Consider the following 144,179-nt stretch of genomic DNA (forward strand, 5'->3'; position numbering starts at 1 on the left):
TATTTCAACAGGAAGAATATCACAGATTTCCATATGGTTGCATGGCTATTTAAGGGCCCCCATAGTAGTTCTGAATAACAGCAACTAAGTAGATTTATAAACTTTGTTTTTGAGAGCGTTACTGGATATTTTATAGACAGGAAATCCATGTCACTGAACTCTCCTATACTGACCTCTCCCCTGCACAGTCAGGGTTCTAAATTGCATGGGGAACCTCCCTGGGTACAGTTTTCATGGGGCAAACATTTGTTGACCATTGTGTGTAGGATGCTGGGATGGCCCCAGAAAACATGCTTCCTGCTTCTCCCTTTCAAGACTTTATTCAGAGAGAAACAGAGCTGGTGATAGGCAATTTCTCATCCATGTGCCAGTGCCATCCAGCAGAGTCTGCATAGCTGCATAGTTCAAACTTGCATTTCATATTCCTTTCCATAACAGTTCAATGGGGGAGATTCCAGTGGCGTAGTGTGGGGGGGGTGCAGGGGGGCCGGCCGCACCGGGCACAACATCTGGGGGTTAGGGTTAGGGGGCGCAAATCCACGGGTTAGGGGGCGCAAATTACTTGCCTTGCCCCGGGTGCTGACAACCCACGCTACGCCACTGGGGGATTCTCATCACTGTTTTCCCTCTTTATCCAGGGGTCACCTTTGGGGGATATTGGGGACATCTGGAATTTTTTTTGGGGGGGGGGAATTGCTATGGGGACTAGTCACAAAATGGCTGGTCATGGGGATGTGGCATAACACAAAATGGCAATTGCAAGGGGTGTAAAAGAGGCCAATCCAGTCCAAATATTAACTGAGCAGGTGCAGTCTCTCACTCATTGTGCATTGAGGAGATATTTACTGACACCTTTTATGGGTGCCAGAGGAGGTTGGGTGCTGTCCTGGCAGACGGTGACCCCTGGCTCAGTCGTTCATTATGTGGTTTGAGGAACAGACTTAAGTGACAAAACATATCACTTTAAAATATATCAATTGTAAGGTAAAGGTAAAGGGACCCCTGACCATTAGGTCCAGTCGTGGCTGACTCTGGCGTTGCGGCACTCATCTTGCTTTATTGGCCGAGGGAGCAAGCGTACAGCTTCCGGGTCATGTGGCCAGCATGACTAAGCTGCTTCTGGTGAACCAGAGCAGTGCACGGAAATGCCGTTTACCTTCCCGCCGGAGCGGTACCTACCACACACACCCCCTTACTTTTTAGGAGGGAAAAAGTGAGTCTTATAGAGCAAAAAATACGGTATTTATCTACTTGCACTTTGACGTGCTTTCAAACTGCTAGGTTGGCAGGAGCAGGGACCAAACAACAGGAGCTCACCCCATCACGGGGATTCAAACCGCCAACCTTCTGATCGGCAAGTCTTAGGCTCTGTGGTTTAACCCACAGCACCACCTGCATCCCTGTATCAATGCGTGCTGTTTTACTATTTTCATTGTCTAGTGCCAGCCTACCATGTTTACAGATTACAGGTGTGATAGGCAACTTGGCCAAGGGGCTTACAATTCTAAAGTAAAGATACAAGTAAACAAAAGTCTGTTGTTAGCTGCGCTGGAGCTTTGTGTACTAAGCATGGGATACAGACTGAATGAATGAATGAACACACTGTTGCTGCATTTCTGATGAGACTCATAGCCGAGAATTACACTGGAAAATTCAAATCCATTTTTTCAGTCTACAAGTAACATTGAAGTTGTGTTTACAGGCATGTGTTCTATTACATTTTCTTTTTCAGTAACACACAAGAATCAAATATCAAAACTATAAGTTGAACTGTTAAAAGTTGCTACTGGTTCTATGCCTGGACTAGAAGTAATTTGGGGAACTGCTATGGAGACCCTTATAGGAGACATTAGACACAGAAACATTTGACTAACTAAAACTGCAAAATGAGTTTCTGCATGCATATATATATATATATATATATATATATATATATATAATGCCTTAAAGTTGCCACACAACATTGCATTCCGTACAATGTGCCCTGTGAATGGCAACTGCATTTACAAACAAACATGTGGAATCAGTTAAAATTTGCCTCTGCTGCTTAACGAGCCATAGTTATAATTTTTTATCTAGCAAATAAACAAATTAAAGATTGTAGCCCTAGTAATCATATTCATAAATGTTATACTTTTTACTTTTTGTGTAGATGATTGCTGAACTGATTTAAAGAGCAAAACACTAAAATAAAAATTATGAGGGTCAATAGACACATAGCAGGAGAGAGGCTGTGCCAAGGACAGTTATTAGACTTCCTGACTCCTCATCCCAGCGGACAACCTTCTTCTTTCCCTTTCAAAATGTGGATGGTTTACTGGAAGAGAAAAATCTACAAACAAAACACATTCCTCTGTCATAGGGTTCCTTTGTTACTTGATATAGGAACTCTTTTAATTACCTAAATAACTTCACTGTATGTGGTGGGGTACGGTAAATTTGTTAGTAGCTTTTATTAACAGTCTGAATATACGGAGAGTATGGAAACACTCTGAAAATGCTAGGAAGATAGCCCGAGAATATATTGAAGTTCTTTAATATTTAATTATCCCCCCTCTCTCTCTTTTTAAAAAATATAGATTCCATATGGTTTTGGGATGGACAAATATATTGACTTCGGTTTCCCTCAGTTTTTCAATTTCATGTTCTGTCCACTCCTTTTCCTCATCAGATTGTAATTTATTTTGTGGAAAGATCCTCACAAAAATCCTCAGCATCTCACTACCCATGTCTCCTAATGTATACACTTGGGGGTTTTCTTTTTGCTTTTTTGTGATTTTGTCTTGCACCCTGAGTTCCACATGCCTCGCCCCTGCCTGTTGGTTAACTGCTGCAATACAGCCGTACCTTGGATCTCAAACGCTTTGGCTCCCAAACAAATCAGCTCCCGAATGATCGAAACCCGGAAGTGAGTGTTCTGCTTTTTGAACGATTTTCGGAAGCCGAACATCTGGCCCAGCTTCCATGGCTTCCGATTGGCTGCAGGATGCTCCTGCAGCCAATCAGAAGCTGTGCCTTGGTTTTCAAACAGTTTCAGGAGTCGAACGGACTCCCGGAACGCATTCTGTTTGAGAACCAAGGTACGACTGTACTGGGAATTGGGAAGCCAGGCAAGGAACATCATTCTGCCTCTGCCACTCTTCCAGCCACTGCTGCCCCCCCAGGAGAAATGTGACAGTTTCCCAGCATGCTTTCTGACATCAACTTTCTTGGCTGTGCCAGTAAAGTGGTTGAGAAGGAAACAGCAGGCAGACTCACAGATGGGAAATGTGAGTGCTTTCAATCATCTGTAATCTACAGATCACATATGACTCCTGCGTTTCCCCTCGAAATAAGAATGCACAGAAAGTGTTTGGTTGTACTTTTGTAACATCTACCAAACAGGGTGGGGGCTTGTTTTGTTTTTAACTCATCACAGTTGCTATGGTTCACAAACACAATGGAATTTTTCAATAACTTTTTAGGGAAATCTCTTTCCCCAAAGTAACAAATAATAACGCTGTTACAGCACAGCAAGCTTGGATTGGTTTTGTGATTATTTATTTGCAATTAGACAACAATGCTGGCTCTTAAAAAGACTAGTCAGCAAAACTGGCATAGCTGAGAAGCAGATCAGCTCCGTGGAATGTGGTTTCCTCAAAATCCTCAGGACTGTGAAACATTACAGAACCAGCTAATGTATCTAGAGATTTGTTTTACATTTGTCTATGTTTTAAATGTCAGTGTCATTGTCTTGATGGTCCCCATATTCAGGCTTAGAAAAAAAAAATACCATTGGTTCCCTAGGTGAAGATCACTTATTTTTTCCATAAAATTCATCAGCACATCTCACTAACTTTTAAAAAATAACCAGAGAAAATCATTGGTTTCCAGAAAACAATATATTGAATATCGAAACTAAAGCCTGGCAGCTAATTTCCCCAAGTAATTCCATCTAGAAGCAGCTGTTTTTAATAGACAACTAGAGCAGTGGCAATCATTGTCAGTGGAATGAGTGCAGTGCTGGAGTTACGGCTGAGCCTTGGGGGTGAAGTCTGAAGCTGAACAATCCTGCCCTCCTCAAAATGATTGCCCAGATCAGTGACAGGTGGGACTGCAGCGACAAGCAGGTAAATGGCAGGTACTCACTAAAGTGAGATATGCACCAAGAGACACCACTGGGGTGGGTGCACCCACCCACCCTTGTGTTTTGTTTCTTGTTGCAATGTTTAGAATATATGATATGAATACATCATATAATTTGTGAAGATACCTTGTATGAATGAACAAGATTTCAAAAAATGTGACTGTTCCAAGGTACCTTCTGCTTTAACACAGTTCTGATGTCACTGAATACAAAGCTGTAGTTGAACCAAACTTTCCTCCATAGTTTCATCAGTTAAAGTCTGGGAAATAGAACTGCCTTGTAAACAAGCGCACAAAAGTTACTAGACTGCTTGCCTACACACCTAATGCTATATTAGGTTGCAGTCCTCTAAACAAGTAGCAGGGAATAAGTCTCATCGAAGCCAATGGGACTTACTTCTAAGTAGACAGACATAGAATTGTGCCGTTAGTCATTTAGGACTTAAAGCTTTAAAGCAAATAATGAACCAACTCATCTCCAGGTATTCTAAAGGTAAAGGTAAAGGGACCCCTGACCATTAGGTCCAGTCGTGGCCGACTCTGGGGTTGCGGCGCTCATCTCGCTTTATTGGGAGGGAGGCATACAGCTTCTGGGTCATGTGGCCAGCATGACTAAGCCGCTTCTGGTGAACCAGAGCAGCACACGGGAACACCATTTATCTTCCCGCTGGAGCAGTACCTATTTATCTACTTGCACTTTGACGTGCTTTCAAACTGCTAGGTGGGCAGGAGCAGGGACCGAGCAAGAGGAGCTCACCCTGTCACGGGGATTCGAACCGCCGACCTTCTGATTGGCAAGTCCTAGGCTCTGTGGTTTAACCCACAGCACCACCCACGTCCCACGATATGTCTAGTTAGAAGCAATTCTTATTTGTCACAGATGACCAAGCCACTGGCTATTTACAAGCTTGATTTCATGTATATTCAAGGAGATGGCATCATTTACTCTAATAGACAATGCTTGCATTTTTAAGATATGCTTTCCAATGGGTGACTTCACTGCCCTTAATGGTTAAAATAACAAAAGAAAAAGGAACACGTTCAAGTCAATCGAGGTACCTGATTTACTTTTAGTAGCACTTGAGGAATGCTTGCCTGATGGAAGCCCTATTTTAAGCACACTTACGTGTGTTTGCATTTTATTAATTCTGTATGCATGAAGCCACAGTATGAATGTTCAGGATTAGCATGTTGCACTTTTTCTATATGGGAAGAGCTTATACTTTGCCTTAAAAGTTTTCCTCTAGAGTCTACAAAATAATGGAATAATGTTTCTGCTATCACTATTAATAGAACTAGGTAAGACTGATTAGTCAAGCTTAACCTACTTGCTTTGATACCATCTTTCAACTCTGCTGCCTTCTAAAAACAGGCATAAAGCTCAGTATTGAAAAATGTTGTTTAAAACTCTTTTTGACAGGCACGGGGAAGAAAACGTCTAGTTACACCAAAACCCTGAAGGTTTCAATGCATGGGGTTGATAACATCTGGTATGCCTTCCTTAAAAAATCATATGTAATTTCCGAGAAATTGATTAAAGTCTCAATGGTCATACTGTAGAACTAGAAGCAAAACAGAACTGATTTGTACATTTGTTTGTTGACAGATAATGACATAAATAAATAGAGGCAGATAAAAGAGGCACAGGAAGTGAGCATATACGAAATGACCAGCTGGAATGCTATGAAGCAAATATCTTTCAATAGTCTTTGACCTGTAGAAATCTGCATGGAATTCTAAGTTCGGAATGTCATTTTAGGCATTAAACAGAGATGGAAATGTTGGTGGTTATAAGATATTTGAACCATTGTACAAGTAAATATATCTATTTACTATGTTTTGGTCTTTTTGTTTGCCATTGCCTCCTTCTTGATAGATGCTTTAGACTGATATTCTTAATTCTGCATTTTCCACTACCTCATCTTTCTTAGTTTTTGGACAAATAAATAAGGCAGTAGCAATTTATGAGACAATTAAAACCACGTTGTGATTTTCTTATTGAAGACGGGATTTTATAATGCAGAACAGCATCCACAATTGGGTTTAATAAGGTGAAAGCTTCATGAAACAGTTTTTATCTATAATAAAAACATTTGACATCTTTCATTGATAACAATCCTGCCCTCCTCAAAATGATCGCCCAGATCAGTGACAGGCGAGACTGCAGCAACAAGCAGGTAAATGGCAGGTACTCAGTAAAGTGAGATATGCACCAAGAGACACAACTGGGGTGTGCGCACCCACCCACCCTTGTGTTTTGTTTCTTGTTGCAATGTTTAGGATATATGATATGAATACATCATATAATTTGTGAAGATACCTTGTATGAATGAACAAGATTTCAAAAAATGTGACTGTTCCAAGGTACTTTCTGCTTTAACGCAGTTCTGATGTCACTGAATACAAAGCTGTACTTGAACTATAATAAAAACATTTGACATCTTTCATTGTCTCTCTTTTTAGTTACAGAATATCAGTTTGAGAATAAACTATAGTATGCACACTCATGGGCATCTTAAAGTTTATAATTGAAAGGGTATAATGTTTCATTGTTTTGTTTCTTTGTGGAGGCAAATGCATCAGTTGGAATCATATACATTAAACAGTTGAAGAGAAGGAATCTAAATTGTCAACATTTAAAATCTAGATCATATGCAGTTCATCAGTGTGGATATGCCACAGCACAAGTTGCTTTAGATTACTGCTGTATCCTTGAATGTGTGAAATGTTAACAGGCAAAGAGAGCAGTGGTGGATTATATAAAGGATATGAAACACATCCTTTATATTGCATCAAAATCTCATAAACCACACTGAAATCAATGGGGTTTGCATGCTCCTGGGTACTGTAATTGAAATATCAGATATGCAGTGGTCAGTTTCTAACAGCAAACATGTGGAGGCATGTCTCTTTCTTATAACTTAAGATATTCCAGAAATGAGCCCAGGTATTTAAAAAATGGTTCTGGGGTTGAGCCCTCAAAGTTCTGCAGTCACCTAGTAATTTTTGAAATTGCACTGTGGGATTCTTCTCTTTTTTTAACTTTTCACTGACCCAGCACATATCACATTAAACCTTAGTTTCAGTCATACAATGGTTTAATGTGAGCAAGCAGCATGCTGGAGGACATACTCCTGAAAAGTTCCTCTTGCTGCCGCCACACTGTGCTGGATGAAACAAGCCAGTCTAGCTTGTTGGCGTCATCTGAATGAACCTGGGTGCGTGGCTTCTTTCTTTCCAAACAAATCAGTATAGTAGTAATCAAAATTTGTTCTGGGCTTACCATTTGTGGTTTGCTTGGGGAAAACAAATCTTAAGCCCAGGTTCACACAATGACACTGAGTGCTGTGGGAGCTTTGAGGAGCGTGCCCATTAACTCTGCTTGTTTGCGTTAAAAAAATAGTTTTATGTGTGACTCTTGGCAACTCTGTCGCTCATGGATTTGATCTGGATGTAATAGCTGTCGCTCATCTGTTGTTTTGTTATTGGGCTGCTTGTTTATTATCCAAGTTAATACATGGCAGCTAATGTTACATATAAATGTTGTTGTTTAGATGGTAGTCTGCTGATAATTGGGAATTTCCTTCAGCTTTTTAATAAGATAACCTACTGAGTAGATTACTTTCTTCCAGTTGAATGGGGAGGGCAGAGAAATGGCAGATAAAGGCAATTGGCAGGTTATGAAAATATAAAAAGAGAATGAGGAGAGAGAGAGAGAGAGAGAGAGAGAGAGAGAGAGAAAGTGTGCAAGTGTTAAGTTGTACAACTTCTTGGTCTCCAGGCTATTTTTCCTTTAGATGGTCAGATTTGCCTGCTGATGAATGTAGTTGGTGAGGTCCAGTTTGATTCAGTGGGTTTTCTAGGAGTTCCATTTTCTTATCATGATGTCAAATTATAACTATTACTCTCCTCCTCCTCCTCCTCTACCACCTTTACTGGCACAGGATTTAAGTCACCTATCATGAGAAATCCATCATGGGATTATGTGGAACAAGACACGGGAATCTTCTTCAAAGCAAAATAATCCTAATTCCTTGTGCCTCAAATGTTTATTTTCTTTGAAGAAGTGATAGTCATCATTAAATTCAACTCTTGCCTGGGCTTTGCTTGCTTGTTTATAAAGGTCCTATTCTAATTAGGTTTCAGCTAATGATTGCATTCTTAACTATTTGTGATTTACTAACTCCAGACCCTGACTTGGTTAAGGTAAACTGTTGTTAGGTAAATTCAAGGTGATATGTTGCCATGAGAACTAACATGGCGCAAGAAGGCAGAGGTGATAAAGGGTAGAGAAGATCTATATTCTTTCTTCCATTTAGCCAGGGGAAGGGAGCAAGGAATCTCTGTGTGAAAAGCACAGCTATGCAGTTTTGGAAGCAGAAACAGAGTCAACTTTGAGGTTTCCCTATTATTTATGACATTTATATGCCACCCTTCCTCTGAAAGGAACCCAGATCAGCAAACAAATTAATTACATCCAAAACCATCCAAAAGCAATTCCAATACAGATGCAGACTGGGAAATATCTCTACTTAAAAGCCTTGTTGGAAGAGGAAGGTTTTCAGTAGGCACTGAGAAGACAACAGAGAACCATTCCCTACTTTGTTCAGAAACATTTCTTCATGTGTAGCTTCCCGCCATTGTCATCTTGTGGTTTAACAGTTTTAAAAATTCTAAACCAATTTTAATTGCAAACAGCTATCTCAAGTCTGTGAACTAATTGAATTTGTTGTCCAGTCACAAGAGTCAGCTCCTGGTTTTAGATCCCAGCAAAGCAGATCCATCTACTAGGCTTGCCTGCTGTCTAGGGCAACTTTGTGCAGGGCCCACATTCTGGCAATGAAATGCATGGACTTGCACATGTTGTTGTTGTTTAGTCGTTTAGTCATGTCCAACTCCTTGTGACCCCATGGACCAGAGCACGCCAGGCATTCCTGTCTTCCACTGTCTCCCGCAGTTTGGTCAAACTCATGCTGGTAGCTTCGAGAACACTATCCAACCATCTCGTCCTCTGTCGTTCCCTTCTCCTTGTGCCCTCAATCTTTCCCAACATCAGGGTCTTTTCCAGGGAGTCTTCTCTTCTCATGAGGTGGCCAAAGTATTGGAGCCTCAGCTTCACGATCTGTCCTTCCAGTGAGTACTCAGGGCTGATTTCCTTAAGAATGGATAGGTTTGATCTTCTTGCAGTCCATGGTGGGACTCTCAAGAGTCTCCTCCAGCACCATAATTCAAAAGCATTTATTCTTCAGCGATCAGCTTTCTTTATGGTCCATCTCTCATTTCCATACATCACTACTGGGAACTTGCACATAATAGCTGTTCAATCGCCTCTCAGCTCTGGATTATACATGTTTGTCAAGCTCCACAATAAAAAGGAAAGCCCAATGCATATGGTAGCAAATGTGGTGGCAGAATAGATAGCTGAGGGTCAGTGGCATGCAAGGCAAGCTGTGAAGGATGGTAGGTGAAGAGTAGACTGCCAGTCCCTAAGGACCAGCAGTCTCAGGAAGCAAAGAGTTGTTGCAGGAATGTGTGAGAAGCAGGTGTCTGTGAAGGAGAAACAACAGATGGAGAGGCGCTCCAGGATCAATAGGAAGATCTTGCCCCCTAAGGGTGGCTAAGCTTTTGGGGGGGCCTAACACCTTGTGGCAAAGTCCCTGGGGGTTGTGTGCTGAAGTACATGGGGCCACACACACAGGCATAAACACGGATACCAACAGACAGGCGCTGTTTCTCCATTCTCAAGTATCTCACCAAGACCACAACACAGAATGCATCAGTGAAACTGTGTTAAAAGTTACACAATAATGTTAATGCAACCTACACAGATATGGACTGCGATACAGCTGTTCTGGTGTGCATCAAAACACTCTGCATGTACTGTGAGGAAAGGTTTTCAGTAGGCACTGAAACACATCCCTCTCTGCTCCTCTGCAGCTCTGCGATTCACAGTGATCACAGGAGGCAATTTGCCCAAATCACCACTGATTTGGGCCCTGAGCTGAAATGAGCTCTGTTGGAAAGTGCTCAGTGCTCTGAGAAGTACTAAAGGCTTCTGCCCTGACCAGGAAGGGCACCCGGGAGGTCTCTCTTGAAAAATTCTTAGCTCTGCAGATGTGTTCATACAAAGACTACTGAGTGCTCAGATGGCACTCAGCAACATGGAAGCAGCCATGGAACTGATACAATCATGCTCCGGTGGTCACGGCAGCAAAGACTCCCATTCTGCACTGTAAACCCAAGAAAGAAAAACAATGTGATTCTTACACCACAGCCCTGAAGATCTCCATTCCATTGCAGAGCCCCAAAGCAGTTTGCAAACTTTAGAAAAATGTTTGGGAGGTTTGTGGATCTACAGAAAATCACTTGCCATGGACAGGGGATGAATCAGACCCTCAGGCTGGGTGGTCACCACTCCTGAGCTAGAGCACCAAACTTCTTGAATCCAGCTCTGTCTAAATGTGTTTCCAGCTTGGACCAACACTTCCCAGAGTTGAATGCCATGGCCTTAATAAGAGCTGGAGAAGGCATGATCCACCACACCCAAAACATTTCTAGGAAACCAGCTCATAAGAATACAAGAGCACAACTCTGTCCCTGAACAATGGCGACAACAGTGACTTACTTCATGGGAACTTTGTGCGGATATATGAGAGGCATCTTATAAATCGGTTCATACGTTAAAAGGGTCTATGGAAATGATATAATAACTCCTCTTTAAGTTGATATGTAAAACGATATATATTGGATCATGCTTCATTGCTTTTGAGGGCAGCGTGACTCAAAGCAAAGTGGCAAATTACAATGGGAAAATGAATCCTAGCCAGTGAAAGTGAGATTTAGAGTCATGCCATCCCCTTTCCCCCTAATATCCTTCTAATTGTCCTTTATAAGAAACATATGGGGGCAGGCAAGACATCCCTCAAACGCAATCTGTTTTGAATCTTAACATGACATTGGGCAAGCCTAGTAATGGGGATATTATGACAGGATTAATAGTTGGTTAGCTCCCTCTAAACATTGCCCTGAGCTATGCGTCATTGCCAGCAACCTCAGAATTCAAAAGCTTTAAGCTTGGAGGTTGGCACTACCATGCTTGTTTCTATACAGCGGCCATTTTCTAAATGCTGAACGCAGAAGATTATTGATAATGCGGAGTCAAGGCTTGACTGGTAAGCAAAAAATGGTGGCTGCTGGTAGCAACAGAGGTGGGAAGAATGCAGTACAATGCCAACTCAGCATATTTTCTTAAAAAGGTTATCAGTAGCACCTGTACACTTCAGTTAAGGGATAGTTTAGGGGCGTTGGGAGTCCTACGCCATGTGGAAAGCCACAGGTTCCTTCTCTGCTCTTTCAGGTATATGGCTCCACTCACTATGGCTGCTACTACTTACAGCAGTGGCATGCATTAGCCTTCCACTGAATATTTCTTTCCCGGAATATATGCGAGCTCATCTTTCTAACTTTCTCTCTGTTGATTCTCCACAATAGTAGTCCTTACCTATCTTCCCAGCAATTCTCCTTCCATCTATGTATGCTTCAATGATGAGTTCCATCTTTTCCCACCACAACCAGTGTTTATATGTAAGAACTTCAAAACATTATGAAATTACATGCCAGCAATAAATGGGCAGCAAAGCAGTCAAATCCCTAGCTGTAAAAACACACATTAATAAGATAATTTTAAAGAAAAGACACTCTTTTCCAGTGTGGTGTAGTGGTTAAGAGCGGTAGTCTCGTAATCTGGGGAACCGGGTTCGCGTCTCCACTCCTCCACATGCAGCTGCTGGGTGACCTTGGGCTAGTCACACTCCTCTGAAGTCTCTCAGCCTCACTCACCTCACAGAGTGTTTGTTGTGGGGGAGGAAGGGAAAGGAGAATGTTAGCCGCTTTGAGACTCCTTAAAGGGAGTGAAAGGCGGGATATCAAATCCAAACTCCTCCTCCTCCTCCTCCTCCTCCTCCTCCTCCTCCTCTTCTTCTTCTTCTTCTTCTTCTTCTTCTTCTCTTCAAGTCATCATTCTAAATTGCAGCAACTTTTACTTCGTACAGTTAAAACTGGAATTAACTTTATACTGCTTATAATTATTATAACTTACAAAGGGTTGGATCCAGATTTGCTGTTCTATGTTGAGAAGGGCTCCTTCCATTAGCCAAATCAGATCCAGGTGAGGCTCCTCTGAACAGGAGGAGGCAATTTTTGCTGATTTCTCCTTCTCCTGCTGGCCAACTCCATTGCTGCGCTAGAGGATCCCCAACTTTATGGAACAGATTTAGGAGCGGGACAGAGGGAATCAGCAAAAATAATATCTTCCCTCCCCATTTAGTAGAATTCTGTTCCAGGCAGAAATCAGTAAATGTAGATTGGGGGAGGGGGGTAAGAATAAATAAAAAACTATCAGTTTCAGGCAGAACTGTAACTGCTTCCTGAAGCCACTTCTGTTCAGCTGCAGCTATGAGTAGAGTGTGGTCATACAAAATATTTTGAAGAAGTGATACTTTTAAGCATCAGTCATAGGGGAATTCCCCCCCCCCTTTAGACTTTTGGAAACATGACAATATTACAAACTTAGCCCAAGACAAGGGATCTGGGGTGGTATCTGACTGAGCAGACTTATTGCTGCAGTGAGAGGGGGCACTTTCTGTCGCAGCCTTATGAGAAATGCTATGTGGCACAGGTACTATTTGAAATAGATAAAGTTCTTGGAATTTATAGCACTCACAGGGTGAAAGCCAATGTACTGCTAAATGAATGTTCTCTTGGTGTAAAGATTTCTGCTTGTACAATTAATATTCTCCCTTCCTTCTCCTCTGTACCCCCAATCAAATTTGTCCCAACCCTCTTAAGGAGATTTGGAGAGCGTACAAGGCACACACAGGGGCAGGAGATGGAGGGAAAATCCAGTTGCACAAGCAGGAATCCTTGCAGCAATAATACTGCCCAGAATTTGTTTGGCTGCATGTGTGTGGAGGTAGGGTATTGGAGGTAGTTGTTTGTTTGTTTGTTTGTTTGCTTGCTCGCTTCCTGCAGTAGCCTTTTGTATGGTCTGTAGAGCACATCTGTTTTTGGGAACCTACTTCTGCATGTAGAACATTATCACTGGATCAGACGATGACACACACACAAAAGAATTTTCTTCATGTTAATTTAATTTACTTTTGGGCAACTCTGGGCAAAACAAACAATAACAATAGAAATGGTATAAGACATTAGTAGGAATTTTATTATTATAGGGTGCATGCCAAACCAAATTTCTTGAGACAGTTTTGTAAGTTTTAAGAATATTGAATGAGATTTTTTTTAAAAAAAATTGCAACACATATTCTCACTTTAGGGACTTAAGGTTCTTGAATGTTTCCAATACCCTTTAAAAAGCTTTCAAACATCTTTGTCTCCTAAAAGGGTATTTACTATTTGTTAATTCCCACAAGGCATTTTCACACACTTCATGAGTAAGTGGCTCGCCCCTCTCCCCCCCCCCCCCACGCACACCACACACACTTTTTACTATGTTAACATCCACAACGAAAGCCAAAGGAATTTGCAGACCTTTGTGAATTCCATGTCCTATTACTTGGGGCTGGAATGCTGTGTCACAACCTGGGTGGCTTAGAGTAAAATAATGCATTTCTTTCCCCCTTAATAGTTGGAATCCACACATTTTCTAACAGATCATTTATTCTCAGTAATTCACATTTTATCATAGCAAATATTTTATAACAGATGCTTTCCTTATTCTGTGCTTGCTCACTGTCATAACACTGCTAGTTTATGATGCAAGATTATTCCTGCTTCCTGGATGTAGCTGGGTTGCTTCCACACTACTCATTTCCCCTGGAATGGCAGCCAAACTTCATGTAATGCTAAGGGCACAATATCTCTTTCAGAAATAGTGTGTGAGTGTGATCTGGATCGGGACTCTAAAATAGGTGAGGAGGAGGACTCCAGCCTTTGCCCCCTACTGCCGCTGATTTGTATGAGGCCCTCACTTTTCTGCAATTTGCATGAGGAAAAGTTCCCATTTGCTTCTGTGGGAGCTCTTTTTTTTGCAATGCAAATTACATAGGTCTAAGATTTAAAGATGCAGGTGGCGCTGTGGTCTAAACCATTGAGCCTCTCGGGCTTGCGGATCAGGAGGCTGGCGGGTCGAATCCCCGCAATGGGGTGAGCTCCTGTTGCTCGGTCCCAGCTCCTGCCAACCTAGCATGCCAAAGTGCAAGTAGATAAATAGGTACCACTCCGGCAGGAAGATAAATGGCGTTTCCGTGCGCTGCTCTGGTTTCGGTGTTCCGTTGTGCCAGAAGCAGCTTAGTCATGCTGGAAAAAATGTCTGCGGAGCGGACAAACGCCGGCTCCCTCAGCCTTTAAAGCGAGATGAGCACCGCAACCCCAGAGTCGTTCACGACTGGACTTAACTGCCAGGGGTCCTTTAACTTTTAAAAATTTAAAGCTCCCCGACACCCACTCCAAAACACTGACCAGAGTCTCCCCTGCCCCCCCCACACCATTTCTTGGGGGGAAACCAGGTTAAGGGCAAAAGACTTGATCAACATCGCATGTAGCTTGGCCCTCTTTCACTCAGTTATTATGAGGAATTCAGATGTCATCATTTACAGACAGCTGCATCCCCATGTTTTCTATATTGTACTCCAATCAAGACCTGGTTTGAGTCATTAATCTGGCTTGCTCAGTGGGTAGACAGGTCCTTGAGACTGTTATTGATGCCCACCCACCTGCATTGCTGGCTTGCCTCATTTTGGTGTTGCTTGAAGCTGGCCCTTATAATCACTCATAAGTTGTATCCACCTCGTACATTTAAAGAACATGGCTTCCTCCAAAGAATCCTGGGAACTGTAGTTTGTTAAGGATGCTGGGGATTGTAGCTCTGTGAGGGGTACTGTTTGGGGGAAGTTATGTACTTAAAATGTATGAGGTGAATGTAGCCTAAGCAAGTGTGTTTTTGATTTATTTTAAATTAAAAATAAATATTTTTAATAAAGATAAAATAAACAAGCAAGTAAGCTCCCATGGAAATGAACAGGCTGATAAAACATATTTGGGATAATTTTGTAATAAAGGTCCAAATTCAAAGACTTGGTCAAAGGCAGACATTCCCCTGGGTATGCCCACAAGGCCTTGAGTTTATCTAAAGTGAATAGTTAGACCCCTGGCAAAAATCTTGTACTGTCGGGCTGTCCGAAAACAGAACAACAAATAAAGCACACCATTAAATTGTTCCAGAGTTATAAGAAACAGGCCAGGTTAAAAATAAATGAATTATACATTTCAAAAGGCCTAAAAAGAAGGGCTGTTGCAATATTTTGGCTTTTATCTCTGGCTTTAAGAGGCAGGAAGCCACTGACAATTACATCTAGCTTGCTCTACCCAAGAAAACAGTAAATCCACTTTCCCACCGTTGTGTCTTATGCTCCCTCTAGTGTTTATTTTTGGATGTAAGCACAGGCAGGCTGGAGAGGAAAATCCTGGAGTCTAATCACAACATGTCCCATTAATAGGATTAAGTACCTTGTCATTAGATAAGTAGTACATGGCAAAATCTGTGACACTCATGGAAATTAGAACAGCATCCTGCCTTGGTCTTCCCTGAAGCTTGAAAGAGGTTTGCAAGAAGACGCTTCAGAATTTGTGGTAAATATCACATCTTGTTGGTTCTATTACTAAACAGCATCTTTCCCCCCCATAAAATGTGCTGGCCACCTGCTATTGCTGGGCCTACAAATATAAAATCTATGACCTGCATTTGTAGGTCTGAATTGTAACTGATTTTATTACTATTTGTTTGATATCACTACACCTTCTAAAAAATAAATAAATAAAAACCTAGGTACAATTACCTAGAAGAAACTAATACAAAACTTTTTTTTTTTCCCTTGGTAAAACAAGAATTGTGTGGTATATATTAATAATATATTGCAAAAAGTGAAATATTTTACAAAATGTAAAAGGAAACATTATGACTTGGGCAGGCATGATTCAGCCAAAGTCAATCAGTTTAAATTCACCCTTGATATCAGTGGGGAAATTAAGCATGTGCATAAATTTCCTGACCTGGAATGAATGGGACTGAAAGGTGTTTTATTAAACTCCAGAGCATATAGTGGAGAAGGTGGGAGAAAAAATATATGTGTTTTAGTCATTAACTTCAATAGGAAGTTGATTACACTGGATACATTTTCATTGATACTGATACCCCACACATGTTACATGTTCTGCATTATTTTAAATAACACCGAAAACAGCTTTAGACCGTGGAAAAGCTAGTTATTTTCAGGAGAGTTAATGAATCCCATTTTAACATGTATATTATTTGCAAAATCATCTCTGCTTAGCAAAATGGGAACCCTTTTGGTTTTAATTTTTATACTTCCTGAAGCAGCGAAAGAATGGAAAAGGTTTTCATTAAAAGTTAATATATATTATTGGGAGGGGGGGAGAAGAGGAGACACTTTGATACAAAATGTCAGGCTTAGCATCATTTGAAACATTGCCACAATGTTGTTGCACTGTGTGTTTCCACTGTTATAAGATATTGTTACATACTAAAGCATTTTACTACTGGCAGAAGCAGTCTTAAAACTGGGCCATTCTTTGAAGAATTTTTTTTTTTTTACAAAATGCTGGGGGGAAATATATATTATCATCACAGTAAGAAAATACTAAATGCACAATATTACTAAATCACCGTATTTTTCGCTCTATAAGACTCACCAGACTACAAGACGCACCTAGGTTTTGGAGGAGGAAAACAAGAAAAAAATATTCTGAATCCCAGAAGCCAGAACAGCAAGAGGGATCGCTGTGCAGTGAAAGCAGCAATCCCTCTTGCTGTTTTGGCTTCTGGGATAGCTGCGCAGCCTGCATTCGCTCCCTAAGACGCACACACATTTCCCCTTACTTTTTAGGAGGGAAAAAGTGAGTCTTATAGAGCAAAAAAACCGGTAATCTTCCTAGCTGTCTGAGATGTATCTGAAAACCAACTCATTAACCTATTGTATTGTACTCATTCCTAATGCAGAAAACATGAAGCCTGCACTGTTCTTAATAACGTACTTATTATGTCTGAGGGGACATCAGTGTGCACCTACTGTGGAGGGAGACATAAATTTTGTGGAAAACCTGAAAGGTATGTATATGTTAAACCTCTGTGCTGGCCACTATATTTCTGAATAGACAAGTGAATAAAGAAGCCTCATTTGAACCTGGGAACTTCCTACCTCTTTGCTAGGGAGACATTCTCAAGATCACTGTAAACAGATTAGCTATTGCTTAACCCCATTTTACTGTCCTGCTGTAATAAATGTGAGCATTCTAGTCCATGCTGGTAATTGCAAATATAACACCACAACATGTTAACCATTCTACACTAATTGACATGGACCACCAAGATATAGTCTTCTGTATATGGATTATAAGATGATTAGTATCACTTCTAGATCAAATAAATAGGGCAATAATACTATTCTGTGCATATCGACTCAGAGGTAAACTCCACTGAGTTCAATAGGACTTGGCTTTCCTGTCAGTGTGAATTGCCTAGAGCCTAAATTAATGGGAAATCAGTAAAACTCTTGGTTGGTCGTAAGCCTTCTGTATGGAATTAGTTACCTCAGTTATCAATCTGATGGTTTCTGGGGCTATTTTTATTGCAAAGCCTTATTTGAAAAGGACCAAGTCATTTTAAAAAATCAACAAGAGAATCTGCAGTGATATTAACATAGTCTGTTCAGTAACTAACAGTACAGTAATTCTATACAGTAACAAGATGGCCTGGCTGAATTGCTCATGAAATCCGTTGGCTTTTTGCCATTGGGAATAATGCCAAGATGCCTACATTATTTTGACAAAATGTGTTGACACTTGTATGAAATATAGTTTATATGATGAGCATTCTGTAACTTTATTTGAAAATTAAGGTTCAGTAAGTTGAAACATATGATTGCTGAAAAGCATAAACTGCATATGATTAACAGGAGATTCTAGTCCAGATTATCTGTTTGTATATACATTGAGGACAGAAGCAGAAAGACCCAGTAATATTATTATTTTTCTAAGTAGCATGTGTTAATTGTAATTCAGCACCTAGGCCAAAATTTAAGGGATTGTTCATTAAAATTATTACTAATAATAATATGGTGTTTCCCCTCAGTTTTATCTGAAGTTGGAGAGAAATATGTAGATGAAGAGGTAAAGAATGCACTGATTGGCATTAAACAGATGAAAATTATGATGGAAAGAAATGAAGTGAAGCACACTGATCTGATGAAAACTTTAAAGAAGAGCAGTGAAGAAAAAGAGGTGAATTTAGTCATCACAGTTTTTAGACCTGGAGTGACTCAAATGTATGACATAACTGTTTTCAATGCTGGGACAAAGGGTATGACCCTTTTTTGAATGCTGTTTTGTTACTTAAATGGAGATGTGATAAAATGGCAATCTTTCTAAATCAGATAATTGAAGCTTGGAGAATAAGCACTCCGAGTCACAAAACATGGGCCTTTAAAGGAATGCAGCACTCTAGTTTTCAGAACGTTACCTTGGACAACCTCCACATAGAATAAGTTGCTCAAAGAAATAAACATTTGAGCTATATGATAACTACATATTTTGCTGCACGTGAGAGAAATGTTTTTCATGTGCCCAAACCATTGTAAGTCAGTGCTTGTTTATTAGGGTGGTTAGGAATGTTGAATAAATGCAGCACTTTGTTATTAAAAACAATATTGTTCAAAATTCCTTGTGCATTAATCCCTTTAAAAGGAAGCATGCATGTTTTCTAGGAAATCCTCTCCAAACGATAATAAATTGCCAGGAGTCCCTAGTATCTATTTTGGAATAAAAACAACAGATGAGTGCCATATGGTATGAAGCTGAGGTTTGCTTACCTGAAACTGTTCGTACAGCTGTGGTTAAGAAGTAATCACTCTCTAGAATTGGAACACAAACATGCTAAGGTGCTCCCCTAGCAGGACCATGGAAATGGAGGGAAGGAGATTTCAGAGTCTTCAGGAAGACTAACAACAAGAACAACAAATGCCTTGGACTCAGGGAGTTAATGTGCCTTACCATGTTCATCTTCTGAGACACAAACAAGTCTCTACTGTCAGCTATACCCTTCTGCTATCAAATCCAGGAGGGGCTGGACAGCTGTTCCTATAGTATCACTGCTCAAAGGAGCAGCTGAGGTTGTGATTTGCCCCTGGTGCCAGCTCTATCGAGAAGAGCTGTCAACCAGTGGTAGAACACATGCTTTTCATGTTCCATGTCCATTCCTCAGGATCTGCAAGTAGAACTGGGAAAGATTCCTGCCTGAAGACCTGTTGCCAATCAGGGTTGCAGATAACTCTGAGTTAAATGAACTAGTGAGCTGACTCATATGGCAGTTTCACGTGCTCATATGGCATGGTGGTGGTGGTAGTGGGGTTAATGTAGGGAGGATAAAAGGAGGGGAAATAGCCTTGCTTTTGCAGTGCCTCCCCACAGGTCATTGTGTTGCAAGATCCCACCTGATTTACCCTATTTTTCTGTGTATAAGACTAGGTTTCCCCCCTCAAAAATAATGTAAAAAATTAGGACGCATCTTATACACGGATAGTGTCTTCCCTCATTTTCTTAAATCTGAGTCCCCGAAAACAGGGGGTGTCTTATACATGGGGGGTGTCTTATAGACGGAAAAATACGGTATATGCTTGTTAGGAAGGCACAAAGGGAGCTGCCTTATCCACAGTCAAACCAATGGTTCATCTTTCTCAGTATTGTGGACGCTGACTGGCAAAGGCTCTCCAGGGTTTCAGGAAGGAGGCTCTTCCACCCTTTGGACCTGATACCTTCTGCATGCAAGGCAGATGTTCTACCACTGAGCTATGGCCCTTCCCCATGATCTAGTTGTTGACTGAAGCCGGGAAAAAATATGACTGGCACTATCCTTGAACACGGAAATGCAGAAATCTTAACTTGAGGATTATTAAGCACAAACATTTATTGTGCCCTAAAGAGGATTAGTGTTTCAGCATGGGACACAGCAATTCTGTAGAAATAATGTATAACTAAGGCCAGTTTTCAAAACGCTGACGTGTATTCTGAATTAAGTAACTTTGTGATCCATAAGTTATAACCAATTCCTTAATTAGGAAGCTCTAAGACTTATGAATGAAGTCAAAGAAAGACTGGAAGACGAAGAGCAAATATGCCAGGGGTCTCTGAAGAATTTATGGGACGAGTGCCAATCTTGTCTAGAAAGTAACTGCATGAGATTTTATACCACCTGCCGCCATGGCTTCTCCACATTTACAAGTAAGGTAAGAGGCATGTGAGGGGAAGCAGCATAACTGTATATAGTATGTATTCTGCTAAAAGTGTGCATGCCATCATCTTGAGAACCCACAGAGAAAAAAGGAGTAGAGTTGAAATCGCAGCTTTCTCCAGCTTTATTTTTATTTTATTCAGCATCTTCAAAAGTCAGAGGTGGAGCTTTAGTGCATCACATAACCCTTTGCTCTTTGTTTTGATAAGCAAAAGCAGATTAAAATATAATCAAGATGCATGCAAACTTTGCCTGGGTTCATAAATTATAGGAGCCACACAGCTTTTCTTGGTGTAGAATCTGAGTTACCTTGTTGCAAAGTATTGACCGGAGGGTTTGACCGTGCCGAAACAGCTCCTTCATCCCGTAATCCTAAACAAAAGGAGAGTAAAATTGGTTGGGCACAGTGGGACTTGCTTCCAAATAAACATAGGATAGCACTGTATATCCCACGGACTGCCACCTACCCTAAGTTGGATCAGAATTTTCAATAATGATACTCATTGTCCAAGTAAGACGCTTGATTTTCTGGTCCTTGGTTAATTTGAAAGATAATACTTGCTTTTGTGCATTTCATTTTAAGGTTAAATGAATACAGCTGCCATGACATATTAGAGTATGGCGTCTCAGCATAATTCAGTTAATATGGAAAATTTGCATTTCAAAAAGTTTGGGGTGTTTCCATGCGTGTGCTTTCGAAACATTCCTTTGCACCAATTACCAAAGGATGAAAATTGGACAATTTGCTGACAGGAACTATTTTCTCTCCACACGCAGGTTGAAGATTTTTTCAAGAAATTGACTCCATTATCACTTCCTGTTTATGAGCTTCAAGAGCAAGATCTCCAGTTTAAGAAAAAACCTGGAGAAGAGGATGCCCAGCTGGCACACATGGAACACTTGTTCAACCAGCTGTTATCTGACGTGGGCACAATCTTTGAAAAAAGCTTTGTTTTTTTCAAACGGATGCAAAAAGAATTTGACCAGTCTTTCCAAATGTATTTCATGTCTGATCCAGACTTGATGGAGCCCTACTTTTTGCCAGCTTTTTCTGAGGTAACTGTAAGAAACCCCATTCCCCCTAAAGACTGGGAGGCACCAGGCTTCCTCCAACTAGTCTTTGACTTCAGCAAAACTGTCCTGGAAGGCGTTGGTGAAGTGATTACTGAGGTATTTGAAGAATACCGAGAGACTGCAAGAGACATGGCAGAACAACTTAAAGGCAAGTTGTAAAACTCGCATTTTAATATCAGTAGCATTGAACCTTTACTGTAGTTTTTTGCATTTTTAGGAGCATATCGACTCAGGTTGGTGTAAATCACTGCAATGCCATTGTAATATATTTTATAATGTTGTTGTTGTTGTTATTTATTGCATTTACATCCCACCTTTTCGCCAAGGGTCTCAAGGTGGTGTATATCATTCTCTCCCTCATTATTTAATCCCAACAGCTGCTGTATGAGGTAGATTAGGCTTCAAGTTAGTGACAGGCCCAAGATCATACAGTGATATTCATGGCCAAGTGGGGTTTGGATCCTGGTCTCCCAGGTCTTAGTCCAACACTCTAACCCATAGGTAGGCAAACTAAGGCCTGGGGGCCGGATCTGGCCCAATTGCCTTCTTAATCCGGCCCGCAGACGGTCCGGGAATCAGTGTGTTTTTACATTAGTAGAATATGTGCTTTTATTTAAATGTATCTCTGGGTTATTTGTGGGGCATAGGTATTCGTTCATACTTCCCTCCCCCCAAAAAATATAGTCCAGCCCCCCACAAGGTCTGAGGGACAGTGGACCGGCCCACAGCTGAAAAAGGTTGCTGACCCCTGCTCTAACCACTACACCACACTGGCTATCCAAAAAGCAGCAATTGTATTCACTGGATTGATTTCTATTACGGTCAGGGGATGAACAAACTTGATTTCCCATCCACCTAATTTTAGGTTACTGACAGTTCCCTATGCAAACATCATCAGACTGCCACTCTCAGCCTCATAAATATGTCTGCTGATTTTAAGCTGGTTGTTTCATGTCTACTTTGATGTTTAAACCACTCAATATCATATTTTACTTAATTAGATCTGTGTTATTGTTAATGGAGTGTACCATATGTATTGTTAACATCCTATGCATGTTTACTCTAGATTCTGATGGAAGTGGAATGTTCTCTAAGAACATGGCCGACCATGAGAGAACTCCGTGCAATAAGCTGCGTCAGAATTCATCGGGATGCCCTCAATTTCATGAGAGATGCCAAAAATGTCAGGATCATTTTATGCGAGGTAAATAACGGCCCTGTTCATCACCAACGATACTACTGTCAATTTCTGTTTTGCAAAATAGTCATAACTATTTAGATTTAATTGCTGATGAAATGGTTTTGAGAAGCCACAAAAACTGAGTCAAATGATTCAGTAAAACTTTCCTAAGGACAAAATATATTGTAGTAGGTGTTTTTACTTGCTATAGTAAAACCAGGGTTAATATCAACTACATACATGTCCAAAACTACATACTGATAAGCCCACAACAGAATCCAGCTGTATAGACACTGTTCTGCCACTTAAGACTTTTTATAACAATTCTGAGAATAGGTACTTCTATAGATTGATAAGCAATTACACTTTTTAAAAATATATGAATTTTTAAGAATGTTTCTTAAATTTCTTAAGGAAGTTTTCTACGTTTTGTTTGATTCCTATAGTTTGCCCCGATGTTCCTGAACTACATACAAAGTATGATGATGCCTCTAAGCTGGTGAACATCTCTGGTGAGCAATACCAGCAGATTCTCCAGATGGTCAAACGTCACACAGAAGACACAGCCTACCTGTTGAATAAAATGAAAGAAAGATTTGGCTGGGTGTCCGAACTTTCCAACATGACTATTGGACCAGAAAACATTTTCAATATAGTAAAGGTAAATGCCACCCATTAAAATGCCACTGCACAATGATCTCTCTGTTCTGTTTCACTGATATTTATTGCTTCAGTACTGCCTAGGGAAAATGTGTGTGTGTTATTTTTGTTCTTTAAAATACTAAGCTCTTGCGGAGGTAGATTTTAAGTATACTTGATAATCCCTTGATGATCTGAAACTCCAGAGCTTAGACACTAGCCTACTCTAAATCCTTTTAGTGTGATGATGGTTAACTGACCTGTATCACCATCTGACAGCAATGAAATGGCACAAACTGGTTTGAATTTCTGTAAATTACTTTTCAAGAAGAGAGTTCTGCTAGCTTCTGACAGGCATCTTCTTTAGATCAATATAACAAAAACATAGCTCAGGGCAAAGGGAATGTTATAATCCTTCAGGCACATAGGGTACAAATCATACAGTGCCTCCAGTAATTTTCCAAAAGGTGTTTCTAAAAAAAAAAAAAACCAAGCTCTCGCTTGCACTGAAAATTATAATGGAAAGATAAATTATGCTATATTGCATACAATTTACATAGTACCCCTGAGTGACTTAAGAAGGAAAAACAAAACAAACAGTTGTTGAGAAGTTTGTTTTGTAATCCATGGATGAGGAATTGGCATCACCAAGACCAGGGGTCTAGGAGGTATTGCTTCTGGTTGTGCCCATCTGGGAGCTCAGTGCAGAACCAACATATGCTGGAGGGTTCAGGAGGTGCAACTGCTGTAGTCTCTGGAAATTCATATTTCTCTCTCCAGGACTCCTGGCTGCTTCAGTACCAATTTGGAGAATCTGTACCTTAATTGGGCTCTTGGAACAGACAAATTTCAGCTGCTAAAAATTGTTTAACGCTGCATTCTACTGTTTATATTGATGCATTTTAATTATGGTAATAAGGGTATTTATACACTGCTTAATAATAACATATAATGCATTGCATTGTATACTTTATTTTACTCTTTCATTTTTGCAAGCCCTCCCCCCCCCCCCGAGAACATATGTTGTTGGGTAGCTCCATGAATATGGCAAATGAAATAAAGAAAAGAAATAACTGAAATGTGGACAATGTATTATCAAATATCGTTGAAACTATGCCCCAAATTGCTATCTTTTTTCTGGGCCTCTGCATCCCTAATAGCTACCATCAAACAGTTAGAAATGTATTTCCCATCATCAACATAATGATGATGATGATGATGATGATAAACAAGACCAAATCAAACAACACAATTTTAGATTGTATTTGATTAATAACCTACTTTATTATTCTTCCCCTTAAAACTGAGAAGTTTAAAAAATGATGGTGTGCCTTGAGGTGCCATATTCTCACATATGTCACTTGGTTTTTCCTTCAGGTGTCATCAAGTGTCAAAGGAGGTGAAGCTGCCAGTCCAAATGAAACTGTCGTAGATGTGAATATTTTGACTTCACCTACTTTTACTGTCAAGGTTCCCCAAGATCTGGACACTGAGAGTTCAGAATTCATTGAATATGTAGCAGGGAAGGCTTTACAGCTTTACAAAAAGAATTTCTAGGCAAGGCAAGTTGATTGTCTTTACACTAAAAACAACAACAACGGTTAAATTGTAATTTGTCAATTTTGTTTTATAGACAGGCTTTCGTTACTGAGAATGGGTGATTGAAAGAAATCATTTACCACAGGTGCACTTGTTGTGGCAAAAGTTTCCTTAACACTTGACAGGATGAGATGACTTAGCAAGTCCAGCATTAGGGAACGAACACACTGGTGGTTTGGTCATCTCAATGGCTTCTACGCTAGAGTTTATTGAAATACAGCCCCTCTTTATGTTCCACCCACTGCTTTTTTAGTTACCGGTGGATATACACACACACAATGGATTCTCTATTTGTGTGGTTGTGTGTGTGTGTGTGAGAGAGAGAGAGGGGGGGGGAGGGAGGGAGGGAGGGAGAGGGCAGACAAAATGAGTTTAGCAGCATGGGACTAGTGGGTCTTGCCTGTGTGAGTAGACCCCATTACAGGATGGTATGGCATAATAAATAAAAATAAATAGGTCATTCTCAAGCCTGAACCTCAGGAAGATGGTGACAAAACCAAAGGTTGTTAGATTTTCTAAGTCCAAAGGCCTGATGTTCTCCTAACTAATGTAAAAGTCCTGCACTGCTGCTGAGGAGTGAAGAGATGCATTGGTGCAGTGGCATACATTATATCCTTACAACTTTGGGAAGTTTTCAATGTTTGATGTTTTATTGTGTTTTTAATATTCTATTGGGAGCCTAATATTCTATTGGGAGCCAGATAGGTGGGGTATAAATAAATTATTATTGTTGCTGTTGTTGTTTGTTATTAAAAACATTTAATGATTTTTTTTTAAGGTTTGTTATGAAACTTTATTCACAGTTAATTAATACTATTTGTTTTTCTTTTTTATCTCCCTAGAGAGGAAGAAGTGAACAGTGATTCCTACTTTGAATCCAGCATATTCTCCTTTAGCAAAGTACACCAAAAGTCATCATACAGAAAAAACCTGCAGATGATAAAATGTTTAATAAATGTGTTGAATATCAGTATGAATGTAACTCTTATGATTTCTCTCTGCATTCAGTTGTTGAGACCAAATCTAAAGACATATAGCTGGTGAATACTGAAAATGTTTCTCCTTAGCATTTGGATTATGTTTCCAAGAGAGGGGGTAAGAAATACATGCATAGATTTCAGTTGTATTCTTTCCAGTAATGTAGACGTTGGAAGAGGTATTTTCAAAGTATACTAAAGTCCTTAATATGTAGTTCCACTTATTAATGATTTAGATCAGTTTTGCATGTGTGCTCTGGTTAAGGAACCTGCTCTATTTGCTCCCCACACCATACCATAGTGGCACGTATCCAAAGCATGGTATCAAGTCTTTACATTGTAATGGCAATGAAAGAATAGGCTGTGTCCTTGTCTACTTGTAGAGGGTGAAATCACAGAGAGCAAACCTGAAGTGCACATACAAAGCCATCTTCAATAGTGTATGAATTTTCATGTTTTTCATTCATTTTAAAAATATACTTATTCTTTATATTCTTACTTCCCAAATAAACAAAAAATGCACCAACCTCTTATTTGTAGTTTGAATAATTTTATAACTAGAATCAATTCACTCATTGTGGGACCTAGTTATATTTTATGAGGACAATCAAAATGCCACAAATTAACTGTGCAGCTTTTGACTTCTCCAGAACTCTTTATTAGGCTGGTCTAATAAACGTATTGTTCTAAGAGGGATTTTGGAAATTTTCTTATAGACCAGCAATGATCCTTTTTCTATATTTTGTTTTTATGGCCAAATCCAGGCAATTTCCTATTAAATGATGAGCAAGTGACTTTATGGGAAATTAATATTGTATTCTTTGTGGTATTCAAATAGTTGGACATTGCTAGAACAAGATTTTGAGTTTTACTCAGCAATGCATCTTATCTGACCGCTTATACATTATAAGAATGCAGGTGCAGTCAATTTTGCACTTGCGTTTTAAGAAACCAGCTATACTCCATACTGTTATCCAATGTAATCTAAAGGTATATTCCCTGATATCAGGATATTCCCGATTTCAAAAACCAATTAAGAATCACCATCGTTCATATAAGCTTGAATTTATAAAGTGTGGAAGAGAAAAAACAGTTATATCCACACTACACATTTAAACCGTACTTATACCACTTTAACAGTCATGGCTTCCACCAAATAATCCCTAAAATTGTAGTTTACTAAAATTGTTAAATTATTAAGAGACCCCTCACAGCGCTCCAAAGGAGAGGACCCCAAAATCCAGCCTAATGAGGACTGAGCATGCTCGTTGTAGGGTAACCCCCGCCCCCTCCCAAAAGGGTACTGCAACTTTAATAGTTGTCCCCTCTCAGAAGACCGACCCTCTGCGCGGGCGGCGAGAGGGAAACGCATCTTCCTTCAACGAGAGCCGCGGAGGATATAGGAAACGTGACAGCCAATAGCAAAGCGGGATCTGCAGCGGTGCCCGCCTCCACATCTCTCTTATTGGCTCGGAGGGGAAATGGGTGGGTGAGCGCGCCAATTCCGAAGTTGCGCCTCTTCAGAAGCAGGAGGCCCTTGTTGTCGCGCTGGGTTTTCCCTCCCGCTTCCTCGTCGCCTCCTCGCTATGCCCGCTGTGGTGACCGAGACCGAAGGCCCTTGCGAGGAGTCCTCCGGCGCGGCGCCGCCGCCTCACGGGGAGCTCCAGTACCTGAGGCAAGTGGAGCAGATCCTGCGCTTCGGGCACAGGAAGGAGGACCGCACGGGCACCGGCACCCTCTCCGTCTTCGGGCTGCAGGCGCGCTACAGCCTCCGAGGTGAGCCTCTCCTCCCTCAGCGCCGGCTCTTTTCTTTCCCCCTCAGCAGAAGGAAACGAGGAGACGCTGCTCCTTCCTGCGAGGGGATAATGGCGCCTCTCGGTCATGTGGAGACGCTCTTCGATACCTAGCAATCGGCAAGCGTAGTGGGACTGACGACACCATAAAAATAAAGCCCCAAGCTTTTTAAAAATGTTCGTTCGTGGGGTTTCTTTCGCTGCTTGAGGAAGGAAGGAATGGACGCCGCCCTGTTTTCAGTTCCTCCCAGCACCAGCTGCAGAGGAAGGACGCAGCGATTCCCCGCCAAAAACCGGATTATTAACGGCAGAGCGCATTTTGAGTGTGTTTGTTTATGTGCTCGCGATTATTTCCCTCCCAGCTCCCGACTCCCCGATTCCAGGATTATTGGCACAAGCCAAAAGTTAAATGTCAGAATCATAGCTGTCAACGTTTTCCCTTTTTTAAGGGAAATTCCCTTATTCCGAATAGGATTCCTCGCAAGAAAAGGGAAAAGTTGACAGCTATGGTCAGAATCGTACCATTTCTCTCATCTTGGGGCCGAGTGGTCTTCAGCTCCCCCCCCCACAAAATATTTGAGCCCCCAAAGTTGATGGGCATTGCCATTCAAATAGTGTGCGTGCACCACGCCATGTGAGCTGACCTGCAACCCTCCACCCGCCCCCAATATTTTATTCAAGTTGGCACCCCTGTCATTGACAGTCTGGAGCAATCCAAACCCAGGACTGCTTCTTTTGATCCAGGGTGCTGTAGTAGAGGAAAGGGGGGGGGTCAAGCTGGGAAGTTGGCCCATCTTGCAGAAGGAAAGCTCTGGTCCTAAACCTCTGCTGCCTTGCGGGATATCTTAGGGAGAAGAAAAGGCTAAGGAGGAAACCCTACACAAATCTGGAGCGGAGTCCCTAAAATGGCTGGATGGCACCTTGTATGCCTCCTTCTGGGAACTCCTGCAGCCAAGCTGGTGCCAGATGTATTGCTCTGCTTTCCTTTGGACCACATCAGTGAGGTCGAGAGGGGGCTCTTGTCTGGACAGCCCTGGATCTCTATACAACACTTGCGCCCCTGGGAAGTCACTTTGGCAATCTGATGCTTCCTGAAAGGGTGTTTTAACAGGTGCATATGACTCGGTAGACCTCCCTGTCTGCTGGCAGTGAAGCCAGAAACAGAATAGGCTGTGAATCCACCGGATTTTGCTGCTCTAATGTTACCACCGTAATAGATCTGGATATGACATAGTAAATTCTCTCACTGGAGTCCATTGGGCAGAAGGTAAAGGTTAAAGGGGAACAAATAAAACCATAATCCACCTTCTTCCCTTGTTGCAGCAAAACAATTGGGCTTTAGATGTAACAGTTGGTCTACCATAGATTCTTTTCTCTGCCCCTTCCTACAAATAGAATTGCTCTGTCCATATTTAATATATTTGGTAGATAATGTTTCATTCCTCTTAAATGTGTACAGTGGTACTTCAGGTTACAGGCGCTTCAGGTTGCAGACTCCGCTAACCCAGAAATAGTACCTCGGGTTAAGAACTTTGCTTCAGGATGAGAACAGAAATCGCGCGGCGGCATGACAGCAGCAGGAGGCCCTATTAGCTAAAGTGGTGCTTCAGGTTAAGAACAGTTTCAGGTTAAGAACAGACCTCCGGAACGAATTAAGTACTTAAACTGAGGTAACACTGTACTGATGAATTACAGATGTTCTCTTATCTGCTCTAACTTTCTTAAAATTTACTTTCAGATAATTTTCCATTGCTAACAACTAAAAGGGTTTTCTGGAAGGGAGTACTTGAAGAACTACTTTGGTTTATCAAGGTATGGTATATAATTGGTATGTACTAGTATGCAGCAATATTCTATGTATTACTTTTAGCTCACAACTAATTGATAGATTTAAATTTTTACTGTGTGCTAGGTTTGACAAGGTATGGTGGTCCTTTTTGTGTGTGTTCAAGTCTTCTATATCACCCTTGCTAGCTTTGTTCCTGTAGTATTAAAAAACTGCAGAATGTACTATCCTACACACATTTCTGTACAGTACTGCCTTTTTAACATAAATGCTCACAGAATTGGAACAGATTCCGAGGGTCATCTAATCCAACCTTCTGCAATGCAGGAAGCTCAGCTAATAATTCTAAGGAATTCAGGAAGCATCTTAAAATTACGTTCTTAATTAACATTAATAAATATTTCTCTTTTTACCCCACACAGGGTTCTACAAATGCAAAAGAACTTTCTGCTAAAGGTGTTAAGATCTGGGATGCCAATGGTTCTCGTGAATTCTTAGACAAACAGGGATTCTTTTCTAGGGAGGAAGGAGACTTGGGCCCAGTTTATGGCTTCCAGTGGAGACATTTTGGAGCTGAATACAAAGATATGCATACAGGTAATGATCCTCCGTACTGAGGAAAGGATTAACTGCCTAATTGAAAATCCAGTATTCTAGGTACTGAAGAGATTATGGTAAAATAGTGCATTCATGCCTTAAATAGAACACATTTCCCCCTCTATGGTGCACCCCCCCAGTACAGCTGCTCTGGGAAAGAATTAATGTTCCTAAAATATGCCTTTCTGTTCATTTGTCCATTTCACATATTATTGTGGGGGTTCTTGGGTAAATAAAGAGTAAACAAAAGTATTTAGTACCTTAGCAGAAAGGTACTAGACATAGCTGCAGAGGGCATGCATATAGCTACTATCACAATAACTTCCTTTTCACAGACTCCCACCTATCTTATGTTAAAGATGTGGTGGGGGTAAAAGGGTGTCAAAAATAGTTCTTCATCATTCAAGCCACTCCCATCACTAATAGTAAATGGCACACATAAGTTCATATGGAAATCTGCACTGAGGGAACACAATAAGCAAAAAGTTATCATAAAAGTAGTGTGAAGTCATAGACTGAAGGGGCAGTACTACTGCAGGTTCTGTGTTCCACGAGCAAAGAAGCAGCAGTAGTACCAGAAAAAGCACTGATGGATTTAACCCTCCTGTGCATTAAGAATCTTTGTGTTTCTTAGTAGAGGAAAATTATCTCACTATTAAGTAGTTTTGTAAATTTTAGTGGGGTAGTATGAAAATAAATGATATGAATTGCCTCCTAAGAATGAGATTGACAATTGACAGTTTCACAGATAATTAAAAATTTATCATTTGTCACATTGTCACACTTTTCCTTCTGTATTTTCAGATTACACAGGGCAAGGAGTAGATCAGCTGCAGCAAGTAATTGATACAATCAGAAACAATCCAGATAACAGAAGAATAATCATGTGTGCGTGGAATCCTAAAGGTATGGTTATGGAATTAATTATGTAATGTCATTGTACCTTGTAGTTGTGCATGATAATCCTCTTCTCAAAAACAGTAGAATAGCTTGCATATGTTGTTTGTAAACGGTCTTCTTGTTGGCTTTTTATGCCTTGTGGTTATGATCAAAGTAAAATATATTTTAAATGTATTTTTAAATTAAAAAAATACACTCAGCTTTTCTTTATAAAATAATCAACAAACTACTGTGTTCACCTGGGAAAAGGGATTGTTCTCAAGCTGCCACTACAATACTCTACACAAATGTATTAAGAACTGGCCAGTTCTTTAGAATTTAGTTTTAACATTCTTTTTCCATTTTTGTCATTTTCTAACAATGACACACTGTTGCTATGTTGGGAAATGGTAATTGCTAGTTTACAAAACAAAGCCAATAAGATCATACTGTGGGTGGAATTTTGCCTTTGGACACATTGTAATTTTTGCCGTGTTGTTTGCTTCTCAGATATATCCTCAATGGCCTTGCCTCCATGTCATGCTCTATGCCAGTTCTATGTTTTAAATGGTGAACTCTCTTGTCAGCTGTATCAGCGTTCTGGAGATATGGGATTAGGAGTACCTTTCAACATTGCCAGTTACTCATTGCTCACTGCAATGGTTGCCCATGTTACAGGCTTGAAGGTATTTTTAATGCTTTTATCTATTTTCACTTTCAAAATAGAAAATAAACTAGAAAGAATGTAGTATATGAAGACTTTCTAAAATGGGTGGTATATAAATGAAAAACTTGAAAATTTGTACATGTTGTTGAACTTCAGAACAAGTTTCATATTTCTTCAACAGTGCAATTGTATACACTTCTCAGAAGTATGCTCTATTAAGTTCAATGTCACTTGACTCCCTGTTAAGTGTGTGTAGGATCTCAGCCTTCATTATTTGGATGGCCTCTTACCATAACTATTGAAGAGTCAAAAGTAGTGTGTTGGCGTAATTTGTAGAAAAAGAATTCTGTCAGTGGTTCTATCAGGTCAAGCATTTTATAGTCCAATGTGCTTGTATCTTCCACTGGCTGCCATAATTTGAGAATCGGAAGACTGTTGTGATGTTGCCAAAATGTCCTGAAAGTTAATACAGCTGCTGTTCTAATATTTCTGTTTATAAAAGATTGTTATGAGGAACTTGGGAAATGTTTGTAGCAAAGCTAAACATCTCATCACTATAATGGATCAAGGTACAGATGCTCAAACTCCATTTCCTGTGCCCCTTGTGAGAAGCACTTGAATTTTCCATGGCTGTAATTCTGCTCTTTGTGATCATACAGCACAGGGTGCAGAGCAACTCCCAGGTTCTGATAATTCTCCAAAAACTACTTCTGTGCACAGCGGAGCAGAGCAGTGCCAGACTAGCCTGCCTGTATCTTCTTGGCATGCTGTGCTGGCCTTTGTTCAGGTCCTCGAGTGCAACCTGTTCTTGCTTCAAGTGGGAAAAACTTGTGGGGTTCTGCTCCATTTTGCTGGGAGAGTGTTGCTCAGATGTAGGACTTCTGTTAGTTGGCCCCAATGGATTAAGCTCAAGACAGAAGAGATATGCAGAGAAGGGATGTTGTCATATGGACTCATAGGAACCATTAATCACCTTAGACTCTGTAAACAGAGCATACAGGATTGCACCATATGTGGGTGGCTGCTTCTTGAGCCAGTAGAACAATTTATCCCACAGAAAGACATTAATGTTAACAATTTATAGCTGCTACTCTAATGAGGCAGATATCCACTAGAAAAGTATGAACCACAGATTTTATCTAGAGTATGCAAACATTTCTCCTTCATGTGCTTGTGATAGCAGACCAAGGTTATTGTACACATTTATTGTAACGTATTAACTTGCATTCAAACCAGTTCAGAATAAGCAATATAACATCTGATTTTGTGTGTATTAAATGGCTTGTTGAAGAATCTGGTTAGAGCAATATTGCTTAAGAAATATATCAGCATGTACAGGGTGGCCCAAAAGTAGGTATACTATTAATTATTTTTTTCCTTTACTGATATTGTGAATGATGAGAACTTGAGTCAAGAACAAAGAATGTGGATTTTAAAGCAGTATACCTACCTCTGGGCCACCCTGTATATTCTTGTTCATTCTATTTCTAATATTAAGGCTGTGTTTCTTTTTTATATAGCCTGGCGAGTTTATACATACACTAGGAGACGCTCATATTTACCTGAATCATATCGAACCTTTGAAAATCCAGGTAAATATCCAAAATAGTTTGGCAAATAGCCAGCCTTACTACTCACACTGTGTATTTCCTTCCATTGCTATATATATTGAATTAGTTCAGTCTTGGAGTTAAAGGAATGATGGAATGTATTACTCATAGTGCTTGTCATTTGCTTAATAATATAAGAGCTGCTGAACATGACCAATACATTATGGATGTGATCTCCATGGGCTTTGAGTGGGTTGAACAGATTACTAAAAGGTGAAAGGCTGTGCAGTTTACTGGACTGTTCACATTTCTGCAAGTGCTGGAGACAAAACAGGCACAATCTGGCCAAAATGTTTCCCAGCATTGACTAATTGAGCTTATATTGGAGCATTTGTGGGTAGATATAGCAGCAGCAGAGCAACTACTGGTCATTATGTGTGCAGTTAATATTCCTAAACAAGTATGTTTAATTATACAAGTATTAACATGAGATGATTTAAAACAAATGCCATTGTGAAATTTGTTGCTAAAGTGAATACCCCTTGCATAATTAGTCAATTTTATATGAATGCCATCCCTCTGAAATAACCAACTCTACTTTAAAATTTCAGCTTCAGAGGCAACCAAGACCTTTTCCAAAACTCAAAATTCTTCGCAATGTTGAAAACATCAATGACTTCAATGCGGATGACTTTGAACTGGAAGGTTATGATCCTCATCCAGCTATTAAAATGGAAATGGCTGTCTAGGTGACTTGTATCAGTGTTGACTTGCCTTAAGGTCCAATTTGCAGTAGTGCCCTTAGAAGAACCATATTTCGACTTTCTAAATATTAGAAAATACTAAAGATATTTCATGATAAATTATCCTGGTTTTCTTATGGAGTTTGAAGTATGCACTGTATCCAATGAAATACCCCCCCCCCCCGAGGATACTTTTTTCAGCTTCACTTGCTGTGAGAGGTTAACTTTCTAGGTTGTATAATAGAAAAGCACTTTCTACAATTTCTGAACTATGCAATAAAATATACATATATTTCTTTAGTACATATGTGTTATGTGCATCACCTGTATTCTATTACCATAATTTACATAGGTTTCAAGTTTACCTGACTAGGTAGTAAAAGGGAAGGGGGTGCTGTGTAAAATATGGAACAACTAGATAAGTAGTTGGCAATTGAATAATAATAATAATAATAATAATAATAATAATATGCCAAGCCCTTCCCCCACATTCTACGCTATCAAATAGAAATGATATTTTATTGGGAAGACTTCTGTAGTTCCTAGCAAATTGTAGTGATAACTTCCAGTGTCTCCTTCCATTGTAGTTATGGCAGAAGGTGAAAGCAGCAGCCTCTTCCTCCTTTATGAGTAATTTTATATGTATGATATACCCTATACACCACTTCCCTCACCTCTGACATGCCTGAAAACATCCTTAGTATATATGACAGAACAAAACACAGCATCTAGTCATAGTTTCTTTATTTGAAACTCAGCAGATGCACATTCAAAGTGCAATCTTGCATTATATAATCCTGTAGTTCCTGGAACTGTGTCAGGAAAAACGAATCATGTACCCTTTCAGCTTAACTATTAAAAAGGCTATTTTTTCTTAAAGTGATCGGGAGTTCTATAGTTGGGACTGCAATCTATTCTTGTTATGTAAGTGGAGGAAAGCTTTCTAAAAGCATTAATTTGAATCCGAAATCAACTTGTAGCTTCAGCAAAACCAACCATTTGTTGTGATAAATATACAGTGGTGCCCCGCAAGACGAAATTAATTCGTTCCGCAATTTTTGTCGTCTAGCGAATTTTTCGTCTTGCGAAGCACGAAATCCCATAGGAATGCATTGAAAATCAATTAATGCGTTCCTATGGTCAAAAAAAGTCCAAACAAAGCCAAATTTGGTACAACAACAGTTTATTAACTGCTCTTTAAAGTCACACATACTGTAAAGAGCAGTTCAAAAATTGAAGGGAAAATAAATAAACTTTATAAACATGACAGAAATACATTTAAAAATCAACAAAGTACAGTATACAGACATTTTCTAAGACTCTGGGGGAGCACTTGAAGAAGGCTCCTCTTCCACTCTTTGCTTCTTGGTCAAGAACCTGTCCATTGTCTGCTGCTTCATCCGCCTTTTCAGCAGCTCCCTGAAATACGACATGACCCTCGTATCATAAAAGTTCCCAGCGTCATGTGCCACGTGCTTCTCATGGTGGTGTAGATCTGCGAAAGTCTGCACCTCCTTCCACCTCTGGCAAATGTCCCTCAGTCTTTCGGAGGACAGCCGTTCCCCAGTTGCTTCCTCCTCTTCCAGTGAGGCCTGCTCCAGCGCAGCCTCTGCCTGCAGTTCGACCAGCTCCTGGGTGGTCAGCTCGTCGTCGTGCCCCTCTACCAGCTCGCAGACGTCCTCCTCCGTGACCTCCAGGCCCATGGTCCTCCCCAAGGCAACAATGTCCTGCACCACTGTTGACTCTGGTGCATCAGAGTCACTTGGTGCCACACAGTCCGGCCACAGGTTGCGCCAAGCGCAATTCAAATTTCTCTGGCTGATCCCTTTCCAGGCCGTGTTGACCATCTTCAAGCAGGTGGCAATGTCGAAGTGGTCCTTCCAGAATTCCCGCAGGGTGATGGTGGTGCAGTCAGTCACCTCGAAGCATCGCCTGAAAAGCTCCTTGGTGTAGAGTTTTTTGAAATTGGCGATGACCTGCTGATCCATCGGCTGGAGCAGTGGCGTGGTGTTAGGCGGCAGGAACATGATGTTGATGAAGCTGAACTCCTCCAACAAGTCCACCTCAAGGCCTTTGGGATGGGCAGGAGCATTGTCCATCAGAAGCAAAGCCTTCAGCGGCAGGTCGTTGTCCAGCAGGTACTGCTTGACAGCAGGGCCAAAAGCAAGATTGACCCAGTCCACAAACAGCACACGTGTGACCCAAGCCTTGCTGTTGGATCGCCACATGACACTCAGCCGCTCCTTGTCGATCTTGTGTCTCTTGAAGGCCCGTGGGTTCTCCGAGTGGTACACCAGCAGGGGCTTGATCTTCAGGTCGCCGCTGGCGTTGGCACAGAAGAGCAGGGTCAGACGGTCCTTCATGGGCTTGTGGCCAGGCAGCCTGGACTCCTCCTGAGTGATGAAAGTCCTTTTGGGCATCCTCTTCCAAAACAGCCCGGTCTCGTCGCAGTTGAAGACCTGCTGCGGAACGTAGCCCTCCGTCTTCACAAGCTCCAGGAACTCCGCTGCAAAGTCTTCAGCCGCAGGAACATCAGAACTGGCAGCCTCTCCATGCCTGACCACGCTGTGGATGCCAGATCTCGTCTTGAACCGGTCAAACCAACCTCTGCTAGCCTTGAAGACTTCTGGCTCGGCTGAGGTTCCTGGCTGATCCCGGATGAGGTCAGCATGCAAGGCCTTGGCCTTCTCACAAATGACGGCCTCAGACACTGTGTCCCCTGCACGCTGCTTCTCTTCTATCCAGATGAGCAGCAACTTCTCGACCTCCTCCAGGACAGCTGGGCGGTTCCTCACGATCCTGGTGACTCCCTTGGCTGCATCAGTCGCCATGATCTTCTCCCTCATCTTCAGGATGGTCCCGATGGTCGATGGGTTCCTGCCGTACTCCCTGGCGATGTCCGTCACACGCATTCCGCCGTCGTGCTTCCGAATGATGTCCTTCTTCATCTCCAGCGTCACCTTCTCCTTCTTCCTCTCGCCGGCCACCGCAGGAGCAGTCTTCTTGGGTCCCATGGCAGCACAGGTCCTACCTTCGTAAACTCAGAAACAGGAAAAAAAATCAGTGATGTGCTTCAAACCCAAAAAATACAAAAGCACCCAGCCACCCACCACACAGAAATTAAAACCCAGAACCAAGGCCTTGAATCCCAAGCACCCCAACCCCAAATCCAAAATCCCAAAAACCCCCAAAAAAGTTTTAAAAGTTGAGCTTACCAAATGGATGAAAGAGAAGTTCTGGAAAAGCTTCAGCAATCAACCACCGAAGTCCTCAGGAACCTCAAATGGCTGTAAAAAAAGTTTAGGAAAAGCTTCAAAAATCACCAATGTCTTCAAAAACCTCAACTGCTCCCACAGACACGCACCAACCCACCCATAACACAGAAATTGCAAACCCCTCCTCAACTGCTCCCCCAGCCCCTCCCCTACTGCTGCAAACCCCTCCTCAACTGCTCCCCCAGCCCCTCCCCTACTGCTGCAAACCCCTCCCCAACTGCTTCCCCACCCAGACAAAAAAAAATTCAAAAAATAACAACAAAATTTCAAAAAAAAACAGCCATGCCTAGTGGTCACAGAAAATCATAAAAATTCCCAAAAAACCCCCACATGGTCACAGATTTCTGCAGAAACCTCCCCCACTGTTCCCCCAGCCAGCCAGCACTCAGAAATTCAAACTCAGAAAAAAAATTTCAAAAAAAAACAGCCATGCCCAATGGTCACAGAAAATCATAAAAATTCCCAAAAAACCCCCACATGGTCCCAGATTTCTGCAGAAACCTCCCCCACTGTTCCCCCAGCCAGCCAGCACTCAGAAATTCAAACTCAGAAAAAAAAAATTGAAAAAAAACAGCCATGCCCAATGGTCACAGAAAATCATAAAAATTCCCAAAAAACCCCCACAAGCCCCCAGATTTCTGCAGAAACCTCCCCCACTGTTCCCCTAGCCAGCCAGCACTCAGAAATTCAAACTCAGAAAAATTTTCAAAAAAAAACAGCCATGCCCAATGGTCACAGAAAATCATAAAAAATCCCAAAAAAAACCCACAAGCCCCCAGATTTCTGCAGAAACCTCCCCCACTGTTCCCCTAGCCAGCCAGCACTCAGAAATTCAAACTCAGAAAAAAAAATTTGAAAAAAAACAGCCATGCCCAATGGTCACAGAAAATCATAAAAAATCCCAAAAAAAACCCACAAGCCCCCAGATTTCTGCAGAAACCTCCCCCACTGTTCCCCTAGCCAGCCAGCACTCAGAAATTCAAACTCAGAAAAATTTTCAAAAAAAAACAGCCATGCCCAATGGTCACAGAAAATCATAAAAAATCCCAAAAAAAACCCACAAGCCCCCAGATTTCTGCAGAAACCTCCCCCACTGTTCCCCTAGCCAGCCAGCACTCAGAAATTCAAACTCAGAAAAATTTTCAAAAAAAAACAGCCATGCCCAATGGTCACAGAAAATCATAAAAATTCCCAAAAAACCCCCACATGGTCCCAGATTTCTGCAGAAACCTCCCCCACTGTTCCCCCAGCCAGCCAGCACTCAGAAATTCAAACTCAGAAAAAAAAATTTGAAAAAAAACAGCCATGCCCAATGGTCACAGAAAATCATAAAAATTCCCAAAAAACCCCCACAAGCCCCCAGATTTCTGCAGAAACCTCCCCCACTGTTCCCCTAGCCAGCCAGCACTCAGAAATTCAAACTCAGAAAAATTTTCAAAAAAAAACAGCCATGCCCAATGGTCACAGAAAATCATAAAAAATCCCAAAAAAAACCCACAAGCCCCCAGATTTCTGCAGAAACCTCCCCCACTGTTCCCCTAGCCAGCCAGCACTCAGAAATTCAAACTCAGAAAAATTTTCAAAAAAAAACAGCCATGCCCAATGGTCACAGAAAATCATAAAAAATCCCAAAAAAAACCCACAAGCCCCCAGATTTCTGCAGAAACCTCCCCCACTGTTCCCCTAGCCAGCCAGCACTCAGAAATTCAAACTCAGAAAAATTTTCAAAAATAAGCAACCTGGCACAATGGTCACAGAAAATCATAAAAATTCCCCAAAAAGGCCCACAAGCCCCCAGATTATCGCAAACCCCTTCCCAACACCAAGTCCTTGAATCCCAAACACCCCAACCCAAAATCCAAAACCCCCCCAAAAAGTTTTAAAAGTTTAACTTACCAAATGGATGAAAGAGAAGTTCTGGAAAAGTTCTGGAAAAGTTTTGGAAAATCTTCAAAAGTGAGCAAAGTCTGATAAAAGGCTACCAAACCACGTGCTAACAGTTGCTCCTCGAAGCCAAGTCGCAACTGCAGCTGCTCAAGCTAAGCACCCTTGGTTTTAACGGTTTTTACACAAAGGAAACAATGTCGCGAGACGTTTTCGTTTTGCGAAGCAAGCCCATAGGGGAATTCGTCTTGCGAGGCAAATCGCGGACAAAAAAACCTTTCGTCTAGCGAGTTTTTTGTCTTGCGAGGCATTCGTCTTGCGGGGCACTACTGTAACTCTGGGGAGTTTAAACCTCACCCTGAAAATTTTCAATGTTTAAGCTTATTTTAGCTGTATTTTATGCTCACAGAGGAGTTTCTGCCAGACTTCTCCTTGTGGAAACTGGTATTTCCTTACAGAATCTTCTTTCATTTCAGTGGAATATCCAGCTACCTGAAAGAACAAATTATTATTATTATTATTATTATTATTATTATTATTATTATTATTATTCCCCTTTCATATAAAGATCACAGGACAGTTTATAGGATAAAAACACAAATAATGTAGTACAACAACAGACAGATTTAAAAGGTCATAGATTGTTTTTTCTATTTAAAACATTCCTCTTCACCAGGTCTTAGGCTGATTAAACAATCTTGTACCTTTGGCTAAACTGTTTTTATATGGCAGTTCTTGCAGCACTTAGGAAACAGGAAGCATGACTAAAGCTGTAATGGAGCTATATCATAGTAGAATAGACACGCTTACACTGCAAGTTTTGCATTAATTGCTCATAGTGTTCACTAGGTTATAGTGAACAAAAATCAATGCTAACATCATCTGGAAGCTTACTCAAGGACCCTTAATTTCAATACTAAAATTGTAAATACAAAGCAGCCATATATTTTGTGGCAAAATCTTCTTGAATGCTGCTTCAGCAAGAGCCCTAATCCAAACTTCAGAAGCTGTCCTGAGTATCCTTTATGGGTGGGGAACAGGATCCTGTTAGCAGAACCTAAACTTGCCCACTCCCTGCAGGTGTATGGGGTCATCTACCCTGTCAATCACCTGATATTACCATGACATGGCAACCAAATCTAGCCTGTGGGCTGTTTTAAAACAATTACAACTTGCACATGCTGTGGATAGGATACATGTGGATTTCCCTCTTGCTTCCATTAAAGGTTTGAAGAAAGACTTGCATTCTGGGAGCACTGAAAATATTCTGGGGGTACAAATACCTGTGGTGGCATATAGGATGCATTCTTGATTACTACAGGGTACTTGAAGTGTTCATGTAGATGGTCAACATATTCACACATCCTGAAAGGAAAACATTGGTTCACTAGACCCCTTTAAAGTCCTACCAAAAAAATAAAGTTATTTCAAAATGACTCCAGTTTAACAAAAAGTATTACATTCTGACACAAAAGCTATTTGAGTATAATGTTAACTTAAATCTGTTGGGCTACCAGGAAATATGTAAAGTGAAATACTGAGCTCCTAATGATGGAATGAGATCATTGTAACCCAGTAAGTTTCCCCCCCTCAAAAAATATTATAAATAAGAAATTGAGTGTTGTAGCTTTTCACTGTGAGAATGTTAACTGCTGCATAAAAATAAAGCCAGCTTGGAGCAGAAATGAATAGCGGGGGGGGGGGGGATTACTTCTGAGCTCCATCATTACTGTGCTGTACATTTTAGTTACATACAGAAATGTATAGGGGAAAATACAAAACAAATATTACAAAACACTTCAAGTAGTATATCCACACAGAAAGAGAATATATGATATTGGTAAAAGGCTGTTACTTTGAGAAGTTGCTGAAGATAGAATGTACACCCCACCAATTAGCTGAGTGGTGATTTCACTGTTCATTCCAGTAATAGTATATTGATAGCCCCGACAGCATATTAAGTTAATTGTAATATTGTAATATTTTTTAAATAGAACATTGGGGTGGGGAAATGAAACACTACAGGTACCGTATTTTTTGCCCCATAGGGCGCACCTAGTTTTTTTTTGGGGGGGGGAATAAAGAAAAAAAATTATTTCCCCCCAGGCACAGGACTGCTTCAGCGCACCCCGGGTTTTGGGCAGCAGGCTGCTATCCGCAAGCCTAGGGAGCCATGCGGGAACTCCCGAGGGCTCCCCAGGCTTGCGGATAGCTTCCTGAAGCCTGCATTCACCCCATAGGACGCACACACATTTCCCCTTCATTTTTGGAGGGGAAGAGTGCGTCCTAAAGGGGGGGAAATACGGTAATCGATCCCGTAACTGTTGAGAAATACATGGGAGTATGATGGTTGCTCAGGTTTGCTAAGTAAACAAAGTTTTAGAAAGACTTCTGACTACAGCTGGGATTAACAACAAGGGTTAAAGGTAGGGATAAAAATGAAAACCAGGGCTACGGTTGTGGCAAAGAAGGGTAAAGCTTTGTCCTGAATTTCTTTATAAAAAAAAAGATCATATGTATGATTGATCAAACACCAGAACCTAAGCATCGGGTCCAAGAGTCAAAAGCCAAGACTCTTAGAGACTGTTCCAATAGGGAAGAATCAGATAAATACTACTACTAACCTGTTCTCAAGGCTACCAGATATTGAAATGTAGTCAAATATTATCAAGTGCTGTACCAGCTCACAGAGCCCAACCCCTCCAGCATGAGGACACACAGGGACTGAAAACAAAGGATACAAGCTGCATTAGCACTGCTGACAAGACAACACAACTTGTCATCTCTCTAGCCTAAAATATGCTTTGTGGTGCTTAATTCATTCCTTTGGCCTACGATAAATACATTTATCATAGATGATTCCTAGAAAAAGCCAAACTTCACTAATGCTACCTACTTCTGCTATAAAGAATCACATAAAAATCATGCTAACATACACAAAATCAAATGCTATGCCAGCAGCAGAAATGACCAGAAAACACACCTAGTACTTCTACAGCAGAATTTTCAAGAGCCTTACCTTGAAATTTCTTGGCCATCAGCAGCACAGACAAGTTTTCATTGACACTGCCCAACCTGCAACTATCCACCTGGACGTAACTCAAGGCCTGAGCCTGCAGGAGCTGCTTAAATATCACTCTGTTATGGCACTGCAAATGATGGGGGGGGGGGGGAATTGCTTAGCCCAAATAAGATCAAAATATTTGAAGGTTAGCTTAAAATCCATAGAAACTACAGCATTTTATTATAGAGCCTATGCTGTTGTTGCCTTTCAAAGCAATGCATATTGAACTACTGCATCCTAAAAAAACAGCCTAAGAGACAAAACTGAAAAGATCCTGCCTGCCCTGTTCCATGTGAAGGCTTTAAATTATACGAGGAATGGAACAGGGTGTTAATTTTAACAATGCACACTCACAAAACAAACAAATACAGTTGTAATTAACATATCTCAGGTGACTGCCCCAAAGAAGCATGCATGCATATTTAAATATAAAATACCTAGCACTTTGGGTTTGCTAAAAACTGGTTTCTTGACAATTTTGATTTGTTCCATTTTCCCCCCTTAAATGACAATTCAGTAAATATACTTCCATAAGTTGTTTAAATTTTAAGTAGTACAAGAAAATAGTTTCCAAGCAAAGCTTTGACTGTAACATTTTATCACAATTGTCATGGCTCCTAAAATAAGTTAGCATAATATTTTTTAAATAGAGTTTCCTCCCCACAGATCCATTCCACATAGTTCTGGCACCACCACCATCCTAGCCCTCCAGAGATACTTTTTGTAGGAGAATGAAGGGGATAGGAAACTTTCCTTCCGTGAATTTCCTTAAGGTTGCAGTATGTTCTTCCCTGGGAGAAAGTCCTATTGAATTCCAGGGGGCTTACTTCTGATTAGACATCTATTGGATTGCTCTGTAAATTAACTTAGGATCCCTAGCTGATAGGCACACTTTATTTGGCACTTTCTCATAAACAAATATTTCAGTTCAAGGAAATGCGATGGGAAGATTTTACCCAATCACACATTTCAGGAAAGTTCGATGGAATGGCTTCCAAGACAACTAATATAAAATAAGACATTTATAAGGAAACTTACTTGTTCTCCTGTTGCAACACCAATCCCCAATGGCGCTAAAGCCTAAAAACAAGAACAGCTTGTGACATGCCATAGGTTTCTGAGTTTTTCCAAATCCAGATATTCACAGGGGGAAAACAAAATGTAATGGTTCAGCAATCATTTCATACAATTAGAAGAAAGCTAAAGGAAATGATAGAATTATTAGCATAGTTGATACTTTCTTTGCTTAATCAATTAGGTGTGAAGAATTACATAAGCGGGTGTGTGCGACCATATGGAATATCCTTGGACTGTAACTGAGCACAGTTATGCACACAAATCCCACTGAAATCAATGGTGCTTAAGCATTACTAACTTGGTGTTGGATTTTGGCTATGGTGTACATGCGAGACCACTGGTGCTCTAATAAGTTTTGATCACACATCCTTGGCTAGTATTATATTTCTCATATAATTTGAACTTCAGGCCAAACATATTAAAGAGTGCTTGAATCACATGCATTTTAGGAGCACTGCTGGTTGGCTTGCACACGGATGTATATATTTTTCAGTCTTTTATTAGCCTTCACAAATATGTTACTCATTTAAAGTTTAATGGAATATATGCTGCATGTGTGACAGGATATTGTAGCAAGTAGATGTTAATGACTTTTGACAACTGTTTGAGCCTGAACTCTGAGTGTTCTAAAGAAAACCACAAGTCAATAAATCATCAAAGTTCTCTGTTATGTAGAGAGTCCAATGCCCTGATTCAGTTGGGACAAAACATAAATCCTAGATCTACATTAGGTTGTCATCTCACCAAAATGGAAAACAACAACTCTGACCTTGGCAATGGTTGCGTGCCCAAGAATATCGTCGGGGGAAGTTGGTTCCTCAATCCACAGTGGTTTGAATTCAGCTAGTTTTGAGACCCATTCTATGGCTTCTTTCACTTCCCATCTTTGGTTAGCGTCCAGCATCTGAGAATAGTTAAAGACTGCATTCACTCAACTATGTCATTGAACTCAGTGTTGTAACAATGGTGATGTTGATTTTAGACAGATGGAAAGTAATGAGAATTTAAGTCAAGCTTTTCTTATGACACATGCTAGGTTCATACTGCTAAGGTGTTAAACAATTTGAATCATCTAGTATCTGCTGGCTAGCATTTTCTATTGAAGTAGGAAGAAATAATGTACCCAATTCTCCAAACTACACGTTTATTCTAAAGAAACAAAGTCCTAATTAACTATGACCAACACAGGACTCAAATGTAGTGAAAAATCCTAGCAGTTATGCTTGGGCTAAGACTGCAGTCCTGTACATGCTTCAGTCGGACTTGCTTCCAAGTAAATGCACACAATGTGTTAACCTTATTACAATGAATAAGAAAATACAATACAGTGGAACCTTGGGTTGCGAACGTGATCCATGCGGGAGGCACATTCGCAACCGGCAGTGCCACGTCTGCGCACGCATGGGTCACAATTTGGTGCTTCTGCACATGCACGAGCACCAAAACCCAGAAGTAACCCGTTCCAGTACTTCCAGGTTAGGCGCGGTGCGAAACCTAAAAACGCACACCCTGAAGTGTCTGTAACCCGAGGTACCACTGTACTAAAGATAGTGCCGGAAGAAACTTTTGAGCGCCACATAACTAAAATGTATATTTTTAACGTTAAGTTCATCAAAGCTGAGTCCAAAAAATAAAGAGACTCAGATTTGTCGGTATGCGCAAAGCAGGCTTCCTCAACCTCGGCCCTCCAGATGTTTTTTGGCCTACAACTCCCATGATCCCTAGCTAGCAGGACCAGTGGTCAGGGATGATGGGAATTGTAGTCTTAAAACATCTGGAGGGCCGAGGTAGAGGAAGCCTGGCCAAAATCAATGGCTGGTTTCTTTCCACCCCAACATAGGGATGGATTCCAACCACCCACATGATCGACAGTGACAGGCAGCATGATATTACAACAAAACATAGCCCTAGATATGTGATATATACCAGTATATTTTCAGGACCAATCATTTCTCTAACAAGTCTGCATCTCCGAATGTCATCCTGGAGATCCGCTCCAACTTTTACTTTGAACCTAGGGACACATTTGTAATAAAATGAAGATGGCTAAAAGTTTGTAACAGCTTTTTTCTTCTTCTATGATCACTCATTTCTTTTATCTTTTATGTAACAGCATAAAAATGAGAACTGGAGAAGGGCAAGCTTTTCAAGGCTAAACTCAAGTCTTTGCTTGCCTAGAAGGAGCTAATATAGACTCAGTTTAGATTGGGGCAGAATTAATTTGTTTTAAACCTGGCCCATCATGTGCTCTATAACTTGTTGCAGGCCTAGAAGACTTCTCTCCCACAATATCCTTGTAAAACACACCCACAGGAACTCAAGGGATTAAGGCCTCCTACTCCTAGACTCTCTAAAAGCACTCCTGATGCCCCTTTCTACTTTCTCCCAAAATTTATCATGAAATGTTACTTTTTAAGGCCTGCTCCAGGAGCCTTGATTACTTAACTGCTGTAGTAACGGTGTTCTGAATGCAAGGATCCCGTGTTCTTAGAAATGATCAGCAAAGTGTGAGAAACTATATTTCCCAGGAGTTTTGGTGCCCACAATGTTGCTGCCACTTAAGACTTCTGAAGGAACAGCCTTTCTTATAGGCACCTCTTCCAGGTATATCTATATATATTTGAAAGAATGGGAAAGGGGTATCTGTGGCACTGAGGAACACTGTTGTTAAGAGATGAACTAATTGTGAACTGAGACTGAACTTGTGAAAGACTTGGTTTGGGCTCAGAATTAGCCCAGGAGTTCCAAACTGGAAAAGTTTATACTCTACTCTCCAACTCTGAACTTCAGAAGCAATATGAATGAGAACAACTGTTGTTCTTTCAAATGTGTGTAAAAACATCTCATGTAAATCCATGCCAACCGGTGGACTCGATGAGATGTGAGCATGAGTAACTTGATGTAGGACTGAGTCCAATGCCCTGATTCACTTAGGGTGAAACGTAAATCCTAGATTGACATTCTAGGTTGGTTTCTTCACACCCTAAGTTTGCGTGTGCACAGGAGATACAACTTGCCTCCACTACACATGTATGCACATGCTCAGATACCCCAGCAATGCAGAACAAAGGGACTAGCTGTGCTGCTCACCTGTTTGAGGTGTAGGAGGACAGTCATTCATTGATTTCTTCCTTCAGCCCAGCAATTGAGCTGAGCTGTCAAAGCTGACGGCAACAACTTTGCTGTAGTGGTTGGTGGTCCTCACCTGATCGCCCATCACCTGTGTTGCTGCTTCTCACCAGGAGGGTGGGTATGCGGGATGTGGCAGTTAAGGTCTGTCCAGTGCAAATGCACACACTGCTGGTACATTTGCACCATGCAGGCCTTGCCCCTGCCTTGCCCCTACTCCCTACCTCCCATGAAACAGAAGAAATGCAGGCAGCAGGTGGTCAGGTGAACTACCAACCATGGCTGCAACTTTTGGATGTAGTGCCTGTTAGAATTCCTGCTCTGTGATTGCAGTCATGGGATTGTTGTCTTTCACATGACGGTGTATGTTTTGACTCCACAAAGTGGAAAGTGACGGACACAGTATGTTTGTGTTACTGTGTTCCGTGAAGTGGGACTATTGTCCTTTGTTCTTTCTCTTTGCTGTCTGATGCTAGAGAGAGAGGGAGCCATGTTGCAGTCCTCCATGTGTGTTTATATGTAAATAAAGTAGATTAGCCAAAATGCTGAGTTGCTGAGGTCTGTTATGCAAGCTGCACAAGCTGCGGATCCCTAAGCGAGCCGATGTCTGTTGGCATCAGTCGCTGTGATGTTCGGGCTGAAGAAAGCTTTTGAAGCTCCCGAACGAACGACCAGGAGGGAGAGAACATGCCAGTCGGGCATGTGTCTCTGCTAGGGTCCTACTTGAGTGTAGGACAAGCTCCTGACATTGTCTGTATGTACATAAAGCAGCAATTGTCTAGCCCACTTTGGAATCAAGTCAATAACTTCCAACAACAAAAGTAAGAAAATTCATTTTCTTTTGTCATTTTCCTGACAAACCAGAACTTGCCTGTTATGTATATCTTATAAAACTAGAAGTGAAGTATTCAATATAAATTAACTATACCTGGTCCAACCATCCTTCAGCGCTTCAGTACAAAGCTGCCAAGAAAGTTACATCTGTCACACACACACACATATAGCACACGTGAACAACCATTTGTACAAAAGGACTCTTAGCCGAACTGACAGAATCTGTTGGTTTTATTGTCTCGCCTTTCATAGCAGCGTATTTCACAGGTTAATGGTGAGTTCAGTCGCTTAGCGTGATTTAAGATTTATTGCTTTTTAGGTTCACCCGTCTAGAGCAGCCTCTGCAAAACTAGTACCCTCCAAATATTTTGGAATGCAAGTCCCATCAGCCTCGGTCAACACAGTTATGCTGGCTGGGGCTGATGGGAGTTGTGTAGTTCAAAAACATCTGGAGGGCACCAGTCAAAATAAAAAAATTCCTTCCAGTAGCACCTTAAAGACCAACTAAGTTAGTTCTTGGTATGAGCTTTCGTGTGCATGCACACTTCTTCAGATACACACGAAATGCACACGAAAGCTCATACCAAGAACTAACTTAGTTGGTCTTTAAGGTGCTACTGGAAGGAATTTTTTTATTTTGACTATGGCAGACCAACACGGCTACCTATCTGTAACTGGAGGGCCCCAGGTTTGCAAAGACTGAAAAAACAGGGAGTGAGAAGAAATTGTCATTTCACACAATCCCTGTATGTGTACAATACAAGTGTGTCTATCCACACGGCATGCAGTATTGAAGGGAGAGTCTATTCTGGGAGATCTGTCTGGTCACAAAAGAGGGGCAAATGGATCATGGGAGCAATATCTACTTAAACCGGCGTTTCCACACATGGACCATGATTCATATAAATTGTTCTATGCACAGCAGGAGAAAACAAACCCTTTAAGACTTGTTTCCATATCCCACCCACATACAACAGCCAGGGAAAATTAGACAGATTTGCCCATCTCTGCAATTTCGTTCCCTCTCAGTTTCTCGTTTTTAGTCCTAAATTCAGTTCTCCACATTTCAGCACTTTGCAATAATAATAAAAAATCCTTGTGAAAATCCAACAGCATTTAGTGCACGTTTCCTAATTTACACCTTTTTGTATGCAATCATGCCTAGAGACATATTTTTGTAAAGCACTTTCCCCTAAAATAATGCATTTTTTGAATGTTATTTTCATTAATACATGCACTTGTATGGACACATTATCCCAGTATATGCATTTTTGCACACATTACTTGGTTTTAAAAGGTCTGAACGGTAGCTGTGTTTCCATTTGCATATTATTTTGGAAACTCTGCATTAGTAAAGTTCGTATTTTAATGCAAACTGGATCAAATTTCTCCTCCATCCCTAGTGTGAACCAGTCTAAGAGCAACAGTGACCCATGTGCATGCCAAAAAAATGACAATATCTGACAGCTGCATTTGAAAATGGAATTTGCTTCTGACTCTTCCTCTGTACTGCCTAAAGCAATTATGTTTGTTCATCTTTTGTGCATCTGAACTCAAAGCAGAAGTCTAAATGGAAAGAGTGCGGAAGAACCAAACCTGTTTCAGTTGTTGGTCTGGATAGCCTAGCCAAGCACACGATGTGGTATAAGCTGGGTAGCCGCATTCCAACATTTGTTCTTCTACAAAGAGGCAGAACGTCACCACCAGCAATTTAAATGAAATTTCCTTGCAACAGAATCACTACCCTGGGAAAACACATCTGGATTCCCTACAACAACTGGACACCAAAGTAAAAATGTTTAAAAAGACCTCTAGGATGAATGAAAAGCCTGGATTCCCACAGGGTCATTTCCCACTGCTTTGCCTGAAAGTAGCTAGAGTTTCCAAACGCTGCCTTTAAAGAAGGGGTGAGGAACCACCATTTGTTGTTGGATTCGCAACTCTCCTCATCGCCAGCCAGCATGCCCAACAGTCAGGAAAGGTGGGAGTCCAACAACATTTGGAGGGCCACAGACTCCCTGTTTTAAGAAGAAAGAAAAAGAAGGCTATGTCGCTATGCATGTGAGACATTAGTGGCTGTTTCCCATATCAAGTTTCAGAATAACCTTTTGGGATGCAAACTAATCACCAACTAACAGCAGAAGGAAGAGTTGTTCTGCTTACCTCTTTGTTTTTTCCCCACTAGGCCACTTTGAAGGATTGCTAGTGAAATGGAAAGAGAAAGCACAATGTTAAAACCAAAATGGAATGTCATTCCTATCTTTATTTATAAAGAGGGCTATTTTTATAAAGCAAAATTACATGGCACTGCACTTGCTGTACAAATAATTACAGGCTCTAGACTCTGAGCTGTTGTTACACTGAAGCCTAAAGCATGAGCCATGAAGTACAGTTCAGAGTTTAAACCTCTGCTTAGCCACAGATTCACTGGTAGCAGGGTGTCATAGGTAAGCCATTCATTTTCAACCTCAGTGCCCTGCCTCCCCATTTGTAATAATAATTTTTTATTATTATTATTATTATTATTATTATTATTATTATTATTATTATACCCCTCCCATCTGGCTGGGTTTCCCCAGCCACTCTGGGCAGCTCCCAACAGAGGACTAAAAACAGAATAGAACTTCAAACATTTAAAACTTCCCTAAACAGGGAAGAGATGGTTGTAGTGGGCTGCTCTAAGAACAGTTTAAAAGTTCACTGAGCTAATGGAGGTAAAGCACATTAAGTACAGTGGTACCTTGGTTCTCAAACGCCTTGGTACCCAAACAACTTGGAACCCAAACACTGCAAACCCGGAAGTAAGTGTTACATTTGCGAACATTTTTCGGAAGCCAAACGTGCTCCGTTTTGAGTGCCACGCTGTTTTTGCTATTTATTTTGCGTTTTTGTTTTTGCGCCTTTTTTGTTTTGTTTCTGTGACTGTGTGGAACCAAGTTCAGCTACTGATTGATTGTGTGACTGCAGTACATTGTTTATTGCTTTCATTTTATGGATCAATGGTCCCGTGAGATAGTAAAATTCATGTTAAATTGCTGTTTTAGGGGTTGTTTTTAAAAGTCTGGAACGGATTAATCCATTTTGCATTACTTTCTATGGGAAAGCGCACCTTGGTTTTGGAACGGACTTCCAGAACGGATTACGGTAAGTTTGAGAACTAAGGTACCACTGTACTGAGAAAAAGCACTATACTTACTAATTACTAATTACTGAATATTAAATTTCTGGACTTGGTTAATAGAAAGAAATCAGTAGGGCTAGCCTAGTAAGTGAATGTAGGTTTTGCGGCCTATAAAAATAACTTACTGAGAGCTTCTTCTTCTGTCAGGGCATCTGTAATATATCTGAAATCTATGCAAGATAACAACTGTTTGGGATCCTGGTAAGGAAAAAGGAATCAAATTGTTGTATTATTTGAGAAGTGAAACACCATGTATGATTAACCCAGCCCAAGAGACATTTTCCATGCACAGAAACAGGTTTGTGTGTTCAGAGGTCTGTTAATGCATGCCCACCTTTGCTGGCTGTGACCAGAGCAAGATCTGAGCCGCAACGTCCTACTCTGGAGATATCCTGGCACCTTACAATGGTGGAAGCAAAATAACAAAAGGACCAAGATTGAAACCAACTGCGAATTTCAATGCCGATATTGTTGCACACATACAAAGCACACCGATGCTCTTCTGTACTCTCCCACTGGGTGGCATTGGTTGAAGTTCAATAAGTTTATTGTGCTAGCTGAAGGCCAGGACAAAAACCATATAAACACAAACAATAAAAATATAGAACAAATCCTCTGCTTAAACCAACAAAACAATGCAAGGGCAGCATTGGTAAAGTGGAACTTTGCTCAGCCAGGGGTGTAATCTGATGTGGCACATGAATTGAAAACCACTGATCTTTAGAATCTCGGTTTGTATAGACACAGGACCTCGACACAGCAAACATTCATTGAGAAAGCCCTGTGCATAGAGGCAAATGCAAACAAGCAGCATAACAAGCTGCAAAATTGACATTCAAACAAGTAACCTGATGCAACAAATCCCAAAACATGCAGGCTGTAGAATTTTAGATGTGGATCATGTATATATATTAGCCTCTTGGAATAGGGACCTGCCAAACTTGTTCGTTATAAAGTGCTCTGTATATAGATGGTGCTCCAGGAAAACAAATAAAGAAGATACACTAGATTACTTTTTGAGGACCAAAATAGTACACAAATTTAAATAGCTATTTGCTTACTTTTCTTTGATTACTTAAGCCTCAAATGTTTAGTGATATCAAATTACACACCAACCAACTTAAAAACAACATAAGTATGGATTTCTATTGTAATATTGACAATCATGGCATTTCTTTCTTACTGCACTTTTTTTTTTAATGAGCACTATAAATGCCAACTAACATCTGGTATAGCATTTGTTCATGGACAATTGTTTGCACAGCAATGCAGGAAGCACAGAGATGGCAAGTAAACTGTGTAGTCCACAGGACTCAGAAGACTTTGTGGATTTTTGCCACAAACTATTTAACTAGTGATAGGTTGTAATTTGTAACCATAACTTTATACCATTACTTTAGCACAGCAAGGACATGAATAAACAATTAATAATACAGTTTTTTTCTTACCATGTCAACAAGCAGTTTCCAGAGTGGCTTTAAAAAAAATGAGAAAGAGATTGAAATGTTTAAAGTTGCTATGTCAGGCCTGAGGGAGGGGAGGCCTGTTGTTAGACTCCAAGTCCCATCAGTTGCAGCCATGACTGACAGCCTGAGATGATAGGAGATGTATTCCAACAAAATCTGAAGAGGGACAGATTTTCTTCATCCCTGTGTTTGAACACTTATAGCAGTTGTTAGGGTAAATTAACAGGTTACAGAAAGACAGCTGCTTATATTCTTTGACATGCGAGCCAGGAATTGTTATGAACTGGTGCTCAGGTTCCATTAAGTACAACACCTGCATTTTGTAATTGGGTGTTGTCATTTCTGCTCTCTGCAGGGGCCCAGGATGCTGAATGCACAGGTTAGAGGCTGCTTGCTTTCCTCTGATAGGCTGGCCAAAGTGACGAGGGGCTTTCCCCTGACTCTGTGGCTAGTTCCCCAGTATTTTAAGGAGCACCTCTGGATTTTTCTTACACCCTGCATGTATTTGGCCATAGCAGGATCATTTCAATTACTTGGAAATCATTCTGTTTCTACAAAATCGATTTTGGAAGCATCTGAAATGCTTTACTTAAAGAAATAACACACTCCTCCATATATCCCAAAAGGCTATAGATAGGCAATATTTAAGAAAAGATGGGCATATTGTCAGATTTCCAGCTACTGAAAAATCTCATTCTGTGGAATGCATGTGGTAGGTAGATTTCCCCCACCAATATTTGCACTTGATTTATATGACTAGAGAACTGAACTTAGAGAAACCTGGATTCAAATCTTCACTCAGCCAAAGCAGGAAATCTTGCACCACTCCTTATTCCTCAGCTTTAGTAAATACAGATGACTTAACTAAAACTTAACACCCACTGTGAATTATTTGCACAGTACTTTGAGGATAGGATACACTCGATCACAGATGTCACTGTGGTAGCAGTCAATAACAGGATGCATTATGGGAACTGACTAGGCATTTCCATTTGGATACTTTGAGCTGATGAAGCCTATGAATGCTGGCAAGGTATGGAGTGCTACAACCTGCCACCTGTTTGCTCAACCTTTGCCTCTCATGGCTACTGAGAACTGGCAGGCCTGGGCAGCTCCGTTGGTTAGAGCATGGTGCTGATAATGCCAAGGTTGCAGGTTCAATCCCTGTATGGGACAGCTGCATATTCCTGCATTGCAGGGAGTTGAACTAGATCAGGGGTAGGTAACCTAAGGCCAGTGGGCCAGATGCGGCCCCATCACTTTTTCAATCCGGCCCACGGACGGTCCAGGAATCAGCATGTTTTTACGTGAGTAGAATGTGTCCTTTTATTTAAAATGCATCTCTGGGTTATTTGTGGGGCCTGCCTGGTGTTTTTACATGAGTAGAAAGTGTGCTTTTATTTAAAATGCATATCTGGGTTATTTGTGGGCACAGGAATTCATTCATTCCCCCCCCCCCATATAGTCCGCCCCCCCACATGGTTTGAGGGACGGTGGACCGGCCAACGGCTGAAAAAGGTTGCTGACCCCTGAACAGATGATTCTCAGGGTCCCTTTCAGCTTTACAATTCTATGATTCTAGGAGAGAGATAACTGAGCGTCTCAGCTGCCTTGAAGGAGGTAGAGATGCAACCATGCCTTGGAACTTATCGCTGCTGTCAGTGAGCCCCTTTGAAGATGCGTTTTTACCCGCCAACTGATTGGTGCTAATAGCACTGCTTCAAACAGCTCGCTATGAGCCCTGCTATGTCCATTTGAAGGTATGGTTTGCACTAGTTCTGGCTATTCCTACTACTGGCTCCAGTCATGACCACTGGTGGGCAACAGCCACCCACCACACGTGTCTCTCTCGCAGACAAATCTGAATCACAGAATATCAGTGATATAAATAGATCAGCCACCTGAAATTAGGAAGATTCCTACCCTTCCATTCATGGAAAAACAGAATAGTTGGGAGGTGGACTAAACTGTGATAGTCTTGTCCACTTGTGTCCAATCTATTACCTTCCCTTCCTGTTTGGCCCACAAGTCCCAGACCGCATTCAGAATAGCAGCCGTGGCTAAATGCACAGCTCCTTTCTCAGGACCAATCTGTTGACAAAAAGATGTTGTCAATATATTATGGTGGCAATGAAGAGATAAGCATGACAAGACTCTCCCCAAAGGCCTACAAGGTATCTAAAGCATTTAGAATAATCTAGCTAAGGCAGCCTCCTTGCTTGAAAGATATCAAGAAAAGGTTGAGCAAGGATACCCTTTTATGGAATAAGCAGCTACATGTCTCCTTGCAGTTCTGTAAGCCTATAATTCTTGGTTCCCAGACTTCTGTGAATACATATATGTATGGAAGAAAACAGTGAAGGGGAGTTGCATGACACGTTAAGCCAAACTACCTTGGAGAAAGACTGCGAACCATGGAGGCTCCCAAAAGATGTTTCACAACCACTTTGCTTCTCCCTGGTCAATTAAACCACCATGCAAAGATATGGTTTAGAACGCCCTCTGAACAGGGACTCCTGGTTAAGTTCTCTCCTCACTAACTGTAAGCTGTAACCAAGAACAAACCTTGCCTCCCCAAGCGAGCATAAAACTTACCCACTTGCACTGAGCTTAGCTCTGCCCATCACAGAAGCAAAAAGGACTGGGGAGGAATGAAGTGGTTGAGCACTCCTCTCCAGGATCCCACACATTCTTGGTAAGTCAGAGTTTGGCTTTCCATGTCATGCAAATCAGCCCTTTGAGATTTAGATAAATTGAGGTCAATTCTATTCCAAGGCGTATTAAAGTACAGCTAGTATTTTCCAGCACACCCACCACAAACATATACATTGGCTTGTACAAAACCATAACATGACGGGTGCAACTCACTTAGCAATGTCCCTGCATTGTTTGGGGTTTGTACAATAGTGGCATTTAGTGAATATTTGTTGAAAATGTGTAAGTTAATAAACGAGACTGAGTGAGAGCATTTGACATTGTCACAAATACAAGAATACAAGCAATGTTGAACCTAAGTCTTAGGTTGCACCAAGTCAGCTCTGCTTTACTTGGTAATGCATGTCTGATGGCAGGATCAATACCTACTGCATTGGCCCAAATATAAGCAGCACTTTTTTTTCAAATTCCGAACATGAAAAGTTAAAAGTGCGGATTACAAAAATTGGCTTTTACAGTATCGCTGCTGAAACAGACATACGGTAAAATGGAACAAAAAAATAATAATTGCCGATTTGTCAGCTTGAGACTGTTCATTTGCCATTTACGGGTGTGTGTGCCTGCAGAATTGTAGCAACTGAACAGCAATTTGCGATTTTAGCAGTTGTACGGTACCTTTCGCGGGTTTCTACCAACCGCAGCAATTTTCAGCCTGTAACCCAATTTTAAGGGAGCGGCTTATATTCGGGTATTACATTCCCCCCCCCCTTTGTATTTTAAAGGTGCGACTTATTTGCGGGTGTGGCTTATATTTGGGCCAATACGGTAAACAGATTTCCAGTTATTTTTTCTTACGCGGACACTTTTGCATTAATGCGTTGGCCTTATTCCAAAATGCTGAAAAGTATCTTACCCATCGGAGTTGTCCATCACTGGTGAGCTGCCGGTAGAAACCTCGAAAATCACCAATTATTTCATCCAAGTCTTTATTGACCACATGGACAGAGAGTGCATTGACTGCACAGACAACTGCAAAACACACCAAAATCTTGAAGGCTTTTAAATTGCAAATGAATCCAGGATTTTAGTGAGCTGTGAAAATATGGTGTGTTCAGTCCTTCAAACCTAAAACAACTCTTGAATGAAATCCTAGAGCGATGAAATACCAGTTTGGCTAGGGATGACTGGTTAAATCACAAATTGTCCTTGGCATTTTACTTCTACCTTCCTGCACTTAGCATGAGGTGGACAACATAACTATGTACCGTATTTTTCGGACCATAACACGCAGTTTCTTTCCCCTAAAAGACAAAGGGAAATGTGTGTGCGTGTTATGGAGCGAATGCAGGCAGAGGAGCGCAGCGTGTCTGCCTGCTTGCCCCTCTAGGCTTTCCAGCAGCCTGTTCTCCTCTCCTCCCTCGCTGGGAAGCCAGCAAAACAGCTGAGGGCAGCGTGTCTGCCTGCTTGCCCCTCTAGGCTTTCCAGCAGCCTGTTCTCCTCTCCTCCCTCGCTGGGAAGCCAGCAAAACAGCTGAGGGCAGCGTGTCTGCCTGCTTGCCCCTCTATGGCTTTCCAGCAGCCTGTTCTCCTCTCCTCCCTCGCTGGGAAGCCAGCAAAACATCTGAGGGCAGCCTGCTTGCCCCTCTAGGCTTTCCAGCAGCCTGTCCTCTTCTCCTCCCTCGCTGGGAAGCCCGCAAAACAGCTGACGGCAGCGTGTCTCCCGACGTTAGAATCCACACTCTGTGTGTCTGTGTGTGCGTGAGGGCTGCTTCTCCTCTTGCTTCCCCTTCACTCTCCCCACGTTAGAATCCACACTCTGTGTGTCTCTCTGTGTGTGATTTGCTTCCCATTCACTCTTCCTGCGATTTTAGAATCCACGCTGTGTGTCTCTCTGTGTGTGAGGGCTCCTTTTCCTCTTGCTTCCCATTCACTCCCCCAGCGCCCCTGCGACTTTAGAATTGACACTCTGTGTGTCTGTGTGTGTGTGTGTGTGTGAGGGATCGTTCTCCTTCTCTTGCTTCCCATTCACTCCCCCAGCGCCCCTGCGACTTCCAGCGCCCTGCAACTTTAGGGCCAGTTCTCTCTCTCTCTCTCTCTCTCTCTCTCTCTCTCTCTCTGTGTGTGTGTGTGTTGACCTCACTGTGCTTGTTGGGGGAGAGTGTTGGTCGCACTTTTTCTTGATTTGTCTCAGAGTGGTTACTATCGTGGTTTCCTTGCTGGGGAGGAGGGAGAGATGCAGAGCCTGCTTGTTCTAAAGGAGCAAAGCCGGAGAGGAGCCTCTCCTGCATTATTAGCAGCACCCTTCTCCACACCCCCCCACGTGTGCTCCTTGTCCCTTGAGTGCTTTTCCTTCCCTCCCCACTTAAAACGTGGTTACAAAGCACGGATCCACATGGATCCTCAGGATTTTTGCACTGGGTCACCCCAAATTCACCATCAGATCACATAGCATGTCCATGGCTACAGCCTGCACAAAAAACACACACGCACCCACTGTTTCATGGGGCCGCAATGGGGCAAAAACGTGGTTACAAAGCATGGACCCACATGGATCCTCAGGATTTTTGCATTGGGCTACCCCAAACTCACCGTCAGATCACATGTCTGTGGCCACAGCATGAACCACAAAAATCATACATCCACTGTTTTGTTTAGAATATTTTTTTCTTGTTTTCCTCCTCTAAAAACTACGTGCGTGTTATGGTCAGGTGCGTGTTATAGAGCGAAAAATACGGTAAAATTACAGTATGACAAATACAGGAGGAGGATTAATCCTAAAGCCACTTAGCTCAGCTAGGAACTTCTTGGAAGGCAGGTTATAAATCAAGTAAATGGGAGTGGCAAATAATGAGGCCAAAGGCTTGTCTAAACAGATAGAAAGTGCCATCAGCTCTGACAAGGAAGGGAATTCCAGTTTGGGTGCAGTCACAGACAAAACCTTCCATGTTCCTTGAAAACACTACCCAGATATTGACAGGGCTTTTCTGAAAATTCTTATACACAATTGGCTTCATAGGGAGGCAGGCAACCTGGTCATTATGAAAGGACTGCTAGTGTTTCAAGAGAACAAATAACAAATTTAAAACATTGTAAAAAATGTATAAATTGCTGTTGGAATGGCATTTGAAAGATGAAGAGGTTAAGTTGGTTATGATACATTGGGCCAAAGATTTTGGTTATAATATACAGCTAAAAGACTGGGAGAAATTACGAAAAGAAGGAAGAAAATTTACTGCATGCAATGCTTTGAAAGAAAATGTAATCAAAATGATGTATAGATGGTATATTACACCAGTGAAATTAGCTAAAATGTATAAAATAAGTAATAAATGTTGGAAATGTAAGGAAAAGGAAGGCACTTTTCATCATCTGTGGTGGGAATGTAAGAAAGTGAAAGGCTTCTGGGAAATGATTTATAACGAGACGAAAAAGATGGTGAAATATACATTTACCAAAAAAACCAAAAAAAAAAACCAGAAGTATTTTTACTTGGTATTGTAGGCACTGACATTAAAAGACAAGATAAAAAACTGTTTTTACATGCGACAACTGCAGCAAGAGTATTATTGGCACAGAAATGGAAGGAGGAAGAATCACCAACAAAAGAGGAATGACAGATGAAGGTAGATTGAACTAATCAGATTTTGTAAAGCAGTTCCTAATTTTGGCAAGAAAATAAGAGAACTCCAAAGGGATTGCATGCCATCAATTCCTTCCTAGCAGAAGTGGGATAAGGTAGGGTTTCGGTGTGTATACAGAAAGTATCTGCATGATGCATAAGCCAAACTCCTCTTACTTCAGCTGAGGTGAACAGAAGCAGTAAAGGATATCAAAAGAGAACTGTAAATCATATAATCCGATTAGGGTTATCACAGCTGTTTGATCAACATCAAGCCTTGCAACTCATTTACTAGTGTTAATAGCTGCAGCAAGATACTGCAGTGGAGTGGAAAGGCTTTAAAGGATTATGATTCTGTTGTTGTTGTTGCACTGGGATTGGAAGGAACCGCAGGTGGCTAAGACGTTACTATACTAAGCAGAAACCCAAACTGATGGGAAAATTGCTCAGCAGTTTGCATTGGCAGAAGATATGCGGGGGGGGGGGGGGAGGAAGTAGCCAAAATGTTTCTAGAAGATAATAGTAGCTGATATTGCAACTGTTGTGTGTTAAAACCTTTGCTTTAAATCTGATCATGTTTGCAACATTTTACACCACCATTTATACATACACACCCTGGTAAATGATAGAATTTCACCTGCTGCTTGAGAGTGCTTTCCAGTTATTCCTTAAAATGTAAAGCACACCACTGATGATGAGCATAGGAAACTTTTCATGTGTTTTAAAAGAAGCAAAATTTATCCAGGTTGAACTCTGTTGCTAAATGGCATGCAAATCTACACAGATAACTAGATCACAATAAATTTTGGGGAGCAGGAGAGTACACATTATCCACAGAAGTGCCCATTGTGTGTGTATGATTAGAAAATGGCAAGAAATTTAAGTGGAGTTTTTCCAGGAATGTGCTACAGGTCTGTAAAGTGCATGTGGCAAGATCGAAACGTGAGAGAACATTAAATGTGGGAAGAGATGGGCAGTTTGCATCCAGTTATTCTGAAACAGACACGTGTGAGGTGAGGTAACTTGCTGGCTAGAGCTGATGGGAACTGGAGTCAAATAACCTATGAAGGGCCACAGTTTCCTATCCCTGTTTTACAATAAATATTAGGTTCCAGATGCAGCAGAAAGGCATCAAGGTCTATATTTACTGATTTAAAGTTAAGACCACACGAAAACACAATTTGAAAATATTTATTTATCAGATAAATTTTATCTGCAGAACCAGAAGGCTCTTACACCCATAGGGGCTGTTATTTTCACCTGGTGACTGAAATTCTTCAAAAAAGCCTACAGGTTCCCCAGCCCTGACACCTGGTTGGTTTTTAAGATACCACAAGCTTCATTTTTTGCATCAACAAATATGGCTGCTCCTCTGGAAGTAGCCAGCAGGTGGTGATAGAGTCCACTAATGACAGCCCTTCATAATATGGGATTTATGTTTAAAAGCTTCTTAACTCTATGGTTTAGTCAAAAGGAATGCAACAACTTCACATCAGTGCTACCAACCCTGCTGAGTGCTTGCATTAGCATGTATGAGCTGATGTTCAGGGAAAGAAGCTTTTAAAATATCATCATGATTGCTGAAAAAATGGAGGCTGCTTAAAGCAACACTTTGGTAACCTGCAGTTGAGAGCTGCAAGGATAGCTTGCCATTAAATGCCATGCCTAAGGCAGCAGGAAATGGCAAGAGTTTTGTAGGTACCCTCAATACTGAAGTAGTATTAACACTAACAGAAGTAATGAAAATTCTCTAACCCTTGGCCAAAAGGCTTCAGTGCTCTATGGCTTTGCAGCGGAGCAGTTCCAATACATGACTTATTAGTACAAAGATCAAGAAAGCTCCTGAACTTAGATTTCCTCTTGGAGGCCCTTTCCAGTGAGGAATTGTCATTCTCACAACAGACGATTAATTTAAATCGGAGGCAACATGATAACTTACCCACTTCTGTCCCTTTGCCCAGCGTAAATGTTAAGCCATAACCTTTGAGCCCGTCAGGAGCATCTGTTTCTATTACAACATAAACTGCAGAATAATCTGGGTCGGGGTGCTAAATGGAAGAGCAAAAACAACCAATATTGATGCCAGCAACACACACACACACTTGCATCTACATCTGGCTTCTTACATAGACATCTTCACCAAGTACATTTTTTCTGAATAAGGGTTGTTGTTGTTTTGTTTTAAATCAAGAGGTGTAGTTTATCTCTTTACCACCAGCGTTGTAGGAAAGGGCAGTGAAAGCCTTCAAACAGGAAGCAGCAACTTTTTCTTCATTAAGAAATTTCCCTATAAATTTACTAACAATAAAAGGGAACAGTGTAGTTCCATATAGAACATGATGTAGTTTCTCCCCTGTGGGTATGGCGGTTATTGTTTGTGTTTGTTACTATGGTATGCATTTTGGGGTTTTTATATTGTAAACCATCATGTGATCCTCAGATGAAGGGCGTTATAGAATTTTAGGTGAAGAGGTGGGGGCAGTCAGGTACACTTGCCCCAACCTCAGAGGGATAAGCTGGTAACCACAGCACTGGACAAGGGGGGCAGGGGGCAGCTGCCCCCCCCCCCCAGGTCAGGTAAAACAATAGAAATACTTAACTGACCAATCACTTCGGTTCTGCCCACCCAACAAAAGTCCTGCCCTCCCCCCAAATCCTGGTTACGCCCATGACACTGGATGCTTTTTGGTTTGAGTTTATAACTTTATTCCAGCAAGATTCCCACGCGGAGCCTCACACAAGCTTGTACGGGGCTGATAATACCTGTCATGAAGCTATTTGCCCAGCCAAACCTAGCTGCGTAAAGGGACAAGCAGCGTGGTGTCTAAATCACGACAAATCCAAGAGCAGAAAGCAGGAACACGTCTAAAGTGATCGACTAGCATCCTAACTCATTGAAAACTAGGAGGTGCAACTTCCGCAGCTCCGCTGAGCTTGGGAAAACGCCCGAGGGAGGAAAGCAAGAGAGGCAGGCGAGCCCAATCGGCGAGATCTAGCGTGGGCGCCCGAGGAGATCTGCCCGGCTGGAGCCGCCGGAGATCCGGCTGCGGCGCGGCGCCTTGGCAGAGGGCGCGCTCGGGCGCAGCGCTTACCATCGCGTCTGAGCCATGGCGGGCCAGGGACGTGGGGAAGCGGACGTCGCTCGCGACCAGACCCAACACCCTCCCTCGGCCCATCGCAACAGGGAGCCTCCGGCGGGAGTTCTGCGGGAATCCGCTTTCCGCCGACCCCTGGGGATCCCTACGGGACGCCGATTGGGCCGCGCGGCGCTTGTGGGCGGCCGCATCCGAGGGGAGGAGGTTGGAGGGGGAAGCAAATGCCGAGGAGGCTCGAAGAACAGGGAAGAGCTAGAGAGGAAGGGGCGGCCCCACAAGTTAGAGGCGGCCCCACAAGGCGGAAAGAGGCTGGCCGGAATCCTGGCTGAGTTAGGGTCGCGCTGCGATGCAACTCCAAGGGGGTAATCGCGCGGTGTTTGCGCTTATCCTGGAGCACCGAGCCTAGCTGCGCAACTATGCCTTTTCCCCGCATTTCCCGCCCTGCCTCAAAGAATTCTGGGCGCTGTAGTTTCTTAAGGGTTGCTGGAAGTAGTAACTCTGCGAGGGATGAACTACAGGGCCCAGAATTCTTCGGTGCTTCCAATGTGCTTTAATGGGGTTTGCGATTGAACTCAGAAAAACAAACAAACCTGTTTCTTTAATAGCATGCACAGGCGCACTGCAATGCTAACTTTCTCCCAAACACCTCCCCAAAATGGATACTGTTTCTCAGGTTTATTATGGCATAACCTTTTGTGGACTTGCGAGTTTATACCATAATAAATGTGTTACAGTACAGTAATACCTCGGGTTAAGTACTTAATTCGTTCCAGAGGTCTATACTTAACCTTAAACTGTTCTTAACCTGAAGCACCACTTTAGCTAATGGGGCCTCCCGCTGCTGCCACGCCGCCAGAGCACGATTTCTGTTCTCATCCTGAAGCAAAGTTCTTAACCCGAGGTACTATTTCTGGGTTAGCGGAGTCTGTAACTTGAAGCGTATGTAACTTGAAGCGTATGTAACCCGAGGTACCACTGTACAATTGTCTACTTAGAAGCCCCATTGATGTCAATGTTGCTTACTCCCAGATGAACAGGATCAATTGCAGCCTTAAGTCTTGGCCCCCCCCCCCATAAAGTAACACATCAAAGACTTGGGACTTGAGCATTTATGGACACATCCTCTTTGACTAGGAAGTTCTTTCCTCAATCCTCGATGAGGATAGGGATTCTCCATAGTTATTGGTATAGAAAATGCTTTTTGCACACACTCAGGTGCACTTTAATCTATATATTCCAGGAGTGGGCAAGCACTTCAGATGTAATTGGACTCCCAAACTGCCCCAAGCCAACGCCAGCATGTCCGGTGGTCAGGTATGGTGGGAGTGGTTATAGAATAGCAGCAGAAGAACCACAGATTCCCTACTCCATCTCTATTCCATTGTTCAGCCCCTGGCGCTGAAAACAGGCATTACTGCTGAGATCTGGCACAAGTTCTGAAGATTTAGCAGCTGAAACTTTTTCCAGCTTGGACCTAATGTTAAATGTGTGCCAAGCAGGCGATGGTCCAGATGCATGGCTGTTAATGATCACCCTAACAAAACAGGCTTTAAATCAAAGGGAATGTTAATGCTTTAATATCTAAAACAAACAGGCCAGGCCAAAAATATCTAAAACAGACTAATCCAGAGAGCTACTGTACCATTTGTCACCTTTTGAACTGGACCCTTTAACTGAGCCTGAACAACCCCTTTGATCTGCACCAATTAGCAAGTGATCATGTTTCTCTCTATACCAATGAAAACTTCACTTGCTAATTCTTGCACCCCAAGCTCCTGCTAGAAGGGCAAGAGCAGGTGAGGCAACGATTAAAATGACAGACTGTTAAGTCAATCCCAGTTAGAACACATCCTGGAAAAACCCCACAACTAGTTATGTTGAAAGAGCATCTGAAAGGCTAACCAGTATATGAGTTGGGCCTTTGCAATTATCTGGTATTCCTGGTATGCCTTCTGGTGCCTTCTCCTTGGTCTTCCTGCAGTTCCTGTGCTGACCTTCTTCCCAGCTCTTGTAAACTGCCTTCAGCCCTCAACATTCCCTGTTTCAGTGGGAAGGAATTGTATGTGGTGACAGAAGTTTCAAACTTTTGCTAAGCCCTTATTTACCACCATCATTGATTGAAAAGCTTTTGGCCTGGGATGAAATTGGGCCATTTTGAGAAGGGTTGCACGAATAGCTTATATAAAAAAAGACTGAAATAAGTGGTATTATCCTTATTTAACATGTTCTCCTAAAGAAGCACAACAGGCCCCATGAAACTGCTCCTATGATACTGTGTTTGAAGCTGCCTCCACTGTAATGTTTTGTATCCCTGAAATGTTTTATTGGTATTGTCACCAGACTCTGTAGAACAGCTCAGTAGACACTTAGAAGTCTTTGAGAAGTATAATACTTGTGTCTTGCTTCTGAAAGGAGTGCCAATGAATAGAAAAGCAACATGATCATTGCACCATTTAAATGGGAGGACATAGAGATCTATTATTTCATAAAATTTATACACTGCTTGATCATAAAACCCCCTCAAAGTGGTTTACAAAAGGGTAAACAATAAAATCAAGGGAAAAATTCAAACATACAAAGTTAAAATGCTAAAACAGATTACAACTATCTTAACTTTCTAAGCATCTGGGGTAGTATCCAAGTCATACTGAGAGCAGACTCATTGAAATCTGGACAGAGTACTTTGTAAAGGTGGTGTTTTATGAAAAGTTCCTACTTCTCTGAAATAGTTGACTGAGATCAGTGACTCAGTGGGATGCCAACCTTAGAATTTTTGGAACATGCTAACTGTGGCCACAGTCCAGCTGCCCTGCTCAAAATTAACTGTACTTGCAAGTCTGTGGTTTTGAGGTAATACTTCTTAAATTCACTAGTCATTTCAAAAACAGCAAAAACTATTAAGCTTGGGTATCTGGGCTTCACACCCGTTTATGTAGACAAAAAATAATAATTAAAAATACCTTATGTCGATTATCAGGATATGCAAACAAATCAGTAAGGAGACATAATTGGCAAGTCAGAAGAGGCTGACGGGTAGAAAATGGACTAATGGAGGAAAATGCATAAATTGCTCATAAAAACACAGTAGAGCCAGGTCACAAAACATATTTAAAATCAGAGAAATAGGAACTGATAATATCACACCTTGTAATGTATGTCGTTCGTTACTGATGTGAAAGGTTGTGTGCATTTTCACACTCAAAATAGGCCTCAAGCTGATTTCATACATTTACTATCTCCCTCTCTCTCACACACACGGACAGAGGGAAAGAGAGTCTGCAAATAGATGGTATAAATAAGACATAGGAACAACCCCGTGGATATTGGTCTCTGCTGAAACTGCACATAGTGCTGCTTGATTAGCAGGAAGCAAAGCTGTGTCTCTTTCCCTTGAGCTGTGTGGGAGTCTGTCTACTGTACTTCTGAAATTAAGGGGGGAGAGTAGAGAAAGATCATCCCTGCATCTCTCTCCAATTTCTAGTAACTGGTTGTAGCACCGTTATCCTGAGATTTCCCCACGCCTGTGTGTTCTCCGCAAGGAAACTAATTTTTTCTAAGGCTGTTTTATCCTTGACAGTATTTCACTTGCTCTTCATCACAGACAGATGACTGGCCTAGAACAAAATCAATAGCTGGCCAAGGAGGCAGCAAAACCAGGGGTAAGAGACATTTGGGAGTTATCAGTGGAAGTAGAAAGTTTCAGGAATGAGCATCTTCCAAAATAGTAGGGAGTTGTTAAGTGGGGACTTTTTGGATCAGGGTTCACTACCTCATCTAATAGGATATATATGCAAGATGTTCTGATATAATTTCATAGGAATATGAAGTGCTACTACCAATTACCATAATGCTATAGCCTACTTCAATAAGATTCAGAGGCAAATAAGTGGCCACTTTCAAGAAGTCTGGGTAAAAGTTGATTTAATCCAGGAAACTTGTATGGGGAAGAGTGCCCTGGATACTGTCTGAAAATACAAATTGTCAATATCAAAACTATTAAACACTCTGCTCCAACAATTTGTTATTTTTTTAACTTTCATATCAGACATTTTTGAGGAAAGGGCTGTGGTTATGAACTGACATACATCTAGCAAAATATGACATTTAACAAATAGACTGTAATATAAATAAGCACCACTGCTGAATTGAGGAATAATGAGTTATGCTTAGATTTCCACAGATGTTAAACCATGGTTTGTTTTTGTAAACAGTATCCACTACACAATGATTATACTTTAGGAAGTTTAATTATGCAAAAGTAATAAAATATTAAAAATATTTGAGCTTGTGTACACAGCATGATAGGAAAACCAAACCAAAATTTAAAAATGAAAAGTTACCACACAATGTAGCTTCAACAAAACAGATGGGCAAGGTCTGCAATACAGTTTTAATCAGAAATGTTACATAACTGTTTCCATTAAAATATCAAAATCATTCTTAAATGATTGATTACAGTAGCGCAAGTGCTGAAAATACAATAAATGTAGTAGTTGAAAACATGTAAAAAGTTTGCATCGTCGTTTTGTTTTGTTTAGAAAACAGTATACTAGGATTTCTACAGTCATAATATACAGCGGCACTTTCTGTACACTGGAGATGTGGGATTGGCTGTACAATATTGAATGAAGAATGAGGTTGTGGAAGAAGACATGGGAAACAATGCACAAAACTAAGCTTTTGTGTCGTTTGCATTAAAAATGAGCTGAGATGGCATGGAAGTAGTGTCTGAGAAATTATAACCAACAGCACAATCTGTTGGGAACTTTCCCAGCACGGATCTCTTTGAAATGAACAGGAGCAGCACAAGGAAATGGTGGCATCCATTCTTTTCAGCTGTGTTTCTGCATAATTTTCTTAATCACTCCCAGTCCACTGAGGAGCAAACCACAACCACACACACACACCACTCATGCAAGAGGCTGCTGTGGGGTGCAAACTCCCCAACACCTACCAATGCAGCTCACACATGTGGAAGGAAGTGGAGGGGAGAGAATCCTGAGATCCACACACACACACACACATAGCAGTGATACTATTCAATTCATGGTACAGCTCAGTCTCTGATCTATTTGGCAAAGTACTGGAGCAGGGAATATCCACAAATACTGCTGCAATCCTGGGACTGTAGCCCAAGAACTGCTGCAAAGTATACAAATTAATAACAAAACATTCATAATATCACAAGACGCCTCATCCACATGGAGCAAAGTAGTCGTTAGTGTTTTCTTATCGTTAATTGGTAAGGGGGAACAGTTCAGAGCGTATCTTAGAAGGGTTCCCTTGCTCACTGATACGGAAACAGGACCAAGAAAATAATTTATGAAAAGTAATTAATAGTCTAAGGGGGAGAAATTAAGTAAGCCCTGACCATCTGCAAGTTATAGTCTATATGGACTGCTGAAAAAAATGTTTAGAAGAATGCAAAATGAAACGCCAACAGAATAGTGATTCTTATAATCCTCTAGAGTTCTAAAGTGATGTTCAAATTATTTATTTATTTATTGCATTTATAGGCCGCCCTTTTCAGCCCAAGGTGGCACCCATAGCTCTCCCCCATCCCCACAACAACCCTGTGAGGTAGGTTAGGCTGAGAGGCAGTGCCTGGCCTAAGGACCCCCAGTGAGCATGAATCCCAAGTGGGGATTTGCACCCTGCTCTCCTTGGCACTCTAACCCCTATGTCATCCTGGCTTAAGAAAGCAGCTCGGGAACCTATCAGGGTTTTTCTTTTCTTTTTTAAAAAAAGATAAGCTGCTATAATTTGGGTGAATTTAATTTAAAATCAATCCTGTTAAACAAAATTAAAAACATACTTTATAAAAATAATTAATTTTTGTAGCGTACTGTATTACTTTTAATAAAAAAAGTATGTCAGTGTCAAGTTCTTATTTGCCAAAACAGCTTAATTACATCAAAGATTTGAGGTAAAAGACTTATCACACAGAAAGTTGTAGATACTGAGGGCATTCTTTTTAAAATACATAATCGTTTTTCATGAACTGGCTCATAAAGTGAAGTGTTTTTCTGTTTCCTCACTATACAAATGTTGTTACAATGAATTGTTCCATTTGTTAATAAACATCCAATCAATATCAGAATAATTTGCTGATGTGTTGCATTATTACATAATTGTAATTGCATTACCCATTCTAACATACAGGAAAAATCACAATCTCATAATTTATTTTCTACATAGAACCCTTAGAAAATTTCATAGTTAGGGGTGCATAAATGATAAGGGAAAATGCAACATAATTGCACCGTTTTACAAAAAATATTGTAGGAGCAGAATTCAAAACTCCCGATGCAACAAATGTAATCATTAAGAACTAAATCCATACGATTTGTCTGATATGACAATGATGTTGATCATAATTTTCACAGAAAAAGTTTGTTGTGCAGAATTTTTTTAAAAGTAAAATTGGCAAATTCTAACAATGCCAACGGCACATTATTGCTTGATATGTCAGAGGTTATGTTAACTACTATTACTTCCAAATATAACTAAGGACAATATGCAGGTGGAAGAAGGCTCCTCCACGCTTGCCACTAGCTGAATCTAGTGGGGTGAATATGCAAAGCCCGGGGGGCGGGAATGGTAAATCCTACCAACCACTCCCCCTTCCACACACAGCCACTTATTGGTGGGAGTTTGGCTTTTCTAAATAGCCCTTCCATGTGAAAACCCTGTTCTGTATGCATGCTCTGTTGGCTTGGTGCTTGAATATAGTATGCAACAGCTGGGCCAACTAACCATTAATAATTTGCTGTCAATAATCTAATACTAAATATATTGGGCTCCTCACCTTTTCACACTTTTTTCCATAAATACTTTGTTAATGATACATAAGAGTATCGTCTTAAGAAAAGCAGAAGTGCAATTTTGTGAATCCCTGAACTAGCAATGTTTTATAGGAAGCATATGTATCTACTGACCACCTCTCCCTCCCTCTCTCTCTTTCTCTCTCTCTCCTGAAAGAAGCTCACAAGATTGAGGCATGTTTCACAGGGCATTTCTCTCTGAAAGGCTACCTCTTGAAAGAATGATGAGACTTTCTCTTTCCCCCTGATTGCATCAATTCAACTTGTGGTTACCTTTATAATTTATAATTAAAGTATAGCAGAAGTGGGGGTGGAGATCAACTTGCATATACTAATTTTCAGTTACATTAACATAAAAGTATCTCTACAGTGCATTAATGCTCTTCACTTCCACTACTGAGGTCTACAATTTAATCAAGTTTATCATAAATTGTCTGGTTTTTAAAAGAATACTTTCCTATCATAATTAAATCAATGTAAAATGGGTCTCAAGATCACAACTGTAGTGCTATCTCAATTTTTGGACACAGGACATTTTATAAAATTGGAACAGAATTGTTTGGTCCCGTACACCTCCTTTCTTATTCTCAGAACATTTCCATTCAGAAGTTTATCTAATTGCTGGTGTTCCCTTTGCAGTACAGATAAGACAAGAGAAAAAGAAACAGATTAGCTGTGCCACTCTTATGAACTGTAATGGTAACACTCATTTTACCACCAATTTTAAGGTATGCTTCTTCTGGACCCTGACAGAATAAGGAAGGAAAATATCACATCATTGGTACATTTGGGTACAACACTTTAAAAAGTGGTTTTGTGCAATTGTATTATGGAATTCCAGTTTGCTAGCCATCAAGAGCATGCAAATGGCAATTTGCTTTCCTCTGAGTCCTTCCAATCAGCAAGGATTTTTTTTTGGAAGTATTTTATATTTGGCAGATTTGTGCAATGAATGTAGGCCAAAGACTTATAAATTATCTCCAGGCTGGTACTGTGGTTCTGTTGCAGTAAAATAGTCTTCTAAGAAAGATTGAATATACTCAAATGTTGGTCTTTCATCAGGATCTTTCTTCCAACACAGTTTCATTAACTCATGGAGAGATTCTGGGCATCCTTGAGGACAAGGCATTCTATAGCCACGTTCCACTTGTTCCAAAACTTCCCGGTTTACCATGCCTAAAATTATACAATATGGATTGAAGTCAAGAACATGAAAGAGCTTTTAAGGAATGGCCAGTGATTTTCTGGCCTTTTGAGAATCTATGAATAACGGATGTATCTGAAACAAGATATTGGCTGGGTTCAGATGTAATGCAAACCCATAGTTTGTGTCGCTAAGCTATGACTGTCTGAGTTTTCAAACCTGAAGTCAGTCATAAGTCTTGGTTTGTTTGGGGGGTGACAAACCGAGATCTGAAACGAATAGACACTGTCCTGTTAACTACAGTTTGCAGTTTTGTCTATAGTTACTGTCAGGAGCTGGAGTCAGGGGCAGGTCTGCAACAAAACAACCAGTTTCAGTGAAGTTAACTCCAAAGAAACCAGAACAGCTCAGGCTTAGTGATCAGAGCAACTTTCCCCGGTAAGTCTTGCCCCAATGAGGCAGTTGCGAGGACTGAGGGTCTTCACCTTCCCACGGCTCTCCTCACACAGCTTCTTCCACAGCAACCTGAGGCTCCTTCATCTTCTCTCTCTTTGCAACAACTTTTATATACCCCCAGGCTTATTGATATCATTTTCATATTAGTCTTTGCTGATAGGTTGGTTTTAGCTCTTTTATTTGTGAAATGTTCTGTTTACTGTGACGGACGTTTGTTTTATTTCATGCTGGGACAGCTTTTAGCATTGAATTTATTGTATTATTGTGGTGGTGTAATCTTGTTTCACATATTGGTATGTACACTGCCTAGAGAATTGATTTTCTGAGGTGACCAAAATCAATAGTAGTATAATATATAGGCTCCAGTCCTTTCATAAAGCAGAACCACCTAACTAAACTAACAAATTAATCTTCAGTACTTTTAGTTTAGTGGTGAACTCTTGTTTACATGTGAAAACAATGCTGGAGACAAACCAGTTTTGAATACTAGTGAATAAAACAGGCTATCTTGCACTGCATGAATTTTTAAGCAAAAAACACACAGCAAGAAATAGAACAGTGAGTTAGCTCACACATTCAAGATACCATATAAGCAAACAACAATATTCTTATTCTTTTTTTTTTTTTACCTGGATATGGCACACGACCCTTTGTTACAAGCTCTGTCAACAAAATTCCAAATGACCAGACATCAGATTTAATTGTAAACCGACCATATAATGCAGCCTCAGGTGCTGTCCACTTAATTGGGAATTTGGCCCCTAAAAGTGGATAGAAGTATAAAAAGTAGTTTTGGTGTGAATTTGCAAGATTGACTCTGCGGAGAGAATTCATAATTTTACAAGGCCAGAAGTATAAACATTTAAATAACCTTTTAAAATGTTTGCAGCCCCGTAAGTTCATGGGGATCAAACACTGATGGGGTAACACCTTTGTTAGGACCAACCCCCCAAATTGCAAAATAATAACGTTTCTGAACTTCAAGCTAGATTTAATGTTATATAAATATAGCAATGATAGGGTTCAGGTATTATAGAAAAGCCCCAGTGTAGGATATGGTGTAATTTCAGAAATATAGAAAATGCAATTTCAGAATTGAAATAGAAATTTTTATTTCATGGTTCATGAGACTGCAAGGATGATATGCAACTATAATATGTGTGTGAGAGAAACCCATGTTACAAGTGTGTATTGGGCCCCAAACAGTTATGCTTAGGCCCTGCTGATCATGAACCCAGATGTGGTTCTAGATTTTAAATCTCTCAAATTAATTCTGTTGGTTAACAAGAAATATAACAAAATAACAGATATACCTTGTCTGGCAGTGTACTCATTGTCCTCTATTAACCTTGCTAAGCCAAAGTCTGCAATCTTGCACACCAGGTTGTCTCCTACAAGGATGTTAGCTGCCCGAAGGTCTCTATGAATGTAGTTCATTCTTTCAATGTAGGCCATGCCATCTGCAATCTTTAAAAAACTGTATATTAACAAAACACTTCATAGCCTCCCAAATACTTAACATATACTAATAAACATGTTTGCTCTTGTTTAGCTGCCTAAGTTACATTTTACAAACATAACACTGATACTAGATCTTTACCATTTTTAGATTTAAGATTTTTAGACTTAACTATGCATATATTCTATTCAAGCTTGTAGTAATTATTATTTTGCAAACAGAATTAAAAGTTCTTCATAAACTGAAAAAAGCTATACACTAGTTAAAGCAGACTGTTGTGTTCAACATTTGCCCAATACTACTATATTGTAACAAGATAATAATCTAGCAAAATGACCTCTCTTGATTTAAACAAGTACCTGAGCAGCCATATCCACCAACTGCGGAAGCTTTAAATATTTCCCTTCTCCTTCCTTAAGAAAGTCTAGCAAGCTACCTGCAGAAAGACATTAGTGCATTGATTTAGGTGCAGCTGGAAACTTATATGAGACATTATTAAAGTATTTTACAGGGAATGGTTCTAGGCTGTTTTCTCAGCTATTGAATCTGTTAGCATAGATAATATTCTTTGCAAAACACAGTAGTGTCCAAAACACAATGATTTCACATAATTTTCCAAGGGACAGTTCAAAATAGGGTTGTCTCAAGCATATTGCACAAACCTAATACTGACAGAATCAAAATGAAGGAAACAGATATAAGGGACTGCAATGCTGCTACTGCTGCTAATTCCTTGGATTTATCTGGATGAGAGGCTCAATGCTGTTAATTTAGAGCCATTTAAAATTTATTGAACATGAGACTCCCCAAAAAGAAACCACCTCCATAACTTTGTGAGGCACCAATTTTACATCACATATGCACAAACAAACAAATGACCTGTGGAAATGGATGCAAATGTAGTATTGATTTATCTATTAGTCACAGGCAGCATTCGAGTAGAGCTCTCCCTCTTGCAAAGAGACTGGATTACCAGAATCTGTACAATAGCAGTTTCTACATTTACAGCAAGCAGCTAGGAAAATAATGGAACTGAAGCCAGTTCAAATTTCATCTACTACTGCTATGCACCTGAGTGCATAAGTTTTCATCCACTCATGTACATTCACATACAGAAGGCAACATTAATTGACAATGGTTGTGTTCGCACACAACACTGAGCTAAGTCATGGTTGAGCACTGCATGGAGAAGCTAGAATGAGATTCATGCACCCAATCTTTTTCTCCCATGTCACTAGTACATTGTTGTTTAAAAATCAAAGACTGTGGTTTATAACTTTATATTCTGTGAAAATATAACTAAATGTTGCCAAAATCCTCTTCTGGGCCACATGGAGGAGACTGAAGGGGAGGGAGCACAGGAGCCTGTGTCTTGGCCTCATTTCAGCTGATGCACCAAGTGCTAAATTGGAAACAGATCAGCATGTCTGCAGTACAAGAACTATCCTTTTGTTTCAGATGCAAAAGACTCTATGAAGTCAGACTGTATCTGACATATAGGCTGAGTTTGCACAAAGCACTAAACCGCAGTTTAATGTTATGTTCATGAGCTTTGTACTTGTGTCTTCTCCCTCACTTTTCCTTCTGCATAGCTACAAGGGGGATATTGGAAGTATTAAGACTGTTAAGACATAATGACAAACAGTGGTTAGTTGAAAATGGAAGCAAATGCTTCCAATTGACTCATGGTGGTCACAACCAGATAAGAAAGGACAGGGGGATGCGTGAACCTGGGACTTGTGCATGTAACACTGAACTATTGTTTAGCATTACATACCAAGCAGACCCTGTTTTAGAAAGTCTTATCTGAAATAGTTTTAAATGAATCTTTATTTTATGTAGCAATAGGATTGAAGCAAAATATTGATGCCATTCATATATAGGTTCCCGGAAATTTTCCCTAAGCGAACACCAAACAGTTAAGCAGTTAAAACTGTGACAATGTAAGAAAGAAAAAAGAGAATATGTCAGTCTTTTAAAGACCATCAGATTACTTGCAAGGGAGACCCAGCAAACCAAACAACAGAATTTAGAAAATATTTCCATTTCGATCTCTTTTGTATCCATCTAAGAAGAAACAAGTACCTTTTGTCATGAATTCAGTGACTATGTAGATTGGCTCCTCAGAAACAACAGCATAAAGTGGAACAAGTTTATCATGCCTTAATTTCTTCATTATTTGAGCTTCTTGTAGGAAAGCTTCTGGCATCATTGTACCAGGTTTTAGTGTTTTGATTGCTACTTTTGTAGTTCCGTTCCATGTTCCTATGGAAGCAGTGCATTATACTGTCAGTTACAGCAGAGAGAGATTTTCAGAATCTAATAAATAAATGGCATTAGACTAATCAGTTACCTATAACTGCTTTCTCTTTCTTTTACTTTGAAAACTATATATAGAATCATATTAAAATCCCTTTATTCATGCTTCATGAACCGATGAGAGGCGTTAATCTGAATCAGATCAATGGTCCACCTTGTCCAGGGTTGTCTACATTGATTGGCAGTTGCTCTCTAGGGCCTTAAGGCAGAAGTCTTCTTAGCCCTTCTTCCAGGGATCCTTTGCAAATGGGAGGAGCCAGACTGAACCTGGTTTCTTCTGCATGTAGAGCCTATGCTGCACCACTTAACTATGACCCTTCCCTGTGCAATGCTTACCCATCCATACTTCGCCAAAGCATCCTTGACCCAGCTTAACCTCTAGCCGCAAAGACTCTCTAGGAATTTCCCAGGCATCTTTTGCTAAACCTTGTGTCTGAGGTTTCACAGTTGGGCACACAGTTGTTAATTTATGACACAGGCCATCAGCATGATCTGGTAATTAGAAGAAGAAAAAAATCCCAGATAGTCACAATTTTCAACAACAAAAAGTCATTTCCATAAATTCTCTCATTAGACCAAAAGTGCTCTTTATACATCTTTTAATAATATCAAGATCTGCTTCTATATATTTTCATTTCTGCAGCCATATATGAAGCTGGAGGATTTAAGACTTACCTGTATAGTGCTTGACCAGCTTTTGCAAAGATTCAAATTGTGCTCTAGTTGTTATGTAATATCCACCATTATCAAGTTTTCTAATTTTGTAGTGTTTCACATTGTCACCTCTAACCTCATCCCAGTCACGTATAGAAAGGGAATAAGCACCTTGAAAAAAAGGTAAAAAAGTAAAGTTTTGCTTTTGTCAATATATTTATAAACAACAATAGTTGTTTGCCCTATGAAATAACAAAATTAATCATATACCTTTTGTGGTTTCACTCTCACGGACTAAGAAAATACCACGTTGGTTCCCAGGATTTAAAAGTAATCTCTCTGCATCTTTCCTGCCCATCTTACCAAAATACCATCTAGATAATTCAAAGGAAAAAATATATGGTCAAATAAGGATTCTCTTGCAACAGTCTGAATAATACTGCAGTGTAAAGACAACATTTTACAAAAAAAGTCAATTGCATCTCAAGTGAGAAGAATATGGCTTTCCATACTGATCCTACTATAAACCTGCAATATTTTCTATTTGAACAGGAAGTATGGTTTACTTCTTTATGGACTATGGTTTAGGAACCATGGAAATTGTTCCAAAGGCCCAGTAATAGTCTAAGTCTTTATTCTTATTCTTGAACTCTAGCCACTCTCTCATACCCCATGGCAAACTCTTTTGTGGCCCACAGTTGTGGAATGACATGGGGGGTTAACTGCTCAATTAAAATAGTTAAAAATTCCACTGGACTAATGCAATCACTGGTTTTGCTGAGGCAGTCTTTGGATTGTAGCTTCAATGTAATTTTGTTGTTCCCCTACATTTTTTTCATTTAAAATTCATTGTTCCATTGTAGTTTTGGGGTATTTTTTAAATGTCAAGCATATCAAACAGTATTTTAAAGTGAGGCAATATTTATAACTATTTATTGATTTGGAAAACACATTATGTTATGTGTGACATATCATTTTATATCCTATCATATCTTAAACACTCCTGACTAGCATAGACACAAACATTAAGCAAGCAATAAAATTAAACTTATGCAACTGAATATTTATAGATTAAAAAATAAACTATAGACATGGTTCCTTCTCATAATAATAATAATAACTTATACCCCGCCCATCTGGCTGAGTTTCACCAGCCACTCTGGGCGGCTTCCAATTGAGTGTTAAAAACAATACAGCATTAAATATTAAAAACTTCCCTAAACAGGGCTGTCTTCAGATGTCTTTTAAAGAGGAGGTAGCTGCTTATTTCCTTCACATTTGAAGGGAGGGTGTTCCACAGGACGGGTGCTCATTCATACTGATGTATGCAAAAGGCGTCTTCTGCTAGTTCTAGCTTTCCCCATAACCCAGGTGGGAATGAGATAAGACTGTAGATGGGAAAGCTTTCTAAAATTGTTCCCAGATTAATTTAGATATTATCCAAGTTCTCCTGGGGAAAAAACCCAAAAAACTGAAAATATTTTTCCAAGTCAAACCAAAGGTCCAATAAAAAAATTAGTGCCAGCCTTTGATGGTCCTATCAGTCCACCACACTCAGCACAACTCCTCTTTCCCCTCTTCTCTACATTTATCCAGAAATCTGGTAGCAGCAGTGGAAGTTGTAGAGAGGGAGAAGAAGAGAGGGGTATCTCTTTTCTCCTTCGTTCATTAACAATGCGCTGGGTACAAAGGCAGAGTGGTCATGTGCAATTTAGTTCTCCCAAAGTGCCCCACAGGAGACTTTACCTGTCTCATATTTCCCCAGGCTTACTGTCATGTCAGGAAAACAGAAGGAGAGAAGGAACAAAGCCTTTCTGCTTAATTTTCTCCCTTGCCCTATGAATTCTCAGTGCTCCTGCTGCCTCCTTGCAAATGGTAAATGGAATTGCGTTAAGGGGGAAGTCATTAATTCTTCTCCAAATTTGATTGTGACATGAGCCAGATAAGAATTTGGGAGTTCTCATCTGATGTGGTGTTTAACAAGTTCCTTAAGTTTGCATCAAAACCTGGGTGAGGATAACTTCAGTGCCATCATAAGATGTAATTTCACCTATTCCTAAGATCCCTATGCATGCCAGAGGACTTAAGAGAGTGGATTGGTGGCAAGACAAAAATTGGTTGTCTAGTACGCAAAGCCTTTTTTTAAAAAGCACTTAAAAATGCAGCAATACAGAGAGAGAGAGAACTGCTTTCACCCAAGATTTAGATAACAAAGTATGGTTCATAGCAACAAACACTGCATGATAAATAAATTCTTGGAGTATCTATGTCAAAGGACTTGCTAATGCATGAGTCATCAACCACTATTATTCAATTCCACCCACAGCAAGTTAATGGAAGGTTACTTTCATAATCTACAAGTAGTACTCCAGCACTTTCCCAATGGAGGTGTAGCCATCTAGCTGTGTTCCATGACCCTGTTGCCCTTAGTAACTAGGATAGAATGTAAAAAATATTGGTAAATATAAAAATCTGTTAAACAACACAAGCATTGTAGAGCATTCTTCTATCAGCATTAGATTAAGCATGTGCAATAATCCTTCATATTATAGTTGTAGATAGGTAGCCGTGTTGGTCTGCCATAGTCAAAATAAAAAAAATTCCTTCCAGTAGCACCTTAAAGACCAACTAAGTTAGTTCTTGGTATGAGCTTTCGTGTGCATGGGTATCTGAAGAAGTGTGCATGCACACGAAAGCTCATACCAAGAACTAACTTAGTTGGTCTTTAAGGTGCTACTGGAAGGAATTTTTTTTATTCCTTCATATTATGTGGGACTTCAGTTCAAAGGGTTGCATGTACATATGAAAATCACAAATAATCAAAACCTTGGAGCCATCTCATGCCTAGCGGGTGAGCATGAGAGAGAGTAGTCGAATCTGGCCCCAAAGCTGTTGTAAATGGTATGTATTAATAATTTAGCTTCTCCCTTACCCAATATCTGCGGGCTGTGATGGGCCAATAATTGCATCAGCAGCTACACATGCAAATACCGTTCCCAAAACTCTGGTGTATGTTATGTAAATATAAGCTAAAATGTAAACAATGTTTATTAAGAGATTGGTTTCATTTAGTCCCTCAAGGCACTTGGAATAGGGCAATCTTTCGTCTGCCTATAATTCTCTTGAAAGGTTATGGGTGAAATGACTGACCAAGGACACAACAATGCCTTACTCTTCTGCTTGAATGGAGTCTGCAGGAGCTACGTAATTGCTAGGAATGTAGCCACTCTTTCCTGTTGCAATTGATCGTGCTTCCCACCAGTCTCCTTCCCTGGGGGAAAAAAAGGTATTACACTGAATATACATGAACAATAAGTCACTTGGCAAAGTGAAATGACATGAATACATAAACTGATCTTCAGTCCTGGCTTAGCTAATATGGCCTTATTGAAATTTAGGAAAACGGAATCTCAACTAAGTTGCACTAGAAACAAGTAAATTTTCCCCTGTTTAGGGGCATTTGTATGCAGTAGAAAGGTCAAATTCCACCTTGCCTCTAGTAAACCTTTGACCAATAATTGGAAAGGATGACTCTAGAAAACGGATCCTGAAAGGCTCTGGTTTCCCAAGGTTAGGAAGCCCTGAAGGAGACAGAATGTCCTCTCAACTCTGGAAAATAATGGAAAGTGACTTTTAAAAATAACTCTTCAATTAGGGAATAAAATATGATCATCTTCTGAATGTCAAAAAGCAGTTTCATTATTAGAGGAGACTTGGAATCTCAGAAGACTTGGAAGCATCTTACTGCAAGTTCCAATTTGGCAAAAACTTTCATGATATATGCATATTAGATATAGATAGATAGATAGATAGATAGATAGATAGATAGTGTGTGCGTGAATGCTTATATAATTAGATCTACTACCTGCCCTTTATTTTTTTATTTCTTACCCACTCTTCACTGTAAGGTCACAGGATGCGTTACAAAGATAAGATTATACAATTATAAAAAACAAATACAACTGTTACAATTATAAAGCACATAAAACTATACCAAATGGATTAGAGCAATATGAATTCAGCAAGACTTGGGTCCCACAAAATAAGAAACCTTAACTGTTATAGGGCACAGAGTAAAAAAGTGCAACACTTCTGCAAGTGGCATAAACTATGCAATGAAGGGAGTTGCACAATTTAGGGGCTGCCGCAGAAAAATGCCCTCTTCCAGGCTGCCACTCACCACACTTCTGATGGTGGTGCAGCTAACAAGATGATGGTATTGTTCTGGAGATAATCCTGACCCCTAAAATGAACAACGGGTGCAATCCAGTTTCCCTTTGCATCCAACCCCTCCTGCATGCATGGTCTGCATAGAAGTGGCTCTTACCATTGACTACAGAACCATAGGACCACAAGGGTCATCTAGTCTAACCGCCTGCAATGCAGGAATCTTTTGCCCAATGTGGGGCTCAAAACAACAACCCTGAGATTAAGAGTCTCATGCTCCACCAACTGAGCTATCCCAGTCAGTAGCCATCCTGTCAGCAGACAGCTACACATGCCTAACATGTGCAGTCAGGTCTACAGGAAGATGAAAATACTTACGTGTTATTGATTATCTGGAACCGTTCACCCTTCTTGAATGAAAGGTCATCTGTAGTTCTGGCTTCATAGTCATATAAGGCCACAAAAATAGTAACACCACCTTAGGAAAAGCAAAAATATGAAAATCAGGTCTTTTGCTAAACAGGAGGCATATAAAGTGTTCTTTCAATTTCATCTTGAAGGTAATTTGAATGGGAAGAATGGGCTGCATCCAGACGAGCTTCGTTGCACCTAGGTCCTACTAAAATCCATGTGAAATGTTAGTCATGATATACCATATTGACCCAAATATAAGCCACACCAGAATATCAGCAGCACCTGTAAAATTCGGGGGGGGGGGGGAGAAAAAAGACAATACCTGAATATAAGCAGCTCCCTTAAAATTCCACAGGCACTCACACCCATTCCGTTTTACCGTATGTCTGTTTCAGTAGCGATATCATAAAAGCCAATTTTTGGTAAGGTCGTGAATTTAAGACGCACTTTAACTTTTCACGGTCTGAATTTGGAAAAAAAGTGAGGCTTATATTCAGGCCAATACGGTAAATTCCATTTATTGCAATGGAAACTAAAAGCAATTTTCTTGATCTGGATCTAATGCAATGTCTGTAGGTGTTTTCCAATGAGAACATTGCCCAACTTCAATTTATTAGTTTTAAGAATTCTGGTTAACTCCTACTGCTTTGATATTCGAGAGCTGAATTTCACATTATGATTCTAATACAGGCTGACTACATTGCATGTTTAAAAACTCAACAAATACGGCTCTACAATAAATGACTGGGCAAGGGTTCCAGCTGTATGTTTACCATGTGTGTTCAGACCCTTCAAACACTTCAGGAAGAAGAAAAAACAAAACATCACAGTTGAGCTTTGTAGGAACTCCATACACACACACACATATATGTGTGTGTGATGTGCTTCAGTGATTATTTCTTACTCCAACTGCCAACTGGAGAGTAGCAAATAAGTTTGAAGAATAAGGAATGCAAGTGACACAGATGATGGCACCCTTTCTCACTCAGCAACTCCAATCAGCAGATGTATCTGTTTCCCATTATTCAGCCCCATGTTTTCCTTTCGACCCATAGGCAGCTAAGCTCAGCACACACAGAGGCCATATTTTTCCAGAGTACACAAGATGCCAGAACTAAACTTCCAGTGTGAATTGCAACTTTCAATAAAAGATGACAAGAACAAGAGAGTGCTGTGATCACTATAATGGATTGTAAAGAACAATTTAATTGATTTTTCTACAGATGGTAGCTATATATTCTCTCATTGAATTCACTGCTTTGGCACAATGCTTTCAAATGTACATATTTTAATACTGCAGATACATTTACTGCAGTATGCTTTATTTTAAGACTCTACCACAGTTCATTTCAGGAAAGGCCTCAAACTGGCATTTTGTATAGATCACATTTCAAGAAGAAGCAAGTATCAGTTCAACAGAAAGTACAGGCTACAAACTCTGACCACATACATCCCTTCAATAAAAACAAGCCACCCCTTCAATTTTGCTGGGTTTATTTAAGAAACTTTCTGAAGTTCAGCACACGCTATGGATAAACTTCTTAGATTTTTGAATCTTTATGGTTGCAGTTTTCACAGAGCACTCAAAGTACAGTGGTACCTTGGTTCTTGAACTTAATCCATTCTGGGAGTCTGTTTGACTGCCGAAACTGTTCAAAAACCAAGGTACGGCTTCCAATTGGCCGCAGGAGCTTCCTGCACTCAATCGGAAGCCGCAGAAGCTGTGTCGGATGTTCGGCTTCCAAAAAATGTTCACAAACTGGAATATTTACTTCTGGGTTTGCTGCGTTCGGGAGCCGATTTGTTCGACAACTAAGCCATTCAGGAACCAAGGTACTACTGTAAATACTCAATCTCAATTTAGTTTAAGAGAGAATTTTTTTTATTTTACCCCTCAGTGGTCTAAGGAAAATCATTGTACACACGTATGCATTTTCTCCTAAAGACTTACACTGAGTACAGATGATCATTGTTGTAGACTGATTTCCTGTCACTGCAACCATATTATCCCCTTGATCCAGCAAAACTAACATAACTGTCGAAACATAATGTGTGAGGGTGGGGAAAATTTCAGCAGATTTTTTTTATAGAAAACCCTTTGGGGGCTATTCAGTTTGGATATTTCTTTTTTAAAAAGGTTGGAACATGACAGATATTTGCATAATAATGAATGAATGAAGCATGCATTCTGCAAGCAAATATGCATACTGGAAGTACCCATAAATCCAAATTTGAAGAGAAAGCGGAACTCTAGTCTCCAGACGTTCCATTCCATGTGTGGCTTCGGTTGCTCTGTACTGGAATGTTGGCCTCATTATGAGGTAAATGTGATTGTTATGTGCAAAAAGGTCTTATTTTCAGATTTTTCTAGTAATCAGCATGTCTAGAAATATATATAAAAGATCTATACACTTCTGTTTTCTGGATAATGTAGAAGAAGTGATGTGAGGTTGGAAATTTTCTCCTATATTTTTTTGTAGAAGTTTCCCCATTTCTAAAAATGAAGTGGTCCACATAATTAATTAATAGCATAAGGAATGGATGCACCACCAGTCAAAAGAGCCATTTCAAAGTTGTCACCTTTTTCCCCAAGTGACTATCCCATGGATGTTAATTTAGCACACAAACAAACACATGCCCTAAATCTTCAGCAGGGTTTGGTTCAGACATATCCCATGCCAAATTGAGCTACCAGGGACAGGTTCAGTGCTGTTTAAGGTGAAGCAGATATCCTCAGAGGTATCCTAAATGAAGTCATTGAAGCCTCATGGCTGCTTTGAAGCTTCAGAGGTCCCAGAGAACTTAGAACTGCCTCCTTAAAATCATAACATTTCCTCAATATCTCCAAAAAGGACAGGGGGAAGGGAGAGTAGAGGGTGCAGTTTTGTGACTAACTGGAAAATAGCTTCCCCAGGGCTCTTTTTTTTTTACTTCCAATCATGGTGCTTCTGCGAGGGAGAGAAGTGTCAACTAAGCAGAAATCAAAAAGAAAAGCCACAAACTGTTTTTCATCTATCACACTTCCCCTCACCTCTCCTTCTATGCTCCGTGCTGTTTTCTACATACTGACCAAAAAACCCCAGAAGGATAAGTTAGTTCCTGTCCACCAAACACTTTAATAACTGCCCATCCCCTTGTACACCCCCACCCCTTGCCTATCCATATGAAATTCTACATCTTATTTTGGCATCTTTGGACAACGCCATTTTCAGAGAAATTCTTCAGAAAAGCCACGGGAGGGATATGCAAGTCTGTTTTTTTCCGCCTTTAAAGACATTCCTTGCACAACCTGCCCTGGTCTTATCTGTCTGAAATTCGGAGGGGGGGGGGTGTCAACCCAACATAAAATTCCATCCATTTCTGTAAAGAAATAAAAAGGATATGCATCCTCTTAAATAAATTAGCAAAGTTTAATTGTACCTAGTGCAAAAGTCCCAAAGCCTCTCTCTAAAATTTGGTAGGCTTCATCCACTTAGAAAGCGCTATTATGCCTGCATGTTCCATCCACTGCTGTCAAATAGTAAAAAAATACAGCCATTTGTTGATATTTTTGTTACAATGAATTGGGCCATATGAAGTATTGGATTTTCCAAGGCAATACAAGGTTTCATTTCTGAGCCAAAGCAGCTCCTGCCCAAGGTGGTCCCTATCTCGGCTCTACTTTCTCCAAGTTAATGGAAAGTTATTATCTGTGCACAGTCTTAAAAACAGAAGGGTTTCCATATGATTTCTTCATTCAATTCAAGTCCCTGTCTTCCCCATAGACTCTAAAAGCTGTGCAGGTCTCAACCACTCAACTCTAGCCCATGCCAAAGCACCACCAAACAATTCTGAACTCTGCAGAGAGAGTAAATCAATATGACATTTTCATTTAAAAGGTAACATTAGATGTTTTATTCCCAATGATTTGAGTTGTAGTCATACAACACCTGCAGATCCACTGGTTCCTTATTCCAGCTCTACTGTCTTCAAGTCATGTTTTTACTTCCAAGGCATGCTTTCCATTAACATTTTCCTTACTTATATTTTTAAGTACAAACTCATAGTTAAGTCAAATTTATTTTTGAAGTAATGCCCATCTGTTAGATCACTAGGCTACACCTGCGTGAATTACAGCTGATTTCACTGGGCAGAATTAGTTTAAGCTTTCCCCTACATTGCTTTATAATTTCCAAAAAATACAATACCTTTTTGACCAGAGACCATGGCAGAGATTAGAAAATGAATAGGTAGACACATTATAGACCAAATCACATGCAGCTTTTGGTTTAGTTAATTCACTCCTAAGGGACTCTGCTGGAATCTGGAGTTAGTTTTGAAATGATGCTCACCTGTTAAACCGCTAGGATATGGACATGGCACAGATGAAAATGAGGAAGATGCTCCTCCAAACGGTGTCATCCCAGATGGCCCACCAAAAGGAGTCACGGAATGGCTGTTAAAATTAACTGATGATCCCTTTATTGCAGGTGACTGGTTTGCTTGGGTTGGATCTGTTCCATAATGGCTGGCATGGGTAGTAATGGGTTCTGGAGCATTCTCAGTCCTATATTTCATTGTAGGACTTTTATCTTCCTTACTTTTAATACACCCCATGGTCTTTTCTGTAGAGAGAAAGATAGCATCACTTTGATATGTCAATATTTAAATAAGTTATTCTTTCTTAATTATTTAGAACAAATTGGAGATCTAAGTGTCTGAGGCTTCGACAATTCTAAATTCTGAAGCTGAATGGCCTGCCTGTTGAATAAAAAGGTGAATTTGTTGACAGCAGAGTTCATAATTTTGAGCCTGGTTGCAATTGTACGGCCTTATTACACTAATAAAGACCCTTTGATCTCTGACATGTTATTTTCAAGCTATTGGACTCACACCAATGCACAGTTCACCAATGCACTGGCTGGCCCCTGTGAGAACAGGATGATAGTCTAGACAGGCCATTGGCCTGATCCAGCAGGCTCTTCTTATGTTCTTAAGTACATAGTCACACAATGCAATATTTAGCAGCCCTTTAAGTTAAAAACTGTTATAAAAAGAATACAAAAAAATAACATTTCATTTTAAGGCATCAACTTAAAATGGACTATTTTAATAACCACTCTTGCAATTTTATTCTCTAAACATTAAATAAATAATAATTAATAATAATAATAATAATAATAATAATAATAATAATAATAATAATAATAATAAACAAATCCACGCTAGTAATTTCACATCTTTAAATTTAACATCTCAGTTGTGTAAGCTGCTTCTACTAGCCATTTTTACAGAGGTAACTGAGTTCAAAACCTGCTGAGGAAAGAAGTCCTCAATACAGGATGCGAACAGAAATTGTGCTCTGGCGGCGCAGTGGCAGCAGGAGGCCTCATTAGCTAAAGTGGTGCTTCAGGTTAAGAACAGTTTCAGGTTAAGAACAGACCTCCGGAATGAATTAAGTACTTAACCAGAGGTACCACTGTACTGATAAACAGTACTACTGCACTGGTGAAGTTCTATGAAGTTAATGCTAATTAATTTGAAAAAGATAGATAAACTGAAGTAGGTGAATCCTGGACAATGTTGTTGGCACAGCCTGGTCATGTTTCTAGGATATGCTAGGTGCACATGGTTTTTATTTATTTTTTGTGTTTTTCTTCCCACCCCAGCTAAGCACCTGTAGAATACGGCTGTTTTGCCAGTGTAGCAGTGGTGCAGCTCTTCTTTAATGTAATATCAGTATAGGATTGCTCTGTTACTTTAGTTACACAATATGTTTAATTCCATTGCCTCTGTAGAAATGGTAAGTAGTTTACAATGATCCACCTCTGATAAGCAATTTTAACAATGTGTGTTATTATTGTTTATTCTTCCAGGTTTCTGAAATATAGACATGATCAGCTATGTGATGTTACATAAATGCTGATGAGTAAATATATTGATTTGTGTATGAAGCATTACATTATTCATACTTTTTACTTGCAGCTTAGATACTGTTTCAGCTTTGTTTGGGATTTTAGCTTTTTGTGTGCAAAATTGGCAAATCAGAATGGGTTCAAGTAAGGTAGGAGATCCATGTGGAGGCCACCCATATGTAGCCTTCCACATCTGCATGTGGGCAACTGAGATCACAAATATATGATTTTTTCAAACTGTTTAGAAAGATTTAACAAACACTGTGTTGTAAATTATTATATTCACATTTAATTAAATGGGGTACTTATCAATTTAGAGTTTACATATAGTAAGAACTTATGCCAACATTAACTGACAGTGTCTTTTTACTAAACTCTTTCACACTTGTGCAAAGTTAAACCATTTGGAACTCTCTCTGCTAGCCAATTGTCTGCTTAAAGTATGAGTGCTATTCACTGAGTTGAATTGCTTCATTAAGGGACAGTTGGCTGGCATGGAGAAGACTGAACAGACTGACAATGTGCTTCAGTTACAAAGAAACTGCAGCAAGATTTTTAAAAATCACACTGGGTCTCTCAATAAATGAAGCTAGCTGAAGAGCATACAAATAAAGAATGTTTCCAGGAGAGGCTGAAAGTTCTGTGGCCTTCTGACTTAAACCACATTAAAAAACAACAACACAAAATATGTATTTGATTTATTTGAAAATATACTCATGAATATTAAATACTTTGGCCACCTCATGAGAAGAGAAGACTCCCTGGAAAAGACCCTGATGTTGGGAAAGATGGAGGGCACAAGGAGAAGGGGACGACAGAGGATGAGATGGTTGGACAGTGTTCTCGAAGCTACCAGCATGAGTTTGACCAAACTGCGGGAGGCAGTGGAAGACAGGAGTGCCTGGCGTGGTCTGGTCCATGGGGTCATGAAGAGTCGGACATGACTAAACAACAACATATTAAATATATTTCCTCAAAAAAAGGCAGTTATGAGACCCCCTAAAAAGATATCTCTAAACCTCAAAATTCTGTATAATTATTGACTAAGGGCCAACGTTCTCTTCTTGGACAAAGAGCCTGAGTGGGTATTTACTCCCATACTCCAGACAAGTCATAGATGAAACATATTAACCCATTTCGCTCTTGCTTCCAATCTGATTTTGGAAATTAAACTGCCTTGGTTACCCTGATGATTGACAGATGAGTGGCAACTCTGCTCCTTCTCTCAACAGCTTTCAATGACCATATTATCCTTCTCATTATCAACCATCTGGGGTAAGAATTGGAAGCACTGCATTTTGTTGGTTCCACTCCTACCTGATTGATCAGTTCCAGAATGTGGTGTTGGGAGACAGTTGCTCTGCCCTGTGGTATTTTTGCTGTGGAATTCCACGAGATTCAATCATTTCCAATATTGTTTAACATTTATGTGAAACCACTGGAAAAGGTCATCAGTATATTTGGAGTGAATAAGTATACAGTCTGATCACAACTCATACACAAAATCAAGCATAGCAAAAAGCTGTCTGAAGCCCTGTGTGGAAGACCTCCCTGTCTCCACTGGCTCCCTAGGTTGCAAGATGAGTGGGGAAAGTAGTGAAGGCAGAAAGAGGAAGAAGAAACCTGGTTCCCTCAGCTGCGAAAGGGAAGAGAAAAGCAGATAGGGAGAGAGGCAGACAAAAGCTGTAGCTCCATTCTAGCTATTTTGTTTTGCTTGTAGTTCTCTCTGTTGGCCTTTCCAGAAGCCCATATTTCTTCCTCCATCTACCTCTGTTTCACCACTTGTTTCCGAGTTGCCTCCTGCGTCAGGGGGGAGGTTGTTGCTGCCCTCAGGCCAAGCGCATATAATAGAATTTTGTGCAAATAAAGTGTGTGTGTGTGCGTGTGTGTGTGTGTGTGTGTTGTGATCATACTGTATTGCTAACGCTGAGCTCTTTCTTCTCAAATTATGTTCTGAGTAAGTGCATGGAGTAATAACAAGCTTGAATGAGAGCCAAGAAATGGAATATTTAAGTCTTAGGTGCTGTTGGTTGGTGAGAAACTTGTTAAACAGCTGACATGAAGCAAATCAGATGGCTAGTTTTGCAGAAATGAAAATCAGTTGATGTACAGAAAATGTGGACACTCATTTCCCCTTCAGCAGGTGCTGATGTGTATGTACCATGCCCAATCTAGAACAATTTTCTTTTTGAAATTTGCAAGAACGGCATTCCACCATAAACAAAGTATTCTTCTGAATTCAAAGAGCTTATTGTTCCAGCCATCACAAAGCTCCTGCCATAGTATCATTGGTCAGTCAGTTCACTGCCTTCAGGTCCAACAAGCCTAGAAATCTGATAATAAACAGCATGATAGACCAGGGAATGAAGTTCAGCTTAGAGAAGATGAAAGAAAGAAGGGAATACGAACTCAAACCAATTCAAAGCCAACAATGAACTTTCATGACTGAAGTATAATACAGAGTTGCCCAAACCCAGGATTTTAACTTAATTTCAAATAAACCTCAACAGTCCCACAATAAACATAGATTATTCAACGTGGAGTTTTTGTGCTACCATTTGATGCATGAATGCTGCTCCCACATGGTCCTATGTCTCAGAACAGTATCAGCATAACTATTATGAGATTAATGATGTTTCAGCTACAACTGTATATGCCATTCATGAGGTGGCTCTGCCCATGTAAACCAAGCAAGCAAATGAAAGTGACAAGTCTCCCCCAAGTAATGATGATGGTATTACTGAAGCAACAATTTGTTATTGAAAAACAAATTGAAGTCTAAGTGCAAAGATTGGAACTGAGGAACTTTGAGCAGCAAACAAGTTTCCTCAGGCTGCACATACTGTTCCAAGAGGGGTGGTCAATTAGGAATCACAGCTTAGCAACATACTCCCAAGAGAGCTGTGCATAATGCAGACTCAGGGATGGCTCATGCTTTGTTGGCCAGGAATACAAATGGTCAGCTGGGCCTTGTTCCTGCCATTCACCAAGGTGGGGCTTGAATTTACATTTCCTGTTTCCCAGTATTATGCCCTAGATTATGGACATACTCCTGGGAGGGTGCAGGTATGGCTGCCCTTATTGCCAGTCCTAGTTCCTCCCTTCCCATGAAGGCAGAAGGCTCCTTCTTTCCTTCAGTAGGTATAGAGCCATGGGTACTGTGAGATACTGCCATCTTTCCTCCACTTTATGTTGTACATTCGAAGGAGTTGTTACTTTTAATGCAAGAGGCATAAAAATACTGAAATCTCCCATGTGCAATGATTTCTGGTGCTTCAGAGTTGCAGGGATCTTGTTGTTTCCATCACAGTGTAGATTGCTTTTGGGTGCCCGTTTATCAGGCTATGCCTTACATGTGTGCAGTGGAGATGGAAAATGTCATGTGCTTCTATACTGTGTACAGATTGGTTTCATCTATGCCTAACTGACAGCTGTCAATGGCGTGATGCACCATGATTGTCTGTGTAATACTGACTCTCACCAATGGGGCCACAACTGTTATAACTTCTGCATTCTGCTTTTGTGCTATTCTTCTTTGCCCTTTCAACTTTTTACTGTGTAAATTTATGATCCTGATTAAGTTGCATCAAGGCTATCTATGCTGGCCAAAGTAGGTGTCTGACATTGCAGGTCAATAGGATTGCCTAGTAAGTCTATAAAAGAGTAAGCTCATTGCTGCAGCAAAAGTGACAGATAAAGGATGTTAAGGAATTCTTAATTCTGGACAAGGAATAATTTGTTCATCATTTTACATACCAGATGTTTTGTTCTCAAGAGCTAACTTCCATCAGCTTGATAGATTTTTATATTTAATTGCAAAAGTTGTATGAAGAATTCAAAATGTACTCATTTGTTAACAGTTTACTAAACTGTATATGGCTTTTGAAACATGCAGCAACAAATAATATAGTAACATCATAACAAAATCTCAGCAAAGCATTTTCACCTCTAGGGAGCAACTGAAACAAAGTCATGACAGGAAGAATAATGTTACCTAATTTCCTCTGTCAAATACTACAAGAACAAGAACAGAAAACCAGATACTTGTCTGAGGTTTTTGTGGTTATTGCAGCTTCTCCATTCTCCAACTATATCAACACTATGTAGCAATACAATAAGTAAACTTTTGTTCTGACAATCTGCATGGTCTGACTGTTTGTTCTATGGTGAACCTAAATGTTAAAGATAAGAACTACAGAACTCTATTGGCATTCTGGGTATGTGTTAAGACATTTGCCTTGTCTTTTCTTCTTTTTTGGAAAGGATATCAATTATTTTTTCAACAGTCCCATGCATTTTTTAAAGTTATCCACATTATATAGAAATGTATTCAAATCTGCACCAAGAAATACAGCCAAAGAATTCTACTTGTGAATGCACACTATTTTATTCTATATATTAGGAAAGTGGGTGACCCAACTGCAAATATGCTGGTTCCCCAGACTGGTTGGGGAGCGGAGGACAAGATTAATCTCCACCAACAAAGGAACCACTAGGTGTACAAATGCCCTACACTTTTGAACCCCACTTCCCTTGTGCAGTCCTCCAAACCATCTTAACCCAGAGCTACCTTCATGACATCGTCAAATACTGGCAGCAGACAGAGCACACAGGTACAAACAGACCTTCAGTTTCCAGTGCTGGGAGAAAGGAAAGCAATGGCTTCCTACAGGGGGAGGAAAATGGGCTTGATGTAAGTGTATCCTCCATCACAGATACTATGAGGCCAATTGTTTTTAAATGCAGAGCAGAAGGAATGCCCCCTGACTGGGATGTGTTCTTGGGATAGAAGGTGGCCTATCTGAAGATCATCTCCTTATCACAGAATCCATAAGTTTACACAGGGGTCAGCAACCTTTTTCAGCTGTGGGCCGGTCCACTGTCCATCAGACCATGGGGGGGGGGGACCGGACTATATTTTGAAAAATATATATATATGAACGAATTCCTATGCCCCACAAATAACCCAGAAATGCATTTTAAATAAAAGAACACATTCTGCTCATGTAAAAACATGCTGGTTCCCAGACCGTTAGCGGGCTGGACTGAGAAGGCAATTGGGCCGCATCCGGCCCACAGACCTTAGGTTGCCTACCCCTGAGTTAACAGAAGTCATCTCCATGTGAGATAGTGACAGGCCTATCTTGGAACAGAGTGGAGCACCAAAAGGAAGGAAGAGAAAAAAAGAACTACCTCTAGGGGCAATTCTGGGATGGGGTGGGGGTGAGGTACTTGCTTTATTACCCAATATCAAGCAGATTTTTTTTATAATTTAAAATGCCTGACCATTTTATGTTCAGCTGTTTTCAAGTGGAATACCATAAAGGGGGACTTGTTGTCTATATACCTCCAGAAACATCAGTACCAGAATATCATCTGTATTCTCAGAGACAATGAATACAAAGCAGAGGCAGTGTTTCCAAGACAACAACCTTTTAGCAAAGAATTGTGGTAATCTAAAAGTATTTCTGTCAGCTAAACGTGCGCAATAGGTTAAACAACTTATCCCAAGAACTAGATTTTCATAAGACATATACAATAATGCAACAGTTGTCTTGTGGATTTAAGGTGGAAGGAAGAGCATATGGGTATGGAGGATATTTCGCTGACATAAATAGAATTCCTTTCAAGCAAAATTAGTTAGGTGGTGTAATGTTGTTCCATCCCATAATAGTATACTGTTCTAATAATCCTGTACGAATATACTTGTGTTGCCAATAATTTCTAAGCAGCAAACTTATTTCTAGGAAAACAATGATCTCAGCTCTCTTTCTTAGCTGGCTTTTATCAGAAATCCCAAACATAAGTATACAAGAACGGTCTTGGATGAAAGTGAATCTTCTTCAGGGCCGTAGCTAGGTGATCTTGCGCCTCTGGCAGAACCGTCCAGATTGCACACTCTGGCCATGGACAAATTAGCTCTTCTTTCCACCTCTCCTCCAATCCTGCCCCCTCCACCCATTCAATTCACCCTCTATTTAAAACCATTTCTTATGAGGCATTAATTGATATTTATATTTATGGACATATTTTAAAGCCGATTTCGCACCTCCCCCCATCGCCTGAGCCCTTGGCAGGGGCCCACCTCACCACCCCCTAGCTACAGTCCTGATCTTCTTTCCCAAAGTAGATAGCTTAAATGCCTCTGAGAAACCCAAAAAGCACATCATTATGGCAAAAAAACATTCTCCATTGCTTGCTTGCCAGCAGTAGGGATTTCAAGGCATACAACAGAGGTTTTGAACCTAAGGTCTGGGAACTGAATGTGACAGAACTACTCCAATAGTTTCCCTAAGAAGATGCCTTAAAGACTGCACAAAATCTTCAGCTGACTCCAAATACGTCTGTCAACATAACATGCACGTAGAAGCACAACAATCAGATCATATTGATGCTTTTAATTATGTTTTATAGATATTTATAGACAGATTTTATTGCACATCATATACTGTAAGCTGACTTGTTAAATTTTATGAAAGCGTGGATTATAAATTTTCAAGTAAAATAAATACAACACCTATTATGCACAGGTTACACCAGCTTACTTTCCAATTTGTTTCCAAGTTAAATTTAAGGTGCTGGTCCAAATCTTTAAAACTTTAAACAGCCTGGGGGCTGTTTATCTAAAACAGCCTTGCTCTACCTGGTGTGCATCATATATTTAGGACTACAGGTCCAATCATCCCTGACTGACGGTCTGATGACAGTTGTTTTCTAAAATATCTGGAAGTCAGGTTGGGGGAAAGTGATCTACAGAACTGCCTTTGCTGTTGCACGAATGAAACATTTAAGAGTGCCCCATCACGATCAGCTCTTTGGTATTCATTAAAATCAGACACATTTGAAGGGTACCAGAGACAGGCCTTTTCTTTAGTGATACCAGAATTATGGAAATCCCTCCCTGGGGAAATAGAACAAGCCTCTTTCTTTGTACTTTTGAAACGCAATGCACACTGAAAACATCTTCATTCAGGGAGGCATGATTTTATTTTTTTTAAAGATATATGTGATTGCTTTTTATAGATTTTTTTTCAAGTAGCCTTGTGAGAAGACTTTTTAGAAGGTGGTATATTAATGCATCCATAAGATAATAAAGAGTTATTGCTTAAATATAGAAATCTTCATTTAAGTCTATCAATATATTCATTGTAAGTACTGCAACAGCTTAAAAGCAATCTTGTAACTTGAAACTTTCACCTAGCAATCTTATCAACACTACAACAGCTGGGATCCAAAGAAGCCTTTAGGCTCAGAAAATATCTCCTACATCCTTTATTCATTTCAAGACTCACCCACACCATAGTTCTTAGCACTGCACTGGAGGCTGTACATAATGCTAGTTTTCCAGTCTTCTGAAGAATGGGGAAATAGCTAGTTGGTGACAACCTTACGCAGCTTTTGGAAATCTGGAAGTTGTATTGTGCACATCCCCTTGACTTTGCATCTCCACCATCGATATTTGACCCCCAAAGCTATTTTGAACTGCTACATGGTAATGCAATTGTATAGAGATGCAATCCTATAGACTGGTGGTGGGGTTAACCTTGTTGGGGGTCTTTGGGAATCAGGTTTTTTTTTTTGGGGGGGGGGGGAGATGATCCAGCCCATGGGTTAGGCCCCCCACTTTACCTACTTACTTGGGACTAAGTTCCATAAAAAATCTGTGCAAAGGATTAGGTTATAAATTCAAAACCTCAGGTTTTAACTCACTAGGGTAAAACTGTAATTTAGATAATGCAGAAAGACCTTGGAAAAAACCCAACTGTTGAAACAATTAATGCAAGTCTGACATATTTCAAGCAGTTTGATTAAAAACTAACATATGAAAACCATGAAACATTATCAGAAATCACTTGCTCTTTGAAGACTGTATGGGTTATATTTGATCTGCAACACTATGCTTTGCCTTTATAGTAAATATTGTCTTAACACTTGACCCTGCTAAGCAGATGAGATCTGCTTGGCATTATGCATTTCACCTCGGGGGCTGGGCTTTTTTTGTTTTTGTTTTGCAGTCAGAAGTACAATGGTTGCACTGCTTAACCAAGGAAAAAAATTTTAGTCAACTAAAAATGTGCCTCTGAATAACCTTACAGCAGCTTTTTAAAAGAAAAAATTAACAGATTTACTTATAAAAATTTCATCATCTTAAAAGAGGCATTCCATCTTTTCTCACATGTAGGAAGAAATGCCTGCTATGGTATGTGTATGGTATCTAAAACATACGCTTCTTGCTTTCCAAGTATTTTACACACATACAGCCTGCATAATCCTATGTTTGTTCTTAGATGTAGTGAGTTCATTGATACTTATTGTCAGGTAAATGTGTATAGAATTGCAACCTAGGGGTGATATCTAACTAAGTCAGAGAAGATCCACTGGAATAAATGGAGCTACTTTGAATAGGACTAACATTGGATATAACTCAAAGTGATTCATTGATAAACTTATATGCTTGTTTGATTAAAATTTCTTTGGAACGCTAAACGTTGCATGTGTTCTTAACTAGAGAACAAGGCCTTCAATACTGATTTTTTTATTATTGCATAAAGAAGTGCTTTCCTCCTTTAAAACTACTTTTAACTATATCATTTACTCCACTGGTTTTCAAAATAAAAATTAAAACAAAATGCTAATCTGCTGCAAAGTAGTTTCAGACTGTTTTACTCCAAGACACTTCCGTTAATATCTGAACTTGAAATGGTTTTTATTTGACAATGCAACTTTAATATTCCCCAAGTACTGACAACAAATCATTACAGTCCCTCCCTAATCAGCATACTTTAAAAATTACATAACATAGTATCACAAAATGTGATGGGTGGGCTCACAGTAAATATTATATTAACTGTTAAGAGTGAAACTGCTCGTGATTAATTTAAGGTTTAAACATGCTCAGTGCATGTAAGTACATGTAGTGTGAACATATTCATTTCAAAGAGAATTTTTTTTGTTTAGGACCTAATATTTAATAAATTGTTTTGATTGTAAATTCAAGTAAATACTAATTACACTTCAAAATGATGTAGCCTATGGATACATAGATATACTAACTGAAATGTGTCATTATCCTATACATTTTGTATACTGCCTTGTTAACTTGAGCAAGTTCATTATGTCTTCATGTCATGAATTCTCATGAAGTTTCTAAAGGAAGTTACTTTTCCCCCAGTGGGAAAATAAAAACCCCAAATGCTTGAAGGAAACCACAGTTGTATTTTGTTCTGTAATAAAAGCTTAATGATTCTTAAGAGTCATGATCTCTGGTATCATTGTTTGGAAAACAATATACATATATTGGGACCAAAGTGCAGATCAGGAATCAGCTTTTAGTTTCTGAATTCGTTCTGACCCACAACCACGCAGTTGCAGTTTTGGGGGCTGAGAAACAGACTACTGTGCATTTAAAACTAAGAACTGTGCTAAATCCTTTAAACGACGTTGACACTCGAGAGAACAAATGGTCCCGGCTTACTTTGTTAGCAGCATACAGCATTTGCTTGAGGGGACTACAAAGAGAGACTTCATCAACTCGCTTCGAGACATATTCCAGGAGTTTAAAAGTTGAGAAGACTGGAAAGGGCGCTTGTGAAGGTTGGAAAGCATAACTTGGTACAGTACTTGAGTTTCCTCTCCTATTTCCTCTCCTCCCCTTGCCAAAACAAACAAAACAAACAAAGCCTAACCAGGAAACTTGTTGGGATCGTCAATCAAAGCAAGCGAGGGCGAAGAGGACCCCTTCTGTTGGGAACAGTTGCTATCTGGCTTTCAGGAGCAAACACAAGCAGACGGCGCGTCTCCTGCCAGGCTGCCACCTCTACACACGAGAAGGGGAGGGAGCGGGGAAGGAGAAAGGGGGGGACACACATCCAAACACCCCCACCCCCTGGAAACGAAACTTTTAAAGGCAGCGTTTTTGAAATATTCCCACACTGTTGCGTGATTGACAGGCGCAAACTCTCCTAAACGAAAAGGGGGAACCCATATGGGCGGAAAGGCAGGAGGAGTTGCTTAAAAACTCTGGAAGTGTGGAGCAAGGAAGGAAGAGCCTTACACCCCCCCGTTACCATAAGAAGCTAAGCACTCCCGAAGGGGTCGGTGGAGGGGGGGACGACGACGACGACGGGTGAGGAGAAGCACGCGGGGCCTAGCGCTCTGCGGGCGCCTCCGCCTCCAGGGAGAGAGCGGGGAAGGCGACGGAAGCGCTCGGGACGCTCACCTGCTTTTTCCTGGGCCCGCTCCGGGAGAAAGCGCCGAGTCCTCCTCTGGGGCGGAGGGCGTGAGGGCGCCCTCGCTTCCGCCTCAGGGCAGGAGGCACCTCCGGCCCGTCGAGTAAAGGGGAGCTGGAGAGCGTGAGGGGGAGATGGAGGCAGGAAGGGGGTGCCCGAAGCGACGCCCCCACCGCGCAGGTGCCGCCCGGAGCCTTCAGCCCCTCGGCATCAGCCCCGGCCTAGGGTTCCCCGGGCTGAGAGAGATATCTGGGCGGCCGCTTGGCGAGGCGGCGGCGGCGGCGGCACGCGAGCCCAGGCCGTGGGGAGAGGGAGGAGCCGGGAAGCCAGGGCCCTCGCTCGCTCTCCTTCCACGCGCACCAGGGAGGAGGCGGAGGCGGAGGAGGCGCCGGGTCCCCCTCAGCAAAGCCCGAGTTCACCATCCCGACCTAACATGGCGGCCGGCGGAGACCCGGCGAGGGAGGAGGAAGGGGGCAGCAGCTGTTGCTGAGGAGGGGAAAGTCGGGCTCCCTCGGCGGAAGGCGGCGGGCTCTCCCACAGCGCCCCCTGACTCTCTCCCGCTGAGCCTCTTTGGCTTGGCGCCGCCAGGCCCAGGCCGCTCCCTGGGAATCCTGGGCTGGTGGTGCCTCCGGGAGAAGGGAGGCGGCGGGAAGGGAAGCTTTGGGAGCGGGACTCGGGAGCCTGCTGGGAAGAGCAGCCCTGGGGTGGGGCAGGGATCGCGGAGGGCTTGTTTCGCAAGTTTATTCCATAAGGACGACGACGGTGTTAATGTAATGCTAATATAGGAAACTTTGAGCGCGCAGAGCGCTGCTGTCCATCCTCACGACGCGCCTGGTGTCCCGTGGCCAATCCGTGTTCGCGCCGCGTCAGGAAATAAATCGGGGCTGCTTCCTCAAAAAGCAGTCGACGCAAGAGGGCTGTTTCTGTCAGCAGAATTGGCTTCCACTTAAAAAGGCTTGGGGTGGTTGTTATATTGTGTTCAGAGTCGTGACTTCAGCTAAACTGAATTTTTAAAAGTCCTTGGAGAGTATACAGTAAATTAAAACGTTTTAAGTGAACCATTGGTATAACAACCCTAGAAAATCCTCCAGGTCTGACCTGGCAGCGCAAGGGTCCAAATTAGTCCTGGATGCACTGGAAGGCTTTTATAATAATTGCTCTTGAGCCCTGCAAGAGTGTCTTAAGCTTGCAAGAGTTGATCTGCTTAGCAATGGTCCAGGAAAATATCATGCTCTATCACTAAAAACGAATGTTTTATAAAATGTGTGTGTTGAATTCTGTTTGTGAAACAAAGCCAAGTACTAAAACAAGCAACTGATAATGCATTTTGAAACTTATTGCAGTGTGTCAGTATAATGCTTCTGTTGCAACTAGTCTTTAAGTCCTGAATGAAGCATTTCCCAAAGTTGCTTGAAGTTCTGTGCTCAAGTTCTAAAATTCAGTACTTGATTTTCACTTAGGCTGAGCTATGTGAAGGCTTAACATTGGTCCATATTTAGTCCATTCATACTGAATACGAATTTTTATTCTTAATAAAAGTATATTCTTACTAAAAGTAGAGCTTAAGAAACCAAACTTTCTACTTTTATGTGTCTGTGTATAGTTATTTGCAATGCAGAAACAGAACAGAACAAGCATGCTTGCTTCTTGGTATCATTTGAGGTTATATACATGTCAACTATCAGTAAAATCAACTTTCCCTTAAAATTATATTGTAAATTATATAAGCTATACTATATATAACTATAAAACTGTTTTATGTAAATTACTGACAAAATCTGAGGTAACCATACCAAAAAGGGGGGGGGATGACAAAAATATATAAGAAATTGTCCAGGAGTGTATAAGGTAACCACAACTAGAAATCATTGTATTTTCATTGGAAACATTTTATTTAATACACAAAACTACCGACAGTGTTTGCTTGTCTCATATACAGAGATACATTGTATTTTGCTCAACATTTCACCTGGTAAAAGGCCCATAAATACCTTCCCCTTGTTAACTGTAACAGAAATGATAGGAAAGGAAGGCACAAAAAGGCAGGTTTGGTACCTCTGTTATTTCAGCAGTCATAGACTAATTTTTCCCCAGGGCACACAGTTATTTTCATCATTGGAAACGCTTAATACTGATCCACAAGGAGATACTAGGCATCACATTCTAGCAATTAGAAAAGTTGCATAGCAACCAAAATACCTCCTGTTACACTAAGGATGTATAATAAATTAGGCAAAGGAAAGTGACTACATGACAAGCCTGGAAGTAGAAGAGAAAAATGAACGTTGATATGCAACAAGCAACAGTTAGCACAGCCAATTGCATACAGTTGCATGAGACTTCTGGACTTTTGGGAACTGGGTCTCCAGGAATTTTACAAAACAAATATTTTTTAAAAAGGTTTTCTAGGTACTGTATGTTTTGCTCTATAAGACTCACTTTTTCCCTCCTAAAAAGTAAGGGGAAATGTGTGTGCATCTTATGGAGCGAATGCAGGCTGCGCAGCTATCCCAGAAGCCAGAACAGCAAGAGGGATTGCTTCTTTCACTGCACACAATCCCTCTTGCTGTTCTGGCTTCTGAGATTCAGAAATTTTTTTTCTTGTTTTCCTCCTCCAAAAACTAGGTGTGTTTTGTGGTCTGGTGCATCTTATAGAGCGAAAAATACGGTACTTGCCTGTCCGTAGTCATGCTTTCATATGCACTGCTACCTAGGTGCACTTCTTGCATACGTAGTTGACAGAAAGTGCCAAGGTAGATTGTGCATTTTGGAAACACAAGGGAGGGAAAGCATGTTAGCAATTGCTGACCTATTGCCTGTAAATGTGAAAACTATATAACTTATTATCAGCTGTAGGCAAGCAGTTCTAATTAATAAAGACCAAATCACATTGGAGTATACCACCTAGATGCTAAATCATTATTCAAACATAGCAGTTTCAGACTGTGATTGCAGTACATGAACTCAAAACTAGTGTAAGATCATATCTGTGACAGTAGGCAGATCCACACCAAACATTTAAAGCACATCCAGTGCACATTTACAGTACATACCCAAGGAACCTGGGAATTGTAGCTTTCCTCTCACAGAGCTACAAATCCCAGCATCCTTAACAAACTACAGTTCACTTATAAAGAAGTCTCAGTGATAATCGTAGGATTTATTTGAAATGTGCCCATAGTCACTTTTTGGAGCTCTATTTAAAATGAGAGCTATTAGGATCAGAGTTCTACATTTCTAACATTAGCTGTTTTAGCTCATATTAAGCTGTTTTTATGAAGTTTCTGTAAATTACTCTGAGACGTATGTGAATGGTGGTTCATAAATAAACAGATAATAACATATTTAATGGCTGCTCTTCTAGTAATCTGTATGAAAAACAACAGATTAATAAATACACTTTCCTTAAGCATCTGTTGACTGTTTATTTGCTCCATGAGGTAAACAAAGCCTATATGTGGGCTTGGTAAAGATTGCATTTTCATTTTGTTTCTAGGAAAACTCTTGTTTAAAAAAGAAAAGCAAAATAGACTACTTTTTGAGTGACCCAAATTGTTCACTACAGTACTGAAAAGCATTTGCAAACATCGTATTAACAATTCTAGGTCTTTGCTGTTCAGAAATGTTTGTGTCAGAAACAGTTACAGCAGACAAACCGGATTACATTATATAAAGCAAACCGTATTGCTGTTCGCTAATCTTTATCTCTTTATATCCTGTCTCCATTTGTTGACACATGAGTGTTGCTTATGGCTGCTTAAAATAACCACTTCCTTGTTCACCTCTCCAGGGCATTGTGTATCTCACACTTTGATTCTTCGCTTGTTACAGCAGGATTGTATCCATTGTCAGTCTGCAATATTTTTTCATTTGAAATATGTTCTTAAACCTTTTAAATGTTTAAATAAAACACTTGAAATTCATGTGGTTCTATTCCTTTTTAGTCAGATTATGTGTCCTATGAAACAGGTAGAATTTTACAGTTTTTTTAAAACAAGATTTACAAAAACAAGAATGAAAATATTAAATAAAAATAGTTTGTAACTCTGGCCAGGCATTTCACTTTCAAGTTAATGCTGAGCTTCCAATATTTAATGGATGGGAACAATTGCCATTCATGTGAGGAACTTGTATAACCAGTGCAATGATTTGGAGCAAGGAAACTGGGTTACTCTTGAATTTTAAATAGATGACAGGATTTATCTCTTAATTAACAAAATAAACATAAACATGCATACGATTTAAATCTACTTAATTTGTTGTGTGAGGTCTCTCATTAGATAATAAATCTTTTAAATTAAAGGTGACTGCTTACTTTTACGTTTTGGAATCCTGTACTCCATAAGGAATGAACTCACTAGAACTTGTGTTTGAGTGGATACAAGATGTTGTAAGCTGCAATCCTAAGTATACTTACTTGGCAATAAGGCCCATAACTCTGTGGAACTGCTTGTGAGTTTTACATGTATAGGGCTGCAGTATTAAAGGATGCACATGGTTTGACATCATTCACTAGCATAGTCCCAAACTCAATTTAGGGTATGTCTAGAACAGGCATAGGCAAACTCGGCCCTCCAGATGTTTTGGGACTACAACTCCCATCATCCCTGACCACTGGTCCTGTTAGCTAGGGATGATGGGAGTTGTAGTCCCAAAACACCTGGAGGGCCGAGTTTGCCTATGCTTGGTCTAGAACATAGCAAGCTAAACAAGCAAAAGAGAAAATGCCTTTTTATAATCTATTAAAAAAACATTTTTTTAAATAAAAGAAATCACTACGACTATTCTTTACAATATAAATTTAACAAGCAAATAATTTATAATGGCATTTTTTTAAAAAAATTGTGGTCCTTAAAACTAGCAGGGGCATAGCACCATCTGCTGAACTGAAGCTGAAATTAAACTCAAGTATGACCTAATTGTTAATTTCCAGATGAGTAGCCATGTTACTCTGTTGCAGCAAAAACAAGTGTTGTGCATCTTAAATATTAACAAATTTATTACTGTGGATTACCATCCACTTCATCAGAAGTTTGAAGTGCTGTCATGAGTTGCAGGCATAGACATATATGACGGAGGCAATAAGTGAGAAGGAATATTAGTGCTAATTATGTTATTAACAGTGGCCATTCATACAAAATGTTAGTAAGGCAGATAACCTGGCATTGGAAGGCAATGAACTCATGTAGCACAACTGAAATTTATCCTGATTCAGTATACATCAGGGGTTGCCAACTCCCAAGAGACTGTGATCTACTTACAGACTTAAAAACTGGCTTTTTTTTAGGGGAGCCAAAGTTGTTGAGCTTCTTTGGGGGGAGCCAGTGATCTACCACAGGCAGCCAATGATCTACTGGTAGATCACGATCTACCTCTTGGACATGCCTAGTATACATGATAGCGCTGAACCTCTTTATGAATTATAATTTAGCAGTTTCATATTGCAGCCTGTCTCTGAGATTTCTTTGTTCATAAATGGTCATCTTAAGGTCAGCTACAGGATGTCATGGGGTGCTGAAATGTTCCCACACCAGTTTTTGCATGTTGCAGTTTCTGATGTCAGATTATTATTTATTATTTAGCCCGTTCTACGTAGAAAACATATTTTTCAGTTTTGCACTGAGGTCATACTCTGTCTATAGTAACTATCTCTCCTTCCACACACACGTTTGTGCAAACATGTGCAGGTAGAACTCCGAATGGATAAATTACATTTCCTGTTCAGGGATTTCCACATGTACAAAGCTCTTCTTGATCAAACCTGGCAGTTTTGTTCCAGTGCCTCATATCATAGCTCAGGTTTTTTTGAGTCAGTGCTTATGCATTTGGAAGGCAGAAACATAGCCACATTAGCTCATTCCCTTGACTCCTATAGTTACTACCACATTAGGCCAATTCATACAAAACATACCCCTCAGTGCAATACATTGGAATGGCACTTTCAACTTCAATGTGCTTCTATGAGCAGGTTAGTGATGTTGAGTCTCAGGACAACCACCCTGGTCATGTAGCATGGGGACATAGATTTTCTTGGAATTACTTCAGTGTCTCTTTGTATTAGCAAATACTGCTAGAAGAACTTGGTTATTTCGGTGGAGGGGGTTACTGACATATTTTCAAGAAAAAGATGTAACAGTGAAAAAGATGTTTGGAGGGTTGGACGCAGGAATGAATACTGAGGGATCATCACTCTAGACTTTTTCACTTAAAAAACAAACAAACAAGGCACCAGAAAAGCATTTTAGATCCATTATTCTAGCAATATCAAAAAGATTGATTAAAAAAAAAACTGATGAAATGGTGTCCACTGTAAGGATTATACAGTAGTGGATAAGCAAAAGGTAAAGGGACCACTGACTATTAGGACCAGTCATGGCCAACTCTGGGGTTGCAACACTCATATCACTTTATTGGCCGAGGGAGCCGGCGTACAGCATGTGGCCAGCATGACTAAGCTGCTTCTGGCGAACCAGAGCAGCACACGGAAACGCCATTTACCTTCTCACTGGAGTGGTACCTATTTATCTACTTGCACTTTTTTGGTGTGCTTTCGAACTGCTAGGTTGGCAGGAGCAGGGACCGAGCAACAGGAGCTCACCCCGTCACGGGGATTCGAACCGCTGACCTTCTGATCGGCAAGCCCTAGGCTCTGTGGTTTAACCCACAGCACCACCCGGATAAGTACTGAGCTTCAAATGGCCCAAGCACAGCAGCTCATTGTGCCCTCTGATGTGGATGGAACTCGGAAGGACATACACAAAGAAAAAAAATGATGCTCCTGATACTGTGGGAAATCTGCTGCAATTTTCACGGTAAGCTTACAATGGAAGAGCCACTTGTCTGTAAGCAGCCCGTGTCTTGGCAACCTGCCTTGCTGCTTATGGACTGTGACCTGCCTTGGATAGTGCTATTGTTCCTGGTCCATCTAATCTTCAGTTGCCAGTTTTAGATTTGCCCGTCTTTCCCCATGCGACTCTTCTCCCCACCCCCACCAGAACAACTGGGAGCCATCTGGATCTGAAGATATGACCACCTGGCGTGCAACCCCAACACACCCTGACAGTACCTACCTACATAAGCATTTAGAAATACAGTGGTACCTTGGTTCTCAAACTTAATCCATTCTGGAAGTCCGTTCCAAAACCAAAGCGTTCCAAAACCAATAGAAAGTAATGCAAAATTGATTAATCCGTTCCAGACTTTTAAAAACAACCTCTAAAACAGCAATTTAATATGAAATTTTACTATCTAATGAGACCATTGATCCATAAAATGAAAGCAATAATCAATGTACTGTACTAGGTTTGGAGCAGGCACCCTGGAAACAATAGCCAACAACCGCATTGGAGATTCGGCTTCCAAAAAACGTTCAAAAACCAGAACACTTACTTCCAGGTTTTTGGCATTTGGGAACCAAGGTGTTTGAGAGCCAAAGCATTTGAGAACCAAGGTACCACTGTATAACCTGCAGACATACAACTCTGAAAATGTGTATTGATCTGAAAGTCTTAAATTCCTGGTCTCAGTTCTCAGGACAAATGCTGGTGTTCTTCAGAATATTAGAGAAAATGACTCAAATATTTTTCTGTAAAAAATATTTCACTCATATACTTCTTGGATGATCTTATGAGAAAGCCAAGGTTTTTCTGAGAACCCAAAGATGTTTGAACAGTAAATACACAGATCATCTTATCCTTCCTTTCAATGACCTGTACATTAGATATATAATTATTCTTTTACAGCAGCTGTTAGGACTCATTAATCACTTCTGAAAGGAAGCATATGACTCAGACCAAGCATGCAGACAGAATAATAGGTGAGTCTTTGATGCCTAATGATGGCTGACTTGTGCTCTTGTCCCAGTTGGCTAACAAGCTAGTCTGGACCAGATGGTGCCATGACTGGAGGAACTTCTTTCAGTAGTGTTGACGGTTAAACCCACTGAAAGTAGGGAAGGAGGCGGAGGAGAATGACAAACTGTCCAGAGTCTTTTGTGACAGAGGGCTAAAATAGATTGAACAGATTTGCTTGCCCTTCCCCTTGCTTTGCAGTCTACCTCAAAAGGTTCAAACATCCTTTTTGGGTCTGTTTTTTCTGCTTCTGTAAACTTGCCACTAGTGATCCAAGCACTATAGATGTAGCTGCCCTTTTGCCCAATGCATCACTGCACTCTAGATGCCTCTGCTGTCCTCTTTTTCGCAGCTGCTTAAAACATTTTTGTTTAGGAATATACTGTAAATACATATACTGTATTTACTCAAATCTAATGCTCACCTTTTTGGGCCAAATTACGTTGTGAAAATTAAGGTGCGCATTAGATTCAATGGCGCATTAGACTCGAGTAAATATGGTATGCTGTAGTGCTTTAATTTTCTTTTTACTATTAATTTTAATTATTTTTAAATATTTTAAACTGTTTTTCTTGATAGCATTAATATTTTTGCAAATCACTTAGAGGTTTTACTACAATCAAGTAGTATATACACTTTGTCAAATATATAAAACATATTGGAAAATGAGCAGCGTTGGGGCTTCAGACCAAAAGGGATTCAGCTGCTTCTGGTCCTGAAAACAGCAGATCCATCAACTCTTTTCATCTAGTCCAGTTCTCTGCTGTGCTTCTAGTTTCAAAATCCATGGATGGCATACATATTGTATTGCTTTGTGTGAAAAGCGTGTCCCAGAAAACTTCTGACACCATATGTTCTTGTCAACTGTTTATGCAGAAACTCACGACAGGCTGAGTTAATGGTTAACAAACATTATTTCTAAAGAGGCCTGGGAGCCTGCCTAAAGTAGTGGCAAACTTCTACAGCCAGTTTTGAGTCCGCTCTCCAGGACATCTCTCCAGTTGTTTCTCTTAAAGGGTAAGTGTGCTAGATACTGCACTTAGTTGATAATACATACATTACACTGTCTGGGGCGGGAAGAAGGCAGTTTAAATGGGCTTTAGATGTCTGGTGTGTACACAGCCTGCTCTTTTTTTAGGAGTCTATACATACACAGTGGTGATATTAAAAAAGAACAAAACTTTGGAATATGTGCATGCGCTCTCTCTCTCTCTCTGTGTGCACGTGCATGCACACTTTAACTTGCTCATAATTTGACAATGCTGAGTAGAAAAATCTAATCACCACACACCATTTGAACAGCCCTTTACAAACGATTTTACACAAATAGCTCAAATGGCATTCTGGGATATTGAGTTAACCTTTTGTGTATAATTGAAAGAGAATGGCAAGTAAGGGCCTGAAGTAAAACAATTGTGCTGGGCATTACACAGGATCTTAAGTTGGGATTGTACAAGGGGGCTAAGTGGTCCAAAGACAGGGGGAAGGAGTAAATTCCACATTTCTCCCAATTGTGAACAAATGTACTGGCCTCTATCTTTTTCTCTCTTTCCACCCGATTCTTCAATCTTTTATTTAAAAGTCAATTTATAGTTTGTAGAGGCTTCATTCCTGCTTGCCAGCTGGCACCCTCTCCCTGTGCATCCATCCACTTCTAGATTCCTAGTATTACTGTAATTGGCCAGTGTCCACAGCAAATGATTTATTGGTTTATTCTTGTAGGACTCTATAAAATGCCTGTTTTAACAGACTTTGGGCTGTTTTAAGCAGAGCACAGTCAAAGTCGAAGGTCCTTTGTGGTTTATGAGGAAAGATGCATGGAGGCTAAATATTTATAGTAACAATGTGATTGTCTACATCAGGGATTGCCAAACTGGCTCCTGTACGTGCCAAGTTGGCATAGCTGTCAACTTTTCCCTTTTCTTGTGAGGAATCCTACTCAGAATAAGGGAATTTCCCTTAAAAAGGGGGGGAAGTTGACAGCTATGCAAGTTGGTGGCCTTCAAATGCCAGGTTGGTGTCTGAGAGTGGAGCGGAAGGGGAAGCGTGTCTGTTTGTGTGGTCTGAGAGAGAATGAGAGATGCATATGGTGTGTGTGTGGGGGGGGGGTAGACAGGTGTGTGTGTTGACTGCTTGTGTGACAGAGGGAGAGAGGAATGTGTGGCTGTGAATATGTGGTGTGTATGTGTGCAGTGTGATCTGTGCTGTGTGTATGAGGGACCATATACACCGCAACTGAAAATTCATGTTTCCCCTATTCTATTTGTCCTCTCTTGCCCTCTGTGGTTCCGTACGTGACCACTTTGTATACAAATCATGCTGTTTTCCAGTTCAGAATTTCAAGGACCATACATTGCATATTTGCTTATTTTGATTTTTCATCTCTCTGCCCCTGTGTCAACCCTTAGACCGACCCCTCCTATTTTCAACAGTACATATACATCCAGCTACCCCCCCCCAGTGCATACAGAAATGAATGTGTTTCCTTGGAAACAAGCAGGAAGGCATTGGAAACCCTCTCCTTCCTGCCCTCCCCCAACTCAGTTTTAAATTAAAAAAATATTTATTTGCGAAAAAATCTGATTGCTGCTCAGTATCGCTGGCTGCTTATAGACCTCTGCCACACCAAACCAGTGATTGCTTTATATGTCTGGCAATGCTTTTAATAGACATCTGACTTCAGTGTGGATATAAACAAGTGAGAGCATTTACTTCCTTCAAAAAATTATGGGATAATAGATACAAGAATTGTCAATTTCAGGAATTCATGTGGCTGTGAATTTTGATGCTATACATCTTTCTTTAAAGGATAGCAATTTCACCCCAAAATTGTCCAAAGGGCATCCCAGGTTTTGTTAAAATACGTAGGTTCCAAGTGCCACCTTGTGTTCAGAGTGATAATTTCAATCCTTCTGGGCCCCAGACATGATTCATTATGAATCACTGAGAGCAAGTGTAATTTGTTGCCTATCAGACCAGAATATGATTCCAGCAGCCTGGAAATAAGTGAGCTGAGATGCATTCATCCTTCTGAGAAGGAGTTTTGCAGAGGTAGACTGGCGCATTGGGCACACAGCCACAGCCTGCCTGTTTAATGATCCTGTGGTTTGGATTTAGCTGTAACAGTGGCCATTTGTATCATAGCAACTAAAGCGGTGGCCTATACAAAGTAAGCGAGTACAGACATTATATTGCTATCTCAGACAGAAGGGTTGTCCCTTTGTTATAGAGATGCTTTTACATATAGTTTCATCAGTGATTCCCATTCTAGAGATGATAAATGCCTAAGGGGTCATTGCTAAACCCAACCTCTCTTCCTTAAAGAATCTTCTTATGCAGCTGTATTCTCCATGGAAAAGGAAAGAATGCAGGTGTAATAGTGTGTGGATGGTGACTTTTGTGCATGTGCCTTTGTTGGGGTCAGTTTCTGGCACCACAACAAAGGAACATCCTGCTCTCTTGCCCCACTACTTGAACCTGAACACTAAGTCCTGTATGCTGAATCAACTATATGAACTCCTGCCGCAAGTAGAGTTAAAGATTGCCAATGTATCAGAGCTTTTGGCTAACCTGACTCCTCCTTGGACTGTCTGAGTCTGGATTCAAAGAAAGGAAAAGCCACGTTTTTTTCTAAACTCCAGTTCTCTCTCCCACCTCATTGTTAATTTTATTATTTAGGAAATTAGTTTATTTTGCACAGCTTTGTGTTGCACCGCTACGGCTGGTCCTAATACTAGACAGGGTGAGGCAAATGCTTCAGGCAGCAGGTGCCGAGGAACTGTGATGAATGTTGGAAGACAGCCACACAGCTTGTCTAGTGCAGGCTAAGTAAGCTTGCTAACCTCAGGTTCAGTGGAGGACGCTGACCCATCACCAGTGTTGGAAATCCTCTCAGCAACGAGAGAAGATGCTGTCCTGTCCTTTGCCTCAGACAGCAAAACGTCTTGTATCACCTCTGAGTGCCCACATGTATCCTGGGTAAGGGGAAGCAGTTGAGAAACTGGTTTGTGTGTTTTGTTCACATTTGCAGTGGTGTGTTTATAACATTCAAAAGAGCCGAGTTGCCTCCTTTCAGCAGCAGCCTCTCTCAAGAATCAGTGCCAGATCCTAGGAATGTAGAAGAAAGTTCTGGGCTCAGCCTCACCAGGCCAAGACTTCTCTTCCAAGTTCCCACCTGAGAAGGTTAACCCAAAGGGTTATGTGGTAATGAAGGGATCCCTTGCTGGCTTTTGCATGTCCCCTGGACTGCTGAGCATAGCCCACCTTGTCACTAGCCCTCCCAGCACTGGTGCTCCTGAGTCCCAGCTGCTGGGATGGCTGCTGGCATGGGTTGGGTAGTAACTGGTAGCAAGTCTGATTGGGTAGTGGCAGTCTTGCTCAAGTTATCCCATTCATGAACAGGGTAGTGGTGGCAGACATGATTGGTGGCAGCTGCAAGGGCTGAAGGCAAAGATGGGAAACCAGTGGTTCCCCACATGTTGTTGGACTTCATCTTCCATCAGCCCCAGCCAGCAAGGCCAATGTTTAAGGATTATAGGAACTGTAGTCCAACAACATCTAGAGGAAACTTGGAAGGGACAAGGTGGGTAAAAGAAAACATTTCATCTTCTGTTTTTGAATTATGGTGCTGCAGGAGACTCTTGAGAGTCCCGTGGACTGCAAGAAGATCAAACCTATCCATTCTTAAGGAAATCAGCCCTGAGTGCTCACTGGAAGGACAGATTCTGAAGCTGAGACTCCAATACTTTGGCCACCTCATGAGAAAAGAAGACTCCCTGGAAAAGACCCTGATGTTGGGAAAGATTGGGGGCACAAGGAGAAGGGGACGGCAGAGGACGAGATGGTTGGATAGTGTTCTCGAAGCTACCAGCATGAGTTTGACTAAACTGCGAGAGGCAGTGGAAGACAGAAGTGCCTGGTGTGCTCTGGTCCATGGGGTCATGAAAAGTCGGACACGACTAAATGACTAAACAACAACAACAAGCTAATCTGTACACCATGGGAATGGTGACACTGTTGGGCCCATGGCTCCTTTATCAACTTTGAGACTCGAGCAAATGCTTGACACAGTACCTCCATTTTCAGTCAGTCCTTTCTTCCTCCTCCTACTCTTTCTCAAAGTCACCACACTACTGAAAGGACCCCAGAATTAAGGAAACTGCCAATTAGGCAGAATAGAACATATTAACTTTTGTATGTGAGAAAGACTATGCATGCACCGCTCCTGATTTAATGGAACTTCACAAGTTAGGATGATCATTAGTACTGCTTGCTTATAAATATTGGTGGGTGGAATAGAAGAAATGTCAGAACCTGCACCCGACGGAGTGGGAGCAATCTTGTATTATGCACATACTGAAAAGTCACTTGGTTAGTGGCATTTCACCTTCAGCAGTGGCTGCTGAGGGACTAATTTCCAGTAAGATCAAATAAGGTTTCGATAGGTTTGACCCCTGCAGATCTATTTGCTGTTTTCATAAACTAAATACCACATCTGATATAGAACCTTCCCATAGGAAATCCATTCTTTTCTACCCACATGTCATTACCTAAAATGAGATGAAGATTTGCATAGACAGCTTGTGGAAGGTAGGGAATGAGCTGGTATTATGCTACCCCTGGGAATAATACCTTCCCCCGTACAATTCTTCTTACAAGAAAAAAGGACACCCTAGCCTTAAGTTATTCAGTTTCAGGAAACAAGATGTCTGACTTCCCACTTCCTTTTCTCAGAATCATTTTTAAATTGGAAAGGAATAACAATGAAATGTATCTTTGATGGGAAAGATTATTTTTGGTTTGGCAGTTTTAGACATAGAACTCTGCCAGTGTGATTCATGCACTTGGATGAAGAGAAGTGATATTAATGAATCTTTAATATTCTAATTACTGGATCAATAGGCACTGCAGAGTTGTCTGAAAGGAACAGGTGAGTAAATTATCCCCACTAATATCTAGATGAAAAGGTACATAGGTGGGTTTATATATTGGTAAAATGACCAATATACGAAGGGAATAAACAAAAGAAGCAATATGTGAATCAGGCAACATATTGTCAGGAGTGGCAGTCTGGGGCAGGACAGCAATAACTCACAAGACACCAGTGAATTTAACTCTTTAGACAAAGAAACCAAAACCACACAGGCCTAGTGAGCACAGCAACTCTTCCTAGTAGGTCTTGCCCCAATGAGGCAGTTGTGAGGAATGATGTTTCCTGCCTTCCCACCACTCTCTAAGACTCCTCTCCCAGGTCCTTTCCCAGCAATCTGAAGCTCCTTTGTCTTGCCTCTCTGTGCTTCCTCTTCGTTCCTCTTCATGTTCTGGGAGACCGGAAGGAGGGGAGCTGGTCACAGCAGAATTGGAAGACTCCCTGGCCTCTTCAGCAGCCCACCTCATCTCTGCCTCTTGCCCCCCCTCCTCTCCAGCTTCTGCCTCTGCCTCTGATTCTGGACTGCTCTCTGCCCCAGCCTCTTCCTGCTCACCTAAACCCTATTATGTCTTCAGCTTGCAACACCTCCTCCTCCCAGTCTGCTCTCTCTCCTCCCTCTGACCACTCAACACCATCCCACCACCAATCCTCTGGCTCTGAGACTTCTTCCCCTGGGGGTTCCCTAGGGAGTTCCCCAGTTGGGGAATTGGGAATATTATGCATCTGCTATATGCCTGTACTGCTTGAACCACCCACTGCTTCTTATGTAAAGTGGAGTTCCTTCTCAATTGCCTTGTAGGTAACTAGTGGCAACAGAGCCAATAATCTGTTCGGTGGTAGGAGAGGTCTGGCCCTTGCTTTCATCCTTGCTAAAGTTTATGAGCAGTAGGCAAACAGAATTTATATTAGGAGTTGCTCTGCATTTCAGCATTTGTCTAACAGAACAAGAGCTGCTTGTTGAAAAACCAGACTTGTGTTTTTTTAGAGCAGGGGTGAACAGACATCAGGCTTGCAGTATATAATCCATTTCTGTTACTAAATCCTCAGATCCACCACACAAAGTCTAGGAGCAAAAGACATATAATTGAGTAATAGCAAGTTCAGGATGTTGTTGGGAGTACCAGAACTGGAGCTCGCAGTTCTTCTTCAGTCTTGGTTATCCTTTCCCTCATCTGCCAGCTTTCTTCATTTCAGCAGATTAATTTAGGGGAGAGTTGTTTTTTGTTGCCATTGTTAAACAATTGGGAGTCAGAAATCATTAATGACCTCCTGCAAATCACCAAGAGATCTGCCAGTTGATTCTCATCTATGTTGGTGTTGTTAACTTCATTTATGAATGGCGATGAGCCAATAATAATAATAATAATAATAATAATAATAATAATAATAATAATAATTTATTTATTTATACCCTTCCTATCTGGCTGGGTTTCCCCAGCCACTCTGGGCAGCTTCCAACAAAACACTAAAATACAATATTATAAATAAATATTAAAATACAATAAAATATAAAAAGAACATTGGAAAGGTGATGGGCCATTAAGAGAGCAAAGGAGAGGGGGCATCGTGCCTGATGGCAAATGGGTGGTTTCCCTCCTCTAGCTCTCAGATAGCTAGAAGGACAAAGCCTGAGTGTTGAGGGCAGAGTTGGCTGTGATGTGACCTAGAGAAAAATGCTACAGGCTGGAAAGACAGGGAGAGAGAGAGAGAGAGAGAGAGAGAGAGAGAGAGCGCCATGGCTGTTTTCTGCTTGAATCCAAGGATACAGCTATGAGATAAACAAGACCGTCTTGCTGTGAACCCCTCCATAGTAGGCTCAGGTTGTGTATATGTATAAATAAACCATATATCATAAAGACACCCATGTCTCCACTGGACCTCATTCCCAAAAGGACAGGTGGATCTGAAACCCCTGGAATCCCTGCTGGGTTGGTGTGCAACAAAATGCGTTTTTTTTTAAGCGAAGTTTTGGGTTGGCAAACTGCATTGCAAAATTGGGAAAATTTCAAAAGGTTTGTGTAATGTTTTTGTAAGTATGAATTAGGACCAAAATTCTCCCCCATACCTAATAGCTTCCCACCATTATTTGTCATGGTATGTTAAACTAAACTAGAAATGAACTAAAGTTCTAACTGTTATGCATGTACTGCTTTGGGAGTCCATATGTTTTTCTAATGAACTGCTGTATCACAGCACTGAAGAGGTATTGCACAAAGAAAACTTACCAGAAGTGCCATTTTCTTTCCTGGAACCTTGATAATCACTGAAAAGCAAATGTGGGAAATATTTGTCATATGTTCTTTGTTCTATAAATAACAATTGAGTTTTGGACATACTATCCAATCTTGTGGCTTTCTTTTCCCATGCTTGGAATGAGTTCATTAAATGGTGATTAAAACAGGGCAAAAAAAAATTACATCTTTTTATTGCTGTGAAAAAAGGAAGACAAATAGATATTGTGAAAAAGGAGAGAGTGATTTACAACTGGAAGCGAATGAATGCACAAAGCACTTTTTTCATCTGATAAATTCTACTTCTGCTCTGTCTCAAATACACTGAAACTTTACATCTCCCCAAAGACTTTATTTAGGACTGTGATGGATTCAACATTGCTCATCAAGTTGCTTCAACTTCCAGAGTCTTTTATGACCTCTGGGTTATAAAACCTTTAGGTATCTTTTCTTCCATATGCATGAAGAAAAGTTAGATGGGCAATTTTACAGCAACCTTTCTAGGAGGAGAAAAGAAAAATCCTATTAAATGGTTTTGCTAGGGCTAGGCTATACCCATATGGTTACAGATAAATAAAAGGAAATTGCTTTCCAAAGGTTAAAACATTACTGAATGCACCCATTTCTATTTTACAACAGTTCCTGGGAACTTTAGTTCCCACTAACAGGGCTACAATTCACAGCACCCTTAACCAGCTATATTTCCCAGCATTCTTTGGGGAAGTCATGTGCTTTGAATGTGAGTTGGATGTGCTTTAAATGTTTGGTGTAGATCTGCCCTAACTGGAACATGACTGAGATATCTTGCTAAACTTAAAAGACCTCAAGTCTATCTCCTCTAACTTTCTCTCCTCCAATTCCAGGAAATCTGCATTGAGATGGGCAACTTTACTAGAACTGGGCAGAGAGTGTCTGCTGATGTAATGGATGTGAGAAACAATTAAACCTAGCATTTTATGCAAATCTGTTTTCTTGGAGAGCACAGTACACACACAGTGAATTGGGCACAGGAACACCTGTCGGAATCCCTACCAATTCCCCATCCCTGCCCAGCCATCGGTACACATACTGTTAATTTAGAATCATGGGTATACTCAGGATTTTGGTTGGGGGGGGGAGGCTTTTGTTAGGTGGGAGCAGAACCTCATCTTTGTATTTTTTTTATTTTTTTTACTGATTGGGGAGCAGCTCCCCCTGCCCCCTCTTGGCTACACCCATATTCAGAATAGCACTTCATACATCTGATGACGTGTGCTCTATTCCATGAAAGCTTATGCCAAAGTAGTCTTTAAGGCACTACAAGCTATTGTCATCCCCCACTCCCTTTCTCCCTGCAACAGACTAACATGGCAAGCATTTGGGATATTGTTGTTACCAAATGACACTTGCAGGGAAGGAGACAGGAGAACATCTTGAAATTCCAACGCAACTACAGTATTTAACACAGAAAGTAAAACTGTGACCTTTACGTCTATCAGGATTCCTCTGAGGCTTCATTATGTACTGGATCTGAAAACTGGAAATAGCATACTTTTCTGTGTACTTCTGTCTAGTTCAATAAAGGCTACTTGGTATCTTCCTATCACTGCAACAGGCAAACTCAAACGGCAGGGAGAATAATCTCCAAGGTAGATGCAACTTCAGATGTTGAAGTCAGCCTATATATTTGGCAAGAGTTAAACAAATTTGTTGAGGAGAGTGATAAATGTTTTTATTTTAGATCTTCCATCTACCTTTTCAGTGATGTCTGAGCATATTGTGGGGAGTAGAGGGGAAATGGAACTGTTTAGGATATTACACAACCCCACGACTCTTGAATGTCAGCTGCAACACTAGCATCCAAAAGCAAGAGTCTTTTGTGCTGGAATCCACCATTCATCACTGCATTTTCCAGAATGCTATACCTGAACACAGCTGTGTGGATTCCTAATTAACAAATTGCCCCGGAGGTACTGACCCACACTGAACTCATCTATCTCCTTGTGAAATGACTAAGCCCTGTCCTGCATTAAAGATGTAAAAGGCCACAAATTACTTTCACAGTCTGTCTAGCGAGGGGGGAAAGAGAAAAGAAAAAGGCACCACTGCTTGGTGAATAACAATTTTGGTACTTGGGGGAAAATGTTCGGTGTGAAAGGTTACTTAACTTTTAAATTCCGTTACAACTGAAAGACCATATGGGACCATTCATTCATTCATTTATCCATGCATGCAATGCATTCATTCATCAGACTGGTAGCCTCCTAGATCCAAGTAAAAATTGGTTGCTTCCTATGCAAAGTACTAAATGCCTAAAGAAGACCCTATAGTATTTTTTTCAACAGCCAAATCCAAAGGTAGGAGGAATTTCTAGACAATCCCAAACTGTTGAAGACTAAATAGCACTGGATAGCTACATAGGTCTAGTTGCCATATTAAATCTCGAGGTAGGATCACTCTGAAGCATTGTGGGAAATTAAGATGGCGTCTTGACTCAGTCACCTGGTGCTACTTGTAGGGGAACTCAAAGTTCTGCTGCCACAGCTAAGCCCTGTGGGGCCCCAGCAGAGATAATTTTACCCTCGTCATCCTCAAACCTGGAGACAGCTTTGATAAAGTAGATGCAACTGCCTCATACATTTCCTGTTTGTTCTCATGAGGCTTGTTCAAGTCAATTTCTTGGTGGGCTGTGCTTTGTAAGAATGCTGATTACAAATGATTTTGTAGAAAGCTATTGAAAAAGGGCTAAAGGACCTTGCCTGAGCTGGCTTTCCAGAGTTGCTTCATGCATGATATTTTTATGGACCTTGGTGTAGGGCAATGAATGTCACCAATCGGTGCTTCATGCGAACATAATACAATGGCCTATTTTGCCATGTTAAGAAGCTGCTGCAGGCTTTCACATTACTTTTATTGCAGAAATATCCACAAAATATGCATCTTTTTTTGGGGGGGGGGAAGGGATGGAAGGGCTTGAACTAAAAAACAGGAGCAGCAAAGGTAAGCAAAGACCTGAAGCGGAGCACACATAAATCAGATGTGATGATAGTGTGCAGTCCAGTTGATCCAGGCAGGATCATACTTTCTTTAATAGAGCAATGTTTGCAATGGCTGCTCTCTTTGGCTTAGTCTTGCTACTTGATGCTCAGGTAATTGGGCTGGCTAGAGGTGTTTTGAGAAATAAAACCAGCTCCATCTGACATGTCATCTTGAGAATAAGGATCTTACCATTGTCTGCCAAGATGATCCAGGCCGGCTGAAAATAATGTTAATGTCTATTGGCTTCACAGGAAGGTATGTAATCCCTATACCTTGCCTGTTGAAATAAATGGCGCTTGATGTCCTCTTAATTCCAGAAGCTCCTAGAGCCAGAACCAGTAATCTATATCACTGTTCAGATGTTCTGTGTAACAAGACACCAGGGTTACAGGTAAAAGCTACAGAACAGCGGGAGAGTGGGGGAGGGTGTCTGAGTCTAGAGTTGCCTCACTGGAAAAGTGAGGGCCTAAGCCGTGGTTGGGGAACCTATGACCCTTCAGATGTTGCTTGACTAGAACTCCCATTATCTCTGGCCATTGGCCATGCTAACTGGGGCTGATGGGAACTGGAGTCCAACAACACTTGCAGGGCTATGAGCTTCCCACTCCTGCCCTAAGTAGTAAAGGTTTCTGGTGGCAAGGAGTGATTTTACTTGCTCAGAATGGCCATTTGTTCTCCTCATTGGTAAGGGATACCATTCTGGTTCAGGGTGGAACTTTGTCTAGGCAGTTATAGAGTTAAAGTATTTATAGGCTCTGGGTCTGAATTTAGGTCTGGTTTCTGGTTTCCGGATGACAGGTGCCTACAGTTTAGCTCTGACGCCTGCACCAACTGTATTTAAATTTAGTTTCATTTCAACATAAACATTTGTGCATTTATTAAAAGATGTATATAAAAAAATATGGTAAGTTAAATAAAACATGTCGAAGTACGCTTTGCATGGAAACATGTTTGCATTAAAATAGATCCATTTGCATTAATGTATTTGGTGTAATTCAGCATGAATGGGTCTTCATTAAACTTGCTCTTTAACAAATTGAGACTTCACTTTCTGCCATGAACATGGATCCTGCATTATCAGAAGACCAGACCAGGGCTTCCATGGATGACATGATGGCTGATTTCTTGGAACTAAAATGTGTTTATTTTCCAGAAAGCACCTTATCTTAACCTTTTCACCTTCCCACTGATGCTGACATAGAATGAATGGATAAAATGATAAATAAAAGTTCAAGGAAATGTTTTTTCAGACGTTGAAAGTTCTGAAACATTTGAAACATTCTCTGTCAGACTTCCTGATGTCCATTCGAAAGACATTGTGGTGTAAAATGATCCTCTTAGTGGCTTTCAAAAAGCAATTATGCAAAAGAACAAGAAAACATTTTTTCTCTCCACCAGCTACTGAGTTTCCCTAGGCCTTTAATAAGCAAACTGAAATGAGGCTTTGTAGAACACTGAGGGTTTAGGAGAATTTGTGTTTCTGTATATGAAACCCATCATATCCCATTCAGCCTGCTAGCCCAGGAAAAATATGTTTTTGTATGGGAATTTTATAACGGAGAATTTCCTGGATACCAAAATCCAGATTGATGAGATAACCCCAGCAGAGATTTAAAATCACAAAATATGCAGCAAAGTGTGGAAATATAGACTGTTAGACCTTTAAAATATGCCCTTCTAAGTTCCTTCCAAAGTTCCCCTTTTCCACTAGCATAGAAGAAGACCACACATTTAGTAAGTTAACAGTTGGTTTACTTACAAACTCTTCAAAGGTCAAGTTCATGTTCTTTTCCTACATCAGTCAGAAAACACAGGCAGTAAAACTAGGTTTAATTGCAGTGGTGAAAGTTCATAAATGATTGGTGTAGGAACTCAAGAGAGGCTGGAACAACCATTTCAGACTTCTTTGCACACTGAGCTTCTAAGGTAGACAAGGAGAGAGCAATAGGCTTGATTACCTTCCTCTCAAGGTGAGGGGGAGTGACCTAGCTAAGCCTGGCAGGACAGCTTACTCTATGATCTTAACCCTTTCATGTGTTAATTTGACTTCAGCATGTTGGTTATAAGAGACTGGTTATCCCACAAAATATGTCCCTCCATCCTTCAGTTCACCAGCCAACTTTCTAGTGTCCATGAGAAACATAAAGACCTTTTCTATGTACTGACTGGAACTGGGAAATCACTTTAGGAAGCATAGGGACATAGAAAGCTGTTTTATACCAAGTCAGACCATTGGGCTATCTAGATTGGGGATAGGAAATATGTGGCCCTTCAGATTTGCTGGACTACAACTCCCTTTAACCCTGACCATTGCCCATGCTGACTGGAGTTGATGGTAGTTGCAGTACAATAACATTCGAAAGACCACAGGTTTCCCACCCATGATCTTGCTCCATATTATCTACACAGACAGGGATCCATCTCAGCCCTATCTTGAGATGCCAGAGAGCAAAGCAGATGTTCTATCAGCCCTTTGATTTTCACAGTGCACTTTCCCTTGTTGTAATAAGGATGATATGAATCACTGTGTATTGCTGAGTGCTGTGGTCATGTCCGGAATCTGCTTGCTTTTGGCATTGCCTTGGTGCATTGTCATCAGCCCTTTTGAGAAAACTGTGTTGCTATACCCTTTAGTCCCAAGAATGTTTTCTAAAACCTCTCATGCAGATCCTCATTCTGGAAAACACTGCCTTATGATGACAATACCAGAAGAACATTCCAGTGAGATGACATTATGGCTTTCAGGAGTGTCAACCGTGAACCCTAAATGAAAATGAATGATTTTGTTCAGTAGGATAGAAATATATCTACAGGACTGAATCACTCAAATCCTGCGTCCCAACGCACTTGTAGGACACAAGTTCACAGCTGAGTGGAATGACAAACCCGGCCATGAATCAACACTGAAAAGAGGAAGGAAGTAAAAACACATTCAGGTGAAGGGCATCTTTACATATAGCTGAGAACTCTTTTCAATTATTCCATCCTGTATGGATGAGTAATGCAGTTTTCAATAATATTTGTTTACCTCAATGCTATGAGATTAATCATGTTCCACACAAAAAAGTATCAATGGCTGTAAAATGTTGTGTGGAATTTCTGCTGTTCTGCATTCATAACTTTTCCTCTCACTCATAGTGACAGAAAGTACATCTTTTGGGAAGGGCATCTTTCATTGTCTGCTTTCTTGGAGACTAGGTAGCTGCTCGTCTTTAGCAACATTTTATAATGTGGGATCCAAAGGTGATGCTAACCCCAGTCCATACAAGTAACTCCATGGGTTTATATGAGAACTTCATGTTTAAGAGCTGCTTATTGGTGGAATCTGTTGAAAGAAACTGAAACATGTGGATCCTTGAAGGCACTTCTGCCACTCATCCAAATGTCCTGCCACCATAGTTTGGACCCCCCATCCTTACGAAATGTTGGGAGCTGGTAGAAGTTGATTGGCTTACCCAGACATGAAATATGGGGTATTCATCAAAGTCATCTCACAAATTATTGTTATGGGTAATGTAGGGTTGAAATATTAGCAAAGCTGCTATCAAAAGCACTAGGCTTTCTATGATGGCTTTATCTGTTTGAAGGAAGTATTTTATAGTCTCATAGAATGATGATCTTTGGTATCTTAGGTTGAAAACCCAGAAATGCACCATTTCACTGTAAAAAAACTCCACATGGTTTATATTCACATGGTTAAAAAAAAAAGTGTAGTTCAGGATATAACAATCAAATTATGTTTGGTTATTCCCACATAGGTGATTTAACCTAGTAGGAAATTCCTCTGAAAATTGCCAAGGGCTCTTATAACATCATGTTTAGTAACCTGCTTGAATGAATTGAGTATTTCCCAAGGTATTCTTAATATGGTTCTAAAATATAGGAAGAAGCAAATAACAGAAACCTCCATCTCAGTTTAGAACCAGGCCCCTTGAGAGAATGTTTGAACTTTGGGAAACAGATGTTCACAGGGCTGTTCTCCCTGCCCCCTCCTCAAAATGAATACCACAGCTTGTTTGGCTCTGAATTTCTATTTGTGCACTGGACTGAATGTAGCTGCCATATTTTTCTGGATTGCAGTATATGGAAAATTACGAGCTCAACCCAACCTCCAGTTTAAACAAAAAATGACAAAGTTTCCTTGATCAATGACTGGGACAAGGGTTGACATTTTTCAAAATGGTTTGTTTTAAATAAATATCAAGTTTGCTTCACATCCAGTTTTTCACACAGTCTCACAAAATAAGATGGGAATGATTCTGTAGCAACAGGGATAGGTTTAAACAAGAAGCTTTAATCTAGGAGGCAATATGTGGATTCAAACATCCCTCTTCTGACTTTAAAACAAGGTAGTTTTATCTTAAGCATCTATCTAAAAAATTTATTCAAAACTTGTAAGAAAGACTATCACACAGTTTCCCCTTGGCACTGTTCTTACTGTTATGAACCTTGTCCTGAAAACTCTAGTCCTAATTTAAATTGCGTAGAGAGGCTATGGAATTTCTGCCTTCCCAGTTTTTTATAATATTTTGGAGTGGTATCTCCTAGGTAAGTTTCAAATATCCAGTTATATATGTGTGTGTGTGTGTGTGTGTGTGTGTGTGTGTGTGTGTGTATCTGAAGAAGTGTGCATGCACACGAAAGCTCATACCAAGAACTAACTTAGTTGGTCTTTAAGGTGCTACTGGAAGGAATTTTTTTATCTTAAAATCATGTTAAGTTTGGGGATCTTTCAGGTGTACTTCTCAGTTCTTCTGCATACCTCCAGCTGCAGATACCTTTATTTCTTTATTCCAGTAGTGAGTGGGGAAACCAGAAGGTAAGTCATGGTTCATTGGTGGACCATAGAGCTTTTTGTGGTCTGGCTGATTGCTGGTATTCTTGCAGAGAATGTTGGACCAGGTGGACCCGATCCTGAAAGATGCATTTACGTTCTTAAGCAATAGTCAGGATCACTTAACACACATGAAAAGATCCTGATTTTGCATCTTGTTCTTGCATCTTGTTTTATAATTTCAAACCACATTTTTAAACCAAGAGGATTATAGTTTTTAAAAGCACCACAATAAACCAAGCAGGACTGAGTGCAGCCCTGCTTTGCATTAACCTCAACCCAGTCGTTCTAGAAGTCTGTTAAACCCATCTGACAAAAAATCCTTAGCAAAAAGTCAAGGATTTTACTATGGGGGTTTTATCAATCCCATCTAAAATCAATGTAGAGCGACAAAAGTTTCTGCAGTCAAAACAAGGACACTTTGACCCTTCGACATCTCTTTAAGTGATACCACAAGAAAAACAGAGTAAATGGTTATCCTGCTAATGATGCGTAATGCATTTTGGAGCAAGAAACCAGGGATGTATTTTATTCACTTATCTTCTCTCCTCTGGTGAGATGAAATGGCCTTTTGATTAATTATTAAGAATTTGGCCTATTTGCTTCTCTGTGCTTATGTTTGACATTACGTATTCCACTAGGTTATACCTCAGAAATACAAATATCTCTTTTAAAGAGGTGCATCAACACCCCCACAATCGCATAAAATGTCACTTAATTATAAATCCAATGTTCTGTTGGCACAGTTATTGGCAGATAAGATTCCCATTAGTTTGCATGACATTATACAGAATCTTATATGGCAAGATCATTTTTGGGGATATATATAAATCAGAGAAGCTAAAAAAAGGCTTTCACCTTTCTTTTTAACCCAATGAGACAAACACTCTTGTGTTGTTTTGGGGATTAGCAACAGTCACTTGTGTGCCTACTTGCTCCTCATGTGCTGAACCTAAAAATTGGCTAACATTACAAAAGCAAAAAGCAAAAAACACAACTCCCCAGTTTGCTCTCCTCATGGGAAAATGCCCTCTGTATATGCTTGCATTGAGCAACATGCAGACCACAGGAATATGTGGTGGTTTCCATGGGAATTATTGAGAATGGAGGTGCCAGTGAGTTGGAAAAGAATGGGCAGCACAGCCGTCTGCATGTCTACTTGGAAGTAAGTCATGCTGAGTTCCACGGGACTTCCTCCCAGGTAAGTTTGAACTGGTTTGCAGCCTCAGGTAGTAGGAAATGTTGTAAAAAGCCAGTATGGTGTAATGGTTCAAGTTCTGGACTAAGATAAGGGGGACCCAAGTTCAAATGAAACTAGCTGTGTGACCTTGAGTCATTCACAGTCTCCTAGTCTAACTTGGCTCACAGGATTGTTATGAGGATATAAAGTAACAGGGAAACCATGGATGGTTCTTTTAAGGGAGGAGAGAATAGAGAGAAATGGAATGATTACATGATATGGGATGAGGTGAGATACTATGCATGAAAAGAAGAGAGAAATGACGGGAAGGGACTAGGGATGAGATTAGGCTACAGAACCACTAATCACTGTGTGTACATCGCCCCGTGTCATTTCCCCCTTTGAGGGGTGATTTTATATGCCCCCTCCCACATGTCTTTCAGCATATTACCTCTCATTTATAAAACAGAGATTATAATTCGCCACGTTACGGTCAGTGGATATGCAGGGCTGAAACAGAAATTAAGAGTGTCTGTTCTGATGGACGAGCTTTTTCATTTCATTCCATATGTGGACACAGCAGTAGAAAAATAGCTTACCAAAAATGGCTCTACTTGGGTCATTCTTTATGTGTATATCTGAGTCATCCTACCTAAAAGGCATCTGCGTAGAAGACATGGAGCATTTTGCATCATACCAGGCATCTGCACGTGTACGCTGCTTTAATTGGCACCTAAGATCAAGAACGAAGTGGAAACAAACTTTTATCGTGAGGTCAGGCTGAAGTCTTTTGCCTGAATCTGAAAAACTGTAAAGCTAGTTCTGTGTGTCCAAGGAAGCTCTGGATTTATGAAACTTAAAAAGCTCCCTGCATTTGTGAACTCCATCATACATGACAAACTATTTTGAAACAGATAGAAGTGTTTCTGCTTTTCAAGGTAACAAAATTACCAGAGTTTAAATTCTTACTGGCTGTGCACAAGCCTTTATGTTCATTTTAATAGCACCGTTCATGCTTACTCAATAGTAAGTCCCGTTGTATTTAATGTGGCTTACTCCCAAGTAAGTGTTTTAGGATTGTGGCCTTCATCCTTTTCTGCCATTCATTGTTATATTCTATTGAATTTTTTATATAGTACAGTTCATACTGATCTCGACTATCCCATTTTGCTTTTTTCTAACTATCACTATGGATACTTTATTTTATTTGTTGCATTATAGATATTTATATCCCACCTTTTCATGGACAGCAAACAACAAGAGATAAAAACTATGACAGGCAAAATAGCAAATTCAAAAGCATTAGCCAATCAAAACATAATGAAGGACAAATGAAATATAAACAAATAAAATATGAACAATGTAAATAATAATGAGAACACACAAAAAATAATCTTTCAGGCTAAAGCTCTGTCCAAACACCATTGAGGGGGATAGAGGTGGGTAGCCATGTCTGGAAACACCTAGCCACTTCTGAATGATTAAATCATGAGTTACTTTTTATTCTGGTCAGTAGAACAGCAAAAGATTCATAAAATGAATTATGAATAATGCAAGTCAAGAATATGGTTGACATTGAGTTACACATACTCAAGACTCAACGTCTTTCTAATATCCTATGTGGGTATGGTACTATTTCTGGGTAGGAAATACCGTACAGTATTTGACCTTTCTTGTGATGATTGCACATAGTGTTTATTCTGCTTCATATGCCTCATACATGCAGTGTAAGTGCACTGGACGTCTGAGGCTAATAGGCACATGTATAAACACATGAGATATGTGTCAATTATTTCCTTGGGCAGACAACAGTTTCCTGCCCCACCATGTTAATTAGCATAACAACACAAAGGATAATAGTGTTATCACTGATTTCTGCTGTCATGAATGGTCACTTTGCATAACAGATACATCACATAGCTTTTCCATAGACTATATTTTTTTTGCATTTCATTGCCGCTTGGCACAAATATACATTTGGCAGCCGAGGATAACACTTCATGCATCCAGCAAAGTGGACTCTGGTCCACAAAAGCTTATGCTAGAAACCATCTGTTAGTTCCTGAGTTTATTTGCATGTCATCTCCTAGAATAAAGTTCTTTGTAGGATTTTTATTTTTAAAAATGTATTTCTTCTCCTGAATTCCACTGGTCACAACAGAAAGAAGGAACTATAGGCAACAAACACTAGAGAGCTACTAGACCAGACGCTGCACATCTGGAATCATGAAAAAGCACTTCTAGGTAGGAGGATGTGCCTCTGGGGATCGTTGAGCCCCAGCACCTCTGTGTTATAAAGATTCAGCACGGCCTGCAGAACACATGACAGAGGGTTCCTTGCACATTAATCATTGTGTGAGCAGGGGGCCTGGAGTGCAGTTAACAATGCAAGATTGGAAAAGAGGTTATTTAAGGGAAAGTGCCCTACCTTTCCTAGTGAAATTCCACTTTTTCTCACTTGTACACTATTCGGAGCATAGAAATATACCATGTGGCCATGAGTGAAGATCAATGAGTGTTTGTCTACCACTGAGTAGACCAGTGAGTGTGCTGCTTTCAGACTTTTGTCCAAGTAATAGATTTGGGATCAAGATGTTGGAATCATAGACTCCTAATATCACAGGCTTTTGTTGTTGTTGTTTAGTCAGTTGGTCTTTTAGTCGTGTCCGACTCTTCGTGACCCCATGGACCAGAGCACGCCAGGCACTCCTGTCTTCCACTGCCTCCTGCAGTTTGGTCAAACTCATGCTGGTAGCTTTGAGAACCATCACAGGCTTTTAATTCTGTGCTTTTCTTTCTCTTTTAGTTATGGAGAGAAAGCAACTATTTAGAAAACAACAACAAACCCAGACACGAGAGAAACCATTTCAGATGGGCTGATTTGATTCCCCAGCGCCTTCAGCTACAGTAAAAGTATAGTAAAATGCAGGGCTGTGAAGCTTTCGTCTTGTGATACTTCATTCCCAAGTCCCTGTACAGAAGATAGCTCTGAACGCGAGTTTGAGTCACGCACCTTTTAAACTTTCCACAAGGTGGCGAACGCTGCTTGCAACAGGTTTTCTGTAGTGAAACGCATCAGAAGGTTTCAGTGATTTTTTTTAAGTCCATAAATTAGTTATTTGAAGAAGGGAGAAAATAAACTTTATTTGTATCAGCTCACACGAATTATAGTGGAAGTTAAAAAAGCATAAGCGAATAGTGTTCCTCGATGGCAACAGATTCTATCAGAAAAACAAACATTATTTACCCAGTAAATATTATTTTCTTGCTACATGCTCAAGGAGAAAGTCTAATATTTCTACCTGTATATAAAAAGCTAAAACACAATTTAAATCTGATTTAAACTATCGTAAACATTGTGTGTTCTTCAGCTGTGGAAAGCAGTGGAGCTTATTTTCTGTTAAATTATATAAACATTTTGAGTTTTGAGAACTCGATGTTTCAAAGCGTTCCTGCGTGCATGTTCAAGCCAAATAACTGAATCAGGAAGTTAAAAAAAAAACCATTGTGGTTCCGCTTCTTCCTGCTTTTTTTGCTCATCAGCTTAATAATTAACATGCACGGCAGTGGCTCCATCAGTCTGCATTTCTTGAGACAATTTTCTGAAATGGATCTGGACTTCTACCTTCAAGAAGGAAACAAGAAGCCAGTAATACCAAATTACTTGAAACGGAGACCAGACGTGATCTTTTCCCCATCGCCCCTCTTCCTCTACATCATTTTCAGGAAAGTAATGCTCATGGATTGTGAATTCCCAAGGAGGGATTCCCTTAAGAATTCCCTTGCATATGAAGTTTTAATGGAAACCCTCCCCGCCTGCGTGTGCTTCCCTGCCAAGTCCAAGCTGCTTGGGTTTAGAAGGGGGAAAGGGGGAGATGGGAGGAAGAAGATACAAAAATAACTTTCCCATAATTATCAATTTCTAATCATTTCCTTGCGTCTCATTGCCTGGGCGTTTGTGTTATTTGTTGTTGAAATTCTCAGATGGCGTCTAAAACCGAGATCTGTCCACATTTTTTTTAAAAAAGCATACAACCCCTTTCCACATTCAGAGAATAAATATGCGTATGCTGATTACACTTTCAAAATGGGCAAATAAATCACAGTGAATATGGTATGACAACAAGCCACCATCACCGTATGAATAAAACGATGACATTTCTAATTTTGCCCTGCCAGCATGGGAGCTCTGTAAATATGGAGCAATCTTGGGGGCAACATTCTTCCAAGTTCTTTGTGCAGTTGCCAAAGCCATTCAGCACCACAGTGTTTGGACAGCTCCGGTGGGAAAGCAACTGTTCGCCCAGCGGGTAATCAATCCACCCGACTGTCAATTGCCACCTCTAATTAGAAAATTATAGAGAATCCTCTAAGACTTCAAACAGCTTTGGAGGGGAAATTAATAGTAATGTAATGACGACGGCAACAAAAACAGAGATTGAAATATTTAATTGCACTGGTTAAAGAAGCACATGCCCAAGATTTCTTGGCTTCGTAAACAAATAGCAAGTCTTCTGTTTGAAAAATGACCGGAGTCCACTTACTTGGAAGCAATTTCCATTGAAATCAGTGGGGATTATTTCCAAGCAAGACGTTTAGGAAGAGGAGAAAAAAGTATATGTGAAGGACAGACTTTCTGCAAGAGACATGCAATCGAACGACCCGTCTCTGAAATATAGGGGAAATGTGAAATTTGAAAATTAGCCACCTCAGTGAGAGTTTTGGTTGGGAAGGGGCGGGGGGGGGAGGTGTAAGTTAAAGTGCTTATGAGAAGCTTATGACTCCTGCCCGCATCATCTTGAAGTTGGGATTGTTCTGTTCCTTGAGGAATTGGGGTGGTGACGTCTTTTCTGATACCGATTATTACGTGACTGCAACAACAACAATAAAAAAAAGTCATTGGCAAATAAAAATCCGAACGCCACATCAACAGAGAAACAAAACAAGCCAGACACCCGGCAAGGCAACAAGGCAGAGAGATTGAGAGAAAGAGAGGGAGAGAGAGAGAGACCCCCTGTTTACAACAGAGAGCTGGGAACAGAAAGCAAAGAGAGTGCAAAAGATCTGGTAGCTAAGGTGGGAGCCGGGGCTGTCAGGATCCAGCAGCCAAAGCTGGTCAGCTTGGAAGGCACAGAAGGGGGAAGAAAGGAGAAGAAAGGAGGAGGTAGTGAAGCAAAAGGAGACAAATCGACGCTGAAGCCAGGAGCTGCTCAGGGAAGGGGAAAAGAACCGCTCTGTAGCATTTGCTATAACGCAGCCAGTTTCCACTTTCTCCCTTTCTGATTCCTTCTTCCTTCCTGCAAGGATTTCCCCTTCTTCCTCTCCTCACCCTCTCTCTCTCCCCCCTTGTCTCTTGCCTGTCTGGCAGACTCCACTTTACACCTGCAACTTTTAAAAAAATTGAGCTGAGCAACCCCCCCCCCAAGCTAGGCAGCTAACAAGTCGATCTGCTTGTCTGTCCCACGCCCCCTCCCTTTCTGCGGTTTCCCTCTTTGCCCATCAGAGGAAGAAAGCAAGAGACACACAGAGGGAAACCGAGAGAGAGGCGATGCTTCAGGAGGATTAACTATCCGCACCAAAACTTCCTGGAAGGAAGAGAGCAAGAGAAGGAGGAGAACAACAACATCAACATCAAGAAGGGAGAAATCCTCCTTGATTCAGACCCGTCTTGCGCCTGGTTTCCAGAGTTGAATGGTAAGGCGAATGAGCGGAATCGGGGCGGGAGAGAGGGGCATGGCAGTGCCGGGAGGGGAGGAGGGGGGCGGGTGGGAGAGGTTGTGCCTGGGTTGGTGAAAAGTCCCACAGGCGGGTTCCCCAGCATCTGATAGCTTCAAGGTGACAAGAGCTGATTCTTTACTGGACAAAGCTGGGGAAGGGGACAGGGAGCCCCCTAGGAGCCCCTTGTGACCGCGGTTTCTCTTTCCCACCCTCCTAGAGTGGCAATGTGTAACAAAGCGCTTCTCGCCCTGCTGGTCTATGGGATAATCATGCACTGCAGCGTCTACTGCTCGCCTGCTGCTGGACTCCAATACCCCGCGCTGAGGTGAGTGAATACCCGGCTCTCCCCACCCGACTGGGAGCCAGGGCTTGGCTTATTATACTGCATGGGATTTCTTTCCCCCACCCTTCTCTCGCCGCTGCTAACCGGGTCCAGACGCTTCGCTGGGAGCTGTCCAGCTCAGATTCAGCCTTCTAGACTCCAGCTAGAGACAAATTGTCCCTTTCCTTGCCAAGAAGGAAAACCCCCCAAGAATTCCCTCATTCTCTAACCTTGGGGAACCCACACAGCTCAAGGTTCCAAGTCCGGGTTAGGTCACTTGCTTAGAGACATTGATAGCTGATGCTCTAAGGAACCCTCCAGGTTAGAAACACAGGCTGCCGTTCTTAGCGCAGCAGTGAAATTGACTACCGAGCAACTGTGCAAGTTGTGTTTGGTGTGTGTGTGTCTCTCCCTGTGTGCGAAAGAGAGTGCGCGTGCGTGCTGGTGCGCGCGCCTGAAAATTACTTAATTAAACGCTCGTAGAAAATCGCGATAGCCTACAATATATTCGTCTCCGGAATGTATACAATTTCATTTCACCCTCCTCCGCTTTCTCCAATATAAGCAATGCTTATCTTGGGGTTCCCATTCGCTTTCTTTCCTGTGGTATGAATTCTATACCACCATTCCATGGGACTGGGTCTGAAGCATAAACCAAAATATAAAGCCACTCATTGACATGCCAGGCTGCTATCCTAAATCTTCCTGGGCTATTAACTCCAAGTTATGCGTTTAGAAGCAGGGTGTGGGTGTGTGAAGCTTATGCGTGTTTATCTGCAACAGTTGTGAGATATGTGGAGTTTCTTTCCAGATAATCAGAGTGCCAAACATTGAGAAATACAGGCAGATTATAATAGACCAGCCATTCTGATATCTAAAACGTTGACTCCGAAATAAATGTACCTGTAGCCCAATTCTATGCACATTTATTCTGGAACAAACCCTTTTATCATCTTAGATTGTGTGCATAGGAGCATCCCTGGGCTCACAACGAAAGTATGTTTATATCTAGGACATAGGTATACCTGTATACATGCAGACGTCTAATCCCGAATTTGGCTGCCTATTACCTGCTGCGTTTGCCTGGCAGGTACTGAACCTGTAGGCAAATTGTTAGAGGAAGGCTTTGGGTTATAGCTAAGGGACTCTGCTATGTTTCTGGCGGTACGGATCACAGGTAGGAAATTACATCTAGTGAGTAATATATTATAGCAGAAGTGTTACGGTATGTATGATGGGTGACGCGATCCACACATGATGCATTGATACGATTACATCCTACAGTACTTGGAATCGTTGAACTCGGTAGGACTAATGTATGTAGCTGGCGGAGGCCCCGCTAATTTCAATGGCGCCTGCTGCTTAAGCAGCCGTGCTTAGAAGGAAGGTGCGCATCTAGGGAAGGCAGCTTAAAGTGAATAGCCGTGGCCCAGACTGAAGCTACCATTAATGTATACGCGTGAAGTGTGTAGGGTTGGCCCCATCCGTGAAATTCTATTGGCTGGCGCAGTTTGTCATTTCGATCTTCATATTTCTTTGTAAGATTTTAAAGCTTCGATGGTGCGTGTCTTCTAAATGGAAACACTGTAGGATTGAGCCTTACTAAATTGATTTCCCGCAAGTATAACTTTTATTGAAAGGAAAATGTGAATGGACTGCTAAGATCGCTCCACCAAATGCCATTCAACTGGTATTCTTACCAAAAGGTTTGCTTCTGGAATAACCATACTGAATCTAATGAGCAGGCCTGTACCTTAAGGTTGCAAACCCAAATGCATTCCTCAGGAAGTTAAATTCCAATGATTTTTAAAAAAAATCTAGGCTGTTTAAACTGCATCCCTCAGTCAACTGTCTCATACCAGGAACCTGAGCACGTTTCTGTAGCAATAAGCTCCATAGTGATTTATAGTAGATTGTTTTAGAAGACAATATCGACGAGTATAGACTATGGATTGATGATAGCAACTTTACTTTTAGGATGGCAGGACAAGCCTGTAACACCACCCGGGAGCATTTCCTTGTTATCATTAGCAGTATCGACAGACGGTCGGTAGTAGAGATTGGCTGCCTTGTTACTTCCAAAATTACCCAAAAGGGAGCCTGAGCCGACCAGGAGTCTATAACCTTTAATACGCCACAAGGCTCCTTCCGCATAACCAAAGTTGGTTGTATCGACTTTATACCCCTTTGTTCCAAATTTCCTCTTATTAAAAGTGGAGCCTCCTTGATCAGGAGCAGCCGATCTGTAACGAACGGCTGCTTGTGAACTTCCCAAACGCTTAGGGCAAACCACTCTAGAGGACAGAAGGCAGAGCAAGATGGGATTTTTGAGCCAGCAAGACAAATATTGCGCTTTTTCGAAAATCCCTCCAAGGTGGCCCAGCGGAGACCGCTTGCGGAGAGGTGCTGAGGACTTCCGTCAGGGTGCTGAGTTCGGGAAGGCTGCTGCGCCCAGACCAACAGGGTGCTTTCCCCCAGCGTTCTTTCCCCACCTCCTCTTTAAGAGGGACAGAAGCCAAGAACGCTACTGACCCCTATTGGTTTCTACATCAGAAGAATTGGGAGGAGGAGGGGCGGATTCTTGTGATCTGCCACCAATCTTGGGGAAGCACGAGGCTTTCCCTGCCCCCGGGGAGGAGGCACTGAGAATGAAATCGGCTCAGTCCTGGCGACAGAGTGCCTAACGCGCCGGGACGCTCCTGCCCCGGCTCTGAGGTTGTCCTGAGACGAACCAGCCTCCCCACCCTCTTGGAAGATTGTTGTCCTAGGTTCCCCCAGGTCTTTCAGCCCTCTTTGCCAACCCAGACCTGGGAGTTGGTGGGGCTGGGTGGCGGGGGGTGGGAGCAGCTGTCAGTCCCGGGGAGGGGGACCCTCCTTCCCCCCAGCAGTGGATGTAGCGGGGGCGGCTCTTGGCTCCATTCAAGCGCCTGAATTAGCAGCCGCGAAACACTTGAGGAGCATCCATTATTGATAGCTCCTGCCAGAGCTCCGCAGACGAAAATAGCTGCCGGAGAGACGCGCAGTGACCTAAATCCGGCAGCAGGGAGACCACGACGGAGATCAGGCTAGGTGGGAAGCGGGGAGGGGTGGGGAACCGTTATAAGACGCAGAAAAGAGAGTGGAGAGCGTGTTGTCTGCTTGCGCAGAGGAAGGATGGAAGAGGAGAAACGCAAACTCATGCCCCGAGTCCAGATCCGCTCCATTCCTGCAATTTTAGAGTCGTCTCCTCCCCAGGGGGTCTCCTCCTACTTCTCAGGAGTAGGGACACCCTGAGGCCTTGGGAGAAGGTGGGAAGAAAACCCAGCCCACAGGAAGCTGCCTTAAACCGAGCCACAGCATCGCAGTCAGTTTAGGATTTCGAATGTTCTTCAGTCTTGGAGCTCCATATACTATTAGACTACAACTCCCATCCTGCCCCGGCCAGTTTAGCCAATGGTCAGGGATGACGGGCGTTGTAATCCGGAAAGATCTGGGACCCAAGGCTGAGGAGAACTGGTCGATACTGGGTTTCAGACAGAGGCTTTTCCAGTCCTACCAGGAGATGCGAGGGGTTAAATCTTATGCATTGTAAAAGTGTGTCTTACCAGAGCCCTTTCAAATATGTGAAGAAAATATCTGGGCATTTAAAATATAGCCATAATAAAAACCCTATTGCTTATTTTTCACACACTGATTCTGGCCTGCTTCCCAGACACTGCGTGTGAATGGCGTGTGTTGGGTGTATAAAGCTCATTTCAACTCCCAATCGTTTTTACACCGTTCCCTGGTTAGATTCTGCGTTGCCCACAGGCCTGGATTAAGGGTGCAAGGGATCTCAGGCTAATAGGAGGGAACTGTATGTTGACGAGGGAGAGAAGCATTAATTCATCAAACGAATTATCTTAAATTAATATGTATTAAAATAAGAAAAGAAATAGATAAATATCGGAACACTAATTTCTTTAAAGGGAAATCCCTCTTCTACCCTGTAGCTGTGGCAAAGTCACGACTGATGTAGTTCATGCCTACATACAGAGATTATCATTTCACAACAACCCTGTGAGGAAGACAAGGCTACAAGAAAGTGGTGGGTCCGAGGTCGCCCATTGAGCTTAACTGGGAAACAGAGGGCCTAACCCAGGAGACTCTCCGGTTGTTGTCTCAACATCCATCCTAACTGGGGTTGATGGAGTCCGCTAACATCCGGAGGTCCACAGGTTCCCATCACTGGCCTGAACCCTAGCAATGTAATGGTTAATTCGTCCCTACGCGCCCAAGGTCTCCTCCCAACAAGTGACATGGCCAAGCGAGGATTTCAACCCAATCTCCCAGCCTCCATGCATGCTCTGATCCACTCCACTTCCACTGCCTCTGAACTGTCCGAGACACCGAAATAAAATCGAAACGAAACCGATTTGCAGAAAGGCAGAAAGGATTCCGGGGTGGGGAGGTCTTGAGTTAAAGATCCCCTCCCCCTTTGTCCCACTGGGTCAACTGGGAGCGCGAAAAGCCTTTGGCTTGAATGAGAAAAGATGGGCGAAGACCTTTGAACGCTACCTGGGAACGGAGAACTGGACGTGGACCCCTGGATTGAAGGTGTAATAGAGGGACAAAACAGGCGGCTGGCGAGCAGGAGGAATTGTTGCAGAGATGTCTGCCCCTCCTCCTCTCCCCTCCTCTCGTTTTGGCAGCCTGTGGGGCTCTTTCTTTCCCTTTTTTTGGGGGGGGGGGCTCCCTTAGCTGGCTGGCAGTCTTCTTCCTCGCGGCTAAGGGGGCAGACCAAGCAAGGGGGAAGCGAAGTGGTGGGAAAGGGAGCGAGCCTCGGGCGCCATGGGTGCATCTGAGGTGGGGGGGGAGGGTGCCTCCTGGTCCCAGCCAGTGCCGCCTTCCCCTCCTCCCACCGCCGCCCCCTCGACGTGCCCACCCACCCCGCTCCCGCCGCGATCCCGCACTCAAGGCGCGGCGCCTGTCTCCCTCTACAGCAGGATGGAAGATGAAGCGTACGACGAAGACGGCAACACCCTGCCCGACTACGCCTTCGACAGCGAGCCCCTCGGGATAGCCGACCCTTCCTCCATGCTGGACGACGTGTACACCTTGTATTACCCACCGGAAAAGAGGTGATTAAGCCACAGATAGATAGAGTTCAAAGCAGGCTGCGATCCTGGCCACCCTGACCTGGACTGGAAGCGCCCCTTGCGCCGGAGCAGCTGCGTAATGGACCGCGCGGTGGGTGTGGCGGGCCAGTGGGGGTGGGGTGGGAAGAGAGGTGGTTTCCCAGCCTTCCTCCGCTTTGTCTTTGGAAGAGGGTGAGGAGGAGAAGCACCCCTCTCAAGCCGAGGATCCTCCTCTGCAAGGTTTCCGCGTCAGACCGAGAACAGACGGGGTAGGGAAGAAGGAGGCGAGGAATCCGACTTACCTCTCTCCGGGAAAAAAAAGCCAGTTTCTGAGCAGCGCGCCGCGCGCCCCATCCTAGAAAATAACCCGAGTTGCCCCGACAGCTGCCAGCTGGGGGGTGGGGGTGGGAAGAGGGATGGGAGCGCGCGCGCTCGAGACTCCGCTGCCCAGGCAGGCGCGGCCCGAGGTCCCTGGGGGACCCAAGCAGAGGCCGACCCCCAGATCCCACCCCCTTGCTGAGGTTTTCCCGCAGGATGAGCTCTGGGTAGTACTAGGTCCCTCCATCAGCTTGCTGGACGTGGCTTGTTGCCTGTTTTATTTTGATCTCTGTGTCTCCCTCCTCCTCCCTCCCTCTCTCCACCGCTTCCCTCCCCCCTTCGTTTCTTCTTTCTAGGCATGCGGACGGGATCTTTAACAAAGCCTACAGGAAAGTCTTGGGCCAGTTATCGGCGAGGAAGTACCTTCATTCTCTGATGGCCAAGCGGGTGGGGTAAGACGGTCTTCCTTGTTCGGGTGGGGGTGGGGGTGGGGAGGGGAGGGAGTGTGGGTGTGTAAGGGGTGGGGGAGAATCTAAGGAACAAATCTTAATGGACCATCCCATGGGGTTAGAATGCATTAAATGGCACTGGGCATGTTATTCTGTAGAGCTCAGCGGATCTGTCATCTCTGCACAAACCTGGATCACAGTTCGAGTCACAGTTCTGGATCAAACTGTCCCAGGGTGCGTGGAAGACCAACAAGCATAGCTGTCAACTTTTCCCTTTTCTTGCGAGGAATCCTATTCGGAGTAAGGGAATTTCCCTTAAAAAAAGGGAAACGTTGACAGCTATGCCAACAAGTCTGTCTCTAAGTCAGCGCGTTTAGGGAACGTGGGTGCCAGTCGGGTCATCGCCGTTAAGTTGGGCTGTTGATCAAACTACGGGTGGAATATCACCCAGAGAAGAGTATTATTAAACAGAACTGGGCTGAACTCCCGGAGAGGCGGGCTTTCCCGGTTTACAACCTTCAGAGGATTGAGCTATATTGTTAAATAGGGTTGCTAATCCTCCACGCTCCCTCGAATGTGACACAACCGGCCTCCCTCCCCGCCCCATTCAGCCTGACGGGATGAAAAGGTGCGGCGACAAGCTCAGCTGATAAAGACCTTGTCAGTTGCGCAGTTCGCTCCTCTGCAGAGTCTGACCGACCCCCTCCAACCCGCTGGGGATGATTAAATAAATACTCGAGGCTCCTTTGGGAGGAAGAGGGCATCGTTTCCATAGATCCAGGCGCAGACTGACCACAGAACGTGCGGAAAAGAAATAAAATGGGAAGTAAAAACAAAGCAGCCCCTCCCTCCTTCTCCCCCCCCCCCGTCCCCGACCTCTGCTTTGAAATCCACCCTCCTAGCCGGATGCCAGCCCGCGCGTGTATCGGCAGAAGGCAACATTTTAATAAAGCCCAGGGGGAAATGGATTACACCATTTCAGGATGAATAATTCATGCCAGGAAGAGATTGTCTCCCGACTGTCGACTTGTATTATGATCACACTTCAACTTCCGCAGCGTGGTTAGAGAAAGCCTTTGTTTCTTGGCGCCGGGGAAAGAACCTGCCCTTTATTGCTCCGGCCCCTGCTCTACGTGTTGCTCGCGCTGCTTGAAAGGAGCAACCCCCATCTTTTAAGAAACAAAACAAAACCCCGATCCCTGCACACTCCACCGCCAGATCCTTCCCTAGACCAAATGCTTTTGGATAACTCTGTGATAAAAAGGATGATGATAATGAGGTTGATATAAAGGGGGAAACCCACCCACCCACCCAAGCTTCGAATTGTTGAAAGGATGAAGGTTAATCGAGGCAGATCGCGAGGGGCTTATTGTTTGGCATGGGGGATATTGGCCTGTGGAGCAAGCCTGGGTAGGAAAGAAAAGGGAAAGCTGGGAAACCCCCCAAACACACACACACACGCACGCAGACAGCAGACAGCAGACAGCAATACAATGGAAGATAAAGAAGAACAGAAAGTGACTCCTTCCTCTTGTTTATGAACAAGATGATGCGCAATAAGAGTCTACACTGAGTCTATCCAGCAAACGCCCATTGGCAGTGAAACTGACCAGCCTTCTGGGCGTTAAGGTGGCCTGCCTGCGCATTTTGGGCGCAATTTCCCGACCCCTTTCCCTTTTCTGCTTCCGAAAGACGTAGCTCCTGCGGCAGGGTTGGCGGTTTCCGATTTTGCAAGCACGTTTCGCTTTGCCCTCTTCTTTTTCTCTCCTCCTCTCTTTCCCCTACTCCTTGCAGCGGAGCGAGCGGCCTGGAGGATGACTCGGAACCGCTTTCCAAAAGGCACTCGGACGGCATATTCACAGACAGCTACAGCCGCTACCGAAAACAAATGGCTGTCAAGAAATACTTGGCAGCAGTCCTGGGGAAAAGGTATAAACAAAGAGTTAGAAACAAAGGACGCCGAGTAGCCTATTTGTAGCGATGAGTTTCCCAATCGCTCCTGTGTATACAAAAGCCCCGGGGAAAAAAAAAATCCGAGAGAGGACCCCCCCAACCCGCCCCCGTCCCTAAAAAGTCATTTCCAAACTGACTGATCAATCACCGCTCCTGTGTTATCTAAACATGTATTTATGTATGAAGTAAAGCCATTAAATGAATATTTTGATAATAATATTGTTTTTCTTTTGTACCAAAATAATATTTAAGAATAAGCACTAGAGAAAACGCACAGATCTACTTTGTGGACCAATCCTTAAACTAACTAACTAAATGTTAAGATTAGAATCTATAGACCTGCTAGAGCTAGCTCGATAGACTAGGGAATTAGAGAGGACCAATTGATGCTGCAGTGGTTAGCATTTGCACAAGAGACCGAGGACATTCGCCTGAGCTGTTTTATGTTTTTATATTTAAAAAAAGAATTGAAAAAATGGAGAAGACAATCATTGTTTTGAATATTGCTCCTATTTTTGTAATGGGAATTAAAAGGAGAGTATTTTTATCCATGACAGGGTTGAAGAAATTACTATTCTCCATTTGCTACTGTACATAGACAAAGATGCCCTGCTACAAGGGGAATATGAGGCTATTGATTTGGGAGAATTACTGACGCAGTTCCTTGCCCCGGTGAGTCTCCTGTCAGGCTCCTTTGACACGTCCTTCCTCCTTCCCCCCTCCCTCCCCCCCTTGCTAGAAATGACATTTCCCTGCTTTACTCTGACTGCCCTTTTTTCTATGTATCTGGATCTGCTCTGAGACCAAGTGAAGAACGGAGCCTGCAAGACCGTTTAAGGTGCACCGGCCACCCCTCGCCCCAGAACCCCTTTCTCCCGGCCACTCCTCTCAATGGGGGGGGGCAAAGGAGCGCCTCTCCCTGCCTGTACGAGGGGAGAGGGGGTGAAGGGTCATGCCGATCCGCCTTAGCGCTTGTGAGCAGAGAGGACCAGGGTCCGGTAGTTTAAGAGACGATTGTAGTTCAGCAGGATGCAAATTGTCGAAATAAATAGTTGCGCCCCAATGAGAAATCCTGGAAGAGTTGTTTTTTCTGCTTTCTGGGATAGCAGACTAAGAAGGGGGCCTGTTTCCATATGCAGGTGTGTGCATACACATATAGATACACAATGCACTGTGTATAAATATATACACAGTGTGTATAAATATATATATCTCACACTGTGCATATGTAGGGTCCAGACTTAGCCATGCTCAGAATAGATTGATGCGTCAACTCTAAGAACGCCAAAGTCTGGATCCAACCCTGAGGTAGCCTCAGAAGTAATAAGTTCTATCCGTTAGGAAGTTCGGAGTTCAGATCTAGGGCGGAATAGAGAAGAAACGACCCCCCTACCCCATCCCTTTGGGTTTTGGACTTGGCACAGTGTAGGTTCTAGGAGTTAAAGATAACCTGCCCCATCAGGCCGGATCTATCCATGCAGCAGACGGAGGTGAAACTCGTGATGGCAAAGTGGACAATAGCACTTCAGAAAGAAAGAAAGAAAGAAAGAAAGAAAGAAAGAAAGAAAGAAAGAAAGAAAGAAAGAGTCCTGCCAGTAGAAAACTGGAAGGAAGATTCTAGTACAGTCCCATTCCTCCATTCCCAACGCCAGAAGTTAATAAGATATAGAAATAATTAAAGGGAGCATTTTTTTAATTAAAAAAGTGCACCTGTAATCTGAAATGGTATATTCCACTCTGCAACCTTAAGCAACTCTACCACCTTCCGTTTCCACCTATTCTGCTGCAGGTGTGGATCCCGCCTCAAAGAGATCCATCGGCCTACGAGCTGTTTGGTATCGGATCTTGATGCAAAGTATTCACGTGTAACTCTCCAGTGCTGTCCATCCTTCTTCTCATCTTGTGATATATTGGCTAGCGTTCTCTCTTGATAATCGCCCCCCGCCCCGCCCGCCCGCCCGGTGGGAGTCACTTTCACACTCTCTCCCTCCCCGCGCCCCCAGTTCATGGTTCCCTGATAGAACTTTCGCTTCTCCGCCCTCGATGGCCTCTCTCGCAAATGTTGTGTTTTCCATCGGGGCCACTTTCGTTTCTTTTTTCCCTCGAAAGCAACAACCAACAATTATATTGTGAACGCCTCAGGCACTTTTGGTTTTGTTATGATGCAAGCTCTTAATTGTCAGACTGTCTTAGGCCCCTCCCCCCCTGCTGTAGCGCCTATATCTATATATCTCTCTATATATTCCACCACTAAAGAATTATGCACTATGACGAAAAAGTTTTTTTCCTTTCTTTTTCCTTTCCTTTTCGGTTCCTTGTTGATTTATTGAGTTTGGAGGTTTAAAATGTATTTTTCTACATTATGGCTTTAACCGCTTAGTAAAATTTATTTCATACAATCAACTTTGGTCATGCTAGAATGTGTAGTGTTCCCTCTGCGCTTCAGTTTCTAAGACCTGATCAAGCATCTTTCTGTGGGGACGGGGACCTTGAAATGTGAGTGCGTGTGCGCCTGCGCGTGCGTTTGTGTCTGTGTGTGAAGTGTGTGGAGGGCATTGAAATAATCCCTTGGATTGTGTGCAGTGGGTATTGAAATAGTCCCAACTCTGAAGGGACTTGTTTCCCCCCTCTTTCCTTCAGAGAATTAACTGCCAAATGTAAATAGGGTGGTTCGAAGCCGGTCTAGTTCTGTTGAACTCAATGGGGCTGAAGGTTGCAGTTCCAAACCGTCCATTCTCGTTGATGGTCTTTGTCCTGCCTTCTGTTCATTCACACTTATTTGGGTTGCGCCTGCGCACGGCGCCAGTCACAGGTATGAATGAGCGGAAGCTGCTCAAAGAACAACCAACACCCCGCCCCCCTCTCTGTTCCCACTGAAATCACGGGAACTTGGCATTTTTAAGTCAGCAGACTTATCCAGAAGGACGTCCCATTCATTTCAATGGAAAACACATTTGTTGAGGGTTCTCTTAACACAGTGGTGCAGTACGGTCCTTTTACCCTGGGTTGAATAGCCTTAGCGGCTCTCCTGCTCCCCTTCAGATGGTAAACCAGCCCTACTGTATTTAGGGACCCAGGTCTTTCTTCCCAGGGTCCTGTCTCGACGGCACCATTGCTTTAGCGAGCTGAGTACCTTTTGGGATGTCGTCTGTCGGCTGCAATGCGCCTTAAAGGATCAGGGTGTCAATCAGCTTCAATCATAGGGTGGCATCGGATTAATTGGGTCTCCCGCAGCTCAGACTCGACCAAAGGGGTGGGCGTCTTATTTCTAGAGCCCCCAGATCTCCTTGTTGTGTTGTAGGACTTGGATCTAAATCCATTTAGGTTGCCACCTTTCATTCATGTGTTGGAAAGAAATCTCTTTTTTTAGCAGTGGGATTTTGCTTGACTGTTCAACTGAAGTCAACGGGGTGAAAACCTAACCTCGATGCAAAGCGCATCTCCCAAGTTAAAAAGTTGCCCAGGTTTCCAACTCCATGTGATTCTTCCTCCTGTATTTTACCTATATTGGTAAAATTAGTTAAATTTTACTAAGTTAGTTAGTCAAGTTAAATGCAGGACAAATATGACCATACTAAGAACAGCTTTCTTTGCTTCAAAAAATTAAATAGAAGAAGGGAGAAGGCAACCTTTTTTCTGTGTTGATGACATTGCTTCTAGTTATTATGGGGTCTATGAAAGAGTACCCGCAACAAATAGCTGCGCTGCACATTGAAAGCAGCATCGCACCCCGCAGAGAATCCCGATAGCTGTAGTTTGTTAAGGGTGATGAGCCTTGTTAGGAGACGCACTATTCCCCTCATTGCCAGAGTGGTTTAACAATCAGCCCCTCTACTCAGGGAGCTCTGACAACTGTAGCTCTTTGAGGGGAGTAACAGGGGTCTCTCCTAGCAACTCAGCACTCTTAGGAAACTACGGTCCCCAGAATTCTTTGAGGGAAGCCGTGACCTTTTCAAGGGGTAGGAGACTGCTTTAAAATGCGCAGCGCACCTGGAGTTCTTCTGTGCCCGCCCCGTAACTTTAACGTAGAATTATCCTCGGTGTCTGAAACGACAGCCCTGTTATGAATGGCCCTTGTTTTTCCGAGTAAAGGGGATTTTTAGCCTGTGAGAATCGTCAGCAGGATTCCCAGCTCCTCGGCTACTGAAAACGGGTGGTGGGGAGATCTGGAAACTCTTGAGAGATTGGCACTCTGATCCCGACGGCAGTTTAGCAGCCGGCTCCCCGTTGAAATGAATGGAACGCGTCTCCTAAGGGCAAAGCCGGGGCGGAGGTGCACGCCAGCGCCCCCTAGAGCCCAGCGCCTCGTCTTGCTTTACGAGCCCCTCAGCCGTCGAGCAGAGAAAAGGCGCCCGTCTCACCCGTCAGACTTCCCACCCCCCGTCTGATCCGGGCCCCGAGTAATCCATCACAGCAAACCCAATCGGGTTTGCATGCAGGTCCCAGGCGGGCTACGGCTGCAGCCAGCGGTAGCGCAGCCGTCGAGGGCCTTCGATCTGATGCCTGAGTGGTGTGTATGAGATCAATCTTACTTGAATTTTGCATTCTCTTCAGGCCATGTGACGCAGGATGCCGTTTGCAGCTTTTCGTGCCTTCCCTTCGCCTTTTAAATCGCCACGAGTTCACAGATGGCTATTTAGTGGCCCTACAATGCTGCAACACATCAGCTTGCATTTCTTTCTTTTCGCTTCCCCTCCCTTTCCCTTTCCTTCTTTTGGTGTTAAGTCTCCAAGCCTCGCGAGTTGTTCCTTTGACGAGGACAACGGGCAGGACCTCTTGCTGTGTGTTTGTGTCCCATGTTTGGTGCGATGACGCGACGGCGACCTCTAGGGGCTCCCTTTTGACGTGCTAGTCGTGCTCAGCTTAGCCTTGCTAGTCCAGTGGGCTAGTCAGTTTCAGTCAGCCTAGCCTGCCAGCGTAACGTTTCTCCACACAGCCCGTGGTCGCCTGTCTAGGATAGCTATCATCTGTCGCCAAGAGCCTTAAATCCCATGGATCCAATTGGAAATCCAGTGATCACTGAGGTTAGATGTCAGTATTTTGGAGATATCTATCTATATCTATATATTTTTTCTTCCTTCTGTGTAGCAACTTGAGTATCAAAAAAGCACTACAGCAAAAAGTAAAACACCCGTGGTTTCCATCAATAGGACTTTGAGAACTGTTATTTCAAAGTGTGTAAAGTTTGTATTAATAAATTTTTGTAAACAATGCCATTTCGTCTAATGTTTGGGGGAGACACTGCAAATGGATTTCCACCAGGAAATAACCTCTTAAATTATGATTCTGATTATTTTATTTTTAACAAAATCTATAACATTTTATTTTAACCTGTAGGGTGTCTTCTTCCCCCCACCTTTCTTATTTGATGCTTCTACAATATAATCAAGTAGGAAATTATTGGAACTGCAACTTCAGACACAATCGAGAGAAGGAACCAAAAGCAAAAGCCACCCCAACCAACTCATTCAAAATAATCAGGTTTTTAAAAAAAGAAATAAAGCTTCACTTTCTCCCACTTGTTATAGGGATCCTCCAATCACTTTGACAGCCAGCTCTTATGTACACTCCAATGAATTTGTTGCAGCTGCTCTTGAAGCAATGGTTTAAGTCTCTCGGCTATCTGACTTTAGAGCAGGAATGGGGAACCTGTGGCTTGCCAGATGTTGTTGGACTGGTCCTGCCCCATCAGCCCCACCCAGTGTGGTCAGGAATGATGGAAACTGTAGTCCAGCAACATCTGGAGGGTCACACTTTAGCCACACCTGCTTTAGAAAGTCAAGTCAAACAGATGTGGGGCAACTATCTGAAGAACGTTACCACCCATGTTTAAATGTCGTTGAAATTAATAGGATGTGCAGTGTGATCCTACACACTTTCTCAGAGGAAACCTCAAGGGGACTTTCTTCGGAGTAAACGGGATCATGCTGTTCAACTCTTCACTGGGCCCTCTTGTACAACTGAATTCTGTAGGAATTAGGCACGGGTATTTCTGGATTGTGTTCAAGAGCTGCACTTTTGAAACCAGGCTTACTAAGTTGGGGAGTAAGTCTCATTAAAAACGTGATGGGATTTATTTTGGAGTAAACATAGACTGTCTCCTGGAGGTGAATCCGTGATCAGGCCTGCAGCTCTATTCCATGCATGTTTTCTGTGAAATAAACCCCAGCAAATTCAGCAGGTCTGTCTCTTTAGTACTTTCTTTAGGACTTTCCACGGGCCCCTCCAGGCTGATGTTTTCTTGTGGGTGTTTTCTGCAACTTGTCATTAACACAATAAGAGTGCATGAGTGGGGGATTTACACTGGGTTGTGTGCACATCCTGCTGCTTTCTTAGCTATTCTGTCACGAGTGTTACTGCATTCTCGCCATCTGGAGGAGCACTCTTGCACTATAGTGCAACAGAAGCGGCACATGCCCTCCTCCCTGCAAACGTCTGTGATATGAAAAGTTACAGGATTTTAGTAGGAAACCATGGGACATGCACCGAAACGAAGCAGAAATACTGCCCCCAAACCTTAGAAGGCACAAACAACATGGAAAGCGGGAATGCATCTAACCTCCCTGATACCATCATGGACACAAAATCATGACACATACTCCATAAAAAGGACATTTTGTGGGGCGCTAAGAAACATGGTTAAGAATGAGCAGTAATGGACAGCCCAGGAATTCCCAGTAGTGCAATTTTTATTATAATAAAGAGGATGTGCTAAACTAAAGCATGGGTGGTTAACTTGTGGTTCTCCAAATGTTTTGGAACACAACTCCCAGCAGCTTCTGGCTGGGGCTGATGTGTCACAGAGTACAAAATATCTAGAGGGCACCAGACTGGGGAAGACTGCTAAATAACAGTTTTTTCACAAAACGTTGATACATTTTAAAACATTCCATCTCTCCAATGCTATCAATGCTCTAAGCACTCCAGTTTCAAGTTGCACCTGTTTGTACTCAGGTACAAAGTAACAGCAGTAGGACCACTCAGTCAAAAACATGGCTCCACTACTCTAAAAAGTGTTGCTTCAAGTCCCATCCACCAGCGTGTGGAGAGTTAAGGGGCTCCTTTGAGAACGGTGCCTGCTACCTGGGAACCAGGTTGAGCTCACAGCATAAGGATTCATAGTAGGGTATTCTAAGGGGAAGCCTTCAGTTAAATGTGTGGGAAATAATTGGAAATACTCCAGATCCTTGTTATGCTTGTGATTACCATCATTCCAGCAGATTAGAAACAGTTCTTAGCTAGAGTGTAAAAAGCTCCCCCACATTTAAATTAAAGAAAGAAAAACAATCCTCCTATGCTTCTTTGTTCAGTACCAGAAATAATCAAACCACTCCAAGTTGGCAAAACTAGGAAGTCATAGAAACAGCAGCAGCAGCAGGAGCAACAGGCCCACTCCAAGATGATGTCCTGCTGCTGCTGCTTCAGTAAAAACCTGAGCTTGGAAAAGTTGCCTTAACACCATGATACTTGGAAGCGAGACCCACTGGTGCAGAAGGAAAAGTTACAGAACTTGAGTTAGTTCCATTCAAGCCAGTGAGAGGCTAGGCTGTTAGGGGACAATTACCTGACCTCCAACGAGCAGATTTCACGAGGTTAACATCTAGTTAACAGCAAACAAAAACATTGATTGTATGGATTGCTCTGGGCTGGTGTGTATGTCATGATCCAGTCTATTTCTGCTCCTTTATAGCTGGGAGATCTTTTCTCCTGGCAGGAGGATATTAAGTGAACAGTGATTTGCATACTAAGAGGACTTCTATTATACACTGATTTTTCTGGCACACACAAAGGAACTTATTAGTGCCTGAAGGCAACAGCCATGCCAGCTACTCTTCCTTACTTCCTTCCACCAGACACATTAACACAATATTATGCTGAGCAACCATAAAGTTGTTGTGATGTTTGTGGGTAGATATCATGACTGATATCAGCCCAATAGATCCCATCTGTCCTGTGCAGTTCTTCCATTGAACGTTAAATTTCAGAGTGAGACATATACTTCCCTCCATCCTGGACAATGCCAAATGTAGGTTTCTAGTCATTTCCTTTTGAGCTCTGCTTAAGTCACTAGGGTCAAGCCGTTCCCATTTGATCATAAAATATGCCTCCACCAATGTGCTGTATAACTCCAAAACCAGGACTTGTTCTTTCAATAGCCTCAAATTATCCCAGCACAGCTGAATCCAACCATACTGCAAAACAGTTGGCAGGAGACAGTCCCAAGTCATGCCATGCTGACCTGTCTCCCTATCAGATGGTCAGCCACTGGCTAAGGCCATGTTGTGTTCTAGCCCTTGTGTTCTAGCTGCTTTGTGGCTGATCCAGAACACCCTACTATGGCCACAAATAACAATCCGCCCTCATTCCTTCCTTTTCCAGCAACCTGTTGACAAATGAAACACCTTGAGAGCAACAAGGGAAAAGCACCAACTCTTTCCTTCCATGGGATGCCCATAACCATTAAAAGCTGCAGAATGCCACCTCCTTCTCACCTTACCATGCTCTTCTGGGAGGCCCAAATTCTCTGCAGCCAGTTGTTATATTGGATGCTCTGTTGCTTGGACTAGAAAGCCAGGTCTGACACGAGTGGGGAGAGTGCTGTTGTGTTCAAATCTTGCTTTCAGGCTTCCCATAGGCATCTGGTTGGCCGCTATGAGAATGCTGGACTAGGTGGGTCATTAGCCTGATCCAATGGTCTCTTCTTATCTTCTAAAGTTTTTAACCTAGAACATACCACACCCTGCCATGGCCATAAAATGGAAATCATCAAGGTAGTTCACCAGGGAATTGAAAGTTGTCCACTTCCTTAAGGCCAACTAAAAAAAATAAAAATGCACTGAATTTTTCAAACATCGCAAATAAGAATTCTATACATATCCAATTTTCCCTGGAAGGAAAGTTGCAAAAATGTAGCAGCATTCACTGATTAAAAGGTGGTATCCAACAGCTATGTATCTAGCACATTTAATTTTCTTCATTGCATTTTCCTCTCACAGCAACCATGTGGGGTAGACTACTATTGTTCCCATATTGTGGGTAGTACTTTTGAGGCTGTGAGCAAATGACATGCACAAGAAAGACCGTATGATGAGCACATGACAGGTGATCAGGAAGGACTTAAATCCAAAGCACATATGCTCTGTCTGCAAGACTTCCCTGTTCTACTGCATTACCCTGATGTCAAGTGGCAAATCAGGCCACAGAATAGTGCCACACAGGCCTCAAACTTTTAAAAGGTCACCAGCTTTATAAATGACATTGTTTTTATAAAACCACAGTGAAGAATTACACCATTTGTGTGTCTCTAGACCTAGAATTATGGGTAGGGAGGGACCAGTTTGAACAAGGATGACGTAGCAGACAAGGTGAGAAACAGTGTCCAAGACTTGCATAGCTGCTGCCATTCACAGTCTGCAACACTGATGGATAATTGGTCTGAACTAATATTAGGCAACTACCTGTTTCCCTTGTGTGTGTGGAAAGGCCCTGTGGAGGCGACTGTCTTCTTCTGTTGGCTCAGCTGTGGCTTTGACCTCCTCGCCAGTAGGGAGGTACAGGGTGCACTGACAAGAGGCCTCCCCTACCACCTCAAAACTCTTGGTGGGGTATATTGGAGAACATGACCACTGGCTGTGGCTGTCAAGAGTGTGCTGCAGTCAAAGAAATGCACATGGCAGATAGTTTGTACAGAATTCTTTATTGCAAAAAATAACACAATTGTTTCTGGCCCTGTTTCCCTATAAAAAAAACACACCATATGCCTCTGTCTATGGCCCTGATTTGAGTAACAGTTTAATGGCAGAATGCTATCAGGAGAGCTCAAGAATTGCCTTTTTTTTTTTAGACAAGCAACACCTCAAAGCCAGAGAGAATGAACATTGTGTGGGCTGTGCTGGAATGAAACAACCTTGAACATGGTTAAAGTTGTAATCAATTGTGGGCTGTTACGTCAAAAACCTAAGAATAAAAGAGTCAATCTATAAAACAGCACATTAAAATGACCCATAAAACTGCACATTAAAATTTCTTTTCCTTTATAAACAAGCTTTTCAGATGAAAAGGAGCTAGGAATTCATGAAAGTTAAAATATTTATACTCTGGGCAGCGTAGCTAAACTTAGAGACAACATTTAATTTTCTGTGACGTATTTCTTTAACAAGTTTTCTAAGACGGATGATTTAAATCCAAGGAAGTCGAGTGAGTCATCTGTACGGTTGGACCAGTGGCAGAGCTAAGTTTAGAATCAAGGAGAACGGAAGATCTCTGGGTTTTAAGGGTATACTATTCTGCTCTCTTCCTCTCACTCATATACAGACACTGTTATTTTGGGCTTTTACAGAGAAAACAGCATGCCACAGGATATCTTGTGGTTCATCACTATAGCCCCCCCCCCCCATGACATACAGAAAGCCAACTCTGTGTCCCTCCCCCATACTTTATCAGTTCATTCTCCCCATAGTCTTCTAAAACCAAAAGTAAGGGGGCTGTCACAAAGATAAGCAATTTGAGCATT

General features: G+C 41.6%; 5 protein-coding genes and 1 long non-coding RNA gene across 14 annotated transcripts; 4 read left to right on the forward strand and 2 right to left on the reverse strand.

The window, feature by feature from the left end:
* Positions 1-4,029: 4,029 nt before the first annotated feature.
* On the forward strand, positions 4,030-26,289 carry CLUL1 (clusterin like 1). Its single transcript, XM_083518747.1, has 10 exons — positions 4,030-4,087; positions 5,546-5,615; positions 17,162-17,269; positions 18,293-18,441; positions 20,274-20,441; positions 21,224-21,668; positions 22,587-22,724; positions 23,147-23,361; positions 24,717-24,905; positions 25,785-26,289. The coding sequence occupies exons 2-9, from the start codon at positions 5,597-5,599 to the stop codon at positions 24,894-24,896; spliced, it is 1,422 nt and encodes a 473-aa protein (XP_083374873.1). The 5' UTR covers positions 4,030-4,087; positions 5,546-5,596; the 3' UTR covers positions 24,897-24,905; positions 25,785-26,289.
* Positions 26,290-27,382: 1,093 nt separating this feature from the next.
* Positions 27,383-34,237, forward strand: TYMS (thymidylate synthetase). Its single transcript, XM_083518818.1, has 7 exons — positions 27,383-27,691; positions 29,447-29,520; positions 29,917-30,091; positions 30,896-30,997; positions 31,481-31,656; positions 33,158-33,229; positions 33,799-34,237. The coding sequence occupies exons 1-7, from the start codon at positions 27,502-27,504 to the stop codon at positions 33,934-33,936; spliced, it is 927 nt and encodes a 308-aa protein (XP_083374944.1). The 5' UTR covers positions 27,383-27,501; the 3' UTR covers positions 33,937-34,237.
* A 5,186-nt stretch (positions 34,238-39,423) lies between these two features.
* Positions 39,424-61,445, reverse strand: ENOSF1 (enolase superfamily member 1). Of its 2 annotated transcripts, none has more exons than XM_083518764.1 (16): positions 61,206-61,445; positions 60,053-60,161; positions 55,409-55,524; positions 53,845-53,931; positions 51,823-51,849; positions 50,500-50,572; positions 49,357-49,395; positions 48,790-48,872; positions 47,288-47,322; positions 45,157-45,244; positions 44,000-44,134; positions 43,192-43,233; positions 42,109-42,238; positions 41,714-41,813; positions 40,373-40,454; positions 39,424-39,581 (listed from the first exon to the last, which is right to left on the reverse strand). In XM_083518764.1, the coding sequence occupies exons 1-16, from the start codon at positions 61,287-61,289 to the stop codon at positions 39,471-39,473; spliced, it is 1,341 nt and encodes a 446-aa protein (XP_083374890.1). In that variant the 5' UTR covers positions 61,290-61,445; the 3' UTR covers positions 39,424-39,470. The 2 variants fall into 2 exon arrangements, 1 of the variants encoding a protein (XP_083374890.1); XR_014529481.1 differs by having other exon boundaries at positions 39,495-39,581; positions 40,373-40,494.
* Positions 61,446-61,655: 210 nt separating this feature from the next.
* Positions 61,656-65,872, forward strand: LOC310714041. The gene is made up of 2 exons (XR_014529547.1): positions 61,656-61,933; positions 62,178-65,872. It is a non-coding gene; the product is annotated as an uncharacterized lncRNA (long non-coding RNA).
* On the reverse strand, positions 65,437-95,423 carry YES1 (YES proto-oncogene 1, Src family tyrosine kinase). The gene is made up of 13 exons (XM_083518697.1): positions 94,759-95,423; positions 82,977-83,249; positions 80,597-80,680; positions 78,610-78,709; positions 77,237-77,335; positions 74,335-74,438; positions 74,086-74,235; positions 73,747-73,902; positions 73,177-73,356; positions 71,451-71,527; positions 70,946-71,099; positions 70,262-70,393; positions 65,437-69,208 (listed from the first exon to the last, which is right to left on the reverse strand). Exons 2-13 carry the CDS (start codon positions 83,239-83,241, stop codon positions 69,000-69,002), a joined length of 1,710 nt encoding a protein of 569 aa, XP_083374823.1. The 5' UTR covers positions 83,242-83,249; positions 94,759-95,423; the 3' UTR covers positions 65,437-68,999.
* Positions 95,424-124,612: 29,189 nt separating this feature from the next.
* On the forward strand, positions 124,613-139,843 carry ADCYAP1 (adenylate cyclase activating polypeptide 1). 8 transcript variants are annotated; one of them, XM_083517852.1, is made up of 7 exons: positions 124,614-125,504; positions 125,746-125,853; positions 130,812-130,949; positions 131,621-131,716; positions 133,508-133,642; positions 134,224-134,338; positions 135,456-136,069. In XM_083517852.1, exons 2-7 carry the CDS (start codon positions 125,753-125,755, stop codon positions 135,513-135,515), a joined length of 645 nt encoding a protein of 214 aa, XP_083373978.1. In that variant the 5' UTR covers positions 124,614-125,504; positions 125,746-125,752; the 3' UTR covers positions 135,516-136,069. The 8 variants fall into 8 exon arrangements, with proteins under 8 accessions (XP_083373974.1, XP_083373978.1, XP_083373979.1 ...); XM_083517854.1 differs by lacking the exon at positions 135,456-136,069 and adding an exon at positions 138,221-139,843 and having other exon boundaries at positions 124,618-125,504; XM_083517848.1 differs by lacking the exons at positions 134,224-134,338; positions 135,456-136,069 and adding an exon at positions 138,221-139,843 and having other exon boundaries at positions 124,613-125,504.
* Positions 139,844-144,179: the final 4,336 nt, after the last annotated feature.

This window comes from Podarcis liolepis (genome assembly GCF_965112155.1).
Source record: "Podarcis liolepis genome assembly, chromosome: 8".
NCBI lineage: Eukaryota > Metazoa > Chordata > Lepidosauria > Squamata > Lacertidae > Podarcis > Podarcis liolepis.

Coding starts and splice junctions, on each gene's coding strand:
- CLUL1 (XM_083518747.1), top strand. Junction 20,442..21,223: donor TCTCCACATTTACAAGTAAG/GTAAGAGGCATG, acceptor CTCCACACGCAG/GTTGAAGATTTTTTCAAGAA. Junction 23,362..24,716: donor ACATTTTCAATATAGTAAAG/GTAAATGCCACC, acceptor TTTTTCCTTCAG/GTGTCATCAAGTGTCAAAGG.
- TYMS (XM_083518818.1), top strand. CDS start 27,502: ATGCCCGCTGTGGTGACCGAGACCGAAGGCCCTTGCGAGGAGTCCTCC. Junction 27,692..29,446: donor GGCGCGCTACAGCCTCCGAG/GTGAGCCTCTCC, acceptor ATTTACTTTCAG/ATAATTTTCCATTGCTAACA. Junction 30,998..31,480: donor GTGTGCGTGGAATCCTAAAG/GTATGGTTATGG, acceptor TTTGCTTCTCAG/ATATATCCTCAATGGCCTTG.
- ENOSF1 (XM_083518764.1), bottom strand. CDS start 61,289: ATGGGCCGAGGGAGGGTGTTGGGTCTGGTCGCGAGCGACGTCCGCTTC. Junction 44,135..45,156: donor TTGGTCCTGAAAATATACTG/GTATATATCACA, acceptor AACTATTCTCAG/ATGCTGGACGCTAACCAAAG. Junction 42,239..43,191: donor GTGTTGCAACAGGAGAACAA/GTAAGTTTCCTT, acceptor CATCATTTGCAG/TGCCATAACAGAGTGATATT.
- YES1 (XM_083518697.1), bottom strand. CDS start 83,241: ATGGGGTGTATTAAAAGTAAGGAAGATAAAAGTCCTACAATGAAATAT. Junction 74,439..77,236: donor GACTCCATTCAAGCAGAAGA/GTAAGGCATTGT, acceptor TGAATTATCTAG/ATGGTATTTTGGTAAGATGG. Junction 73,903..74,085: donor GCTGGTCAAGCACTATACAG/GTAAGTCTTAAA, acceptor TCTAATTACCAG/ATCATGCTGATGGCCTGTGT.
- ADCYAP1 (XM_083517848.1), top strand. CDS start 125,753: ATGTGTAACAAAGCGCTTCTCGCCCTGCTGGTCTATGGGATAATCATG. Junction 130,950..131,620: donor TATTACCCACCGGAAAAGAG/GTGATTAAGCCA, acceptor TCTTCTTTCTAG/GCATGCGGACGGGATCTTTA. Junction 133,643..138,220: donor GCAGCAGTCCTGGGGAAAAG/GTATAAACAAAG, acceptor CATTCTCTTCAG/GCCATGTGACGCAGGATGCC.